The 128946-nt window shown below is 38.3% G+C and overlaps 1 protein-coding gene across 1 annotated transcript; it reads left to right on the top strand.

Moving 5' to 3' along the window:
* Window positions 1-32559: 32559 nt before the first annotated feature.
* col15a1a (collagen, type XV, alpha 1a) lies at window positions 32560-126551 on the top strand. The gene is given in 43 exon segments (XM_036578136.1): window positions 32560-32815; window positions 32940-33013; window positions 73082-73629; window positions 82066-82140; window positions 83828-83920; window positions 85737-85863; window positions 86238-86278; window positions 86474-86668; window positions 88680-88706; window positions 89442-89504; window positions 90026-90103; window positions 90610-90666; window positions 90857-90997; window positions 96060-96113; window positions 96219-96254; window positions 96396-96527; window positions 96905-96970; window positions 97082-97117; window positions 97887-97928; window positions 99404-99466; window positions 101321-101356; window positions 101466-101549; window positions 102641-102706; window positions 104410-104472; window positions 105184-105273; window positions 106324-106359; window positions 107021-107074; window positions 107224-107280; window positions 108636-108695; window positions 108785-108826; window positions 110782-110803; window positions 111146-111224; window positions 111686-111711; window positions 111918-111922; window positions 111924-112016; window positions 112815-112953; window positions 113405-113475; window positions 115316-115444; window positions 116224-116274; window positions 117222-117284; window positions 120398-120595; window positions 121694-121803; window positions 125554-126551. Coding segments are annotated over 43 exon segments (3810 nt in total). The 5' UTR covers window positions 32560-32786; the 3' UTR covers window positions 125813-126551.
* Window positions 126552-128946: the final 2395 nt, after the last annotated feature.

Below are 128946 nucleotides of genomic sequence, written 5' to 3'. Positions count from 1 at the left end.
TACATGAGCCTTTCATCTTCTTTCCTCTTTGGGTAAAGTAGGGCTTGGGGCTAAGGAAATGATTCTACATTAACTGCGAGAGAGCTTTAGCAAAAGCCTGGAGAAGCTGCTAGTTTTAATACACTGCTGTTTCTACTCCAGACAGGTTTCTCTAGCTTCTTGCAGTGTGCCAAATGGAGAAAGCACCTGCTGCTATTATATTTTAGCACAGCTTCACAGTTTATCCAGCTCTGAGTCTCGCCACATGCTTTCGAAAGATTCTTCTCTCTTTTTAGAGAGTGCAATCATAAAGTGGTAAAATGCATTAACTAAATATGTTGACATCCAATCGGATAAACTCTATAGACAGAGTTGCTCTACAACAGCATTTTCTTGTCTTAACACTGAAGCACTTCAGGTGGTGCCTGTTTTAGTGTTTATCCAATGCACCTGATTCACCAGCTAATGATCCAGCTCTTCCTGACAAAGCACTAAAATCTTCAGTTTGGCGAAACTCTAGGACGTAAGAAGCAGTGCTATGCAAAAATCAATCAAATTAATGCCACTGGATATTAAATATAGTTTGCATATGGCTTTGCTTCAATGTGTGGAACATCCAGAAATTTGTCATTTATTCTAAGAATTTAGCATTTTACAGTACACTTTGATATAGTGACACAGATCTCCCCTGTCTAATGGTGCTCTTAGAAAAGTGATGAGCATTCTATCTCTTTTCAGTGAGTCAACTCTGTTGGCTCAGTTTACCAAAAGAAGCCGACTCTTTTGGCTCCAAAATGGCTCTTCAATAATTTCAGTAGCATTGCCAGTTATGTTCCAAACTCAGCCAAAGTTGGCAGGATTAGGATGTCTGATTATTTTTCTATTTCTGTAACTGTATATATATTTATATAACTTAAATTGTCAAACAACGTTTGAAATTCTTCATTTCTTTCTCTTTCATTCTGTTTGCATTTGTGACTGAAATCTCAGAGTAAGTAATGAGATCACCAGGTATTCATGTTTTAGATATTTGATTTATTTAAGAGTTAAATTCAAGAGTCTGCATTACCTTTCATTTTACCCTGATGACATTTAAAGCATAGCTAACATTACACACTTAGAGAAGGAAAGATGATTTGTTCTTTCAGTACTCTCTCAAGTAACCTACATATTCTAGACTATGACTGTTAAATACATCCTCAGTGCACTACACAAAATCAGCATAACAAGCAGCAGTGCAATCTGAGAGTCACACAAATATCTCACCATTGTTGCTAGTTTTGGCAATAGTCAGACACAGATGAGACATTTCACTGGATGCACTTCAAGTGAGCATGATCACAGGATTTAATGATTTGACAAAAAGGCCCTTGAGTATAAATCAGCTCTTCGACATAAGTAGGCTTCCACTGTTCACCTGACTTGTTAGTGAACGGCACATCACTACCTCAGAATTGATAGGCCCAGCCTCATTTTTAATTCTCAGAGTGCACTTAGACCAAGTTAAAGGTCATGACCATGTCCAGCAGTCATTAAGAACCTGAAGTGAAGTAATCTATAGGCAGAAATCTGTATGATAAAAGAAACCATGAGAAAAATAATAAGGGCCTGAGCTTATAGTGGAGCTCTACAACTGAAGGCCATGCAAAGACAAGACAACTTGAAAACACATTCCATTTATGCTTGTGTTGAATATGGTCAGGATCCGTCTCTGACCAGGTCTGAACTTGGTTGAAGTGATACAATGGTAAAACAGTCTCACTGTATCCTGGGTGTGTTACCACCTGGCTTTTCATGTGGTCAACTGAATTTTTAAAGTAATCCAATTGCTTAAAGTCGTGTTGATGAAATGTGTAAACAGCCTCTTACATCTACCTAAGTAAAGTTTTGATGGATTTATACTTCCCTGTGTACTTCAAATGCTAATACTCTACTTTTTCCTTTTTTTAGTTCATCATTGGCCATGCACGTTGAGGTTCTAAAGGCTTTTTTGTTTAATTTGGTTCTGTTCAGTTGTACTAAAACTTCTGCTGGAGTTCTATTAGAAACTCAGTTTTTAGACTACCTACGTGTTTTTAGACCTGATAAGTCTAAACCTTTATTTGAGTATGGGTTTAAGCTAATGTACTTAGCTCTGCTGTAAACAACATTAGACATTTCAAAATCTGTCTGCTGATGTTTATTCCCTTGCCGTGCACATATGACAGTTGTGAGTTGAAAACCACATCGCAAACTGTAATATAAGCCAAATCACTCAATACTTGAAGTAGAGTGAATTGATGATTGAGTGTTCACTGATGTCTAGACAATGAATTGCAGTGGCACCACAAAACACTACAAAAGCTTTTCAAAGTGTTCCATGCAACTGTGATCAATTTAATGTCAGATGCTGTTTTAGGACATGCCAGAATGTGAAAGGACTTTGAGTGCTGGTGCCACCTTTCAGTGTCAGAAGGAACACACACACTCAAATTCACTTTCACACATATGCAGAGCAGGCATTTACTCTGCCTGTTATACCAGAGGATCAGTTCAACCCCCATCCTCAAACTTCACTTCTTCTGGAGCTGCATGCCCGACTCTGCTGCTTTAATCATTGTGTGTGTGTGTGTGTGTGTGTGTGTGTGTGTGTGTGTTCACAAGTCTGCAAACAAAGATAGGTGCAATGTGTGATAGTTAATCCTGCCCTGATGGTCCTGGAGGCTGTGTATGTGTGTTTACATGGTGTGGGGGTGTTAACTCTGTTCTCCCAAAGAGAGCCCCCCCCCAAGGAGCTTAACACAACAGTGTGCGAGAGAGCTATTGGATTTACACCTCGAGTTCTGCTCTGCTTTTCTCTCAAGAGTCTGTCAAGGCTGGCTTGCATTCACTGAATCAGAGCAGGTTACGAAAAATACAAATAAGAGGTCTCAGTTTGTGACTGTGACTGTGATTGTCATCTTATTGTATTCTTATTGTAAGGTTTGGAATGAACGTTTTCAATTCTCTAAAACTAATTAGGTTGCAGATAAAAACATACCATTAATCTACTAATATAGTCAAACAAACAATCTCAAGGCAGCTGTAAAAACATGACTTTAAAATGACTGAGAAAACATCAAGTATAAAGTTATAATCAATGCCTTGTATTGCAAAAGTGATCAAATCTCAAGGCAGATATATGCCAAAAAATTACTGTAAATGCAATGCTGTGCAAAAGTCAGAGACCACCCTTCAGGTGTTTAATTTTCAGTCAAAACTAGCAAGTACACGTTATTTATTTTTTAGTAGAAAGTATATATTTAACAGAAAACTATACAGACGCCACAATAACTAAATATAATTTCTAATGTTTGTTGGTATTTAGTCCACTCTTTGCCTTTATTACAGCTTCCCATTATTTTCAAGAGACTTGCTTTTAGTTTTCCAAGAAATCTGCAGAGCAATTTTTCCACATCTGCAAATTTCAGTCTTAGAAGTTGCATTTTCTGCTTCTCAGGATCCCTGTAATCCCAAACATGTTCAGCAACGTTGAATTTTTCTTATGGTGACAGTTTTGGTGGTCTTGCACATTTATTAGGAGTCTCATTTTCTCTTTGAAACATTTTTGAACTCCTCTTATTTTCCTTTGACTTTACACTTCCTTATGCAAATTGATTATCTTATTATAATCACCTCAAAAAACATCTCATGAATAAAATTAATAACTTGTACTGGCTGTTTTGACTGGAAATTAACTAAATGAAGGTGGTATCTGACTTCTGCACAATACTGCATATTTATTATAATTTGTTTATAATATATTATTTTATTACTTATTGTTGTTCTGCAAATACTTGAAATATTGGCTAAAAATGTTAAAACACCTCTTGGTCACTAGTGTTTGGTGACTAGAATCTACATTGTATGTTATTATTCTTTTTCTAAACCTGTTAATACACTACATATCCAAATGTATGACACTGGCATTCAACTGTAGAAAAACTTTGCCAACAGATTGGGACGCTCTAGAGCAGCCATACATGGGCCCAATGCCAAGTGTCAGCTGGAGGGGTCCAAAGACCCCCAGCACTGGACTGAGGAGCGGTGGAACTGCTTTTCTGGAGTGATGGAGCTCTATAAGATACTTTTCAGATGAGTTGGAGTGGAGTTTGTTATGAAAGACCTAAACATCCAACATCAGTACCTGACTTCACTAATGCCATTGTGGCTGAATTCTCACAGCAATGTTCCAACATCTAGTGTAAGGCCTTTACACAAGAGCAATTTTGGATTAAAGTGGATGTCTACGTATTTTTGGATATGTAGCTGCAAATGATTTCAAACAAATGATTTCAAACATTTAGACTGGCAGTCTGTATCCACCGTGTCTAGATGCTCAGTGATGGGAGAGGGAAATATTTAATATGATATATAAGTGCTTGAAGTGATAAGTGGGTGAATCTGGCTGGCATATGCATTGCCTGAACTGCGCAGAATTGTTTAGGTTCAGGGTGGACAGACTCAAAGTTTGGTGAACTGGAAAAAACAAGGATCTCCTCCACAAACAGGCTGTTTTCCACTCTTCATACATTTATGCATTTTTATGCTAATTGTCTAATCCTTTCCACAGTAAACAAATGCAAGACCTACTTTGATCTGGTATATTAGCTGTTGCTTTAGGCTTAGTGGCAGGAACACTGAGTCTGTGGCTGTAGACATAATGAGGAAGCCTGAAGCAGGAAAGGTCTGGAGAACCAGATGAAGTGGTCAGAGAACCAGGTGCAGCAAATTCTTGACAGCATTTGCCCAGAGTTATTGGAAACAGTAAGAGTGGCACAGAGAAGTGGAGCAGAGCCTGTTCAGTACTCCCGAATTTCTAAACACGGGTAAGTCTAATTCAAGACAAGATAATATGGTAACAAGAATAAGAATTGTCATTGTTGATATTATTAATGTTGTTATTATAATTATTATTAATGTAATAAATATCAATAACAAGAACAATAATTATAATAATACACCATTTTATTAAACTTAAAGCCTAAAAATGATGATTTTATAGACTACTATTACTTCTACTACTATTACTACTACTACTACTCCTAATAATAATAATAATAATAATATATAATAAGATTCATATAAAGTGTTTTCTTTCTTTTGTCATTTTTAACTCCTCTTAAATACTGAGATTGTCCTCTTTCACTAGTGCTCCTGTTTACATTATAAAGAATCAGAAGAAGGACTATAAAGGAAAAAGGAGCTAATCCAGCACACAATGCTGCTGCTCTGTTCCTGTCTGTTTTGGGATGTGTCCCACAGCACCACGCAGAGATCCTGGGCTCCAACCGCCCAGCTTCTCTCCAAAAACCAAGGGATTATTGTCCATGGAGACAAGGGAAGTTTTCATATGGCTTCATCTGTTCTCATTCATTTCCTGTCCACAAGTAACTTACAAGTCTGTGACGGCAGATTCTGCTGCTGTCAAGCTTGTCAAAACTCACCCGACTCCACATGATATGATCTGTGTTGTTTTGCTAAAAAGGCTGCAGCACGAGATTAAAAAAAGGCTCTATGGAAGCCAAAGAAGAGAATGCCTGCAGAGCCGGTCCTGACCTCCCTGGGGCTCTAAGCAAAATTCTACAAAGGAGCCCTCCTACCTGACCTGTGAGCCATGTAAATCATTTGCAATTGTCACACAGTCACACTTGACACCTCAGAGCTCTCACAACAAACCTCCCTCCTTTAGAACAGTTTGCTCCATCTGAATAAGTAGACCTATACAGAAAACAGTGTTATATAAACACACAATGTGTATTGAATTTATTGTATAGAATCTTGAAGAAAAGTGAATATTAACATTAACATAAATACTGACAAACTTAAGCATAGCACCTGGAAAAATTAGATAATACTCTTATTTTATTAGCTGCATCAGATTCATTCAAACTGGCTCCCCCAGATTTACTTACATACATGTGAATACATATATTACATCTGTGCATTTTTAAGTATAAAATACCATTTATATTATGGCTTAGCTGAATACTTTATGGTTATTATTTACTGATATATGTGCATTCATACTGCCCAGTATACCCAGCTTATTAGCATTTTAAATTCAATATTAATCAATTGTCAAGGTCAATCTATTGCTTTCCATTTTGCATTAGTCCAGAGTTGTAACTAAACCTTAATAATCATTGTCTTGTTTTAAAATGATGTACGTATATGAGGAGTGTCCCATCACACCCATATATTGTCTGGATTGGACTCCACAGAAGTTGCTTCTGCAAAGCGCAAGTTTCATTTTGTGAAATTTCTGCAGTTTATAAACACCATTGTCTGTTGCCATTTATCAAATGTAGTAAATAGTTGTATTTCACTCTCACAGACTAGAGTGAGATGCACTGCCCATCTAGGTAAGAGAGACAGACAGACTAGAGAGAGATGCACTGATCATTTGAGGTTTAAATGTTACTATTATTTGCTGGCATCAAACTTGGAGAGGAGAGAACACAAGATTGTGCGATTGCTGTTCCCGCAATTCACTCTAACGGTGTGTTTTTGTGTGTTTTTGTTTTTTGTGACCAGGTGGAAAGTTCTGCTTCATCTTCTCATGGAAGTTGTAAACAAAAAGCAGCTTTGACATGTGCGTAGTGAGTGTATAGGTGCGGCCGGCTCTGAGGACTCACTCTTTTCTCTTTTAAAGGCTCGAGTTTGTTTTCTGGAAAGCACAAAAAATTTGGTTTCGGGCTGGGTTTGGGCCGAAGTTTGGGTCATGCTCAGGTTGGGCTCAGGTCATGCTTGTGTTTGTTTTATAAAGAGCAAGTTTACTATATAGTATATTTGTTTTCAATTAAAGGCATATGCATACATAAATTTCACACATTTTTCTTCTTTGTCTCTCTCCCTTTCTGTATAAAAAAATCTATTGCATAACAAAGCCTATGGATGAAATAAAAAAAAAAACAGCTCACTAAAGAGAACTGTGTGTTACATTCCAAATGACTCAGGAACAGCTTCACTGAGGAAACATTATGATCTGGTCATTACATTATATAAAAGCACACTGGTCACTGACAGTGTAGATCTTGCGATAGTATTGTAGCTTTGATGGTCTATTATCTCTTCCACGACACATCAGCAGTGGTTGCAGTCATTCTATAGCAGTGCAAGTGGATTTGGTCGGGTTAGGTTTCAAATGTTTTAAATATGGGTCTGGTCTCAAAGTCGCAGGTACAGGTCAGATTCAAGCTTCAGTTTCAGGCCTGTGCAGTCCTCTAATGGTAAATTTATTATACTTACTCCTCCATCATATTCAGTGTAACTGAACCCTTTGTGACACAAATAAGGTTGACATGAACAGGGTTGTCTTCAACTCTGGTGAATATAACTTGTACTGTTGAATAAAGCACTCTTTAAAATAATAGCTCTCGGCTGAAATGCATTAGCCTAGGACACGGTTTTAACTGGTGTCCTTACATTATGTCGAGGTTCTTCAAGCTTTTAAACATTTTTTTGCACTCACACATCTTACTGTCAAAAATGGTTATTTGAAGAACCGTCGTTTGAAGGGTACTGGTGGTTCTTCTGTGTCATTGCTCCAAAAAACCTTTTTGGCACCTTTATTTTAAGAGTGTAGGTAATGTTTCATTTACACTTAGCACTGCATGCCATTTTGTTTTTCTTTTTTATGCTCAGTGTGGTTTCTTTTAGTAACAAGCCAGCATTTCTGACACCTGTTAATGGGCAGGCTGGGTTTTTGTTAGTTTTGCCTTCATTTTATGAATCAGTTTGCCAGGTGGGAATAGCCACTTAAAACAGAGAGGGATAAAAGCAAGTCAATTCCACTTGTACACATGCACATATGTGTGTGTGTTTATATGAAGGCTCTGTGTTGTTTTATTGGAGGTAGCGTTGAGTTGTTATGTTCTTACTGAGGCCACATGTGCCATGTCAGATGTCTGCAGCCTTAATCGCTGCTTGACCGGGAGAAAGCAGGACAGCAGAACAGTGCGGGTCTGTCTCACTGCTGCTAGTTCACTGGATGAAATATTCACAAAAAACATGTACAAAAGGTCACACTCGGTTCATGTGTAGGATTTAACACCACTTTTCACTTTTGCTCAAAAGCAGTGTGTTCCTGTTGAAACAATGACCTCACAGTATCTAATTTGACATGTGCACCTGAATAAGACACATCAGAGTGGTCTGAAGACCCCGTGGGCTCCATTGATGTGTTCCTTGAATGCTGTGTTACAAGATCCAGTGAGTTGTACAGCAGTGCTGAACTGAGGTGCATTCAAATAGGTATTTGTATGCAAACATGAATATGGGTTAAGAATGTAGTAGAGGAGAGTGAGGCGCAACCTAACACATTTTGTTTTTTTCTGAATATTTTAAAGCACCCGTATAATGAAAAAACAAATGTTCCTAGCTTTTTTAATAAAAGTGTTTTGTATTGTTTGTAAACACTGTTAATTTTTCAAAGCATTTCAAAGCAAAAATGCACTGTTTATTCCTGTGTCCATATAGCCCATATATGAAAATTTAGCTGCCAAAGCATTTGTTTGGAATTTTTTGTTCTTATAACACAAAACCTTTGTATTTACAAATGTCCACCTATTCACCCTGCAGCAGGTTAGCCACACCCATTCAGATTAGAGTTATAAAGTGTATTTTTGCGGACTGCTTTTTAAATGAGCCTCAATATAAGGCAGCCAATCAGAATAGAGATCCTTTACATATATCAGTCTTAAAGGCACAGTAACAAAAACAACCTGTTTAATTTGGAGGGATAAAAAGAGATCGGAAGACATACATTTAAAAAATGAATAATGAAAAGCAAATGTAAACACAATTAAATTCAAATATATTTTCTTAACATCTATAGCACATTGTTGATTAATCTGTGCATAAAAACTTATAAAAAATAACAGTTTTGAATTTGCTATGCAGGATATGGACTTCTCTCATTGTTTATCTCGGGAGGGCTTAATTGTAACACTGTGTTAAAACTAACCCTAACCATGTGGAGGCTGTAATTTAGCCTGGCTAGCTCTCACAGTGAGTTGTTTACATACTTCAAAATGGTATTATATTACAGCTACAGCCACTAAGAAGGTAAATAATACTGCTGTGAATTCTGTTTCATACACATATAAATCTGCACGTATCTACCTGCAGCAATTTTGATCAAAAACACTTGGTTCAAAACTGTCTTGAGGGTGAATCTCAAGAAGTATCTGTCTGAATGTTGCTCTGACAATACCATAACATGATTAAATTCTAACTGAACCTGTTAAACTATATTTTAAACTTCACATCTGTGAATTAGTTTGTGCTCTGCTCTCCCCTACACGTAGTAAAGGAGGTGTGTATATAATTCCCAGTACTTTTGTAAAATTAGGTGCCAAAAGAGAGATCGCATAGAAGCATCACGTTTGGTCACTCATAAGCAAGTTCCACAGATTTTTCTACCTTTTTGTGTAATTCACTTGAGGTGGTACACTGTAGAGAAACTTACTGACTTTTATAGAGTGGTAGTGACAGCAGACAGAAGACAAGACCTCTACAACGTAAATATAGCCATTTTATTTACTATCTAAAACGATCTGTGAATCCACACTTGTCTATCAAAGACACACTTTGCTGTTAAAGTGGTTCAAACTCAGAGTGCTTCTCTGATTACTGAGTCTTTGGAAGCCCTGGAAACCAAAGATGGATGAACTCAGGGTGGATATTGGGCCATCCATGTTTTAGGGGTTTAAGTGTAATTGGTTCCACAATAAAGACTCAGTGTTGAGGGGATGTTGCAGCTTTCAGGTTTGACATCAGCACAGAAGTAGTTTCCATACACTCATAAAGCAACCCAAAGAAGAGCAGTTTGTAAAATGAGATGTCCTTCTGCCGCATTACTCAGATTATTACCATACCTCAGCTGAACGTGAGAGAGAGAGAGAGAGAGAGAGAGAGAGTGTGATGGGTGATGGGTGATGGAATTTCATTAAAAGAGTCATTACTGCAGTCATTGGGGAAAGAGGAGCTCATTTACCCCTCACTGTTTCTATAACGATGAAGTTCTGCTGTCTGCACATCCACAATATGTTGTCTGTATGTTGTCAAAGCTGCACTTTGGCTAACTGACTGGTGCTTCTGTGATTACATATTTAAACATCTGATCTGGGTAATCTGCTTTTATGAGCAATCAAGTAAGCCATATGAACTTGAGCAGCACATCTGGTGCTTGATCATTCTGAGGCCTGTTGCTTCATCACTGCTCACTGCTTCTCTTGGCGTCATTCTTAGGTTTTGTTTACATGAACTTCAATAGAAATGGTCCAAAATGTGAATAAAACTTCTTTGCTTTAATGTACAGAAATGTTAAGTATGTTTGTTTCTGTCCTCTTTAAACTTACTATTTAGTACAGTGACAGTATATGCACTACATGGCCAAAGATATGTGGACAACTCTCACAGTTAGTGGATTTAGCTATTTCAGCCATACCTATTGCCTACTGGTGCATAAAATGAAGCATACAGCTATGCAATACCCAAAGACAAACACTGACTGGAAAACTGGTCATACTGTAGAGCTCAGTGAATTTCACTGTGACACTGCCCTAGGATGTCACAACAAATGACAACAAGTCAGTCCTTCAAATTTCTGTCTTTGTAGACCTGCCCTGGTCAGGCCACTCAAGTTCACAGAACAGAAACACTGAGTGCTGAAACGCACAACAAAACTTGTCTGTCTTCCGTTGCAAACTCACTAGCAAGTTGTCCAGTCGGCACTATGCATTCAGGCAGGCAGCATTCTCTCGACATCCACCAAACCCAGATTCATTTTTTCAATTTAAATTTCATTGTCACTGTGCTGTTTACCATACTGATTTGAAGACAGTGAAGACAGTTGCTTTCTGATTGATTTCATGTTTGCTTTATGGTTTTATGTTGCTTTATGATTTCTTTGTCATTGCATCCTAGCTATATGCAGTACCTACCATGTACCAATTTTCTCTATTGTGCATTCTTCTGGCTTAGCCAAGGCCACCTGCTTATAGTTGTGGGTTTATGCTGGTAATAATAATGCAGTAAAAGTGTATACATGGGGTGTACAAAAAATGGGAGCACCCATTATTGTCAGATATATCCACCATATAAGTGCACTTTGTAAGCAAACAATTGTTGACTGCAGCCCATCTGTTGCTGCACAATTTGTAAGCCACCCTCTGCCATATCCAGCAGTGAAAAGGGACCACCATAGGACTTCCACTAACCTGATAATATTTGAGTGGTGGATCATTCTCAGCAGAGCAGTGACATCAGCAATGAACAAAAACATGAAAACAATATCATGTCATTCTGTCAATCCCTTAAATGCCCAAGATTTTATCACACACATCTATAACCTAAGAATAGCTCAGCCAGTTTGCATTGACGTCCCTGTAGTTACTGAATAATAACCCTTAGTATGTAATAAGCCTGTGATTTTGAGGGGTTTAACATCTAACTGTTACTGCTGGGTTGACAACAATCCACCAACCAAAAGCATTCAGCCAGCAGTGTCCTGTAGCCAGAAACTGACCACTCATGACAGACTAGAGGATGACTGACTCAAATCAAGCCACAATCTATAATTGTATACCTACAAAGTGTATCAACAAGGTAGGTGTGTCTAATAAGGTAGCACAGTACACAGCATTTAAAAGCCCCAACAACACTGTGCCTAATGTAGTCTGGCAGATCTGGTCAGCTTTATTGGCCAGGTATGCCTACACATACAAGGAATTTGGTTTTGGTTACAGGAGCTCACAGTGCACAGTATCAGACAAACATTTACATGTAGTAAATAAAAGAAAATAAAATAAAACATACATTCCTACCATCACTCACTCATACACACACACACACATACACACACAGTCATACATGTAAACCTTAAAACCTAAAAGGACATACTTAATCAAATTACATTTCACACTGTGATTTTATAGATATCCTGTAGAACTAATTGTTACTCCTCACCATTCTCTTTATTGTGTTAACCACACAGAAGACTACCTTTTGCTTCATCAACAGTGTGAAGTGGATGCTGCAATCGCAGAAGAAAGAGCTGTACTGTAAGAGCAGGCAGGGAACACATGTTCCACACTTCAGTTCAGTGAATTCAGTGAATTCACCTGTGTGAGCCAGTACTCTGTTGCTGTCATCACTCCATCTGTCTGTCATTCCTGCCTCCTCTCTAGCAGCCTGTGTAGAGGTATGTATGTATGTGGACTGTTATTAGAAGGTCTAAAGGGATCAGTGAGCTGGGCTTTTACATGCCTCTTCAGGAGCACAGCATGTGCCAGGGCAGAGTTAAACTGCGCACTATTTCATGTAGATTAAATGGACAGGGAACATAACTATCCCTGGCGGATTCCTAGAGAGAAAAGACATGGACCTCTCCTAAGAATAGAAGCTGAACCATGAGGTTTTTGCGTGTGAATGAGAGACGTAAGGGGAATGACTATTGAGTCCCATTGCCAGTATGTAGGAGGTGGATGTAAATAAAATAGCATTTATTGGCTTGATGTTTCTACTAAACAAGACTCTGCTCATGGCAAGTTTAGGCACTGTCTTTTTTTGAAATTTGAATTTTCTCAGTGTAACCTTTCAGTTAAGTTTTGTTTACAGAAAACAGCTGTTTTCTAATATTTTAAGAATGTTTTGCCACACTCAGCTTCATATTCATTAAAGTGTCTTCTTTGGTCAGAATTCTAGAGTTGAATATCTTCTAGAGCTTAAAATATTCTAGAGTTGAAAATCTTCTGGACTTGAGTATCATCGCTGTCCAAAAACAAAACAAGTATTTCCAAAATAGTAACTTTACAGGAGAAGGCAAACTTTTTTTTTCACTTTTAATGTAAGGTAGTGTAATTAGATTTTTCTTCAATTAATTTTGACCATCCTATTAGTCCATTCATCATGAAATGTTGACCCAATGTAAAGGGCAACTGCTGTGCTTAAATAATGTAGAAAAATACAAAGCGACAAAAATTGAAATTTTTTTGACAGTGACAATATGTTATTTATTGTTATGCAATATTCTGTAGTGCATCAATACATCTGTTAGCTGTATTGTTTGAGAAGAATTGATGATTTGATATACGTAGTTTTCCCACTATGATACCCAGCATACATTGCACAAATACATCATACAACCATTGGGAATCTCTGTGGTGTCAACCAATCCTGACTGCTAGCTTAGCCACTGATTTATAGGCTAATACATACAACCAACCTAGCATTAGTGTAACTCTTACTCTGGTCATCAAACAAAATTGTAAAGACAACAGTGATTCTAGCTTCACTCAGTACACAAGGGATGCCAGAGACAAGTTTCTTAGCCTTTAAGATATGTACAATCACAGCCACTTCGCTAACCTTAGTGTTTTAGTTTGACTTGATCCTCATCCAATGAGTCATTTCTGTCAATTGATTAATCCATCTTTTGCATTGTAATGTTGATTTGACAACTACACTTTTTTTCAATATGATATATGACTCCCTTAAGCTAACATTAGCTATCTGGCTTCCTTCTCCATTCACCAGCTAACAAACAAACAAAAAAAACTTTCAAAACCCATCCCACGATATCCACTCCAAAGCAGTTGTAGTTCTTCAAAAGTTCCCACCTTTAAGATACATCATTAGAAAGTTTTTTTTTTCTTGTCCTTTAAGTAGAACATCACTTTAAGCATAATTACAACAGATATAGCAATGTTTACATTTTTCATTTTTACCAGTGTGTCCCTTTAATAATTATAATTATTTAACTATATTATATTTATTATTTTACTATTTAGGTTTGTTTTTTTTATTATATAGTTAAATAATTGTCTTTCCAAGCTATTCTTAAAAGCACAAACAGAAACTCTTTTGGCTAAAAGGTGCTTAAAAAACCAGTAAGATCTATATGCTAATGATTGCTGTCATCACAATAATTAAATTTAAATGTGAGGTATATATATATATATATATATATTGCTGTTGTCGGGACAAAACCTCATATCTCCATTTTTGTTGTTTCTCAGTTTTTGACATATTTTGAAAATGACTTGGAAAAACGTCTGGTTCTCTTGACTTACATTAAAAAGTAAAGTATGTTTTTCCCTCTCCTGTAAAGTTACCGTTTTGGAGATACAAGGTTTTGTTCCGACAGCAGCAATATGTATGTATATATGTATATGTGTGTGTGTGTGTGTGTGTGTGTGTGTGTGTGTAGTGTGTATGATATTGGTTTCCAGAAAAATAACCACCTTAATCTCGACTGGACAACGTTATAGTAAACTGACACCAACAGCAAGCTTATTTGTTTTAAAAATGTTTTGAAAAGCTAGGTTTCTAAAAACTTTTGATGGACATTTATGGTGAGGTAATTGTTTGTGTTTGAGAAAGTTCTATACTTGCGCTACCAGGGAAGCAAGAACACACAGACGGTACAGCATCTATAGCTACAGCATAACGTCACTGTACGGGATGCCTGTGGAGAGTTTAAATGAAGAGAGACTTCTTCCACATTCTGCTTACAGAGATAAGGCTGGAGATCATGTCTGCTGTAGCTGGTGTTTGTCAGAGTAAGTGAAAGCATCATTGTTGATGTGTAGGAGGTAGTTGGAACTGATGTGTACTGTACTTGCTTTTTCATTTAGTTCATAAAAATGCATTTTCATGTAGCTGAAATGCATAACTGTGCAGGGAAGAGACATTTTCTCTGCTTTATGAACATTAGTGTTAGTAGAGTTAAGTGCTTCATCCATACGTATAGCATAACATCATGTGCAGAGTAATAGTCATGGGAGGCTTGTTAAAGGTTCTTATTGCAGAGAGAAGGCTGAAGATGCGTGTGTGGGTGTGTATGCATATAATCTGTATGTTTTTGCTGGCATCAGAAATCCTACTAACTCTGCTTTTCTCAGCTATTAATGTTTACACTATTTGAAAATGCCAACAACCAGAATCACTTTTTACACCACAAGTGTAGCATACAGGACTAGACCTTCCTCTCTGAACATTTCCACACAGAGAGTGTAGGAGGAAAATGTACTTTGGCAGACCTTTTAAGAAATGTTCCATTATGGCATATTATCCATGATTATTAGAAACAGACACCTTGTCTATTTGAGTCTCTAGGAACTTTTACTGGAGTGTTGTGTGGCTAAATTCAACCCATGTTATGTCAGCTATAGTGAGCGAAATAACATATATATATATATATGTGTGTGTGTGTGTGTGTGTAAGTGTGTGTGTGTGTGTGTGTGTGTGTATAGAGAGAGAGAGAGAGAGAGAGATTGATAGATAGATACATAGATATAGATAGATATAGATGTGTGTGTGTGTGTGTGTGTGTGATATTGTTTTCCAGAAAATAAACTACCTTATTCTTGAATGGATTGCTGCCTTGTTAAGATCTGCCCAATTTGGTCATCTCTGCCAGCCATTACATAAGACTAGTCAAGGAAAAGGATGTTGCCTTTCCATGCAATTCCATGCCCTTTAAGGGTTCCAGCTGGAAAGAAAGACAGGAATGGATGCAGCTTCTGCGAAGGAAAATCACCTTAGATAATTCACAGCAATGCTGTATTCATCACATCTTGCAAAATAATGCTTTGATTTTCCAGCTTATTCTCTTTTGAATGTGAAATGGCACGTTACACCTGAACCTGATTACTGAAGTGCACTGTGCAGGTTTAAAGTCAGTTTTCAACTACAAATTCAACACAAAGGCTTTCCTAAGACTATCTGGTTCATTTTAATTCCAGCTCAGATACTCCTCTGCAGCCTCTTGGTCTCCAAATGCTGCCAACATGCCACTTAATGAAGATAACTCTGCACAAAGTGTTTAGAAAGTTGATAAATCTTAGCTCAGAAGTCACACAGGAGCAATGTATTTTTATGTGTGTGTTTCATCTTTTTATCTTTTCTTTCTAATGTGTGTTATTGCTTGGTGCTTGGAAAATGTCTTGATAGCTCTTTATGTCTGAATTACAGAATATGGTGAGTTTGCAGGGGTTTTGACCCTCAGAGCTGTAATTTACAGCACAGAGCGGCTCAGCTCATGCAGAGAGGAGCGAGTTATAGCAGCATAGTCTCTCTATAGAGCTATCAGGAATAAATGTTTGGCACAGACAGAGAAGGCAAAAGCAAAGCCAGAGACAGCATTTGGAAGAGAGAGGTGGTTAAGGAGGAGCTTGGTGGTGACAGACTGATGAGTTGGTGCACGAGTGTCTCTCAGAGGCCAGAGGTTCACTCAGGACGCAGGGATTTTTTATACTGTGATAAAATGTGCTTATCTACTTTTAGCTGCATGTTTTGGCTTCTTTAGATATTCATCAGACAGCTACTGTTATCAACCTTAAAATTATACCAGCTTTAAAGTTATGAATGTAATGGGATTCCTGACCTGGCCGACCCCAGCCTGGCTCTGCCCGATCTTCAACCTGATGCTTTCTTACCTTAACAATTTTCACCTGCGCTTTGTTTGTTTGATTGTGTTTACAGTCTTTTGTTTGTATTTGTTATTTGCGACGGCTTGAGTATTTTCCTGTGTTTGAGGGTATTTCTGGTTGTTGAGTAGCAGTTCTACATCTTTTTGAGTGCACAAAGTTATGCCTGAAGCTGCCCCCTCACACAATGAGAGAAGATTTGCTATTTTAAAAACAAAATACAGTGTAATGTTAGAACATATGTTTTTAAAAACTCATTTTTCAACCTGCCTGCCTTCTCTATTTGTGTATTGTTGTGTCTTTTTGGCCCTCAAAAATACTAACAGACATTGCACTTTGGCCCCCCAAGGCATACATTTGGGGCACCCTGCACAAAATCACCTTTCATCCCTTGTGAACCTTTCAATGGAAGATTCTTTACAGAACCATTTCTATAAATGAGACCTGTGAATATGAAGAATCCTTTCAAAGTTAAAGAAACCTGTAGTTAACGTAAATATTCTACACATACTTCCAGGAGAATAACTATTTAGGAAAGCTATTTCTGTTTATGTCTCTTAGAGATTACTTTTAATTGTGCTATTTCTCAGACACAACTCTTCAACCCCATTGAGAGCGAAAACAATGATTTTTCCTAGGCTCTATTTATATTGCTGTCACTTTCATTTAGAGTTCTACTTATGAATTGTAAGGAGGCAACATTCTCCAAATAGATCCATTCAGTGGTCCTGAAAATCCATTCCTGGTGCTACTGTGTTGTTTAGAAAGTCCATATTGTGTCTTTAGAAGTCTGACATGTATGAAATCCAGGCAAACATAGATGTAGCAGTTATCTATGATTAGTTTTGCTTCTGCTGTCGTATACATTATGATTCTGGGTCTGAGAATGCAGCCCAGTGTTTTCACTCTTGCAGCATGCGAAAGTGCCTGTTAGATAAACACGTCTCTGCGTTCCTCTAATGCTGACTTCACTCGGCACCCGAAACAAAAAATCCCAAACAGCCTTTTCACATCAAAGCTTGGCCCTGAGAGCTGCAGTGTTTTTCAAGCCATGAGATTGTTCCTTGAAGTAATTACTTCATCATGTGGTCTTCAGAATGTGCTTGTCCAGGACAATTTTAACATCTCTCCAAGCAGACCATGTACATGGAGATTAACATGTAGATGTTTATGCCCTAGGAAGAGCCAAAGAGCCTGTGTCAGCTTGTTTACCTTGACATTTCCGTTTACTCTTTATGCATTTGGTCTATAATTTCTGTGTTCACTTGTGTCAGGAATGCAGTGAGTCTAAATGGAAAGTATGGACCAGTGATTGTAACCAGGCCTTAAAAACACTCCATAAAATAATGAGGTAAGACACAGGGGAAGTGACACGAACAAAATTTAGAGACTAATTAAACTTGGTGTAATTGTGCTGGTCTCTATGGGGTGTGAGCATGACATGGTCATTCACAAAAATGAGTGGGCCCATAGAGATGAATGGATAAGCACAAAGAAAGAGGGACTGGCAGATGGTTTAGTAATGCACTGCATGTAATGCAGTGACATATGTTTTAGAGTCATTCTTTGGATATGAAACATTACCACATTTTTCATTAACTTTAGGCCATAATGTGAGGCACACTGTATTCTAGTCTGAATGTGCACTCACTTTAAACTACTTTTCAATTCACTGTAAGCTTAATGTTCACTTCAAACACACTATGGAGTCCTCCTGGGTTCAGACACTCATTCAACTCTTAACTGCACTCCAATGACTGCTGCACTCTGCTACTTCTCTCAGTTTGCAGTCTTGTAACGTTTAGGCACAGTACTCTCCATCACTTTGTGATGTAAAAATGCTATATTTGCATTATTTTGGTATTAAAATAGATTAAAAATGATGCATGATGCCACTTGTCTTTGTCATTAAAGAAAATACTGTATATGCTGTAGGAGCAATATCGTGATGTTCTGAATCAGTTTACTTGGTGAAAGAAAGAAAGAAAGAAAGAAAGAAAGAAAGAAAGAAAGAAAGAAAAAGAAAGAAATTCAAGTAATTGAAACAGAAAGGTAATGTAATTCCTGTTTTCAGAACAATACCGTAATTACATACTACAGTAGTCTACTGCACATACCTTACTACTGACAAAAATTTCAAGGAAATATTTTTGAATTGTTGAATTTCAGCTATAGTTATTTAAAGCCAACAAATCTGACACTAACCCAGTGTTTGTTTTAATGTGACACTATGAAGTGGTTAACTGAAAACACAAAATACTGTCATGGTTGGAATAACACACATATGAAATGCATTCAGATGGAATAATATTTTACAACAAAAAGCTCGTGTGAAATGAATTGTAGATGAAGAAATAGAGATTTAACAGAAACTAACAAAATCACAAGGAATGCGTGGAAGCTCCATTCCACCATTACAATATTCAGAGACAGGCTGCTCAAGACTGCACAAATGTATAGTTACTTTCCCAACATGCTTTGACTGTAAAACCCAACATTTTGACAAGAAGCTTGACCTGTGTCCCCGAGAATGCACTACTTTCTTTACAGCAATCTGCTGTATTTAAGGAATATAAAAGATTACTGCTTAATGCATCTGCTGTGAACTAAAGGCAATTCTTCACAGTAACAGCTGACATTTATAAACACTTATTCCATTATGATATTGACTTTGTCTATCTGGGGTGAAATGACAGGCTTTGTAGGTCAGTGTCACAGTGACATAATGCTGATAATATGGGGTAGCCTACCATGGCAGGCTGGTTAAACAAAAGTAACCATTTTCTTTGGCTCTTAGCTTCATTTCACAATTTAGAAGATTTAAGCTGTGTCACATCATCAGCATTATCTCACTGTGATAATCACTAAGCTATAAAGCAGTTGTTATAATGTGCTATGTCATTCCACCCAAAAAATGTCACAGCGTCAGAAAAAAATTCACTCAAAAGATATTATGTCAATCTGACATCAAAGTTGACAAAAGCAGCCTTTATGACAGACAGTCCCTATTAGAATAAGCCTTTATGAAGTTTATGTGGGGTTTGTGTCAGTTGTCATGCAGCCTTATGGACACTGTCCTACAGTAAAGTGTTACTGGTGTTCCTCACTTTATCATTTATCTTATTGTGTATCTATACATAAAGGGTCTTGTTAAATGGGACTTCAGTTTCATGGCAGGCTGTTAGTCTGTCTTTCCTGTGTGCTTGTGCATACTTGTTTATGGGAAAGTAGGAGAGGAAGTGAGACAGAAGCATTAAACAGGAGATGAATTGTATATTGTGCTGTACGTGAGGCTGTAGGAAAACTCTGGGTGTGCTCTCGTGGGTGTTTTGTGGTTGACTTTGATGTGTTTGTGTTTACAGTAGGCGCTCCAGTGGAGAAGTCCAACTCTCGCAGCACTACACAAGGACCTTGGTGCCTACAGTATTGGCATTTTCCCAGCTTTCCTTCCCTCTATATGAGCATTTTCTCAGCTCTAGAGCCTCTGTTCAGACTGAGTAGCCAAAGCACCAGGCCTGCCAGGCTGACTTTGTGTGCCATTACGCAGATTCCATTGCATCAGTGAGCAGCTACTTCTCTGACGTTAACCTGTGACAACACAAGGCTTCTGGCTGAACAGAACTTCTAGATAGTCTTGGACCCAGTTCAGTTTCTCATGGCACTACCACAAAAGCGAATTGGAAAATATTAGTAACCTTCTCCATGCCTGTCTATTAATAATGAATAACTGTTAGGTGTACTTAGAGGGATGGAGCTTTTTCCACATGTTAATGTTATGTAATTCATTTCTGTGATGTCACAATGACTCTTTGTACTAAGATTATTCTTCCTCTTATTATTATTATAACTATAATCATATATTCATACTGTAATGATATACTTGTTATTACAGGAATACATTAATTACAATATAACTGCATACAGTAATGTATGCGGGTATATTGTAATTAATGTAAATTAATGTAATGTAGTAATACTCTTATCATAACTGTCAATAATAATATTAATATAATAATTATGCTAATTAAGAATAATTAGCATAAAAAATATGCAATAGAGAATGTAACAACTGACCAACAACATTTTGTGGATGTGACCACAATTTAATTAGAACGCTACACATTAAAATGACATTTGAAAAAAAAAATATTATTATTATTATTATTATTATTGTTGTTGTTGTTGTTACTGTCATTATTATCATTATTAGTGTTGTTGTTGTTATTATCATTATTATCATTATTAGTGTTGCTGTTGTTGTTGATGTTGTTGTAATAGCAACTATAATAAATGCTGTTTTATAATAGTACAATTACTACATACCAATAATAAGCAATAATTAGAAAAAGTAACATTTACAACATTAAGCATATTGATTGAAACAATTGATGATATAATAACTGATATGTTATTACTATAATATTCATATGTTATTATTGTATTATTTAATCTTTGTAAAGGCAAATATATCATAATTACAATGGTACACATAAAAAATTTTTTTCTGAACTACAAAGAACCATTTAAGCACTCTAATGATTCTTTCAGTTATCATTGTTCTACATTTAACATTCGGCTTTACTCAGAAACCCTTGAAGAACCCACTTTTTTAGGAGTGTTGTAATAGACTTGCATTGAACATAAATGATCACTGCACACCAACACCTTGTAACAGATATACTGAGGCTGCTCACCTTTTACCACATAAAAGACACTTCAGTACTTCAATGGATTGAAATGAATGAACCAGAAGTGCCAACAGTATCTGAGATCAGCACCAGACTGACTTTTCAGTTTAATATAATATATAGTGATTAATGTTGCACATATCTGGACTGTGATTATCAGAAGTCTGGACATATTGGTGTGTGTTTTGCAGTGTGTAACATTAATGGAGTGTGTGGTCAGCAGAATGCAGATTATAAATGGCCTCTTTTAAAGGCTCAGGCTTATCACAGCTGCCAAAGATGACAAACTGCAGACTCTTTCCAGGAACTCCCACAGTGAGAGGCACACCAAACACTTACATATTTGACTCTGTATGTGAGTGTGCATGTGTGTGTGTGTGTGTGTGTGTGTGTGTGTGTGTGTGTGGTGCACTAACTAACAGCAGCACAGCAGCTCCTGCTTTGAAGCTAATGAAGGCCACAGCTCCCCCTGGCTATGCTTAGCTACCTTATCTTCTATTCCCAAGACACTGTATCCTAAGATTGCCTCTGACCTCAGTTGACACTTGTCCTTAAAACGAATGCAGCACTGGAATAATATGTGCTGTCTGTTTTCCATTTTAGCCCATAGTATTCCTATTTATTTATCTGTTTGGTCCTCCAATGTGTTAATTACAATAAAAACCACCTTGGTTAAAAAATTGGTTTTAAGTCATTAAGGAGAACACATACAATGACATTTACAGTACTGTACAAAAGTCAGAGACCACCCTTCTTTTATTTCATTTCCAATCAAAAATGGCCATTCAGTATGAGTTATTTATTTTTACTGAGTTAGTTCTGAGCAGATTAGATATATGATAATCCAAAAAAGAAAAATAAATGAAAAACAGCAGTTTCCAAAACTAGAATTTAATTAATTATTAAAAGTTATAGAGAAAATGAGTCTCCTAATATCCATGCAAGATGTTGTAGACCACCACACTGTCGCCATCAGATAAACAAAAAAGAAGAACATTTGCAAATCAACTGAAGAACCTGCTGAACAATGGGGAAGCACAAAATGCAACCAGCTTCCAAGACTTAACTTTAGAGGTGTGGCAAAATATCCCTGCAGCTTTCTTTGAAGAACTAAAAATAAAATGAAGGCAAGTCTCACAAAAAGAATGGAAGCTGTAATAAAGGTAAAGAGTGAAACACTGAATACTGAAAATGTGTTATTATATTTAGTTGTTGGAGGCTTTTGTGTAATGTTCTATTTAATAGGCCTCCAGTTTCTTTTCTGACGCTGACAAATGAGTAATTTGTACCATTTTGACTGGAAATTAAATATGTGAAGAGTGATCTCTGACTCTTGTACAGTACTGCACACGTATGGCATTTGGCAGATGCTTTTACACAGAGCGACCTACAGTTTGGTCTTGTATACCATAGACATAATACTGTGTGATGTTTTGAATTAATATACCTAGTGAAAGGAACAAAGGAAGAAAGAAAGAAAGAAAGAAAGAAAGAAAGAAAGAAAGAAAGAATAAAATCACTTTCCCCCACTCTCTCTCTCTTTCTCCCTCTCTCTTTCGCTCGCTCTCAGACAGATGGAGGGAGGTAGTACGTTTGTGAAAACTGATGAGTAAACGTAGAAGCCTCTCTCTCTCAGAGAGTAAGTCAACATAACCTCCACTGATGTTCTCTCTCCTCCAAGCCTTACGCTGACAAACTGTGACCTTATGAGGCAAAAGTCAAAGGAATTAGCTATTCTTAGCTTTATTTGATTCTTTATTTCCTTTTTTTATAAAGGCCTGGGGAATTCAACCAGAGTCTGCAAAACACTGAAACCATGAATCTTTTTAACTTGAGCTCTGTGCATTTTCCTGCAGAAGCTGCTGAATCCAAAACTGCTTGGCTGAATCCAAACAGTATTAATTGTGATTCTTAGTTCTTTGTTTCGAGTTATTTTTCCACATTTTAATTCATCCCTTAGTGCTTGCTCAGCATCTCAGAGTCCAAGGCAAGGTTTCGTAGTATTACAGCTACACATATCAGCTGGATTTATAATACCTAGTGTTGTTTGAAGATGTTTGTGGTGAGAAAATGGCAAACTTCTGAGGATAGTTTTAGGAGGTCTTTTTGGGGGAGGGTGCTCAGTTGTGTTGGCAGGTTAGTGTTGAGTTCTATTCTTTGTGCCTCCACACACCATGAGCCCATGTTTACACAAACTGGTTTGACGCCAAAGTCATCTAATAACACAAAGCTCTTCAAAGCTCTGTAGTAGTGGGTGGCCAAAAGACACAAGCATCAAAATCTACTTTTGGTCCTGGTCAAAAATCTCAGCTGTTTTCATGTTTGCTTATGTCAATACTTATTTAGTCTTGAGGGGTTTTTGTAAGGTAGAAGTGAGTATTTCTAGTTTCAAGGTGTATCTTGTTCTAAGCTTCGGTTTTATTCAATGAACAGGTCCAACATACATAAATGCATCATTAACAGGGTACACTTTGTAACTGCCAGTTGTTGCTGCACTTCCTAGAGAGCTACCATGCAAAAACATTCCCTTTTTAGTAAGTTAGTCTCCACTGGGCATCCACCAAGTTCTCACTTTCCTTTATCAAAGATGCTGTAAACATGTGCTCTATTTTCGCTTGAGATATCTTTGTGGTACTGCTGTGAAACCTCTACCTTTGGATACCACTATGTTTTTTATTCTATTTTTTGTGTTTGTATGAAATGTTTTGTTATAATTTGAACTTGATGGAAGGTTATGGTTGTGCCCACAATCTTATTTTGTAAAAAGAATATATTCACATTATTATGTCATTATTTGACTTCCATACTAATGTTAAAGTCGACAGGGCAGAATCAAAACTGTCAATACAGAAGATTAATATAAATTTATTATATACCTATATAACCAAAAAGTTGGGACACTGTGCAGAATGTAGATAGAAAGAGAATGCAACAATGTGCAAATAATTTAAACCCTATATTTTATTGAAAACAATTCAAAACAACATATCAAATGTTGAAACTGAGAAACTGTATTTTTTTATGTAGGCCATTTTGAATTTAATGCCAAGGACATATTAAAAAAAAAATAAACAGGAACAACAAAAGATTGGTAAAGTTGTGTAATGCTAAAAAAACACCTGGTGAAAAAATCTCACGACTAATTATGTTAATTGAAAACAGGTCAATAACATAATTGGCTATAAAAAGAGCATCCCAGAGAGTCTTTTAGACGGAAACATGGGGAAGAGTTCACCACTCTGTGAAGACTGCGCAGACAAATAGTGCAACAATTCAAGAATAACATTTCTCAACATAAAATAGCAAAGAACTTGGGGATTTCATCACCTACAGTACATAATGCATACCAAAGGCCGTAAACCAATATTGGCTGGCTATGCATGGGCTCAGGAACATTTCCGAAAACACAGTTCATCACTGCATCCATGAATGCAAGTTAAAACTCTACCATGCAAAGAAGAAACTATATATAAACAAGATCTGGAAACACCACCGCCTTCTCTGGGCTGGAGCTCATTTAAGATGGACTGAGGTGAGGTGGAAAAGTGTCCTGTGGTCTGACAAATGCAAATTTGAAATTCTTTTTGGAAATTATGAATGCCCCATCCCGGCACGGTGGCGCAGCGGGTAGCGCTGTTGCCTCACAGCAAGAAGGGCCTGGGTTCGATTCCCGGTCGGGTGAACAGGGTCGTTTCTGTGTGGAGTTTGCCTGTTCTCCCCGTGTCTGCGTGGGTTTCCTCCGGGTACTCCGGTTTCCTCCCACAGTCCAAAAACATGCAGTCAGGCCAATTGGACGTGCTAAATTGCCCCTAGGTGTGTGTGTGTGGATGTATATGTCTGTTTGTCTGCCCTGCGATGGACTGGCGACCTGTCCAGGGTGTGTCCTGCCTTCCGCCCGATGACAGCTGGGATAGGCTCCAGCACCCCACCGCGACCCAGAAGGATAAGCGGTTTAGATGATGAATGAATGAATGAATGAATGCCCCATCCTCTGGGTTAAACAGGAAAGGAGAGGCTTGTTATCAGCTCACAGTTCAAAAGCAGGCGTCCATGATGGTATGGAGGGTGCACTAGTGCACATGGGTGACATTGCACATCTGTGAAGGCAGCATTAATGCTGAATGATATGTACGGGTTTGGGAGCAACATACGCTGCCATCCAGACAACGTCTTTTTCAGGGAAGGCCTTGCTTATTTCAGCAAGACAATGTCAAACTATGTTCTACATAAATTATAACAGCATAGCTCTGTAGTAAAAGAGTCTGGGTGCTAAACCGGCCTGCCTGCAATCCAGACCTGTCACCCATTAAAAAATTTGCCGCATTGTGAAACGAAAAACATGAAAAAGAAGACCCTGAACTGTTGAGTAGCTGAAATTATATGTCAAGCAAGAACAGGAAACATTTGACTTTCAAAACTACAGCAGTGGGTCTCCTCTGTTCACAAACGCTTCCAGAGTGTGGTTAAAAAAAGAGGTGATGAAACACAGTGGTAAACATGCCCCTGTCCCAACTTTTTTGAAATGTGCTGCTGGCATCAAATTCAAAATTGACATATAGTTTTCAAAAACAACAAAATTTCTCCGTTTTAACATTTGGAAAACAATAAATTGTGCAACACAGTGAGCCTCCATACTGGACCAAAGAAGACTGCATTATAACAAAAATAAATACACTATATGTCCAAAAGTATCCAGACGGCTGGATTCAGTTACTTTAAGGTGCACCAATTGGTCGTATAGGTGTTCAGTAACATGCACACAGCTACAGTCTCCACAGAAAAGCAATGTCAGTGGAATAGTGCGCTCTGGAGCAGTTGCCTATGAGCCCAAATAATCGTCCAACATCAGTACCTGACCTCACTAATGCTTTTGTAGCTGAATGCAATCAAATCCTCACAACAAGGTTGCAAAATCTAGTGTAAAGCCTTTTCATAAAGACTGTTACAGCAGTAAAGGAGGGCAAACTCCCTAATAATACCGTTGATTTCAGAAGAAACAGTGGATGAGAAGATGTCTACAAACTTTTGGACATATAGGGTGGGTTTTCCAGACATGGATTATTCCTGGTGTTGGAATAAATTGCATGCCAATAGTGAATCACCATTGGAATCGTTTTTCTAGGCTTAATCCGGGTCTTGGAAATTGGCCCACAGGGAACATTTAAAGTGATTAATTGGCATCCTGTTGATTAGTGTACTCTTGTCCTTCTCATTCAGCTAAAGCATTTTTTCCCATAGGGACGTTCTGCTTTTTTTCTCTGGAAAGGATGTGTTTTCAGAAAGTTTTCTCTCTTGAGTTCTCACAAGCTGTGCTGACTCACTATAAACCTTGAGTTTCATTTGTAGTATGCCTCAGTTCTCCCTCCCACAGTTTCTTTCTCATCACTGACGCTACCCTTCAACATTGCTGTTTTCCTACAACAACAGTGCATCACCATGGAGATCTTTTCACTAACCGTACAAGTGTTTGCAAATTTACCTAATATTCGACAAAACAGTATACTCTCACATGGTTTTAAACTAGAAACATGTCAAACTGAGAGAAATTGGGTCTCAGCAACGCCTGTAAAAAAAAGAAGGAAAAACATTGAAGCTATTTAAGCAACAGGGCTGTGATTAATGATCTAAGTGCATGGCTGTGGTTGGTATTATCTCTGACCCAAAAGTATGTCACCAATTTGAGAAAAATGAACATGAACATAACGGAGCTGCCTGAAGACATTATATTTGTTAAGTGACAAACACCCACGAGACAGATGATTATTGCAAAAGAGCACAGATGTTCTCATCACTGTCATCCTGTAAATCTCAGCCTGTTTTATTGGGATTCTCAGATACACAGTGGGTGACTAGCAAGTTAACACCCAATTTCTATGATGCTTTGTATGACCTTGGACTCAGCCAACACTTTTCAAAACTTCTGCCTTGCAAGAGCATTTAGTGACCATTTATTTCACCACAACAATTTTACATTTGGTTTATCATCTCATCACAGTTTAAAAGGATGTGATGACATGAGTGACAGACGATGTTGAATGGCGATATCAAACACATTTGGGAATAGTCATATATCTTTGTATTGTTTTGGGTTATAAAATATCTTAAGTGAGCTATCACTGTGATTTCAGAGGGTTTTCGTGTTTTTGGGATCTTACTCTCTTTAAAGGACATATACTCAGAAATACATATTTCTAATAGTTGTTGACTTTACATCCCAAAGTTTACATTTTAAACATGTTTCTGTAACATTATAACACATCACATTGTTTAGTTGAGCTGTTCCTCTGCTGGAGGGGAAACCTGTCCATAACATCCGAAAAACACTAGTTGTTCAAACCTAAATGTGTGATTATTTCTAAAAATAAGGATGTTTTTTCCACTGGACAACCAGGAAACTTGAACATTGTCTTTTCCTTTGGCCTTCGGTCCAGTATCAAAGGTGCTAGTTTTATGTTTTTACCATACCTAATGAAAATTGGTGCCAACAGGACTTAATGGTACTTGAGGATGTCCTCCTTTCTCTTTGGTAACACTTGTGGCTGAAGCCAATGACAGTTTAGTGAATTCTTTATTCTTTGAAGTGAAGGCAAAGTCATCAAGCACTTTTACATGACAAATAAGTCCACAAGAATGGGAACTAGAATGGTATGTTGATGTTTCGATTGCTATGTCTACAATTATTACTTTGTTAAAAGTTAGCTATGTTAACATATGTTAGTTAGGAAGCTAACACGAACATTATTAGCATTCAAAGAAGCCTCCACAGAGTGTTTTTGCTTGTATTTTCACAGTTATCAGAGAAAAAATATAACCTTTGTTTTATTCTGTGTGATTGTAGACATTTGTGTGTTTGAGCACAGAAAAACATGTTGAATCATTTCATGTCAGCACAACTAGTGTTAAGCTAAGCTGAGCGAGACAGCCAATGCGTCAATTTACACTCGAATGAACTATTGCTTATCTTTACACATGAGTCTGTGGGTTCTTGTTTTTGAATGTGCAGTGGAAAAACTCAAGCACACCTACTAAACCTGCTCATAAACTGCTAAGTTGAATCAGATATGTTTGAGCTGGGAAATTACCAATCTGTGCTGGTCTCCGGCCCTCCAGGACCAGACTTCAGGACCCCTGCCGTAAATGTTCTCGATATTGCAGTCAAGCCTTCCCAAAAGTGTTCTCAAATAACACAGTGTTAACACAGTGACTTGCTTCAAAAGTGTAACAGAAAAGTGTTTAAAACCCATCATTAAATTCACAGTATATGTAAATGCTGCCCTTAACTTGCTTTTATTTTAGCCATGTTGATATTCTTGGATGAAATAGTCCCTTAAAAACTTTTATTTAGTTTATGTTGATTACACTCCATGCTGTAGCATACAGGCTCCTGTGAGCTCCTGTCTGACTTGTCCACAGCGGCATCCGTTTGGAAATGAAAACATGGCAGAATGACAGAATCACTTCATCATGCTGTCACAGCCTTTAAAAGCCATCTCAACAGTGGCTCCTCAACCATGGCATGCCAGACACAAAACAATGTGCTTACAACAATGGAGCCATCAAGCTTGTCATTGCCCCTTGTCGCTGTATCTGAAGGAACTCTCTTGAAGGTTCTTTGCTGGCTTTGCTGATGGTCGCACACCGTATTGGTGTGGTTACAGATAGGAATTCCAATGTCCAACACTATCTATTCTTACTCTCCTCAGCACCTTTGAGACAGCCTTGGGGGAGTGGATTCCATGCCTCATCCAAATGGAATACCTCTACGGATGAATCATGACCTATACTGAAGGATTAATTGTTCATAAGACGTTGCTGAATGCTTGATCACTGTCTCCCAGATGTCTCCGAAAGTGAAGTCATATGTTGCAGTGACCACCGTGTGGTGGCTGAGGTTCCCCATGGCTAGCAGATCATGGAAAGCTTCAGGGTTGTACAAATTCTAGTCTCTGAAGCCTTGAGTCTTGTTTTGACAACGAAAACCTGGTCTCATCTGAGTTTATGAACGGATAGCATTACCTAGGTTCTTTATTTGGTTAAGGCTATAAGATCAGAAACAGTCTGGATTTATCTTCAGACCTTTCTGGGAAGTGAATTAAATGGTGCAGTTAAGCCAGGATAAAGTGAATTTGTACAGTGCAGTTTTCAGCCTATAATAAAGCACACTAAGCACCTCTCATAACTTCTCTTTGTCACTACATATATTGCAGCTCACTGGACAATTTGGATTGTAATCCTAGCAAACTCCCTTCTGGTTTGTATCCAGATGTTCACTAGAGCATATTAGACCATTGGTGTAATTCAGAAAGTGTTCTACAACAGACACAAATTTAACAAGGTAGTTATCTAAGGCCTTTTATCTAGAGCTAGACTTTCTATCACTGTCTTTGCTCCTTTTTTCTTTCATTTATTTCTAAGCAGATGGTTCATAAAGGCCAACTCAACCTGACATCTCAACCTTACTTTGACCCATCCAGTGCATATCTGATAATGTGTAAATTGTTAACTGTGGGGAGCATAAATCGCCCATTTATGAGCATGTTGTTTTGGATTTAATTCTAGGATTGTACTTTCCCATGTCTTCCATCATTCATGAAAATGTCATTAGTGCTTCATGTCCAAATAACATTGAAATCTCATTTGAGGTGCTGTACAAAATGTTAATAAAAAACACAATGCAATGATGTGCAAGTCATTTAAACTCTATTTTAAATTTAAAATAGTACAAAGGCAACATATCAAATGTTGAAACTGAGAAATTTCTTTGTTTTTGGAAAAATCTATGCCCATTAGGATTTTAATGCCAGCAACACATTTAAAAAAGTTGGGTATAAAAAGAGCATCCCAGACAGGCTGAGTCTTTCAGAAGTAGAGATGTGAAAAGGCTGTGAGGGCAAATAGCGCAATGTAAAATAGCAAAGTACTTTGGGATTTTATCATCTGCAAGGGACAAGGCCAAAAACCAATATTGGCTGGCTGTGATCTTTGGGACCTCAGGCGGCACTGCATTAAAAACAGACACGATTATGCAGTGGAAATCACTGCATGGGCTCAGAAACACTTCCGACAACCACTGTCTGTGAATACAGTTTGTCACTGCATCCACAAATGCAAATTCTACCATGCAAAGAAGAAACCATACGTAAACAGGGTCCGGAAATGCTGCTGCCTTCTCTGGGCCTGAGCTCATTTAAGATGGACTGAGGTGAAGTGGAAATGTGTCCTGTGGTCCGATAAACCAACATTTAAAATTCTTTTTGGAAATCATGGATGCCACATCCTCCAGGTTAAAGAAAAAAAGGACCATCTGGCTTGTTATTAGTGCATAATTAAAAAGCCAGCATCCATGATAGTATAGGGGTGCATTAGTGCACATGGCATGGGCAACCTGCACATCTGTGAGGGCACCATTAACGCTGAGCAATATATACAGCATTTGGAGCAACTCATGCTGCCATCCAGACAATTTTCAGGGAAGGCCTTGCTTATTTCAACAAGACAATGCCAAAACACATTCTGCGTGTATTACAACAGCATGGCCCTGTAGTAAAAGAGTCCAGGTGCTAAACTGGCCTGCATGCAGTCCAGACCTGTCATACATTGAAAACAAATATAGGGTTTGCACACCATTGCATTCTGTTTTATTTATATTTTGCACAGCATCCCAACTTTTTTGGAAATGGGGTTGTACTTATATAACAAATCTATTGGCATTGATATGGCTTACTGTTGGCACAGTGGTGGACGAAGTACACAAATCATGTACTTGAGTTAAAGTAGAGATACCCAAGGTAAAATATTACTCCAGTAGAAGTAGAAGTCCTCCCTTTAGACCTCCACTTAAGTAAAAGTACTTACAGATTAATTATGACTCTAATGTCCTATTACCATTTTTGTAACAAGACTCTTGCTTCATTAACTCATTTTAGGAGAAAAACCTCTAGTGTCACTGTTGGTAAACCAATCTTTTAATAGAATGTCATTAATTTGTCTGACACTGATGTCTATTAAAATTATGAAAAGCACAAAATACTGAAGGATAGGCTCCAGCAGCCCACCCCACAAAATACTGAAGGCAAACAATTTCCATTAGGTAGAACCAAGTCGCCATGAAATAGCTTTTTGCAAACAAGCAAAATTTCAGTTTAAGATTTATTTACAACTTAATTACAAGTTTAAGTTTAATAAAAACTTGCTTTAAACACAGGTTCACAAATGAGTTTTCCTTTACTATATTGCATCTGCAGGTCTCTGTTTATAAACATAAACTAGCCAAAACAAATTTACTATAAAATGAAATAGTGTTTGTATAAATTCAGAAAAAAGACACTCCAGTCACAACTGCATATGTGTACATATTTCTATATTGTGGTCTATTTACACAAAGTTAGCTTAGTTCCATCATTTATGTAGGAATAGACACTTCCAAAATTTTACGCTGCTGCACTGACGTTGAACCGTATGCTTGCACTGGGTAGGTATGTCCAACAAGCTCAAAACAAAGTGTGCGCTGTACCCTGATTGGTGTGCTACTTAAGTACAGTAATGAATTACATTTACTTCATTACTGTCCACCACCATGTTGGCACGATGCATTGCAATAGGTTGTATTCTCCTGGCATCCACTGAACCCAGATTTATCCATTAGACTGTCAGATAGTTATGTGAGATTCATCACTCCAGGGAACATGTTTCCACACAGTGCCATGTTTAAAGTCACCAAGCTCTTCATTACAACGCATTCCACTGCCAGTGTTTGTCTTTGGAAATTGCATGGCTTTGTGCTTGACTTTATACATCTTTTAGCAAAATGTGTGGCTGAAATCCCTGAACTCACTATCTAGTAGGGGAGCCACATACTTTTAGCAGTATAGTTGATTTTAAACATTACCTGAAACTGGCTCTGCCAACTCCATCTGACGGCAATCAGAGATTTGTCTTTTACACCATTTGTTAAACTTTTTATTAAATGTACAGAAATTGTTTAAGAATGTTAAATATTGAACATATCCTGCTTTGTTTATTTATGCCAAAGAAGAGAGACAAACATGACTGTAATGTTCACTGTAGCATATAATTTCCACTGATTCCAAAAAAAAAAAGAAAAAAGTTTGTTTACAGTTCCAGGAGGCATAGGTCAGTTCCCTCAAGGTCAGTCCTTAAAGGTTGGCTACCTTAGCTGAGACTCTTGTAAAAAGCAAATGGAGTTTACATGATGACTCCAGCTCCTCTTTTTGGTCATCTTTCTCTGATATAGACTGAGTGTTTTTGTATCTGTATAGAAATGCAGGAGGAATTAATGAGATTTTTACTAGTGAGGAAACGAAACATCCACTAACGTGTCAATGGCTTCTGAAATAGGAGTTTGGCCATCTTTAAGAGGGAGACAGAGTGGGAGAGATCCTGTCTTATCGTAAATCTTTAAGGAGGAGACAAGGCGTGCGTCGTCCTTCTGCCTGTGTGGAGTGAATAAAGCGCAGCTCCACAGCACGACTCAGGTTTCACTGTTTTTCCGTGGGCCGCTCGAGCTCGGCCGGACTGAGACCGCCTTTGTTCACGAGAGAGCGACGTGAAGGAGGAGAGAGAGAGAGAGAGGGAGAGTGAGAGAGAGAGAGAGAGAGAGAGAGAGGCAGCCGGGAGCGCGCTGCAGGACCGCTGAGACTGTGCCATGGCTCGGGGGGACACTGCGATACTGAGGTGAATTTAATGAATACTGCAGACATTTGCTGCCACACTGACTGATGTGGGAGTGATGTGAGTGTGATGTGAGAGTGATGTGAGAGAGGGTCCTCATGCCACCTTTACACTTTTCTCCTCTCAGACTCACTCTGAGGTTCTTGTGCCTCGCTGCTCTGTGGCACTGCCATCCAGGGTCTGCCTTTCAGCTGCTGGAAGGTAAGTTCTGCAGCACTTTCTTTGCTGTGTGGTGAAAGTTGTGTGAATTGCGCTGCGCTACTCAGAGGGAAGCGGAGGAGCGTCAGCACCGTTTTCTCTGGCTCGGTTCATTGATTGAGTCTCTGCGTGTTGGAGCTGTGCGAGCTGGAGCTGAGAGAAAGTTTCAGAAAGTCGGGTGTGGAGGTTTAGCGGTTTTTAAAGCAGGCTGCTGCTCACCCGCTGCAGCATGAGTGAAAGTCGTTGTCCTTATTTCTTTTTCTGTGAGTTCTGTTCGTCTAGATTTGTGATTCTAGCAGAGGATGATGCACTGACAGGAGAGCTTGTCTCGCACTGCAGCAGCGTTATCCAGGACTCAGTCCATCACTTTGGTCACTTTGGAAAAGTCACTGCGGCTGCGCTCCACTCAGCGCATCTGCGCTCTAATTAGCGTTCTAACTAGAGTACTAGTGTTTTAACTGGAGTACTTGTGTTGTAACTAGAGTACTAGTGTTCTAACTGGAGTACTTGTGTTCTAACTGGAGTACTAGTGTTCTAACTAGAGTACTTGTGTTCTAACTAGAGTACTAGTGTTCTAACTAGAGTACTTGTGTTGTAACTAGAGTACTAGTGTTCTAACTAGAGTACTAGTGTTCTAACTAGAGTGCTTGTGTTGTAACTAGAGTACTAGTGTTCTAACTAGAGTACTAGTGTACTAATTAGAGTACTTGTGCTCTAACTAGCGTACTTGTGTTCTAACTAGAGTACTTGTGTTCTAATTAGAGGACTTGTGTTCTAAATAGAGTGTTTGTGTTCTAACTGGAGTATTAGTGTTCTAACCAGAGTACTTGTGTTCTAACTAGAGTGCTTGTGTTCTAACTAGAGTACTTGTGTTTTAGTTGGAGTACTTGTGCTCTAATTAAAGTATTTGTGCACCAACTAGAGTACTAGTGTTCTAACTAGAGTACTTGTGTTCTAATTAGAGGGCTTGTGTTCTAACTGGCGTACTTGTGCTCTAACTCGTATTCTGGCATTCTTGCTGCCATGCATGTGTTCTAAGTGGCGTTCATAGCCAACTTGTGGACCTAGGCTATGAAGAATTTGAGTCCCTAGGACCTTTTATTTTTTGGCATTATTTGAAAAATAATAGTTGCCCTTTGCATCGTGTAAAACTTTGGTGATAAATGGACCAATAGAAATGGTCCAAAATTACTTGGAAGAAAAAATTCTCTTTACCTTATCTTACAATAGTTGATCAGTCAAGACTGTTTATTCCTTCTCCTTTTAAGTTACAATTTTGGAGATACAGGGTTTTGTCACAATAGCGACAGTATGCTACATAAAAAATCATGAAAGCATAAAGAATAGCACCAATTAAATAGTATGCTGACACTAATTTCGTTGCAACAAGAAAACAAAAAAAATTAGTAGGTATGCAACTGGACTATGGACTAACATTAGCTAATAATCACTGAAAATGTCAGTTGCTTCATTCAATCTGTGTTAGCTACTCAAATGCAGAACATTAAGAAATAAAACTCACGACTGTGACTATATTCTGTGCAAAGATTAATATCAACACCTTCACATCAGATCATTCTGTTGTTATCACTGGGTTTAGCTAATCCAGTTTGGGAACCACACATCATCTGCTGGAGCATTGTAGTATAGCTCCTCTGCTGCTGTAAGTGTTTGTGTGCTAGCTGATGTTAGGTCACTTCCTTCCCCTCATTGACCACTTCTGGAAATTGTATTTAAAGATTTTTATCTATTATCAAGCTTGTTATTTTATAGCGTGCTTGTTCCCGATTTGATAGGGAATTGGTCTAATGGTTGCCATTATAGACCACTAGTTTCCTGTAGAACAACTTTAGATCCCTTTAGGAAACCATGAAATGTATCTGGAATCAGACCTAGAGCATCTGTTAAACCATCAGAATCCAGTGATGCAAGGCCCCAAGGCCCAAGGCTGGAGCCTGTATAGTCTATACGGTTAATCTGGCTGTGCTATTATTCTAGCTAGCTTGCTTGTGTTCTAAATAGCATGCTGGTGTTCTAACTGTTGTACATGCGTTCTAACTAGTGTGTTGTCATTCTAACTGACTTTTGTTCTAGTCAGTTACTTTTGTTCTTGCGTCCTTGTATGTGCTGGTGTTCTAGCTAGCATACTTGTGTTCTAATTAAGCTACTGTTGTGTTAATCTTATATTATTTTATATGCACTTACTAAGTGTTCTAGTTCTAGTTGGCCAGGTCATTGAGTTGTCTTCTTTTGCAGTGGTTCCCACTTCTAGTGCTGGAGTACCATATTCTGCACATTTCAGTATTTCCCTTGCTCAAACAGACTCTCAGGAAAGGCTTGTTAATGAGGTGATGAGTTGAGTCTGGTGTGTTGGGAGTGGGAAAAACACTGAAATGTACCAGGCAGGTTATTTCAGGACTAGGAGTAAGAACACTAGCAGTGTATTAGTGAATCAGGGCGACTGGGCTTCTGTGATGAACGTTTTCTCTCTCATTATGAGGAACTTTATCAGTTCAGAAGTTTAATGCAAATCAGCTCTTTGGATTGCAGCCATCTTGTAACTTGCCCTACCCAGTAAGCTGAGATATTAAAGCCAGTTCATCGTGCTCGGAAAGCAGTGATGATGCTCATGATGCTCTGGCATCAAAACGCTTCTTCTTTCTTTCTGAAGACTGAGGAGCTCCATGACCTGTCACTGCTCCATGATTTAGTATGCTCTCACGTAATCAGTAAAGTAAAGCAAGATGTCAGTAAGTTCTTCACTGCCTAATCCAAATCCAGGATATGTGGCACAGTATTAAGTACAGGGTCTGGTTTTTCTGCTGTAGTCAATCATAACTAATGCAGTGGGGATAAATAAATGTAATCATATAATTAAGCTCGCAATATCCTTTCCTACTTATTATTCATTTGTTTTACCTTTCTTCCATTTTAATCCAGTTTGTTTGGTGATGATAAGTTGATGACCTTAAAGTTCCCAAATGCCAGAGCAATTTTCTTACTCCTACATGGTGAAATACTCAATAGCTGATTTATCTTCCATTTTTAGAAGAAGTAATGTGATAAACAAAACAATTACAGCAGAAACACATTTTCTTCAAATTCCTGCCTACTGATTTGTTCATCTATGGAATAGGCCATGAATCTGAGGTGTCTGGCTACCTCATCTTTCAGAAAAGCAAACAGTAAATAAAAGTAGATGTGAATGTAGTAAATAAAAATGTAGGCCTTCATTTTTTTCTGGGAACCAGTAAGAATTGTGTCAGCTTGAGAGAAACTCAAATGGTATTACATCTTGTCACATGGGTCAGGTGCGTAACTTTGTGATGGCACTTAAGGTCAATGCTACTGAAGGACAAGCTCTGATTTTTACCCTAATTGGTCTAGTAATGAGTGATGGTTGGCCAGATGCAGTCTCCTTATCAATAGGAATCACTAGCATATTGCGATTATGTGAAGCGGTGCAGACCATATAATAACCCCTTAAGGATGACATCATACACAAAGGCTGTATTGTATTCAGTCTATAAAATAATGGACTGGGCAGCCGTGCTCCCTTTAAGACTGACCTGCTCCAGGCATGAAGAATGCCTAAGAAACACTTGACTTCTAGTCAAGTTAATTGTGAACTTAATATATTCTAATATAGCCTGGCTCTTTGGACTGGAGCACTCTAACTGGACAGATTTGTGAATGGAAAAGCGTTTTATTACTTTTTGCATGCCAGTCGTGGAGAAATAGCTTTTGATTAAGGAGCATTTGGAGCAGCAGTATGTATGAGCATGTGCTGTTAGTCCCTGATCTCTAATACTGTATAGTGCTTCCTCAGGCTTGAGTGAACTATGCGGTTGTATCGTTGCCATTTTCATGAGGACTTCTGTAATGCTGTGAGTCATCATGTAGGAGAACACAGCCAGCACTGTTGTGTATTTGCCAGGCAGACCGTTTGGGGACAAATATTTCCAGCCCCAGCTGTAAACACAAAAGAAATAAAGCTGTTGTTATGGAAACGGCCCATCACTGTGTGTTAGCAGGAATGCAGGTTCTTTTCTAATTCAAATGTTTGTTTGATTCCCAAGCTTGACATCTGCGGTAGCGTGGATGTTAATTCCCACAGTCTGCTTGGTGTCTTTGTGGCGAGGTGTTGATTAGAGTTGTGTAAACCTCTTTCACAGTCAGCATACTGGAGAAACTTTTCACTTTCTTGCTTTCTGTTTTGTTGCTCTTGGCTTAAAGTGGGTGCAGCACTACTGCCATGACTATCTTATCAGAAAAAAGCTGCTTGATTTCTAATGTGAATGTTTATCAGCATTAGGCCTCACACCAAATATTTAATTCTTTCATTAGTTTTCCACACAGTTGGAGTGGAGCACTGAGGCGTCTTCCTGTGCCCAAGAGCTGAGCTGAACTATACTAAAAAAATGAGTTATGCTCAATAGATATGCCCAGTGATAATGAAATTGTATTGATATTGGCAGATAATTGCATCAGTCCACAGTTCCTATATCGGTGCATCTCTTATCAGAAAGAAACATTCTTATTTGTGAGGAGAACTGATCTAGAATCCACTCTGAACCTGCAATTGTATTTGTAAGATGTAAAAAGCCAGTGCTGATCTTTATTCAGCTCTCTGATACTGAGAGTTAATGTGGGCTTGATTAAGAGGAGCTTGTTTCCAAATTTCATAGTCTATAAACAATAACAACAACAACTAGTGACCATGTTTACATAACTACTTGGTCATGACATCATGACTCCTCAGTCACTCTGGATCCACTTGCAGGTCCAGACTTTCATTTTTTACTCTTAAAACTTAAAGGGCCACTTCCGTCCCTTCTGATGACATATCTAAAGGGTGAGGGAAACTGTTGAGAAAAGTACAACTGCTTTGGGGTGGATTTATGGGAATGGGGTATTTTAAATGTGTTTTGTAGCTTCTAAGCATTAGCGTTAGCTATGGCTTCCATCAGCATTCATGTGTGCATGCACATACCACTTCAACTCCTCCAGTACTGACCCTCTAAAATTTTGACCCAAAGCATTTATAGCTTTTCAATCGTTCTTCCCACCTTCAGTATACATCATTAGAAGGGGGATTTACCTATCCTTTAAGGATAACAAAGCCAGTGTACATTGTTTCCCATGTAATTACTGAATAATATGCCTTAGAATGCAGTAAGCCTGGGAATGCAAGGAGTGAATCGAATCCTATCTGCAGCTGGAGAGTTCTAATTTTTTCAAAAGTGACAAATTGTAGAGATGGTGTGGAATGCTCCTTTTAAGTAAGGGAGTCTGCCAGAAAGTGTCTAGGTGGAACCTGCCAGGCACTGCCAGCCAGAATAGTGATTTAAAATATCACATTAGCTGTTGTTCTGAGCACTTGCACTCAGCTGACTGAAGCTGTTTGATTATCATGTGCTGTATCTGGTTGCACTGATGGCACACTCAAACAGGGGGGGGAAACAATCAGCCTTTTTCAAAAAAGAAAGACTCATGTGTCCCCACCAAAAATGGCTTCTACCAAGTCTGTGGTCTTACATTCCTCAAAGACATGTGGAGAAGATAGAGGGGATCACCTTTCAGAAAGAGAACTGGATTCAGACTTCTGACCTTCAGTTTTAGATGCTATTATATTACACTAACAGGACAAGACAGTCGGAACATGGTGTGTTTGTATACTGTAGATATTGTTTGAAAAATTTGTTTGTTTGTTTGTGGAGGTCTCTTGCTTGTGTTGATTTACAGTTTAATATTTATCTTGCACGTTGTGTATGCTGCCTGTGTGTGGGATAGAATATGTATAGCCTACAGGCAGAGAAGATTTGTGGGTGATTGTAGGTTAAACGTCACTGGGGTGACAAACATACAGAGATGTTTAAAAATGAGATTTAAAAATGAAAAACAGCCGCAAAATAAATCAAAGTATATCTTATATCTGCTTCTGTGACAGCTGTTGAAGCTGTTAAGTAGCTCAATACATGCAGGCCAGCTGCAAGCCTTACATGCACAAATGCAGCATTATTCATCTGTGGGATTTGCAGAAGTGAGAAGATTTTTCCTTAGCAACCCTGCCTCCGATTTCTGGAAAAAATAAAACAGAGGATGTCAAAGCATCAAGAGGAAGTCTTCAAAAGTGTCCAAACAAGCGCTGTAGTGACATGCCTTTCCCAGAATGACTTCAGGGAAAACTGTGGCAAACTCTGACTTTTAAATTATGTTTGTACTATAACTGTGGCGTCACTGTGGACACTATATGTCCAAAAGTATCTAGACACTCCTTCTATTTAAAGAATTCAGCAACTTTAAAATGCACTCATTGCTGACACAGGCTTTGAGTTGCCTCTTTAGAAGTCTGTATAAAAATGATTATGGCATAGTATGGTATGCTCTAGAGCAGCTGCACATGGGCCAAAGACAGCCATGCCCAATGCCAGGCATCAGCTAGAGGGCATAATGCCCCCAGCATTGGGCTGTTGAGCCTTGGAACTGCATTCTCTGGGGTGATGGCACTCCATCTAATGCCTTTGGCATGAGCAAAGGGGGACAAGCTCCCTATTGATACCCTTGATTTCAGAAGAAATGTTGGATGAGCAGGTATCTACAAAATTTGAACATATGGGGCTTTTGAACATATAGGTTTCCAGACGGGGTGGACTACATATGCCTTTGGATTGAGATTTCTCATTTAAAAGAAAATATAGATACATTTTTAGGCTCAATCCGGCCCATATTGTACTTAAATGAGGCGGTGTGGGCAAAGCGTTGAGGGTGATTGACTGAGACACTTAGATAGACTCAACACTGGTAGATCTTATGACTTTTGGACCTGGGGAACAGGTTTAGTTATCCTGGCAATTGGTTGTCCAAACACACAGTCTTGGTTCATGGAGGCCAGAATGGTGCCCAATGTGCATCTGTTTAGCATCTGCACTTTCAGCAGTGACAGTAACCTCCCAGCAGCTTGAGCCTCGTGCTCTTCCAAAGAAAGCCTGTGTATTTCCAGCACATAATATATCTCACCGTTGCTGTAACATCTCAAAAATCATTCACTGTACCTATTAGGTCAGATTGCATGCTCACAAGTAAGCCAAATATTTTTGGTTTGTATATATTGCATAAAAGCAAAGGGACATCATAACAAAGCATTTTCCAAGTAGCACATACCACCATTCTAAATCTAATCCTTCTGAAAAAAGTTTTTTCATTTTCTATTTTTCTACAATCTTCCATAAATCCATTAAACAGTGTAGCTGTCAAACACAAATGGAGAATGTTTGTATTCCACCCACTGCTCACTGTGTGATCTCAAAAGGAATGTCCAAACAACAGATCTGGAAAACATAGCTCCATGTAAAAGGCATGGCAAAGGAAGTGACTGAGAAGGGCAACATATCTGTGATGAAATGATGACAATAATGAGAAAGAAAACAGGAAAGTGTGGCAGGATGGTTCCACAGCTTCCATGACACATCACAGCCGTTGGAAAAATAAACGCTATAAGGTAGCTTTTACTATGACATACAGTACTGAGCAGATTAATGGGGACATGACCTCTCTTCTGCAGAGGTATGTGGTCCATGTGCTGAGTACTCCCTATTTGGGCTTTATAAAGTGTCAGTCAGTCATTCCTTTTAAACATATGAATTGCTTGACCTTCATAATTCATTACATTATGCCCCTATTAGTTTGAGCACAGCTATTCAAAGTATGTGCAGTGTATTTTAAGTTGTCTGTCTTTAAGTACAAGAAGAACAGACATGACTATTATGGATCTATCAGGTTCATAGCAGCACTTTCTGAGTATTATTATGCATCATTTATGCTATTATTTTGAAATACATCTATCATCAGTGGTTTATTGGACACTTCATCTACTTTAAATGGATATTTCATATGCTTCCGAGATGAAGGCATTCACATTTTTAAAACAGAGGCTATGGAAGTTGCTGTTTTAGAGAGAACAGCAGAGATGAAGTGATCTAAATCTTATAACTTATTTTTGTCTGGTGGTCAAAAACTCTGTTCACAACTGTTAATAACATCCATCTTGACTGACCAATTGAGACATTGTTGTTAAATATTGAGTTATCGCCAATCAGCACTCATCCATATAGAATACAGAGACATTTATGGGTTGTTTTCATCCAGTCTGGATGGAGTGAGTAATTGGAAAGTTCATGTCAACACTGGACAATAGAACAGTGGGGACTTCCAGCAGGTGTGCATGTTTTCAGATTGCCAGAGAGACAGGATATGACCGCCTACGCTGAACCTATGCACATGGTGCACATGGCTATACACTAAAGGCAGTAAAGTTTCTCTGAACTTTTATTGGGTGAGTTGGTACATGAAAGAAGTTACAGCAGAAGTATAGAGAGCTGGTAATGACAGAGAAAAGGGAGATGGTGTGAACAGATGTATTGAATGGACCTGTTTTGTAGGCTTCTTATGGCTGCTCCTACTTTAATCTCTCATGTGGGCTAAACAGCTACCCGATTGTACCTGCAAGTCAAGTGCTGGCAAGAGTTTCTCGTTGCCAGTGTCGTTTAAGGACATTTAAATAGATCTATAGCAGCCAATTTTCCAGTCACAGATTAAACTTAGTCCTGGACAAAATGAACTCACAGTGGCGATTCTCCTCTAACAGTGCACTGTTGTCTGCATTGCAAGACTGTAAGGCTAATCTTAATCTGTATTTGGAAAGTTGCCATGCACTGTCTTTGTTACCTGTGTCTCTGTTAACTGCACCAGATGTAACCAGTGTGTGGTAGGATCTGTGCTGGGCACTTGTTGTAATGAAGACCAAGGATCTATCAACTTTAATTGATGTATTTTCTGATGATAAATCAGTTTCCTTACTGTCCTTAAAATAAAAAAATCTGTTACTGATTAGTTTAACTAGCTCATCATCAAAAAGGCATAACAGCAGAGATAACATTGATGTCATTTGAGTAATCTGTAGGTTACACAGTCATACATACTGCTGTCAGTATATAGTTAATACTTAGTTCATAGAGTTTTATGATGTTGATTCCATGATGCAAAATCGAAGTGAATTTCTTTAATAAATAATCAAAATGAAGTTATGGATATATGCCAAGATATTGCATTTGTGTTGTTTTACATCTAATTCTTTTTCTTTTCTTCCTCCTGTCTTCTCCACATATTTACAGTTAAAAAAAGTAGATTGAACTTGATGTGAAGGTTTCAATGCGTTAAATCCACAAAAAGATCTACTGGGTGCAAAAAGGTCTCAAGACAACTAAACATTAATTAATTAACTAACTTTGTTTAACTAAACATTAAACTATACTTAAGTATGAAAAATACAATACTGCTTCTGATGTTATTTGCCCTGTGCACCAACACGCCAGTGTGACATTCAGTATGTCCCAATTCAGGGGCTGGATCCTTCGAAGGACGTGGTCTACGAAGGCGTGTCCTTCGAAGGATTCTTAGACCTGCAAAGGCTGAACCGAAATGAGACGATCTGCCCTACGGCGGATTTCCTGTTTGTGTCACAGCACCGCTGTTCCCGCCCTTACACCGCATCACGAAACTCAGCTCCTGCCAGTTCTTTTAAATTTCTTTAAAGACGGAGCCAGAAACAGCTGGAGATGCTGGAGATGCTTCTGTCTGTCTGCTCCTTGCTCCCTAAAACAAAATGAAACATTAGCATAAGTTTTGCTTCAGACCACATTTATTGGATTTTTTTAACATTTGTATCATTAGCTATTCGAAACAGTTTAAAACCCAATACATTCATTTAAAAGTGAACTCCTCAGCCGCGGTTCACTCCTCTGCTGACGTCGCCATGTTCATGAATCATGTTCACGCAATGAACCTTGGGATATGTTGGCTGGTGAAGGATCCATCCATTGGATCCTTCGTTGCCATGGAAAGGAAAGACACATTTCTTGGCCGCATATGAAGGAGGCTTGGAAATGGGACAGGCTAGTCGCGCCGCCATGACACAATTGGCCTTCAAATGCAGCCTCCAAAGGACGCAGCCCCTGAAATGGGACGCAGCTATTCACTCACACCGTGGCTTACAAGGCAACTCACTGCTGTGTGTGTAAGTGAAGTAAAACAAGGACTGGAGTTTTGTAGAGCACTCATGTTTATAAAATGGAAAGAACAAAAATATCGAGTATCAGGTTCATGGACATTATCAATAATAATTGATAAATCAATTGATATTGTGGCAGACCATTACTTTATCTCAAAGAACCCTACAACACAGGCAGTAAGGCTGTGATGAAAAAAGTGTGAAGCAATAATTCATATACAGTGCTGTGTGACTGTTAGGTATGCATGGTAAAATCTTTTGCAGAAACAGTGCCCTGCCAATAAGTTTATAGTTTAAGCACAACAGCAGTACATTCAATTTGAATATTCTCTCAATGGATTCAATCAGTGACAACTGATTCTGTTTTATTGCCATGTTCCTATCTTGATGGTCTGAAGCATAGTGATGCCAATAAAGGAAAGATAAGTATGGACAGCTATGCGGATAGATGAAATCTGGCAAGGTTGTCATCTCTCAGCTGTGCTGCAGCTGCATCACATTTTTGAGGCGCGACATTACCGTAGGCCTGCAGGAGTGGCATGTAGGCTTTCCGCAAAGGCATCAACAGCCTGCTCTCAATCAGCCTTACTGCTCAGAGCCAGATCCATCATTCACCCACATGGAGCCAGAAACACTCCCTAACATTCCACCCCCTTTCTCGTTTTTCTTCACTTAACCAGTTTATTTACCCCCTCTCTTCCTACCCAGACGGATTGTTTTAGCGGCTAATCGCCACTTTCTCCACTTGCTTGATTAAGCTGTTAAAAGCCTAATGGAGAAAGCTGCTGCTACTTGCTTGTGTTTAGAGTATAGTTATGGCTTCTTGTCTCACTGAGCGGAGCAGTGTTTGATAATATGTCTGTAGCTCACGAAATGCGGTCACGCTGCACACGCCAAGTCATGAAATGATTAAAGCAGTGATTAGGCTAAAGTACATGCGGCCCTTTGGCAGACACAACATGCTTTACGGAGGAGCACTGCGGCTCAGGAAGTTTATCATGCATGTTTTTCAAAAGACAGAGTTGTGTTTCAGCCTGTGCAGCCAAAATTTATCCAGCGAGGGCTCGTTTAGTTGGGCTATTACATATAATTCAATGAGTTAGAGTTACCAGCGCTACATTGTGTGGGCCAAGAAATCTCCTGCACCTTTTTGAAAATGTTCTAGTTCTGTGCAGGCAGTTACCTCCCATGATGTTTGGATTAAAGCTGATAATCAAATGTGGGTTTAGGATTTCCTTTCTGGGGAAATGAAGCTCATTCCACAAGTAAATACCTCTCACCACTGAATTGTTCAGTGTGTCATACCTATGGGACGATGTTTTACCACACAGCGTTAATAGTACTGATTGCGCTGCTTGCCAATTCTACATTTGCTTCTGGGGAAGAAAACATTTATTGGGTTGGATTAATTGATAAATTAGCATCACTTATGTTCTGTTTTTCCAAGTTTTAAATAAGCAGCCTGTGATGCCAATAGAATAAATTCAGTTATGACAAGCCAAGTAAGGGAACATACCGAAAGTAGTTTCTGCAATGTTCAGGATTTGGTTAAATCACAAAGAGTCAATGTACAGTTACTTGATTCAAAGTGCAGAACCAATTCTGTTGGTTTCTTAATGTGATTTGTATGTCATTGCAGTACATTTTTGCCATTGCTTGTATCCAAAGCTTAAATATTCAAAATACTCTAGTGGTACTGAGCATTACTGATAAAAATGTGATGGCCTAAGATGGTATTTTAGAGTTAGTAAAGTGAACCCATGCACCCTTGCTTCCTGAGTACTGCAACTCTATGCTAAAATAATGTTTTACAAACCTGACATATCTTGTTTTGATTGGACTGTTTTGTTCTGTTTTCTTATCTAAAATTACCTCTAAGCACTAAGCAAAAGTCCTACATTGCCGTTATCAAACTGTTATCTATTAATAACTTTACATTTAGTCCAACACAGTGTGTTTCATTTTAAAGGGGCTAAAAAGAGATGTCAGAAGTGCATCTCTTGAAAAGCCACCCTGGAAAACCTCCAAAACAGGTCGGCAACCGCGTGTGGCACTTTTGTGCCAGCATTCTGATGGTTTTAGCCGAACAATACTGTCAGCAGTCTGGCAGTTCAAAGCTAACAGCCAGACGCCTGCCCTGGAGCTTCTTACATTCTACATTTCCAAATGGATGAGTGGAGAACTTTTCCCAAGCCACCATTACTCTGGGAACAATTCCTGCAGCCAAATTGGCACACAAAGCTAAAACCACAGGACTAGCTGCTTTGCATGATGTCCCTATTCCATTCAAACACTTTCATCGGCAGGGAGAACTTGCTGAGTCAAATGTAGAAAGCTTTGTGTGAGTTCAGTACACTGTTTTCACTCATCTTATGAGAGTATCTGGCAAACTTCTGGTTTATTACCATAGTCTAGAATAGCAGAGCTCTCACTCAAGAGTCTATTTTTGTCAGAGCTTGCAGGAAACTGAAGGCCGAGTAACTCTTTAAGTGCAGTAGATGGAGGTGCTACTGTTACATAATTTGAACAAGTTAGAACAGACAATAAGCATGTAACAATGGTGCAGTTAAGTCATTGTTTATGGAATTACCCTCTAACCTTGACACGTTCTCTGAGCAAGGTTGCTTAGTAATTCATAAATGAACCAATTAGTTCTAGTTCCATCAGGAATCAATCCTGTGTTACCTGTATTAAATATCTGTGATATGCCTTAAGCTAACACTTGGCATTGGGCATGGTGATCCCTACGATTGTGTGTGGCTGCTCCAGAGCATCCCATTTCATCGGCTGCACTTTTTGTGTGGAGATTATGCAAGCTGTGTGCATAACACCTATATCAGCAATGGGGGCACCTGAAAGTAGTTCACTGATTAGAAGGGGTCTGTAGATACTCTTTGGATATGCAGTGCAGAAGCTTTCCTAAACATTAAAATCCTACCTCTAATAAACCTTGCCCTGGGATATTTATCCTCAGATGTTTTTGTCTCAAGAAGGGGAAAATGGCTTTATGCATTAATGGACATCGGAGTTGTGTGTCCAGAGCTATGTTGTTTGCATTTGATCACTTCACTGAGAGGTTTTGTATTTGATAGAATGCTCTCATTTACAGAAAGATTTGGTTCCATTTTAGTAGGTAACTGTGTCCAAGTCATACATTTTCTTGGAAATCGAGGCTGTTTCACTATTCCAGAGGTGGCTTGCCAATGACAATGAGAAGAATGCATGGCTCCCTTTTGCCAGTAAAGTCAGTGTCAAAGTCCAAACACTCTGAGACAGTGGCTATTTCACTATGTTAAAACAAACAAGCACACTGTTCTAAGAAGGAAGACTTAACAAGTAAAAAAACAAATAACAGCAGTCCATACACATTGTGCCTTATTTGTAGGCTTTTATTATGAATGCAGCAAATGGTATGGATTTTGGTTGTATAATTTGAATTTGTCCTATTCAGAATCCAGGGGTTTAATTTCCAATTCAGCAAATGAAAAAAAACAAATCAAGCTCCTGAGTTCCTGCAAATGAAACTTTCATTAAGAATAAAGTTCTTTACTAAAATGAATAGTGTCTGCTCAGTGGAGTCCTAGCCAGCTGGATTCTCAGAAAGCTGCAGATGAAATTTTTAAATATCCTCCAGCGCTGTGATGTCTCTGGCTGGCCTTCCAAAGGGTCATATTTGTCATGGCAGCATAAAGGCCTTTCACTATATCAATGTGTCTCTCTCTTGTTTATTTTGACTTGTTCATTTTTGATGCTGCAGTAGGCCAAAGTCTTTGTTGATTTTCCATTGGATGATGCCACTTTCTTTATTTTGTGGGTAGCTGAGATGGGGAAGGAGGAGGGGAAGCGATCTGTCATCATGTGGTTGAATGGAAATTTGAAGAAACATTTAGAAATTACATGGTCACATATTAGTTACATGTGTTTTTACAGCTTTGCCAAGTGCTGTGCATAATTCATATTAATTACTAGGTTATTCTTTAGATCATAGAGCTATACTGAATATATCACTCAAGCAGTTCCTTCAGAGGTCTAGTGTACTTCTCTTGGCTGAGAGAAGAGCAAAGGAGAACTAAGACGCTGGACATGGTGAAAGCAGAGGAAATACAGAGGTCATGAGGGAGACAGCTGAAGGGATTGAGGGCAGCTAAGAGGCTAATTTGAAGGAAGGGGACAGGGAGTGAGATGAAGGATGGATAAAAAGCAAAGAGGCAGAATAAAGGGAGTCAAAGAGCAGAATAAATAGTTGGCTTAAGGTTTGGAAAGGAACTGGGGCTAGCTTTCAAATGTATTCTGATGTCTTCTCAGCAGAACATCTGTGATAAATCAGATAAATCATACCGTTCATTCAGTATCAGATTTCATGCATTACTATATCTGTTACATCATCTACAAAATGACCTATTTACTTTCAAAGGCAAGTTTATTAGTGGTAGAAAGCAACTCAAGAAATTACTTGAGAGCAGATAAAGAGCAGCCTCTTCTAATATGTGTCTGAATGTTTGAGTTCAATATGTGGTCTGCATGGATGGATTTAGCTGAAGGAGACACCTTGCTTTAAACCTGCGAAAGCTTTCCTCAGCCCATTTTAGGACCATCATCTGTAGAGTTATATGAGGGGAAGTGAACATGGAGTTAAAACCAAGCACGTTGGTTAAGGATCAAAGAGCTACAAGTGCAGGCTATTCCATCGAATCCTCAGTATGTGGATTTATGAGCCTAATGGCTAGCTGCTAGTTTGCATTATACTTGCAAAACTTAACAGTAGGGCTAGGATTTTACATAAGTATCTATGAAATGTTACAAATATGGGCATAAATTCTAGAAAAGTGACTGCAGAGGACTTTTAAAAGCCATTTAGGGTACATTGGACCTTAAAACCATGTTATACTCTTGAGGGTAGTAGTGGGTGCTATGGCCAAAAGTGCATATCACATTATGATTAATTTTTTTTTCTTTATAAATGTATTATTATATTTTTCCACATGAAACCATTGTATATGCTTAAGCAGATTTTGTACGCTATTTTTGTAGCTTCTTGATGTCCCTTCAGTTTTAACAACTAAAGTAAATCTGCGATATATTGTACAAAAAAGTAAAAAAAAAAAACTGAGCAATATATAGGTAAACCTATCGATAAATAGTGCTACATGTTGTTTCACAGCTTAACTTCTACATGGCGGAAGTTGCCGTTTTGTTTGAATTTTTTGTCCCATCTTGAATGAAGCAACAGTTACATTCTGGGCCTGAATGTAACTTCTGCACCAATTAAAGTGGAACAAGAAATTTGAATAACAAGCCAACTTCAGCCATATAGTGTCTGTCCATCAGACACTGCTTGAATTTGGAAAATATTACAGTCATTCACACTTTGGAAACATGACTGAAACATCCCTGACACAGCCACTCAGCTAAAGGGCCTAACATTAGAATGGTTTGCACTGTTTGTTCGTCACATTATCTGTGCTTATTTGTGGCATACCAGTATAACGATTATGACAAAACAAAAATGTAGACGGGTGATATACAATCAGATAAAATTTGTATTGGTATTATGCATACCTTGTACTGTGAGAGATGCAATGTTTGGATCCTAAATCTCTCTTCCTGATGTGCAATTGCTGGTCTTGTGCCGTTACTCATCCCCCAAGCAATGCAAGAGCATGCACAGCATGGGAAAAAAAAGTCGCTGGATGCCACAGGCCACACAAAAACCTCAAGTGGATCCACAGAGCAGTGCTCAACAGATGGGTGACAGACAGCAGAAGCTTTTGGATGAGCTTCGTAACGGCACAGATTCAAAGCTGCGAGTAATTGCTCCACTGGGAACAGGCATAAATATATAGTGTGTGTGCATGTGCATATGTTTGTGAGTGTGTGTGTGGGGAGGGGCTGTGAGATGCATCAACACAGTTCACAGGACAGATAATCAGTGAATATAAGCACTCCATATACAGACACAGCAATCAGATCATCCAGCAAATACAGCTTGGCAGGTACTGCTGTTTATGTAGGTCATGTTTGTTATTCCCTCAAATGAGCTCTATGAATCAAGCATTCACTCTTTTTGCTTGGGGTGTGTGAAGCATTTTCCGTGTCTTGAAAACACTGCCATACTACATATACATTGGTACAGTAGTAATATGCAGTCATTTGGAAAAAAAAACTTTTTCTATGCCATCCTGAGCTTTACTGTACAACTCAACTGATCTGTAACATCTTAAAGTAGCCTGAGCTATTCTAAGTCTGTAGCCATGTCCTGCAAATACCTCAAGTCCAAATATTTATTAATGTTTAATTCCATCTGTATAAAGCTGCCTGCAGCTCCTCCTTTCACCTTCGTTTACCTTACACTTGTAAAGGGGAATTTCAGCAATTTTTCAAATTTCAGCAGAATTCAGTGACTGAGGTGTAAACAAAGTAATCTATAGTGTTTTCATGCAAAATGATGCATTGTAAGGTAAGATGAGGCAAGTTTATGTGTGTAGTGACTTTCATACATAGTGGCAACTGCTAGTGCTTTACAGAAACACAGAAAAAAAGCTTTAGACAGTGATACAGCTAAAGACATCCTGAAATCCAGCACCCCATAAAGCCTTTTGCAAAGGGAGTTACAAAGGCATAATTAAAATAAAATAGAAAGTAAAAAAAAAAAACCTAAAAGATACAAAAGATAAAGTATTCACAAAGAATTGCAATAACGATTGTAGAGAAACCTGCGATTGTAAAGAAACTTACCAACACAGGTTTCTTTACAGTGGTGATGGTGTTAGTAACCTGGAGCTGTGATGTCTACAGCACACATATAGCTATAGCTCTAGCACTAAGATAGCTTTACTGGCTACTCAAAATGACCAGTGAACCTACCTGTGTCTTTTGAGTTTTTATATTTATAATGTTGATATCGGTGAAATAATGATAAACTACTTTGCCTTATAACCCTCAGCCTGGACCTTCCTGTCTTTAAAAGAATAAAAAAGTTTCAGGCCAAAATCAAATCTCAGAACTATCATAATACAACGTTTTGGACGTCAGGCATCATATTTGTGACCATCTGATGTAATAACAGTCTGTGAGAGAGGTTTTAGAGGCGTTAAACGCTTCAGACATCTGGTTCCTATCACCAACATTGTGAAGAAGTCTGACTCAGAATGTTGCATTTCACATCAAACCACTCTGGATGACTTTTTTAAATGGCCCTTGGCTTGGAAATACCTTTAGTATAGAACTGTTACATTTTGTGGCAGTTATTTAAACTTTAAATTAGTTCTTCACACTCACACATTTCATCTGGCATCGCTCTGAAGGGCTCTTTTTGGGAAGGTATATTCCCTTTAGCGTTGGTTCCTTTCAAACCTCTGCCTTCATTGCATCTCATACATTTTTTCCCTGCCTTTGGCATGGACATTAAGGCTGTCTGAGACAGCATCTTTGTAAAGCTGAGTTGTGAAAACATTTATTGAGAAAAGTGCTGTAAAAATAACGGCCCAGTTCTTCAGTATCTCTGCTGCTGTGATGTAAGTGTCCCATGTTAAAAGCTTGAGCAAACTCAGTTAACTAGTTTAAATCATTGTGAAATCACATTGAATGTAATATTAAGGACAGCTGGTTTTACTCTTGAGTGCTCAGTATTACTCAGTCACATTGGGGGTGTTTCTATCAAGTACAGTAAGAAATAGGCAGTTAAAAGACTATCTCAGCCCTTCATATTAATGATGGGCAGGAAACTTTCTTCTGGAAAAAAAAAGTGCTGCTGATGGCTCCAACTCAAGGATGACATTATGAAAGGAGTCACTGCTGAACTGGAGCTTTTCGTAGACTAGGAGGATCCGTGCTGTACTGGTGCATTTGAGGAAGAGTCATGAGCCACAGAGTGACAGTGCATGTACTGTAACTAGATTTATTTGGAAGACTGCACAGAAAATGGTTACTCTGGTTTATTTGAGCATTCATATTGAAGCAGTCTCTACCAATTACATCAGTAATCATAGCATATCTAATCTGTATATTTCACTGATCAGCTGGCAACATGCAGGTTTACAACTAATAATCTCTTTTTCATTGAGAAGCAGTGAGTGAGAACATCACTATACAGTGTATTACAGTGAATGTTACAGTGCTTATGTTGTTTCCAGTTTATACTTCACTGTGTTTCACACAGTCTCTCTTTCTCTGTCTTTCTGTGCTTGACATTTGAAAGAATTCACACCCACCCATCAGTTCTCCTCAAAAGTCAACACTTTCCCCATTCTGTCTTTGTCACTTTGTCAATACATGTAAATTGTCCCACTAGTAGTCCTTCCACCAACCTCCCCAAACTCACCCCCTTCCCCTAAACTGTCTTACCTTCCCCACCACTCAGAAAGCTTCACACTCAAACTCAAAGGCTGGTGGCTGAAAGGTTACATTTTGGAGGCAATCTGCCAAGAGTGCCAGCAATTTTAGCTACATTACAACTTAGTGTTTTGAGTGTACTGCTTCACAGCTGCTCAAACACAGATGGAGGCTGTAGAGTGCCTAGGTGTACTCTCTATAAATCCTGCACAGATTTTCTTCATAGGATAGCTGAGACAGCAACAACATAGCATAGAAGATATATGATTAGAACACATAACTCAAGTAAACTCATATGAAAAGAAAATCAAAAAGAGGTCTATTTTTAATCTCTATTGTTCTTCTAGACAACTCTGAGATCAGATGGAAAGACAGGGGAGCTGCTCAAATGCTTCTCCTGAACAAAAGAGTCCCATTCTTGGGGAGTATCTCAAGTGTGTCCTTTCGAGTTTTAGTAGAGATCTCAATAAAGTCACACATTGTGCTCAGATTTGCCTGGATAATAACACTCATCTTTATCTGCTACTAAACTCTCATTTCTCTCCTGTATCTCATGTCTTCCTTTTGTCTAATGTTATTTTTTCTAACCAATGAAGTCCTCTGAATCTCCTGAGCAATCAAAGTGCATGTCATCTATATATATATGAAAATATGAGTGAAAATATGAGTGTTTGTTGTTTTGTCTATGTTTGCTGTTCTTTTTTCATAGACTTTTAAAGACTTTATTGTGGGGTTCTCCCTCATTTATCATCATTTTTTTCTATGAAGTAATTTTCCTCATTGCCATATGATCCAGACTGTTTAAATAAAAAAACAAAACAAAAAAAAAACAAAAACAAGAGGGATATGGCACTGGACATTGCTCTAACAGGTTGGCTGTCCTGGGAATTTAACTGTATTTATACTAGTTATGAATAGAACTACATACATTTCTGAGTCTGTTCATCCATAATGTTATAACTTTTCAGCTTATTTCATTTATAAATAGGGGAAATAGGATCCAAAGCACCATCTGAACCTCATCATATAATCTTAAAAATAAAGGTTCTTAAATGGCTCTTGGCTTGGATGCATGTTTCTAGGGAAAGCCTTTAATCGTTGTAAAACCTTTACATTACCTGGACGTTCTTTACACTTTAAAAGGGTTCTTCACACTCTCATATACCATTTACAAAAATGGTACTTTAAAGAACGGTTAACTGAAAGGTTCTTCAAGGAACAAAAGTGGTTCTTCTGTGCCATCACTCTGAAGAGCTCTTTTTTGCACTTTTAACGTTCGGACTGCAGAAAGCTGTAGCAGTTGAACGCTATGTCCAGAAAATCCCCACAAATTAGTCTCTCAAATACTAAAACTCATGTTTTTTCTCTCTCTATCTCTCTCCCTCTTTCTTACTGATGAGAAAGTAGTGCTGGTCCCGTCTTTATCTCAGCTCCATCAAATAGCTATGCACAGAACTATGGGTTCAAATGATGAGTGACGGCAAATTTCTGTCTTCTACCCTCCTGACCTCTTGTTCTTGGCACCAGACTCACACAGATGAGAATGTTCAGTTTAACTGTTGCTCTAAACAGCAGGTGAAGGGTCAGATCTCATTGGGTAGTTTTAAAATGGCTGTTTATTTCCCTTCTGAGTGCAAATACTGTGAAATCTGTGACATTTTAGCTGATATGATACACTGTTATACTTAGCAGCCTAAGAAGTGCAGTTTTAGATCAGTTTTAACACAAAACTTATCCTTCATCATTTATCCCTTTATAGAAATCTGTGGATTTATCAGTCTTCTCATCTCTGTGCATTATGATTGGACTTATATAGACCATCTGCAGGGAGTTCTTTATCCCTCTGATATGTGGGATCTGTGTATATGCTATAATGAGTGATTTACACAAGTGACATCTCAAACCCTTTACCCAGCACTGGAAGCCACTGTGTGGTTTTGTGTGTCAAACAAGCCATAGTGTGGAATTCAGGACATATGTGATTATAAATCTTCTCATGACCAGATCCAGAAAGAAATCTTTATAAATCACTCGCTCAGTCTCCAGCAAGAACCCAGTGGTTTCTGTGAAAGACTATGACATGTTTATGTCGTTGTTTGTTTAAAGAGTATTATAGTGACTACAGTATATATAAATCATGATTGTGTTAATGTTTTCATAGATCCTGAATGACCTTCACTCTTCTGTACCTTCCAGGTCACTGAAGAATTACAGCACAGCAAAGATGAATATTTTTCCTGCTCTAAGACCCCAGATTCAGTTGACTTATCCATACTCCACCTGTAAATGCATTCTTTTCTCTGTTCGATAAAATCACATTCAACCTAATGAGAAACTGTAGTGTACAGCTCTCACAGCAAGAAGGGCCTGGGTTTGATTCCCGGCCGGGCGACCCAGGTCCTTTCTGTGTGAGTTTGCATGTTCTCCCCGTGTCTGCATGGGTTTCCTCTGGGTGCTCCGGTTTCCTCCAACAGTCCAAAGACATGCAGTCAGGCCAATTGGACACACTAAATTGCCCCTAAGTATGAATGTATGTGATTGTATATGTCTGTCTGTCTGCCCTGCGATAGACTGGTGACCTGTCCAGGGTGTATCCTGCCTTCTACCCAATGACTGCTGGTATAAGCTCCAGCACCCCCCTCGACCCAGAAGGATAAGCGATTTAGAAAGTGTGTTTGTGTGTGTGTGTGTGTGTGAGTGGTCACAGTGTTCAGAGTAGATCCAATGTAGTTTTTTGTCATGTAATTGAGCTAATGTTGGCATTCATTGTTGTTGTTTCCAACATGCTTAGCCTTAATTAGCTTTAGCAGCAAACTCCAGCTTGGTGGTATAGCTATTTATTTATAATTCTGCATTACGTAGCCACTTTAAACGAAGATTGCTATAATTCTTTATTAAGCAGAACTTAATGAAGAATAAAATTGCTTAAATATAGTAATTTAAACTGGACATTATGCATCATGTAGCCACTTTAAACAAAGGTTGCTACAATTTTTCATTATGTTGAACTGGATTTTTTCTCTAACATAACAACAATTACTGTAAAAGAATACGTTTATGGATGGAGAGGTTAATTCTAAGAGTGCTTGTTAATAAGAGTTGATTCTGAGCATACTTGTTAATTAGACACTGGTATTGGATGCATATGTGAAATAGCCTTTAGCCTGCATGCAACAAACTCTATATTCCTTTAAATTAATGAAGCAGAATAATACACAGTCATTCTTGGGGAGTATTTGATTCATTTAAAGCTAAACTATTTAAGCAAGTTTATTAGGTTGCAAGTAGAGATGGCATGATGTCACTTTTTTTCAATTTCAATGTTGAACCCTTGAATATTGATAAATACTAATATGGATCTACTATTTTTTCTTTTAAAACTAAGCTATAAAATTAGCTACTTTTAATGCACTTCATTTAAACGAGCATTAAAATGTAGGCTATTATGCATTACTCAATCACTCTACTACAGAATGAAATACACAGCGAAAAGCATCACATCACACAGTATGAGTGAGTGCTGTCTCAGGACAGATTTGTTACAGTATAGATTTTCTGCTGATATTGACCCAATATTGTAACCCATCAGGAATGATATGCGATCTCTAGTTGAAGGACACTGCAGTTTTGTCACAGAGTTAGTGAGATATTTTGGTTCCACTAATCATGAACCAGAGCTGGAAGTGTATAGAGTTTGTGTAAGGGCTTCATTTCCTCTCTATGCTGTAGAGGGTTTTGGAGAAGAACTAGCCCCTGTTCCCTAAGAATTGCAAGAATGTGCTCAGGGAAGACTCTTTCACTCCCTACCTACTACATGTGTGTATGTGTGTGTATGTGTTTATAAGGCATATACGTGCTGTATCTGCTTGAGAATGTAAGTAGGGATGTGAATATAAATCTTGCACACAGCATGAGTTTGTATATTTGTATTGTGTATTTGTTCGTACAGAAGCAGACAAACAGACCATACAGTGCTCATGGATGGTGTGGGGGTGAGAGTGGGGTATGTCTTGGCTGTAGCCTGATGCTCTGACCACACACAGGGCTCTAAGCTGAGCCTTACAGAGGCATACACACTTTGTCCTGGCATACATACACATCCAGGCTGGTTTGGAACATTTTCCTGAAAGCTGAAAAAGCATGTTCATCTCTTCATGACTAACTTCTCTCCTCCTCTTAGCATATTTGCTTTGGTGGAAGTGTACCCATTGCCCTTAGATGCATTTTTTTGTTGTCATTTCAAATCTTGTAATTCCAACACCAAAGGATTCTTTGAGTGATGGCATAGACGAACCATATTTAGTTTCCTAAAAAGATGTTTCAAAAAGAGATTGTGAATGTGAAGAACCATTTGAAGGTTTAAAGAAACTTCATGTAATGTAATGGCTCTGTTCACGTTACAGGGGTCTTCCTAGAACTTTCGCATCATGCAAAGATCCTTTAAACTTTAAAATTTACAAGAATTCAAAGGTTCTTTAAAGCCAAAAGTGGTTCTTCTATGGGTTTGTGCAAAAAAACTATTTTGGCACCTTTAATTTTTAAAAGGGCAAAGTTACCATTTTGCAGATGAGGTTTTGTTATAGCAGCAGCCATTTGCTCATCATTAAAGCTGTCAGTATTTGAAAGTGCTGAAATCTGCAGGCTCGTTTTGCTACTCAGCGTTTAGGTTAATAACCTCAGACATTAGCTTTCCCTATAAACTTGCCTAAATGTGGCAAGGCTCCTTTTTCATGCCATCTTTGGCTACTGTGGGTTATGACCTCACCTCTGCAACTGCAACAGGCCTGAGTCAGGTCAAAAAATGATTTAGCTCAGAGGCTCGTAATATCAGCAGACGCAGATGTTCATTAATGAGCTCTGAGCGACCTCCGTCTCTCAGCACCACCTCATGTGATCCCTTAAGTGTGCTCCCCCTGACCCTACATGTCCTGCATTGTTGTGTTCTGTTCTTTCTACCTGCATTAGAGTAAGTTATTGCTTCTCCATGTTTCCCTATGATTGAGCATTTCACAGCAATTTCTCCAGAGCCAGGCATTTACAAAATTATTTTACACCTCAAGAATTAAATAATGCAGAAATGTTGAAAAGATTCCCCTTTAAGAAAAGTGTTATTGCACCATTCATTTGTATCTGAAACATTTGCTCTTTGGTCCCTCATTTGTTAGGTCCTTTCTTTCATTAAGAGTCAAACTGTTTGCAGAACGACAGTGAAGTGGAACATCTAGCATCTGTCACTGACCTTTGGCATGAGCAAGATGTTTGTGTCAGTCTAAACAGATACCCATTAAGGTGCTGTGTTTAGACCTTCCTTAGCCATGCTGTCACATACTTTGCGTGATTTTTCACACCCTGTCGATGTTAGACCGTTAGCCCACAGCCACTGAGCTGTTGATGTGAAGTGCCATAGGTCAGCCCCACCGTTTAGAGTGATCAAAGGGAAAAGCATAAATACTACACACTTCTGTTAGTTTGGGTCCCTCCTGCTGATCTGTCTCTCTCAATCATTTTCATTGTTTTCAAAGAAGTGAAAATTAAGCCTTATGATGTGGCTGGCATTGAGTTTAAGGGGTTAATAGGAGGCAATATAAAAAAGTGGAAGTATGCATTTCTATATATATATATATATATATATATATATATATATATATGGAGAAAAAAAGATTGGCATCATCACGCTTGAACAAGTGTCTATGTTTTATTACCATCTCATTTACTTCCTGTTATTTCTGTGAGGAAGTCAGTATAAAGCGTTTTTATGTCTCGTTTCTGGCTCTTTTACAGACACCATATGTTTCTTGTGTATGGAGGAATTTCAGACATTTAGCTTGTGATATGTTCAACATATTGTCTCTTTATGTCTAGTGGAGCAGTATGAGGGAATAATGAGGGAAGGGTGGATTTGAGCTGGGAATACTGCATTCCCAACATTCCCCCTCCCAAATTCCTCTGCTGATCGTGAGGTTACTGCATCACAATACAGAGTGTGTACACACAGGTGAATGCCATTTCCTCTCATGGTTTCACACCACTGTGTCTACAAACTGAAGGCTGTATTAAAACGTGTCACTTTTCAGCTCCAACTTGCTTGTGGTTTGTAATCCACTTGCTGGTTGACTTTCATGTCTGTGTTTACCTGTGATTGAAATTACTAGTCTTTGGGCTTAGAGTGGCTTATTTGATCTTTTTATTTGGGATGAGATTCTTTAAAGACAGAGACAAAAAAGTGGAATTAGAGAATTTGTTCTACATGAATATGAGTGCACAAACCAGCATCAAGAATCATCTGAATGAAATTCTCTGGGTAAATTTTAGGGATGTAACAAGACAATGTATCATATTGTATTGAGTTATATTGCAACCGATCCTGTTTGTATCATAGTGTGCCATTGTATTGTGTGGCTAGAACATTAGATTGGGACACTACAAAGCACAGATTTTGTTTGAAATATTGTACTGTGATAATGTTGAGCACTCTAATAAACCAAAAATGTAAGTATTAACACATTAAGAGAGTGCATACTTTTAGCCGCACCTTACTTTTGCTGCATAGAAAAATGTATTGTGTTGTGACACCACTGTAGCATATCAAATCGAATTATACATTTTGTGAATCGTTCAACTCCCATAGTAAATATGGTTGTAAGCAGTTTTGGTGTTCAGAAAAAGACTGATAAACATGCTTGATTTCACACTTCAAAGTTGTGGTCCAAATTAAATAACTACATGTCCAGCAGATGTGCAGCCTAGTCCATGATATTAGCATAAAACCACAATTCTGTGAGGCAGAAGTCGGAAATCAGTGCTTAATCAGAAACACAGGTCCATGCACTTTGTTTCCAAGTGAACAAACTTTGGAGACAAAGAAGAGCCTCCATCATACCTGCTCTCCTACACCCATATCTCAGGCAGGAAAGCCAGCAAGCCCTTACTGTGTGACAATCCATTTAAAAACATCTGGTGAAAAAAAACCAACAGTGGGTACAAATAATAAGACACTGTCTCAACATTTGTTTATAAACTCAAAAGCAAATTTAAGTAATGCAGTGACTGAAAAGACATTCAATACGTAACAAATATACCCAAAGTTACACAAGAGCAGAGATGGGAGGTGTTGGAAGCCTGTAAGGATCAAGGCACTCCCTGCTCCTTTGTGTTTTGAGCAAAGGCATTGTGACGCTAAGATTACCTTGACTTGTTTGAAGTGATACGTCTATCACCATATGACGATATTTCATGCTGGTTTTGAAAAGTTCACCCCTGGTTAGTATCATTACTCATTTAGAGCACCCAAACATTGCCTCATTTGGTAAAGCTGAGTGCTCCCACAGCCTTGCCCTGTTGTGAAAAAGGGCACTGAGTGCAAGTCAATATGACTCAAGCACAACTCAGAAGATCAAACTCAGACTACCCAGTAATTTACTGGTTGTGAGGCTTAGGCTGAAGCTTAAACAGAAGCAATTGCTTCCAAAACATTTATATTTGCTATTAGAGAACTGCATCCTAACTTCAGAAGAAGAAAAAAGTACTTTTGAAATCAAACGATAATGCAGATGAATTTGTAGTAGTTTACTGTAGAGAAAGACTAGATAAATGTTTCTCTTCTTCATGTCTTTACAGACATGAAAGCCATGAAACATTACTGATGAGATGGCTTAAGAAACATCAGCTAAAGCAAGTGATGTTATTTGATAAAAATATGTCTGAAAATCCTGGATAATTTTACTTGCCCAACTAAGGCTCCATTGAGCTCTTGGCTGGAAAAGGGGCTGACTTCAAGGGGTATAAAACCACAGAAATGCAGGTCTGTAAGCTTGTTCATGTCTAAAGTCCAAAAGTGAAAGCAGGGTGTGTGTTTATGTGCTCATGTAAGCAAAATCGCAGATTGCACATAAACCTAAGGGGGATGTGGAGAGCTCGACACACTTGAATTCAATATTGCAGGACGTTGAGTTACATTAAAATATACTGAATGGCTCCTCAAACAGGCACGTATACTGTACATTTCTGTGCATAACAAATTCGGAAACACCTTTTATTGTCAAAATCTTTACATTTATGTTTATGTTACATATTTATGTCTAGGTTTGGCATGTAACAGAATACATTTTTTGCAAGCACTAAAGTTCCTACTAAATCATAAGTAGACTGATAAATCAATGTGATGCACCATTTAGTTACTTCTAAGGGCTGATTGATCTTATAATTGCCTCAGTAGAGGACATGTGTATGAATGCTAACTGTAGCATTGATGTTGTACTGAGCTGGTGATTTTTTTTCATGCCATGATGTTACAAAACTGAAAAGCACTTAGTTACCCACTTTATAGTGACATTAGCAAGATTTTGTTATTGATATGTGGCTAAATATTTATGGAATTTTGTTTAGTATGGTGGGTTTAGCAAAAGTTTAAATATTTATTTGATGGTATCTACTAAAGTTGTATTTCATTATTTGGCAAAGCGGGTTTGAAGTACCGTCCCACTTTTCCTGAATATGCTACATAAAGTGGGACGTTTTAAAGCCATTATGGTTTATTATGATCATTTATTATTATTGTCTGTATTGATTATGAAACAGACACTGACTGTGCAGCATTGTTTATAGCATGCCTTTGGCACAGAGCTCCCTAAAGTATAATATTCAGAAATCAAAAGCAGCGTGTGGGGCAGGAGCAGAAGTTAAGTGTTTGGGCAGCACATTAGCAGATGTAGACAGGAAGTGGCAGTGAATGGCTAATTGTTCCTCCCTGGGTTGTTCAATGGGTGTGACTGTGAGACATAATTGGCCAGCTGTTTAGCCAAGAACAGCTAGCTCATACTTTGCTGAGTCTGATTTGGCCTCATTTCATTGTGTTCTGGAGCTGAGGTCACTGTGTGATATACTTCAGCATAGAACAAGAATTGGCAGTTCCAACCCTGGAAGCCCAGAGCACAGCACAGTGTCCTGATTTCCTCGAACTTGATCATTAGTGAATCAAGGGACTTACGTGTAGCTGATGAGTCGATTGTTGTAGATGAGGGTAATGCTAATCTTTAATGCCAGACTACTGACTTCAGTCACTGAATATTGTCATTATCATCTGATAATGTGCTGGCAACTTCTGCTCCTTCTCCTCAGACTGCCTTCAATTTCTAGTGGGTTTCATCACTGAAGGTGACCAAATACAGTCTTGTTTTACAGGAAAGGGCCATTTCAGTGGCATGCAACCGCAAACCGTTGTTTTAGTGATGACTAGCTAGCATTTGGATAGATAAACAAAAAGCTTGTCTACCGCAATGATAAAAAACAGTGCACAAAAGTATGTACACACATCAGTCCGGTTAGCCAATCAGAGTGTTGCTGACAAAGTCTGACAGCTGGTGTACAGTGTATGGATCATTCTACTGTATTGGTTCAAACTCAGAGTTCAAAACACATTTCAGACTTTTAACTGATTTAGTCTTTAGACTTTAGACTAGAATCAGACTATGTTTATTTTATTCAAACAAATGTCTGAATACCCCATTTTGTCACAAACAAAACATTTTGTAAATTTTGAGTAGTTTTATGATTGTTTTGTTAGTGACAAAACTGTGACACTGAACAGTGACACTGTCTCTGAAGTGACAATTACAGCTAAATTTGAGCAAAAATCAAAAACACTAGCCAGTACATGAGTAGTAAACACAACTTTGTACAGTTACACACATATAAAATTATATTTTTCACACAAAAACTTTACTTACTTGTAGAATATATATATATATATACATATATATATATATATATATATATATATATATATATATGTGTGTGTGTGTGTGTGTGTGTGTGCACACCTTATTACTATCTCTATTGATGCCTTGGGTTTTGCCTTAGTTTTTAAAATTAATTATTATTATTTATTTTTTTTACTGTGTGGCTGCAATTTGAGCTAATTAGGTAGAATGGTCCATATATCAAGGCCCATGTACCTTGCATCTGAGGCTGAGACAAGGGTAATACTAATCTGCAATACTGTGGTTTTAAATGCCCATCCCTATCAAAAAGATGGACAATCACTTGTGTGTTTGTCATGGTTACCTTTCAACTTTGTGCATATCTCCCAAGCCTGACCTAAATCAGTCACCATGGCAGTTACCCACAGCTGGAGTGCTCTTCATGTTCCCAGATTATCCTTATCTAATCATATGATTTATTCTTTCAGAAGTGCAGTGTTTATAAATCTTAAATTCACATGGCAAAAGAAATGAAGGGCGATTAGATATTGGCTTGATGATCACACAGTGCATGATGATGAAGCCAGAGGGAGGTGGCCTGATTGCATGAGCAGCTGTGCTGAAATAGGATTGCATGAGAGGCTGGTGCTAATGAAATCCTGCAGATTGCTGCTCTGGGTGAAATCTACACCCAGTCTCTTCAGGAGGCTTCAGCTATTGTCAGAAAATGACTGTAATCAAAATAGAGCGATAACTCTATAGAAACACAACGAAAACATGTTGAAACATAATGACAACGCAATGTAAAATATTTGTTGTCCATTTTATTAGGCACATCTACCATATATGTGCTACTAGGCAGTACTGACAGTATACTGACAGTGGCCTATCTGTTACTGCACTCCATCAATGAAAAGGGGCTATTATAGGACTATCATTCATAGCAGAGTTGAGGGTTTTTACACACCTCAGTGTCACTACTGGTTTGAGAACGATCCACCAACCAAAAACATTCAGCCAACAATACTGACCACTGATGAAGGGCTAGATGAATGACTAACATCTCCAGCAATACTGTTGTGTTTCACTACCAGCGTAATACACAAACATGTCACAACCATTTTAATGTCACTGCTCTGCTGGCCTACCACCCAAATAATGTGTGGTCAGCAATAGTCCTGTGAATAGTCCCTTTCTGTTGATGGGCAGGGTAGAGGGAACTGATTATTTTTGCAGCAACAGATGAGCCACAGTCATTAACTTTATACCTATAGCACAAGTGTTGATATGATGTACATATTTACATCAAGCAATTTCAATACTTTTTTCAGTGCACGTAGGATGTTTGATATACACTTTAGTTGCATTTAGTTGTGCACACTAAAGAATTCCCATCAATCCCTGATTCTATTAATCATACTCTCAGCACAGGAGCTCAGCTAGGCTTTCACTTTCATCTAAACTGATTCCTCTGTAAGCCACTAAAAAGCACAGTAAAACCCACAGTCCCCCCTACTGTACCCCACTGTGCACCCCACTTCCCCTTGCAGTCCATGGGAATGGAGTAGATGCTGTTGCTGCTGTGTAATGAGCTAATGTTCTACATTGCCTAATTTGGCAAATAACGTTCTCAGTGTGTGACAGAGACCCACTTGGACCTGCTCACATGCTCTCCATCTCTCTCTCACTCTCTCTCTCTGGCTCTCTCTCACTACACAAATCCTCCTGGCCAAAAAAGTCACCACTCCTCATTATGAGCTAGATGATCTCATTTGGATGGTGCTGTTCATTGTAATGACGTGAGGGTCATTTATGAACTCTATAGGTCAAACAGGGAACTCTGGCATCTGTGAACCAAGTCAAAGTCAAATTGAACAGACAAAAGCAGTCACAACACACTGTTAAATAGCAAAGTCTGGATGTGTTATGAGTAAATAATCATTCACCCTAACCATTGAATAATAATATGAAACGTTCAATTTATATAGTGCCTTTCACAAACCCAAGGAGGCTTTGGGAAGCAAAACAAAACAACACAAAACAACAGCAACAAAAAAACCCACTAAGGCTTGGTGAAGGAAGAATAGTGTGCAGTAAAGAGGAAGGGTTTAAATTGAGCCTTAAACAAAGAGAGGATAACGCGGTCAAGAAGAGATTGTAACAGAGTTCCAAAGTTCAGGAGCTGCAGTCCTGAAAGACCTATTGCCATCAGGGATCACCTCCCCTCCACCCCTCTAAATCTACATCTATGTGTTATAATAATAACTGATTATATTCCAGGTGATCAACATATTGTTCTAAAATGTCCACTGTTGTTTTCAAACCAGTCCTCACAACCTGACTCACGATGCCTTGGTATAGAGCAAACATGTGGACCCTGTGTGGTGCCCTGAGGACTGGGCTGAGCACCTCTGTATTAACAGATCCATGTCAGAATTCATTAATGTTGAGAAAAAAAAAGCTCTTTTGATCTCTATGGTAACTAGTAAACATCACATTGTTTTGGTAAATGTGTCTGTGACATAAAAATAGTTTAAGAACCCCTGTTATAGATACAGTGTTTGATCATTAAGCCAAGCTATTGATCCAGTAGGTGGGAAGTGAGAAGATCCATATGTTAAGCAAACATTTATACGACCTGATGTTTTTGACACGTTTCTGTCATGCTTTAGGCCTTTTAATACTTTCCAAATTTCACGTTTGTGTAGAAAGAGCATTTAGATCATTTGATCTGGTTCCTTTTTGTAACAAGAGATGTGAAAAGCAATGCTCATGCTGATAAGCTTCATTAAAAGACTAATTCACTTAATCATAAACATTTGGTATATTTTCATGGTATATTTTATATGCCAAATACAGTGATTTTAGAGTTCAAGAAACTATGTTTGGCTGAGTAGGAGCAGCCACATGTAGACACCCCTTTCTGCTGGATGCCTGCAGCCATCTGGAACACGGTGCTGAGTAAAATTTAATGGTAATAAGAACACTGTGTTCTATGTATTAATCCACCATGTCACAGTCCATTTCATTAGAGATGAGTTTTTAATGTGGGATTTATAGTGGAAAATGTCTCCGTCTTCTGCAGAGGTCTGTCAGAAGCTTCAAGTGTTAGAACTGTCAGTAGAAGGCTTTTTAAATTATACCAGATTTGGCAATTGGCACTTGGCCTATTTGTTTTATTTATTTTGGCCAATCAGAGCTGTAATTTTATGATTTAAATAATCATGTAAGTGCATTTGCGCTGTATTTGAATGTTGCTGCTACACCTATGTCCAGATATCATAGCATAATTATGTATGACTTATTGTGCTAAATAGCCAGTTTCCTCTTACTTTCAGTGTAGCTGGCCAGTTTGGTCCAATAAAGAGATAATACATTTATTTATGTTGCTACATTGGCCAATAGAAAGTAGTGGAACTGTGCTAATATGTTTCATGTATTCATTAAGCTCATGCAGTGTGAGCTTAAAAAATAGGATAATAAGACAAACAAACAAAAAAAGGAAAAGAAAACAGTTAATTTAGCTGTAAATAAATAGGAATCAGCCATGAAAATGCATTTTTTCTTGTCCATCACATGGCCATGACATAATTTAAAGCAGTCAAAATTATACTGTTTGATGTGATCGCAATGAACATTGTCAGCATTTTTATTGGCTGTTTCATGAAACTTGTTGAGACAGTTGCAAATGCTGCAGCTGAGTTGCAGGAGGCTTAACAAGTGAAATTCAGATTTTATAGATTTCAAGGTTTTTTTTGGAATGGCCTAATCCAAAGGCAAATTTCACAGAAAATCACACATCCAGCAATGATGCACCTCAGAGTATCTTTAAACATTAGTTTTCACACTTGCAATAAGTACTTAAATAATCTCCAGAACCTTGTTTAACACTGCCATTCAAATATGCTGTTGGGTTTTGTAGTGTGACTTTTACTGTGAAACACCATTTAAAGTTTCCTGTCGTTTAGAAACAGGGTCCATTTAAACATTAGTGGTTGATTTAACATAGTTGAGGCTCCTGTTCTGGTCACACACTTCCTGTGGCAACAAGCATTCGGTTTCTTTCTTTCCACACAGTGGCTTCTGTTTTCTGTGGGCCAAACATAAAGACATGTCTCATTTTAGCAGTACATCTGTAGTGTGGCTGCAGATACATTGTATAAGTTCTCATGTAAAAGTCTATGGAGGTGTTTTTGTCAGGTAAAAACAACAAGTAATTTTAAAAATTGTCTCTGAATAGTGGCTAAATTCATTATGTTTCTCAGATTTGATGGCTAGCGCCGCAGTGAATTTAGAAAGCTTAGATGTGAATTAGAAGCCAAAGACTGTTTTTGTCAGCTGTTGTTATAGTTGCATCATCTTTTCTGTTCAAGATGTACTGTTCTGCTTTTTATGCCATGAAAGTAAATGCATGTTTAAACCCTCAGCTTTATTTATTTAAACTCTTTTACTATTATTTGGTTCTCAATGGTGTGCAATAGACGTGCATTGCTTTTCTGTCAATGCTTTAAAGGTGGCAAATGTTTTTTTTCCCTTCAGGCTAAGACTAGCTTTACTAGGATGCATAGTGGGAAAAATTGATACAACATACTATCATGATATTTAAGTGAAGGAAGGCCCCGCATATCAGCATTTTCCTATTATGAATATGTTTAAACATGTATTTTGTTCATGCACTATTTTGTTCAATGCACTGATTGTCAACAAAATGCTGCCGTAGGAAAGTCTTTATTCCTTTCTAATTAGAGCAACGCCTCTATTAGTGGTGGTAACATAGTGGATGACCATTACCTCACACACTAGAGACTGGTATTCATTTCCCTGTCCAGGAAAAGACATGAAAATGTAAAATGTGCCACCGGGCCACATTTTGTTTTTTTTCCCTCGCAATATGTTAAATTCAGCAAATAAACAGTAAGTGTGCACTACAGTGTGCACATCCTTTCTGTAGAGCACGTGTTAATTCAACAATATGTAATTTGACTGGGGCGTGCAAACTTTTGCATGTGTCTGTACATGTAGGAGAATGGTGAGTGAACGTTGCCTTGTCTACTTCATAACTCTGTTTCACTTTAATAATAATAATAAAGTGAAATAAATAAATCAGAAAATATTTTCTTTTGGATGCATCTTTTGCATTCAAAAGTAACAAAGCACAGTATATTGCAATATGTGGTATCATAATGCATCACGTTACAACACTTAGCATATCACATATCTCAAACAAATCACAGTAAAATCATACTGTGGCTCAAGAATCGTAATAATATCTTATTTCAAGGGCTTAGTAGTTATACCGACCCCTAATCTCCCAACATCATCAATTATAGCCCCAATTTTATGTTTAAAAAGTTATGTGAAAAAGCTTTTTTTGTTAGGAAGAACGTGGTTGTCCATGCACATAGCTGCTAATAAAGCTCTGTCTGGCAAAGCGGCAGGGATGATACCACTACTCCTAATATCATTCTGATTCAGAGACATCCCACCACTGAAACAGTGATATTTCCATAGTGAGTCTAATTTGAGGAGTGCCTCAGACAATCACCAGTTTCACTCCTGCTGCGACTTTCAGCACAGTAGTTTCTGCCATGAGGATTAAAACTGTGTGTTTTCTCTTGTTGTGCTCCTGTCTGTGGTTTGCCTCTCCAGTTATGGTGGTCTTTCTGCTGGACCTCATCCATGAGCTCCGACTGCTGAAACACTATCATTCAAAACAACATGAGACCACAGGAACCAGCACAAATAAGCACTTAGCTTTTACAGGAATTCTGACCTAATGGCACTACAGGATGTTGTTTGTTGAAGGAACAGAGTTGTGGTCCCCTCCAGTGACCATACATGACATGCAGTTTTTTTGTGAAGAGATTAGTAGTTCAAGTCCTCAGGGTAAAGAACAGATGAATGAAAAATATGTTTTATGTGATGTAATGTCCCCCCTCATATAGACTTGGCTGCACTTTAAACTATTACACCAAGTATTGACCCACATAAGTGGAGTATTTGAACAGTATAAAGATGTTGAATACACTTGCATGCAAAACCTCTGGTCTTTGGGTCAAATTACATGTTTTGTAAAAAATAAAAATTAAATGTGGCCTGTGCAAAAGCCATGGCACATTTTATGTTTATTTTCCAATATGTTAAACTCAGCAAATAAATAGAAATTGTGCTGTTTTATTTACACAGCATTTGGCCAGGTTTTGGTAGGAAGTCATAGTGAGTATAACAGTGAAGAGCAGTACAGGAACATAAAAGCATTTACTCTAAACTAAAGCTCTCTTTGTGAACACAGTCCCTAAGATATAGCATTTGCAAATTCAATTTTGTGGTATCATCACTGTCAATAGCACATAAATTGTTCCATAAAATTTGCCATTGGGATTCTATCATCCGAGGAAACTCTGAGGAGTGTCCAGAGCTACATCTGGTTATGAGGCGGTCCCTGATTTTGTTGGTCTCTAGATGCTGTAGATACTTAGCTGAGGCGGATCATGCTGCAGATGGTATGAGTTTGGTCAACTGGGATTCAGAGCAGTGACCACTAACTAGAGTGAAGATTACATTGGAGTCTGTGGTTTTACAGCAGATGGCAGTGGAGCTGATGTATTAAGTAATTCTGGGCTGAAGGGCTAGCTAGTTTGAAATTTAGTGACCCAGATGTGGACCACCATGAAAGTTTGTTGTATTTTATGCTTTCTTTCACTCTAATTAATATCAATGTCTTGTAAACACCACATATTGGTTTGAAAAGTTTATGTTAATGTATTTAATGTTAGCATTTCCTTATGGTGCTCATTCTTTAATATGTTAGTGGTATCTTAGTCTTTTTTTTACCCTATAAAGCCTCAATCAAGACAAGACACAAGGCAGAGCCAAATGTGATCATGTAACCAGAACATGAGAAATTTTGGTCTAAATGCAGATGGGAACATAGATTTATTAGGGTCGGAACAAATTCAGTGTGAAATTCCTAAACCAATCCAACTAAACTGTGAAGGTGGAGCTCAAAGTAGGGGCGATGGTGTGCTTATCAAATTTGTAGGACTAACACACCTGTGGCTACCCCATGGATGTAATGTAAGTTAGCATGACTAAAAAGTCCACCAAAAACTCCAGTTAGGCATCAATGTGGGGGTCTAGCTTGTTTTGCTTGTGTTATCGATTGTACATTAAAAAAGCATGGAACCAAGTAATTTGAGGGTAGATTTTAGAGGGCTGTACTCTTGTTAGTGGCTGATTTTGCCACAATCAATCACCAAAAGTTTAATAAGTTGTCCTCAGACATATATTCTCGACACAGATCAGATCTGGCCTATGTAGAGGTCTTCAAATCTGGAACTGCATCCAAATTGAAGACCTGTTTCAGTCTAACAGATACGTTGGGCTGTTCAAATGTTCTCTCATCCTCAAAATTAAAACACAACCACATTCAGGGCTCTGAACATAAAACAAGCCCTTCCACTTTAAGAAAGCACAATAATGAAAGTATCCAGTCATGAAAGCAAATTTCATAGCAGTTTGAACAGTATATGGACAGAGTGCACATTTTACTGCATACATAGCCACAGTGAATCTCACATGCTTAGATGATGACTCTATTTCTTCCTCATCCTTAACACCCAAAGGACCCCAGTGTTAAGTCAGACCTTTTATTTGGAGGATGAGAATCTGTCCACATTCTCCCACTCTATGCCACTTGCTCACTCAGGTAATAGGCAACATCTGGATCAGCAAAGACTCTTTGTTCCATTGTGCAAATGTGCTAATGAAGAATGATTGCTCCCAAGTGGATCTCGTTCATGCCGGGCATCGGCAGCAACAGTTCAGTAAGGTAACATCTATAAAGCCTTTATTAGCACTTTTAGAAACATTGAAAGATGTGTCTTTTACCCTGTAAAACATGAGTTAACATTTGTGAAGAAATGTTTATTTTGTTTCGTCACCGTGACCCTGACCCCAAAAACTGTAAATCGGTGGTCATTAGTCCATGTTCATAAAGACTTTCTTCAATATACAATAGATACATACGTGTACTATTACTGTGTCAACAAAACTTCATAACTCCAAGAAAACTCACTTTTCAAGAGAAAAAAAGCTGATTAACTTTCGGTGCAAGTTAGTCTGATAAGATTTTATTCTAAGTAATTTAAGACCATTTGTGTTAGTCACATTCTTCATGAATTTATGACAGAGTGTAAAGAGTATCTGGCTTTTTCAAATCATGTAAAAATATGAAAAATGGAGATACAAGGTTTCATTTCAACAGCATCATTTATAAGTTTGATATCACTGATTTGAACAATATGAAGCCAATTTTGCTATAGAAACGTGTGAAATAATGGTCCTGACAATTAGTAGGAAGCTGTAAGAACATGAGAATTTTATGATGACAAACGGAGCTGTAGATGATTCCATAATAATTGTGAAAGCTGTACAGCATCGAGAATAACCTTGTAATAAAATTAATACCCAGAATGCCTCATATTTAAAAAAGCAGTGATCAAATATGACTGATAAAACATCACTGATGCTTATTTTACATCATGGATTTAATATAAATAGTTTATTACAGTTTGTTGTTTAATAACATTTGCAATTGCCATGTTATAACTTCTCAATGTTCCCAAAATACTTCTAATTGTGACTAAACCATCGCTTTATCTTTTAGTGCCTAGTGTATAACCTTTCAATCTACACAGACAAGTTACTATTGAATAACAGTTTGTAATATAACAAGTGATTGCAAAGTTTTGAAGGTTAGTCCATGTTAGTAAACAACTTGTTTTGCTGCAGTTGCAGTATTTGCTGTAGTTACAATATTTGCTTCCATGGTTTTAAACAAATTGCAGTACATTAGAGACAATAAGCGATAATATTAATTATAGACCTACATTGCAAAAGTGTTGCCAAGGCATTGTGATGAACTGTTTATGAAACTGGAAGTTTTTTGAACTGCTTTCGAAACACTCGTTAGTAACACAATCGTGGAAAGTCTTAGTTGTTCGTTGCATAAGCTTGCTCCAAACACTTCTTCTTAATCATCTCTGTAAGATGAGATTTTATAGCTGTGTTCTTTTACAGCTGTGTAGGTCAGTGTTGCACTGGCAAACTTGGCAAGTGAGAAAGGCTGCTGTCCAAACAGTCATGTAGAACTTGATATCTGGCCCACAAAAACCTCTCCAGGCCAAACACAAAGTTACTGCTAACTCCTTCACATCTGCACAAGGCAGGGTCCTTCATTTCATTGGTAAGCATGGGAATTGAGGGCTGATCAAGGGGACGTCAACTATGCAGCTGCTCATTGACTGACCAAGCAGATGAGATAATGTTGCACACACCGACCTTGGTTTACAGACTTTACAGAAGAGCTGCTGTACAGTAGGTTCAGTAGGTTGGTGACTTGGTTACAATGAAACTGGACACTGTTGGCTTTTGCATAAGGTGTTCTTGTCTGCTTTATGATCTTACTGGCCATCAATGAACTGCTGTATGCCTCCATGGGTATTGTGAACACCTGTGTTTTGTGATATGTGAGTCATTAATCAGTGCAGGAACTGACATAATTCTGGCCACCAACTGTGTGATTAAGTGCAGCATGTCACGCAAATATGTGTACTGATGTTGGGCTACAATGTAGCCTGGCAACACCAACAGCATCTGTGAACAAACAAAAATCTGACTGCTGATTTAAATCAGAATGGGGATTTCCTCTCCAAATGTCTTGATCCAGAATACAAATGTGTTACCATAGAGAATTCAGAAAAAGTTTTTACTTCGTGATTAATTCCTGATTAAAAAACAATTATGATTGGTTCATGTTCTTCTGTTTCTATGAATACCACCACTGGATATCACTGAATATCTCTAGCCACAGATACACTAATATGATTTCAGGTAAAAATAGACATTCTATGATTAAAATTCATGTGAACGTTGATTCTGATAAATAAAGAGTACTAAGTTACCAGACATTTGCAATAAACATTAGTAACAATGAATAAGTAATTTTCTTTTAGCAGCTAAGTAGGCTACTAGCATTTTTGTAAAAAACAGACTATGGCTTCAGAATAAGGCCTGTCAGTGATGTCAGGACTTAAAAAAGGGTTGGTAAACGATTAAATTCTTTGATAAACCATTTATTTTTCTGATTTTTATATATTTTTTTCTTGTACTAAGGCAGGGGTGCACAACTCCAGTCCTGGAGGGCCAGTTTCATTGCGTGGTTCTAAAGTGGTGGCCGAGGTGGCCAAGGATTTACCTGAATTCTGATTGGCCACCCTGTATGCCACCCCAAAATTTCTGCCGGGTCAATGGCTTACATCTCGCTATGGGAACGACTCTGCAATGCCCCCTTTTGCACATTCTCATTGTGAGCACGTGTCTGTTATTTTATTTGTCTTTTATTATCAGGCTTAAACTAAAAAACACATATATTTTCAACAGAATTTTGGACCACACTGTATATGTAGCTCTCACTTAACTACTTCTTCAGCCTCATCAGTGTTTCTTGAAAATTTCCTAATGAAAATTTACAGCATAAGAGCAAAGTTTTATAGCAAAGAATTGCTATATCAAAAAACCGCCCTCCAAGGTAGAGGCTAAGGTGCGTATGGCACGGTTCACAGCAGCATTGCGCATATTAGCCTGAGCTAATCTCTTCCAGATGATTCTGTCGCACGCCGGTCCGCCTCATACAGAGCAAGCAATTGTTTCTACAGTTCTCTTCAGTCCTAATTAGGACCGTATGTGTGGGGTTGGGACGCTCAGAGAGATGGGGGAATTTGGGCTGAATCATTGTCGAGGTTTTGTTAGATTCTGCTTGAATGTGCTGATCTGAGGCCAAGGTTGTCAAGCTGCGAGCAAGGGAAACTGGTCCGAGAGCAGAGCTGGGTTTGGGTGCGCTGGGCAGATGGTAATGCTTTAGGAAATTGATGAATGGATGGAGGTGGGAAGGTCTTTTCCAAAACAGAAGTTGATTGATGTGGGCAGGATTGAAGATGTAGAGACCTGCAGAGTTACCTTGTATGTGTGTACAGTGGGAAGACATGAAAGTGTGTGTGGCCCAAGGACAGCTGGAGAGTTGGCTCTCTTTTCAGGATGCAAGTATGATGCGAAAGCTGTGGGGTAATTACAAAGAGTTATGACTAGGCCTGAACTCCTGCAACTACTGTGCAAATAGCTGCTTATGATTATGTATCTCTAAACCATTACTCTTTATCACTACGGATATTTTAGTGAAAGAATAACACAGCACACCTGCCATTTGTTATTCTGTTGATTCAAATGTCTGTCCTCCACTTCACCCCAAGTCTTAAATATGTTTAAAGACGTTGGGTCATGGAAAACCTAATATCTTTGCTTTTTGAAATAAATAAATAGGTACAAAGAAAAGGTATATTGTTACAGCATCAAAACAAAGCAGTCCATAAATAAAAACTAAGGTGCATTATGGTTGTGATGTCAAAACCATGAACACCTTTACACACCACTGCTTATTCAGCCTACATCGATTTTACCTGCCCGTCCAGGAGTGTTGCTACTGCACACAACAGCAGAGTTATTGTAGTGGAAGATGTGGTGGGAAACAATTATATGCCAGCTGTCTGGAAGTAATGTATCATTGCCACAATCCAAAGGATCCAGACATCAAAGACGAGTGGCTAAATCTTTTTTTCATTTCAGTGCCCCTGGGATTTCAGCCCAAACATAACAGCTTGCTTCACATTTCAGCCTAGACTGTTTTTTTTTTAAATGGCTGAGCAGCCAGTTGGAGTACAGCTCATTTACATGAATCGCTTTCAAAGTCACAGTAACAAAAACAGCTTTAATTCGAAGGGATGAAGAGGGTCTGTAAAATGAAAAAAATAAAAAATATAATTTTATTATAGACCTTTATAGAACATAAACCACAGAAATATTACAAGAAAAATATAAAATATTTTAACGTATTCTTTTCTCTCTCCTTTTTGACAGAGAGGGGCTCGAGTGGGCAGCTGGATCTGACGGAGCTGATTGGTGTTCCTCTCCCTCCCTCTGTCTCCTTCATCACTGGCTTTGAGGGTTTCCCAGCCTACAGCTTTGGTCCGGACGCCAATGTGGGCCGCCTCACACGCTCCTTCATCCCTGACCCTTTCTTCCGGGATTTTGCCATCATCGTTACTGCCAAACCCACCACTCGTCGTGGAGGAGTCCTGTTCGCCATCACCGATGCCCTACAGAAGATAGTGCACTTAGGAGTAGCATTAGCACCAGTGGAAGATGGCTCACAGCAAGTGGTTCTGTACTATACTGAGCCTGGCACGTCCCGCACACAGGAGGCTGCTTCCTTTAAGATGGGGGACCTGACGGGCCGCTGGGCCAGGTTCACTCTGGCTGTGCAGGGTGAGGAGGTGAAGCTCTATATGGACTGTGAGGAGCACCACAGGGTGGCCTTCCACAGGAGCCAGGAGAAACTCACCTTTCAGCCCAGCTCAGGCATCTTCGTGGGGAATGCAGGAGGAACCAGGCTGGAGAGGTTTGTGGTGAGTAGAAAACGGTGTGTTTATGGTTGTGTATGAGTGGTTTTTCCGTAGTGTGTTTGTTCAAGTAAATGTGTTTATGTGTGTTGCTTTGTGTTTATGCACCTGCACTGTGGAGTACTTTTATGTGGCTGTTCTGGCCTCTGCTTGTGTGTTTTGGTGGTTCCTTCAAATTTATTTTTGTAGCTATTTTCACAATAGGTATTGTCATAAAAAGACTTCACAGATGTTTGGGCAATAAACCTTTCAAGGAACCAAAATTAAAGAGTGAACATTAATTACTTTCGGATTAACCCAATTAGGCCAGAAATGATGTGGTTACAAGTGGTTGAGCTTTCTGGTTTGGGTCAGATTAGCAGGGGACACTGAGAATAAGAATAAGAGAATAAGGACACTGAAAATTAGAACATAACGAACATACATATATAAAGACTAAAGTGCATGATGGTTACATCATAAACACATTTACACATCACTGCCCATTCAGCCTACAGCAGTTTGGCCTGCGCATTAATGATGAAGTTGATAAGGAGTGTTGTTACTGCACGCAATAGCAGAGTTATTGTAGCAGAAGATGTGGTGGAATTAAACGTCTGCTGTATCTTTGTTTTGATGTAACTCAGTTTCTTCAAAACTTTGGCATTCACAAAGGCACTAAGTATTAGGTGTAATTGTTTCCATTTTATATTTAAAAAACAATAAAACATTTTAGTGTCAGCGAAGAAGAAGCTACAGTAAACAGTTGTACTTTAAAGGCGAATGCTCTTTTATTGCACAGGCAGCAAGAGAGAACTGCCACTCAGCACTAACCAGGCAGCCGGGATAGTAGGCACAGTGTCTCTGCTCACACATATTCTCAAAAGACTACACACATTTAGGCTAGTAGGTTCTCCCAAATAATCTGACTCTGTTTCTAATGATTAGATTTAAGCTCTCTGTAATAACTTCAGCTTTTTATTTGACAGTGTTTTTCAGAGGAACTCATTCAGACTTAAGGACAGATTGTCTCTGAATGAGTGTACTCACTTAATGTTTGAAATCAAAATTATTACTTGGCTGTGCTGTTAGCTAATAATGCCGTGCAGTTTGGCTGTTGATCAGTAGTTTCACAGATGTGTGGTGTGAATCCTGAACAACAAGCAACAACAGCAGGCTAATATCAGGGCTGTCAACGTGGCAGCCTTCTATTATGTCAGCATGACCAAAGATCAGCGTTGTATTATTGGAGATATTATTGCAGTACTGGAGGAGTACTTCTTCAGATGTCTGCACTGAATGACTCACTGTATGGATGGGAGCCTGTCAGTTGGCTGTGCTACTCCTGTTGACAACCAGTCACAGAACTGTGGCCTTAAAATACACGGCGTGAATTCAGTCTGATGCAAAGGCATGGCAATTGCCAGGTAAATGGAGGAATCTGTTTGCTGTAAATACATATAAAAGACCTTTATGTGCTCATGAAAATGAAAAAACGAATGCCACAACTGTCCTCGCTCAGAGAAAGTGAATGTTTAGATTTAGAGGACACCCTAAATAACACGCATGTTGACGTTCTGGAAGGAGTAATTGAAAAATGGCTCTAGCAGCCAGTATATGGCTTGAGTGGCTGCGAACCATTAGGGTGACTGAACATTTGCCAGGCATTACGGGAAAACAGAGAGAAAGAGAGTGAGAGGGAGAGAGAGAAAGAAGGAAAGAGTGAAAAGAGAAGGAGAACCTGGAAAGAGATACACGGAGAAAAAGAGAATGAGATAGATAGATAGATAGATAGATAGATAGATAGAGTCAGAAAGAGACAGAGAGAAGAGGTGAAAGAGAACGAAGTGAAGATAGAGAGAGAGAGGGGAGAGAGAGAGTGAGAAGAGAGATATAGAAACTTGAGAGAGAGAGAAAGAGAACATGTAGAGAAAGAAAGTCAGAGATAAAGTGAGAAAAGGAGAATGCAGGGAGAGAGAGAGAGAGAAATTGGTAAAGCTTGTTGATTTCAGACAGCAGTTCAAGTAGGTGAAAGGGCAAAATAGTACTGTTTGATTGGAGTACTGCAGTTTGTATTTGTGCTCTTTTGGTTCTTAATGTTATTTGATGCTGCATAAACACACACACACACACACACACGCACACACACACACACACACACACACACACACACACACACACACACACCAGCACTCAGTCTCATTGCTGCTTAAAAACAGTTAAATATGGATGCCAATCTGCACTGCACACCAACACACACACACACAGACGTATATACATCCGTACCGGCGCGTGTGCACAGGCACACATGTGGCTTTGGCAGCATACCCAGCTTCATAAATATGAAGTGCAGTTGCTGTGTGCTGTGAGTCTTCTCTCTTTAATGGTTTCCTGGTTGTGCAGCAGTGATGCTGCGCAGGGAGTATTTCCTCTGCTGCTCAGCTCCAAATCCCTCCACCCCACTGCCACATACACTATATTCTTTCAGTATGTGGCTCTGGACATTGCTCATGTACTTCTACTGCAGTGCTGCACTAAGCTGATTCTGCTGCTGAATTGTGTTTAATTTCTGAAAGTTTGGTGCACTCATACAAATAAAGGTGCCATAAAGAGTTCTTTGTAGTGCTGCCATAAAAGAACTACCTTTGGTTCTATAAAGAGACTTTCTGTGAAGTGTTCTTTAAAGAAATACTGCAAAGTTTTTCAGTCTGCCCATTGGCTTCTATTGCAGCTAAGTGATTGTCTGTTGTAATTAACCATATACTATGGATGCAGCAGCCAGCAGGTCATGAGTAGATTGAAGAACATTTGATAATGTCTTTCAAACTGGGCTATTGAATAACTGAGGTTTAGGGGAGAACCATGCCTGAAACCCCTCCTCCTTCCTATCTAACCCCCAATTAATTCTCTATTTTCTGTTTCCCATGACAAAGTTTTCAGTGCTACCATTGTTCGTTGGAAGCACGGTCTGACCTTCTATCTCCAGGCAGAAGCCGCCTAGAACTCCCATCCAAGTTCTAAGAGTTCTCTGCTCTCATTCAGTCAGTCTCCTCTCATGCTACCACCATACGTCTGAACTTGCAAATACTCCTTTTGAATGTCATTGAATGGTTCTTTAGGGAACTAAAAGTGGTTCCTCCATGGTGTTACTCCAAACAACCCTTTATGGAACCTCCATATTTAAGGATACGTATTAGGGTGTAAAACTGTGTCAGTACATTGAGTTGCATCTATCTGAAGAAAGCAATTCAGCTGTGTCGATTTGGGAATTCTAGAGTCAAGTGCATTAATATTTATTAAAATATGCCCTCATTTTTGGTTCAACATAAAATTCTCAGGCCTTTTTAAAATGGAAAACAAAAAAAAGCTTGTTTTTATTGTATGTGTTCCACTGCTGTGTAAATTTAGTCTATTTTTAAAAATAATTGTCTTTCTAACTCTCAATCATATAAGTATAATTTAAGATGTGGGATTTCATGATGTGCTGAACCAATTCCTGAAGATTTGTACTCAAAATGAGGTCAGAGATTTGAACCCCTAGTAGAATAAGGTCCCTATGTAGTGACGTACACAAATATACACACCCACAGACACACACACACACACGCAGAGAAGGTGACCACCACTGCCGATGTGTGTGGCCTACCCTGACCTGCCCAGGTCAATGTGTTTACTGTTAGCAGATGGAATTTGCATATGCTGAGTCAACAAGTCTACAAGTCTGAAAACTGCCCCGTGAAATGAATGAACCAGCAATGATGCATTTTAAAGGTGTAGAATCACGGTGTTCAGTGATATAGAACTGGTATAGATATAAATGCATAAAATAATTCTAATATGATATTAGATGTATACACACTTCTATATAGAACAATGAACACTCAAAGAACCCTATATACATCTCTCTTTGTATAAATATGTATTGTCTTGTAACAAATAGGTGAGAATATTTACAAAGTTATTTTTATAGAAAATAAAAATAATTCTGCTGTTTCCAGACATTTGAGCTGCAGTGTAGTGAACTAAACTGTTATGTAAAATTCAAGCAGTGAATCCTGTTATGGGATGGGTTAGGGTCAGTAAGATCAGGATACAATCTAATTAGATTGAAATGAATTGATAGAATACTTACTAAACCCAGCGGTGATAATATCACTCTATTATTTACATTTAACTTCATAGAGTGTATGTTCACTGCCTCTTACTGTCACATTGTTACTTATTCTCCTTTGTGACCTGATTAAAACTCCTCCAAAAATATTTCAGAATAATACATTGTTGGATAATTTTGCTATTAATTAAAACGCAGGCTCAGTATTCAATTATTACTCTTAAAATGTATTATTCAGAAAGTACCGTGAAACTAAAATGAGTTATGTAATTATGAGAGTGAGGAACTGAAGTGTGGTCTTAAGGGGTTAATTCCTAGCTGACAGAGGGTGATGGTGGGCACACGTGCAGGATTGTGGGCATAGTGCAGTCTTTCTCAGTGGAAATCCCTGATTACTGTAAACAAGTGATGCAGTTGTTTGATGGTGTGGAGCTGGGCTTTCCCTGCTGCAGCACAGATTACAGAGAACAGTCAGTAGAGCAGTCTGCCATAACATGCACAGCTTTGCTCAAACTTTCTGTTAGTCATCTGTGTCCATGGGAACATATAAGAAAGGCTATTACGCTACAGCACACATGGAAGGGGGGGAAAGGGAATTCCACCAATTTTTCAAAATTTCTGCATAATACAATTGTAGACATAGACATGTAATCAATATCAGCCAGTGTGTTTTGATCTGCAAAGGCACATTGTAGAGAAATTTACCTACTCTGCACAGTGGTGGTGATAGGAACCAGGGGTTACAATGTCTACAATGCAAATACAGCATATTTACTATTCAAAAGGCTTGTTTGTGTCTTCTGAGTTTTTGTGTGAAATGCTGATCATGGTAAAATTTTGGTAAATCTGAAAAAAATAAGTTCTTATATACAGTACCTTCCACAGATATTTGCACCCCTGGTAATCATGAGCAAAATGGGTGGTAAAATATTCTTAATTACTTATCCTTTTGATCTTTCATTCAAAATATTAGCAAAAATCGAACTCTTATTTAAGGTATAATGATTGAAAATAAAGATTAAATCTTGTCATAAATTGTTTCTTAAATCTATGTGTATAAATTGTTGGCATCTCTAGAAATTTTTAAGAGTGAAGTTTATATTTCCATTCGTATTTTCTGTTTTAAAAATCCCCTGAGCAATAAAGAACACTTAAATGATCAGCCATGACTTCATATAGGAATATGTATGAGATAACACACGTCAGATTTTCTCAGTCATCCATCACTGTGAGAAAGACCACAGAATACAGCAATGATGTACGACAAATGTTGTTGAGCTGCACGAATCAGGAAATGGCTACAAGAAATTATTATAATGTTGTTACAAACAAGAAGTTATTATAATGCCCATTTCCACTATCAGGGCAATAATCACAAAGTTTAAACAACTGGAGCTGTGAAGAACCTGCCAGGAAGAGAACATATATATACATCTATAGTGACCCCACGCACAGTGAGGAGCATAATTCAAGTGGACAAAGAATCTCTAAGGATCACAGATGGGAAATTGCAGAAATTAGTTAGGTCTTGGGATCAGAATATCTCCCAAACCACGATCATACACCTTCTATATAACCACAAGTTGTTTTGGGGGGGGGTTGCCAGAAGGAGGCCTCTGCTGTCAAGGACCAACAGACTCCAGCTCCTACAGTTTGCCATACATTACTCAACCTTTCAGTTGGGCCGTGTTCTACGGACAGATGAGACCAAAACAGAGGTTTTTGGCAACAAACACCAGAGGTTACTTTAGTGTGCACACAAACATGCCTTGCAGAAAAGTACCCCATCCCCACTGTGAAATATGGTGGTGGATCTGTGATACTGTGGGGCTGTTTTTCTTCCAAAGGCTCTGGACAACTTGTTGCCCGAGTCCCCTGACATAAATCCTATGGGATGAGCTGAAGAGGAGTGTGCAAAGTGTGGACCTCAGAATCTGAAGAATCTGGAGAGGTTCTGTGTGGAGGAATGGTCTCAAATCCTTTGCCATGCGTTCTTCAGTCTCATTAAGCATTGTAAGAGAAGACTCAGAGCTGTTATCTTTGCAAAGTGAGGCTGCACAAAGCATTAAACGAAAAGGTGCCAAGAACTATGGCACACATAGATTTGAGAAAAAAATCAGTGTCATAATAAGATTTTGTTTTCTCTTTTAGTCAGTGCACTTCAAATAAAGGTTAGATTTTTGTAATATTTTGAATAAAAGATCAAAAGGATAAACAGTAAAGAACTTTTTTACAGCCTGTTTTGCTCATGTTTCCCAGGGGCCCCAATATTTGTGGAGGGCACTGTAAATATGACTGAAGTTTTAAAACATACTCACTCTTTGGTACATGCGGTCCATTTAGGAAGTTAGGCTGCAAAAACAACAACTGTTTCTGTGATGTTACAAAAAATAACACATTTACAGATATCCTCCTATTTGGACTACAGGAGGTTGGCTCCATCTATTCACACTAAGGAGCTCTAAGGAGTGTTTCAGCCTGGACTGCTTTTGGAATGTGATTCAATACAGAGCAGCGAATCAGAACACAGGTCGTTTACATATCACTGCTGTCGGAACAAAATCCAGAATAATAACTTTACAGGAGAAGAAAAAAAAAAACATACTTTACTTTTAATTTCAGTCATTGGAACTGGACTTTTTTCCAAGTCATTCTGGGCCATTTCATTTGGTGCGTTCTTCATGAAATTTACACACAATGTAAAGGGCAGCAGGCATTTTCAAATTGTGTCAAAAACTGTAAAATGACAAAAATGGAGAGACGAGGTTTTGTTCCGACAGCAGCGATATGTCGGTCTTAAATGCACAGTAAGAAAAACAGCATATTTAATTCTAAGGGATAAAGAGAGATTGGAAAACAATCATATGAAGAGGAATTATGACATAAAAATAACATACAAAAAGGCAAATGTAGGATAGGGCCATTTAAAAATTCATCCTATTTCCCCAGTTGAAGACCTGTCATTTATGCTATAAATATTCATCAGTAAATACTATGTAAGCTTTGTAGTAGTTAGGGGTTGAAGTGTGGACCCACATACAGGCCCTGAGTATAAGAGGTTAAAATTCTCTAGTCATTCTCTAAGCTGAGAACACCTCCCAGTGTCCAGTTCTACTCTCCAAGTGTCCTTGTGCTGTGAACTACATGCCTAATAAGAAAACTCATTCCTGATGCAAGTAACATGGATGATTTAGCTGTGGTTAATGTTTTTGCGCTCGCTGTCGTCTCACCTCTCGTCAGGTCAGTGAAGATGGCACTGCCTGTGAATAGAAAAATAAAAATTGCTCGGAGCGCCTGTTGGTTCCTCTCTAAGCTCTGTTTACTACTCTGACATGTGGAACTAATTTAGTTTACCCATGTTTGCAGGCAGACTCTCTCTCTCTCACTCTCTCTCTCTCTCTCTCTCTCTGCATCACACTCTATCTCTCTCCAAGCTTCTAAAAGGATTCAGTGAATGGAAAACAGGTGTTAGTCCTCTGGATTCTGTGTACAAATAATCTGCCAACTCCGCCTCTGTGAGTTTGGTTGAACTCCTCTGTGCAGAGAGGCACTGAGAGCCTCTCAGCTGTTCGCTGTGCAGGTGGCACAAAGTCAAAGACTAGCAGGGTGAGGGATTTAATGGCCTAGAACTTGAAGGACAAGCCAAAAGGAAAAAGAGCGTGTAACAAAATGTTGTGTGAAACTCTGTGTTTTTTTAGTTTGTGTTGAATGCGAGTGAGCCTAATCGTTGACACATTGTTGAAAGAATGTTTTTGATTTGTATTTAAGTGTGGATCCTGTTTGTGAGTTGAGGTATCATTTTTTTTTCTGGAATAAATGTGCAAAAAACTGTTTCTTCAGAACCGATTGAATAAACTCATTTCGTTAATCTCTCTCTTCCCCCCCTCCCCCCCTCTCTCTCTTTCACTTTCTCTCTCTGTCTGTCTCTCATTTTTCTTTTTACCCTACCTCTCTCACTCTTTCCCTGTCCTGCTTTCTCCCCCTGTCCTCTCTTAATCTCCATCTCTCTCATCTCATCTCTTCCTTTCTTTCTCCCTCTCTTCTTTTCTCTTTCATCCTTCTCTCTCTTACTTTCTCCCTCTTTTGTTGGATTCTCTCTCTCTTTTTCTTATTTCTGTCTCTCGTTTGATCTCTCTCTCTCTCTCTCTCTCTCTCTCTCTCTCTCTCTCTCTCCCATTTGCTCTCTCTGTCTTTTTCTCTCTCCCTCTTCCCTTCCTTTATCTTTCTCTTTTCTCTCTCTCTCCTTCTACCCCCCCCTCTCTCTCTCTCCTTCTGCCTTTCCTTCCTTTCTCTCTCTCTGTCTCTCCTTTCTCTCTCTCTCTCTCTCTCTCTCTCTCTCTCTCTCTCTACAGGGATCTATCCAGCAGTTGGTGCTGACTCCGGACCCGCGGGCCCCTGATGAGCAGTGTGAGGAGGATGACCCCTATGTGAGTGTCCTGTGGGACGGCTCTGTTTTTTCTGTGTCCTCTCTCACATCCACTTCTTCCCTCTTTGATTTGCCTCCAGAGCTTTGAACTGCTAACATGAAAGTCCAGTATGACAATGTGGAAATGTCTCCCATAAGTTCCTTTTAAAATCCTTATGATTTCACTCTGTTTGCCTATAAAAACTAAAGTATGAACCAGCACGCCGCATGATACATTACGGGATAATTGGCTGATGAGTGGAATCAGATGCATTAGGGAAAGTGCTGGAGAGAGTGCAGTGATGAGGTTTTGCTGTTCTTTTAGTACCACAGAGGACTCTAAAATTGACTTATGGCTCCCTCTAGTGGTTAAAGCTGAGCATTGATGGGTAATGTTTTCACATTTGGGTTTGCCACTGGACATGACAAGTGACTATGAAAAACTTATGTAAAAGATGAGTTGTTTCAAATATTCAGTTACATTTCATATATTTTACCAAAGCTTTTCATATGGCATATCAGGGAATTCACATTAAAAACCAACTCATAGACTGAGGATGACTGTTAGTTTCGTTCCAAAATGCTGTATATCCATTCATAACTAGAAGAGGTTTAGAAAGTGTATCACCTGATGGACCTTTTTTGTGAACAAGTTTATTAGATTTTTTTTTCTCTAATAAAGGTGGTGCTAATGATGATATTGCACTGGTATTTCTTACACATGTAAAGCCCACTCCCAACACCATTTATCTTGAGCAACAAAAAATAAAAGTGCCATTTATTGCGTGCCAGAATTGTTCACAACAACTGTAACATAAACCAGACGTTCAGCTTTTAATCCTTCTAAAATCCCTCGCAGAAAATTAGTGCATAAAATGGTTATAGAAAGATTGTCTGATGTCTGCACTCGAGGGAAAAGAACAACTGTCACTGTGGTGGTAAAGGGTATGTTTTCAATACCTTTAATCTGCGAACATAATTGTACCGTATTCTCTTGCAGCTGCATTGTACAAATCATTGTATAAATCTGAGTCAGTGCGTTTCTCTACAATGAACCATTTCACATTAAACCACTCTGAATGATGCTGTTTACTCTAAACCACTGGAGTAAGTTAATTTTTTTTATTTAATCCCTTTGTCATTATAAATCAGCAAAGAAAACATTCTTGTTCATTAAAAACATTTTCAAAAACAAGATATTGCTAAAGTTTACACAGGCATATGTATATCAATTAACCTCATAAGTTTCCAAGCGTATTACATTGTAAAGTTTATTATTCAGTAATTACAGTAAAATTACAGCAAAACTATGCAAACAAGCTGAGTTAATCTTAAGGTATTGGAGTGATGAATGAAAGCCAGGGCATCTAAAGTCAACCTGATTAAAAATGTCATGTTTTTTGCTTTGTTGGTTCATGTCTCTGGCTATATTAACTACAATTCATCATATCAGTTAAAAGACACAGTTCTTGTTTTGTGTAGTTATTTTGTCCACCTCTGAAATGCCCTCTGATTTTTATTACTATTTATCAGCCACCATCCACCACCCCCACCTATCACCAAGAAAAACGCTCAGCTAGCACAGAGACCCTCCATACTGCATTTCACTAAGAAATACATCACAGTGAGGAAGAGAAATGCATCATGGCTTCCGATTCATGTTGACTTTAAGGGGTTATTGTGGAGAGACTGTGTATGTGCTATTACAGGCGTCCGGGTACGGCAGTGGGGATGACGTTTATGACGACACAGAGACGATGGACGAAGTGAAGAAAGTCGTGGAGGAGAGAAAATACCCCGTGGTGAGCAACAACACACATGTTCACATATCTGAGCTCAGCCGTCTTGGCTGAAAAAACGCAGAGACATCAAAACATTTAAACAGTTCCGTCTTACAACCAGAACAGACAGTTACTGTGAGCCTGCACACACATTTCACTCACACAGGCTCACACACTCTGCTTGGCTGCGCTCTCAGCGAGTCGTGCTGAAACTCGACGAGCATGCCAGCGCTCACACTGCTGGAGTGTCAGAAGGAAAACATTTCCTTCACTGAAAGAGCTCTTTCTGACACACTGAGACGTTCTGCATTTCTTAATAGCTCCGCAGTCTGCCTTTAAAGATAAGAGCGCAGAATTCACTCACTATCGGCGTCCTGACCTCAGAAGTCTGCCTTGTCCTTGAACGACTCTGTGAAAGTCTTTGAAGGCATCCTGGGAGCCTAAACATTGTGATAACGTTGGCATTTCACCAGTACAAATACTTCTCCATTAAAGCGATTTTCTTGGAAATATATATTTGATGAATACTTAAATTTGACCTTCACCAGATTTGCTTTGATGCTGGGATGAGATCCACTTCAAACAGCAGTTTGACTTATAACAGAAATACACACACACATACAGACACCTTCCCATATCCTGCCTCCTCCACTGAACACACACACACACACGCACACACGTTTATTGAAAGTTCTCCGCTCTAGCTTCAGTGATTATGTTCCTGTGCAGTTCCTGTGCTTTGCTGTGTGGTCTAATGGAGGCCAAAGCAGGACGCAGGTCAAAATGACCACTTAACTATAATCTTTATTTATGCAGCACTTTTCCTTTTAGATACAAAACCTGGAAGTGCTTTATGTGGGAAGATTAGCAAAACCTTGGAAAGAAAAGACATCACGGTTCAAATGAAATAACAGCACAGTTACAATCTATACACGGAGACTCTTTTGTGTTTTTAAAGCTGCACTACATGAGATTTGGAGAAATGTGTAATAGCACATAATGTGCAGTTTGTAACGTTGGTTGTATTGCGGACCTCTTCTCTGAGCGGATGAATCTGATGTTTGCAAGCAGGTTTAAAGAGTATTCAGAGAAAACTCAGTCAAAACTTGGTGAAGGATGTGTCTTCCGAGGATGTTTTGCATTCGAGACCTAAACATCAAGCCAGAACTTCTTTCTGAGCCTGTGCATGTGATGTTGCGTAGAAGTTGTATGGCGCGGTCTGAAAAACTCCCACAAAATCTGACAATTTCAGGCTTTACTGGGTGAGTCTCAGCAGGGCATTGATTATTTTTCAGCATATTTTTATTCTCTTGACTCAGTAATGGTACTTCTTTCAGTTTTAACAAGATAATTTTACATAGTTAATCTGGACTTAGTGAGTCTAGGCTCCAGTGAGCAAACCCAACACAAAAGGAGAGCAAACAAGGCTGGTACCAGGTACTGAGTTACAGAGACTGATTGGGTATGGTTGTCAATCAAGGAACTTAGCAGACATTAAGGCATAACCTCTGGAAATAGGGCTGCAGTGCTTACAGTTTGGATGATACAGTTTGGATGCTGTGAAGAGCTAGTGTCTCTGAAGGTTGACACCTATACCTATTAACCTTGTTAGATCTAACAAACAGCTTCTCATAGTTGCACAGAAAAGATTCTCTGAGTGCTTTATGGATTCAGAGCAAAACTAAACAGCTATTTGGCTGCAATTTTACAGAAAAATGTTTTCATTGATTAAGATCGAGCGCATTTTCAAAGATGCTATGCAATCTTTTGATCGGTGCCTCAAAAGTTCATTTGAGCAAACTGCCTATTACTCAGTTCTCTGCTCTTCCGCTCACAGCCTGAGGAAGACGAGACTATTCCTGTCAGAGCGCCCCCTACTGAAGCATCCTCTGAAGCTCCACTTGATGATGAGGACCTGGAGGAGGGGTCCTCTGGTCAGGAGATCGAGATCGTCACTGAGAAGAGTGAGTTAGCTCATCTTTAAGCGTAAAGTGTCATGTAAAGAACTGAAGTTTTCTACAGCTACATCCACTAATTAAACAAATTGTCCAAGAACCTGTAGTTAAAGAAAACCTGGACAAATGAAAGTGATGTACTGGAGACATTGTTTAGAGTTTATTTAGAGGCCTTATTCACCAACTGGTCTTATACCCACAAATGTGTGTTTTTACAAAAATTCTGACATTCACCAATATTTTCTTATTTGGGATTTGTTCTTAAGCTTTATTTATTTCTTGTTTGTGTGCAGCTCTGTTTTATAACATCTATTAAATTAAGCACTTCCCCATCAAGTCTGTTAAAAGATTTCATTATTCTTTGTTTTTGTTTGAATGCACAGAGCCAACCAGGACAGAGGAAGCCGTATATCAAAAAGGAGATGTAAGGAGAAACATTTTGTTATTATGACTTCCAGTTATTGTTGTGTTAATTTATTTCATGTGGAACAGAAACCATATTTTTGTATTACATATTGACATATTGATTTAATTCTGTCACATCAGTCTAGGAACTAGTGCTGTCTGCTTTTTTTGCATATCGGGTCCATTATTTTGTTTGTCCTTTGGTCATGGATAGGAATATCCACTGATGATGCCAGGACAGAAAGGAGAGAAAGGAGATCCTGGACCTCCAGGACCTCCAGGACCTCCAGGCACATCAAGCCCATCTAGCCCAAGAGGAGACAACTCAGCTTGGTTTGGACAGCCAGGTCCCCAGGGCCCTCAGGGACCACCAGGACCTCCTGGAGTTCCAGGGAAGGACGGCCTGCCAGTAAGTGCACCTTAACCTGGAACTCACTTATCTTCAGAATTGAACTGCCCTCCTTATTGTGAAAATGGGCCTCATTCACTGATACCTACCTTAAATGTGTTCAAGAGAAAGGACCTAAGAAAAAGTTGACATCAGATTTACGACGTTTATGATATACTGCAGAATCATTCACACCTTTGTGCTCCTGAGTGTGTGTAGATTCTGTTCTTACCTAACAACAAATCCCATATAAGAAAACACCGGTGAATCTCAGGATCTTCATGTAAACTGTGTAAGAAAAAAATTTCTTCTCAAGAACAGTTGGTATTGGAATGAGGCCCAATGTTTTAAGGGAGTTAAGAGATATTAAACACTGAGCACGTCACAAAATAAATTGACACCCATTCTAATTATTGTTGTGTTAAAAACATTTCTCTTCCCGTAAATTCAACTTGATCTTGTAAATCTGAGCTGCTGAAGTGATGCTTTCTTGGGTCTCACCACGGTGTCTTAGTACTGCTGTCATGCCACACCACATCTGACTGTTTCTGCTTAGCTTTTCACCAAACATGCTGAACTCTTTGGCAGATGATTAAACCTTTTTTGCTCAATTCATAACACCCATCTCTTCTGCTTCACTGGCTCGTTTGGCAGCTCAGTCACCAACAAGCTTTGTTTTTCAGCAGTCTGTTGTTTTGAGAGTCATACGAGGATTAAGCCCGGTTTTGTTTTGTTGATCAGAGGGCTTTCACCTCATTTAAGAGCTTGTCATTACCTTGTAAAGTAGATCTTTGAATTCAATAGTTTGAAAGTGGGTTTGCCAATCTCATATTTCTCCATAATGTAAGACTGGGTTTAGTCAGCTGTTTGTTCTCAGCAATAATTTGTTGGCAGCAACGTTAGCGGTATGTTGTGGTGTTATACAATTCCTTGCATTAAAGTCTACATACTCAGACAGTAATAATTAGCCATATCCTCCATTGCACCTGTTTATATTAAGCTACAGATGTGCCGTATCTTCTTGATATTTTAGGCCTTTAGACTTTTGCCATAATGGATCTCTTCTGACACACTCCAAAAGAATAGATTGTTTTATGAACATAATTTAATTATTAATGATGCACCAAAATGAAAATTCTTGGTAGAAATGGAAACTTAAATTTAGGACATTGTCATTAAATTAACCAGTTATATTCATAATGATTTTACTAAAATTATTGCAGTATATAGGCTACAGTAAGACTGTGAAATTCAGTGCCTGCACTGTTGTTTTGTTGTTTGTCAATTCATCTGTCAATTCATGCAGCTGTGACTTTCTTTTCTGCTTCTGTTGTTTTGCTGTATTCTGCATATCGAACAGGAAGTTATGTTTTCAACTGGTATTAAACCTGTAACCTAGACGTTTTTGGGTGTACCCCCTCTTAATATTTACAATGAACATTATAATGAGATTATAACTCGCTCGTCTAATGTCCCTTGTAGAAACTGGGAGACAGTTCCACATGGCTGATATTTGCACTGTTGATCCACTGCTGCTCAAACTGTTTCAATGTGTCTTCACTGAGCAGCACAGCAAAAGAAACAGCACTTCTTATCATTGTTTCTCATTTTCTTTACTATTTAATTTTTAATGAAGTCTTAGATTTTGGCACTTGTTTAATCTTTGTTTGTTTATTACTCTTTTGCCCAAAAACCAAAAATGCAATTTATGACTATTTTTGTCTGAAAATATTCGGTGGCTGAAATTTTAATGCATATCTATTAATTATGCCACACATTTCCATTCAGTTGAATGGAGTAGAGTCAGACATATATGGCCTTTTACGCAAACATGAAATGTATTTGCAATTATTGTTGATGATTTTCAGTTTGTAAATCAAACAATTCTCTTGGCTCATGTTTTTGAATGCGGAAAATGTGTGATTTTGGAAAACCGTACATTTCAGGATGTTTCATTATGTCCTAAATATATGTGTATCAGTCTGTTCATCTTCTGAATTCAGAATTAATGTGGAAATTATTTGTTTTTCAGGGTAGCCGTGGAAATGATGGAGCACCAGTAAGTATTATTTGATCTCTCGTTCCTGTCTTGTGACGTCAGTGTTGTGTTCGTATGCGGATGTGTTTATGTTTAAAGAAAATCGTGAGATGTGGGGTGCCAGGCTGTGACTGAGTCATTGCAACTGTGAAAGAACACCAAAGAGTTCCACCAAAGTTTTTCCCACCGTGATATTTTTACCACTTTCACTAACTTTGATTGCCAGAATGATTGCTCAACATGAGGACATATATTCTTTACTCTATGTACTATCAAATAAACTGTGTTTATTCACACCATACCAACCAAACCACCTCAAACTTCACATATAGTTCCACATATGTGCTGCAGAGCTGACTTCCAAGCCAAAAAAGTGCATGGAAATGTTTTGTGAAATGAGGGGAGCAGAATAACTCTGGATGCAGCCCCATTATTGGTTAGGCATGGCTGGTTGATTGGAGAGTAAAGTATAACCAAACAGCACACACAGAGAAGCAAGCGAGGCTTCAGTGGTGGTCTCAGAGCCTTTCATCTGTCTGTAGGTTTGATTGGGGGATAATAGCAGCACCTGCCTCCACACCTGTGTGCCTGATTAAACTAAATCCAGCACTGTGACCTGCTTTTCTCCCTTTTCAAAATAAGAGGTTCACTTCTCACATATGGGGTACATCTGTGTGAGTGTGTATGTGGTGTTAAACTGCTCAGTGGAGTTAAATTGTGTAATATTTAAACATATATCTTGCTGTTTTCCTGCAGGGTGAGACTGGAACTCAAGGATTTCCGGGCTTACCAGGTGATCCAGGCCTCAAAGGTGAAAAGGTAAAAACTACCACACTATACACTTTGTACACTTGAGCATGGCCATGCGTATATCATATGGCATGGTGAGGTTCCAACTATGACCATACAACCCTGAGAAGCTGTTTTTGCTGTATTTTACTGTTGTTTTTCTCTCAAATTCAAATTGAATTGCACAGCTTATTACATAGTTATTTGCACAATGAATTATATTTACATTCAAGCATTCTGCATTGACAAGTTTGAGTCTGCACTGTAAAGGATGGTTTTCTTTTTGCAAAACAAGACCGAGCACAGTAAAAATAACTTCTTCAAATCCAAATCATGTTGAAACATCTCTTCTACTTATGAAAACAAATTGTGGTATTGATTGATAGGTTAGAATTCACATGTTCATCAGAATTTCTATACTTTTTTAAATGAACAACAAGTAAAAAACAATTAATATCAGCTTAAACCATGCTTTGGTTATTTCCAGTGATGATGGGGATTTTTAAGGGTTAAATGGGAAAACCCAGCGTACTGATAAGTTTTGTTTTTAGGGTGATCCTGGAGTTGGTCTGCCTGGGCTTCCTGGACCTCCTGGACCACCAGGGCGATCAGCAGGGTTTCGATATGTGGTACGTTCTTGATCTTGTCTAAGGCCAGATATCAGGCAAGTGTGTGAAAAAGGGAATCCAAACAGTAACCTTGGTTTTTCCATCAGACAGATACACAGGCCACAGATGTTTTATGCTATTACCCTCAAAAAAGTAAAGTTCAAGTCGATTCGTTCAAATACAGTCAACCTTTGAAATATTACATTAATACTTGAAATATTCCAAAAAAAATTATATGTATATAGACACCTGGCAGCTTTTCTTTTCTTTCTTTCTGTGGGGCTCAGAGTGCACATTACTTCGCAGTGCATGCTGGGAACTGTAGTGCAGCGCATTGCGAAAGGGGCTAATATCAATAGAAGGCATAGCAGACTGGATAGGATTGTGCCACAGGCCTGACGTAGCCTGCAGGTCCTGTGTTTGACACATGGGATCTAGACAGCTGTTTTTTTTATTAAGCTACTCCTTTAAGGATTGTCACTGATGTGTCTTGAGGTAAGATCATTGTCATATTTCTCTTTACACAGGATGCTATTGATGGCTCAGGATTTGAGGACTTTGACAGTGACACTGAAGTCATCAGGGTGAGTTTTCTTTATCTCATCAAATGACATAAACATTTTTGATAATGTAAATATAAAATAAACATATCAAGATGTAATGCAAAAACACAACACAACACTAAAGTAAATTCTAAAATACTACCTGATAAGAAAACAATTCAAGACTTGCAGGCCTAGTGAATACTTTCTGACCTTGGTGTGTCTTTTCCAGGGTCCACCGGGTCCTCCAGGGCCTCCAGGGAAGCCTGGCCCTCCTGGCCCTGCTGTAGGTCTCTCTCCAGGGCCAACAGGGCCTCCAGGAGCACCTGGAAAAGATGGGAAGGATGGGGAGATGGGTAAACCTGGAATTCCAGTGAGTATTCTTCTGCATGTTGTGTGGAAAATATAATGCCTCTTTGTTTAAAACCTTTGATGAGAGTTAATCAGATTAAAGCAATAGTTCAGCCCAAAACCCCATTTGTACAGTTTTCCAGTTCCCCTTAATGTAGCTAACATTTACTGGAAGTCTATGACTAGAGTGGTCCAATTTTACCTGGAGAGGAGCATCTAGCTGGAGCGTTGGGGTTTCTCTCTCGCTCCAAGATCCTTCTGATACCACTACATCCCACAAGCATAATGTTCTAAGTTCCTCAGCTCAGCTATTGTTATGCTGTTGATAATAAGCCTGTTTGGTTTAACTTCATCTCCTAGTTCTGTGCCTCCAATACTGCATTACATTACTCTCATTCTATATAAAATGTATGTCTCCTCAATGAAAAGACTATTTAAACATTTGAAAGAGGCAATGTATGCGTAAAGTGATATGACAAACAGAAAAGACATTTGCACCTGAATTCGCACTCGGACTCTCCAGTCTCCTGAAACTGTTGCATATGACTGTATAGCATGTGCAAAGTCTTCATCCAAAGAGAGCCTCAAATCTCAAAATGGCTTAATGTGGCCATGGATATGAGCCCAGCAGTGTCATCAATGTAGGTAACATTAGGTAATATTACCTACATCAACGAAGGCAACAGTTACAACAGTTACACAGCTAAACAGCTAAACACCATTACACACTAGGTTTTCACCATAGTTCACACATTGCATTGAAAGTTTTGGTGAAGCTGAGTCAGCGTGTGTTTGCACTGTTGAATAAGTGCTGTGTTGAGCTGAAATAAGCTGAAATAATGCTGTCTTAGCTGAAATAATGCTGTGTTTCAGGTAATTGAGGACTGGTTTAGTGGTTCTGGATTTGATGCTGGTTCTGGATTTGATGCTGGTTCTGGATTTGATGCTGGTTCTGCATTTGATGTTGAGTCTGGAATTGAGGCTGGGTCTGCATTTGAGCTTGGCTCAGAGAAGGACTTAGCCGAGGTATAGAGTCTGGTCCTGGCTGGTAAATTAAAGCCAAAGGCCACAAAAGGCAGGATTTCCCCTCAACATGTTCCGCTCGCATGCATCTTACAGTAACCCTCAGCCTTTAGCATCCAGCCTCTGGTTGACTAACTGCTTTGGCTATTATCTGTTGCTTATGTGTGTGTGTGTGTGTTTGTGTGTGGTGTCAGTTTTGTATGGATTAGTGGAACTGAAACGAAATAGAAGTTTCTGAATATACAGTATGAAGGAAATATGAATATAATGTTTTTATATCAATGCAGGGATTTGCAAAGGAAACAATAGCACTGAATGAGTTGCCCTCTTTAGGAAAATATGCTATGAACAGTTTATATGACATACTGACGGCAAACATGTTATTATAAACATAAACTATAATTATAATTGTTTGATAGCACTGGTGCATGTATAGTTAGTAATCATGGGCATTTCTATTCTTTTTAAGAAAAGAAAGAAAATTGGAAAACGGATGGTTTGTGCTCACTTTTTGTTTTAGTTTGTCAGATAATATTGTCAGCTTCTGCTTTACTCCACTGCTGCGGCAGAAGTTTTGATAGAACGCTCCACGTACGCTGTGGTCAGCGGAACATTGTCACTCGAGGTGGAAGAATTTTTCATTGCTCCATTGAAAACAAGAAAATATGCAATTTTCTGCAGTCCATCTACCACCAACATGTAGTGCCGCATAACTGTAATGTCTGGTTTAGTTATATAAAATAATGAGTTGATCCATCGAGTTTTGACCTGTCTTACGCTCACTGCACTTCATAGATTGGTGCAGAGGTCATCAACTTCACATCTTGAATCGAGCTTCCAGTCCTGGATTTTATAATCACTGGTAGATATGACTCTTGGTGGTCAATCAGTTACATCAACAGTTCAGTTACCAACCATTGAATACAAAATCAATGACTAGAAACTAGATTCAAGGACTGGAGATGAGATTCTCTGCAAGTTTCAAAGGGCAAAGAAGTAAAATAACCAGTTACAGGTACCAGTAGTGACCATAACATACATTGGCTATTGTTACTGATCCCATTTTCATATATATATTTCAATCCTAGCATTAGTACACACATCTTCAACATGGGCTTATCCAGGCTAGGCCGTCTTCTAGAAAGGCTACACTATGACAGAACATCTCCAGAGCTGTTCCATCTCAGTGCCTGACACAGAGTCTGAATGGATAGATTCATCAGAGCAATAGAGAGGCCAGAATAGAATGCACATGGGGCTTTTAACAAGCTGTTCTTTGCTTTCTAGGAAAAAAAGGTCACTTAGTAAGCATGAGAACAAGACATTTTATGTTTTTCTAATTGTGGGTCAAAAGGTTTATACTTGTTTATGTTTGTCATGATTTAAGATTGTCAATTTGACCTTGCGGAACACTCGAATTAGCGATACATTGACCAGAGCTCCACTAAGTACTCTGTGTAGTTTTCCCTGTCGGATGTTTTTGCAGTGACTCATGTGACATGTGTAGTAGTTTATCTTACAGCTGTCTCACACAAATACAAAGGCACAAGTACATGTGCGCTCATTGTCAAGTTCACTCTAAATGTGACTGAGAAAAACTCCTCTAGTTGTGTGGTCTGTTCAGCAGGCACACCGGCTGCAACTGCCCTTTGAATGTGTACACAATTTTGACATCTTAACTCCACAGCCTGGCCATTGGACCTTCATGATTGAGGGTATCAGATTGACATCTTAAAATGTGTTTGGCTGTTTGCCTAGAGGGATGGAGGTTGTACTGTCTTGCTGCAGAGATATTCTGCCCATTTTTGTAAAAAGATGTGTGATTTTGTGTTTGTTCAGTATGAAAATTTAGAGTAGCACCAGTTTAATTTACTATTTATTACTGCAGTTCCTTAAAGATTTGAGGTTGAACTGCTTTTTTATGTTTAGTCTGGGATTACTCTGCCTTAGAAACTGTTATTACAAGTGCTTTAAATACTGCACATGTAAGGGCTACATGTTAAGTAATGTGCATATTAATATTTTGCAAGTGTTAAAACAGGCCAGATCAAAGTAATTGTTCCCAAATGTTTTACTTCTCGTGAGAGGGAGTGGAAAGGAGAGAGACTTTTCTCAGGCCAATCAGATACTGATTTAATCCTGTAAGCTTTTGTAAGATGTACGTTTGCCCACAAAGTGCTGAATCTACTGTAAACCTGTCAGCTGAAGGAACGTTGAGGAGACTGATCAAAAGATCAAACCTGTTGCTGAAAAAGGAACTGAAAGAGCTTCACTGCAATCTGATCAGTGAGTGTGTGCGGGTGTGTGTGTGAGCTGATCTTACTGAAACCAAACGCGTCTCAAGGAACATGAACGTCAGTGTGTCATTGAGGGGAAGCTGCCTTTTATGTATAAATTCTACTGAAGCTACAACTAACTGCTCAGTCACCTCTCAAACAGCAATGCAAATACTTTTATTTACTTTGCTGATAACATAAAAAGCAAAGGCAAAAATCCATTCATTCACGATGAAAAAACCTTTTTTGCTCATGTGGATTTCTCTTTTGAAAAACAGGAATATTTTAAAATATTCCAAACTTGGCTTTTGGGCCTTTGCTGTCTGTATATTGTTCTAACAGCACCATGGCAACCAATTCTAATACCATAGCATCCACATAGCAACACCCTAGCACTCACCTGGGATAACATATAAATCACTGAGCAATACTCTAGCAACCTCTTGAAACTCTATAGCAACTTCCTAGTAACAACCTAGCAACCATCTAAAATATCATAGCAACTGCTCAGCAACACCCTATTAACCATGTGTAATAACATATAAACTGCTTAGCAACATCCCATCAATCATCTGGAATAGAATAGGAACCATCTAGTAATACCCTAGCAATCACCTTGTATGTCTTAGCAATCTCTTGGGAACACCCTAGCAACCATCTAAATACCAAAGCAACCTCCTAGAAATACCATACCAACCACCTATGAACATCTTAGCAATGCCCTAGCAAGCAGCTGGAATAGCAATAGCAGCTGCATATCATGTTTGGAATATGATAGCAGCCACCCAGAAATCATAGAAATCAACTAGCAACAACTTTGCAACCACCTAGCAACACACTAGCAACCACCTTGCATTTGTTAGCAACTGCTAACGCACCTTGAATAATAAACAACACCCTAGCAATGACATGGGAGAACATAGCAACTACCTAGCAACGCCCTAGAAACCACCTAAATACCATAGCACCTAGCAACACCCTAGGAACAACCCAGCAGCTTTCAGGGCCATAGCAATGACATAGCAACACCTTAGCAACAGTCTAGCAACCACCTGGGATAACAAACACCTAGCAACACGCTAACTGTCTAGCAGTGCCCTAGAACCAGTTGAAATACAATAGCAAGGGCTTGTTGGAATACACTTGCAGCCACCCAGAATAACACTGAAACCAGATAGCAACACCTTTGCAACCACCTGAAATACCATAGCAAATGCTGTTTAAACAATGAAACAGCAAAAATAACCCCTTTAACTTAATAACCCCAAAACAACTGTGTAGACACAGCATAAACAACCCACTACCTTCAAGCATTCAGTGCTATAAACACCCAAGTAAGTTAAAAACGGGCTACAACTGCTGTAATTTTCACTGTTAGCTGTCTGTGTCAAGCTAATGTAAACATTGTACACACATTTTCCCCTTCTATGAATAGTTTTAAGCTATTGTAGACATATCATTGCTTAAAAAAGTAGAAGGAAAGATTTGTGTCATTTAGATCAGTGAAATGATCAGATATTGGTTATGTGAAGGAAAATGACACTGACTACCTGCCTCCCTTTGGGTTGCCAAATCTGATAAATAAAATAAAAAATGGTTAAAACTTTTTAAATTTTTTTAAACTAGGTCTAACAGTGTCTTAATTTCCACTCTTTGTTGAAGTGCTCTCTGGAAACATACCATATAAGCAAACTAACACATTTCAGATTATACAGTCTTGGTGAAGGCCAGAGCTTTGCTGTTGCGTGAGTAGAGGTGCTGATCCTGTTGTGATGGCTCTTATAGGGTGCTGATGGCAGGAATGGCGAACCAGGAAAAGATGGTGCAAAAGGCGAGAAGGTAAATTGTACACGACAGTTGAATCCTGGACTAATTCATGTTAGTTCTGTTTTGTGATGGTTCCTTTGTATGTCTATAAAATCTAACTGGTGGTTTTATTGACAGGGTGAAACAGGGTTGCCTGGACTAGCAGGACAGAAGGTGATGTCTGCATGCCGTCCTTCTTAGTTCACTTTGTCTCTATTTGCATATAGTAAAGCATTTAACTGACCTTTCACTCTGATGTGACACATATTGACTGTCCAAAACAGTTTTGTTCAAGGCTTTTTCTTTCTCTCTCAGGGTGACCCAGGCCAGCCAGGTGTTCCAGGACTGCCAGGGCCTGTAGGATCTGAAGGCCTAAAGGGGCAGCCAGGCCCTCCAGGACCCCCCGGGCCACCAGGCCCGCCTGCACGCTTCAGCTTTGATGCACTGGTAAATTTCAGACTGGGCTTAAGTTAAAGTATATCCCAGGGTTACTTGTTGGAAGATACCATGTGTTACTTCTAAGATCCACCAGAGGCCACTATTATCACTTTTCTTCTTTTTTGAATAACATCACTGCCAAACAAAACCAGACACTTCAAAACACAACATTTAGCTTTCAAGACAGCTCATTTATCATTCAGTGTTGAATGTGCCTTCATCGTTTGAACATTTGTAAAAAAATCTGAGGAAACAATTTTTGGATTGGTCACGCAAACAATCTCAGAATTACATCTAACTTTGCCTAAACCAAAATCATATCATATGATTAATGAACGCATCATGGCCAAAGACAAGGCATTGTACATTCATGTGTGTTACTGCAGGATTCTGAGGGTTCTGGAGTGGATGGAGGCAGTGGTTTTGGGCCCATGCTCCCTAGAGGGCCACCAGTGAGTTATTTTTCCATAGATGGATGAACTCTTTTTTTTGCTTGGAATTTGTAAAGTTTGATGTTTGCAAAAATAAACGCTGCTTCAAATGTTCTCTCTCCTACCATGCAGGGTCTTCCAGGTCTACCTGGCCCTCCAGGACCACAGGTGGGTGTACATATACAATACACCTGGTCCAAAACAGCATTTTACAGACTTCAAATATTTGTTGATATTTCTCAATGAGTACTTGAATGTTGTTTCTCTAAAGAACAAAAAGGAATAACAAAAGCAATAATATTTCAATAATAAAAATAATTATTTTGAATAATAAACACAATCATTCTTCAGTTGTCTGTCTGACAACACATATATATGTTTCCATATATGTTTTTTGCGTTAATTTTTTGGTCATGCTGCTCTAGACGTCTGTCTTACATTTACATTTACGGCATTTGGCAGACGCTCTTATCCAGAGCCACTTACAGTTTGATCATTTTACACAGGTAGGCAAAGGTAGTGTTAGGAGTCTTGCCCAAGGACTCCGGTCGAATCGCCCATTTCCACTTTCTACAGCATTCTAAACTTTATTTAAAATAATAATTGACTAAAATGTGCTGATTTTGTGGTAGTTGCAGATCAGCTCCTGAGCTATACTAACTTAACTAAGTAAGAAAAATGATTGTGATTTTGTCACAGTAAACAGATCTGCTGTACTATATTTGAGATAGTGTACTAGTTTACTAACATTTTTTTTTGATAAAATTAATCTCAAAAGACTTTTTTTTTAATTTATCAAACTTGTTGAGCATACTGTCTTTTTTTTGTAAATTTTTCACATAACATTTTTCTAGTAGTCTGATAAATTAAAGTGCTCCCAATATATTTAAATTATTCTGGCCAGCCCTGAGTGCTAACTGCCTTTTGTATTTTTCAGGGCAAAGATGGTGTGAATGGTCTTCCAGGAACTTCAGTGAAGGTTAGATTCATTTTTGTATAACCATTTGCCATTTTTTATAACTTAGAAATAAACTGATGACTGATGTACATAACTGTGCTCTGTTCTAATTGGATGCCTAGTATTGTACCTCATTCGAAATGCAGACCAAGCTGAAACACTCCTCTTAACCTCTGAGAGAGTGAGCAGAGGAAACTGTTGAAGGCTGAATAGAGGGGTAAATGTAAATGTGTTGGATTTTGTAACATCACAGAAATTAAAAACAGGTGAATTTTGCAGCACAGTGTCCGTATATGGACTGTAGGCACTGGGGAGTGAACATTGAAATGTTACCATGTTTATGTTTAAGTTACCATATGTTACCATACTCCATAAAACATATATTTTTATGTGAACATTTCAATGGAAATATAATTTACTGTGAACTGTCATAAATGGATGTATCAGTGTAATTATTCATTACTTTACAATCATTAACATGCTCATTAAACACACTTAAATATGGATTTTTTTTGCTAATTTTAGTGCAAAATGTCTCATTTTTAACATATTAGAGGGAAACAAAATGTAAAGTGTGCCATAACTTTTGCACAGGCCCCATTTTATGCTTAATTTTTCCTAATATGTCAAATTCAGCAAGAAATTTTGCACTCAAATATACAGAAGTGTGTTCTCTGTAGAGGATGTGTTAACTTATTTTCAACAAAACGTAATTTTACCGGGGGCACCCAAACTTTTGCATATGACTGTAAAAGGACATATCAGTGTCCATTAATGTACACCTGCCTTTGCTATGCTGCCTTCTCGTTCAGTGATTTGCACAGCTTTGATAAATCTGACTGGAGATTTTCATTTGGCTCCTTTTTATGTTCAAACCTACAACATGCTTGCGTTTGATCGTATTTGATGAATGAGGCCCACTGTTTCCCGTTCCTGGTTGCCAGAGCAAGCCTGCTGTTCCCGCCCATTTGCTTCCCATTAGGATTTAATTTACCAAATAATTCCTCCACTACACATCTGTTGGGGTCAATGGAACTCACCACACGCATCTTCCTTCATGTATGTGCAGTCTACCTTCATACGAGGGCACACTGTTTCTGACCCACAGTGCTTTAGTCTGGTGATGGCTGTAATGTAATACCAAAGACCTGACAAGCTCTTCATTTCATCTCATTTGTGTCACTTGATAGAAAATGAAATTAATGTGTATAAGCACCACTAAAGTATCCCAGAAACCAGAACAGTCCAGATTTTCACACAACACACAGATGTACCACTATTTTTAGAGTTCCCACTGAGCGCACACAGCGTTTCCTTTATATGCAATATTTTGCCACTCAATATTTTGTCAACATGTTTCCCTTATACGACTACCAGGTATTTAAAATTGACATCAATTTAATCCACATGTCATGATCATTTCTTAATTTAGAAAAGCATAGGACGTGTGTTTGACATACTGTCAACTGATGGACATTTTTCCTTCAATCCTGTAGGGGGATCCTGGGCCTAGAGGACCTGATGGGTTACCCGGATCACCTGGACTTCCTGGAAGAAACGTAAGTATTTCATGAACTGTTTAAACCCTTTCAATTCAACAGTTAAAGTTTTTTTCCTTCCATCTTCATGTATCACGAATAGTTTGACTCTATTAATATAAAGCATAAGATTGTGATGCTTTTACCAGCATTTAATATCATATTGTACCCCGCTGAGGGGCTTTTCAGTCTCATCCACAGACCACCTGTCATAAAATTAATAAAACATGTTTTAAAAAAGACCCAGAGAGCCAAACTGTGATTATAGGATTTATTGTAACCCTTTTATGGTCCCCTAAGTTCTGGGTATTAACCAGGTAAGTGTGAGGTACAGATATGAAGTACTAGATAATTATTTTGGGTAACATGATGGTGAGTTCTGAGGCAGAAACTAAATGACAGTGAAATCAATAACAGGTTCTAGATATTAAGCTGATAAAGATCATAGAAAATATCTCATAAATATTTAGATCAAGAAGTGGAACATTTAAACATACAGTAAATTTCAATATAATATCACAGATTTACGCAGGAAAGTAAATTAGAAACACCACCAAGTATCAGGTAGTTATATGGCCTAAAATGATGGCACAAAATATGGAGAAGAACCCAGTAAAACTATACCAAGAATCACTGCTTTCTTCAACAGTCTACATTTTATTTATAGATAATATACAGTTATGTACCATTTAAGACTGTTTGAACTTAATCTGTGTATACATTTTATCCAAAATAATTACACAGTATTGTGGAGATTGTGTACTTCACACTTACCCAGTGAATATCTAGAACATGATGGGCATTTCAGTGTAATTTAGTTAGACAGGCTTGGAACTTACTATCACCCAAATGAATCTAGTACCTAGTTTGTACCTCACACTAACATGGTTAATACCTACACTATAAAACCTGGTGAGTTAAGTAAACTCAAATGGTTTAAGGAAAATAATCGCCTAAACCATTTCAGTTTAAGGAACTAAAATAGTTTGACAATAAATAATTTTCTGAACTGAGTATGAACCAAGCACATGTTATATATATAACATATATAAGTTGTATACTTAATAAATCAAGTAAATCACACTCCAATCAAACTCCATTCATGTTGTCGATCTTAAAATGTTTATTTTGGACGTACGTGTAATAGTTGTACTAACACAATACAAGTCATTAATTGTAACTCACTGAATTTATGTCACAATGACTTAAATTCACTGCCTTTACAAAAATCTTGCCACTCGAAAACTTAAAACTACTCTGGATCATTTTGCCAAATGCTGACCAATCAGCCCAGAGTGCAGAAGTAGTCACTGCAGTGTCCAGCCATCACAGAACCATGCTCAGCAGGTGGGAACCTGAACCTCAGCTCATTCAGCTCTGATTTTAATAAACCAAAATAAGATACAGAACACTTCATCAGCTCAACTGCTGAATCAAAAATACTTAGAACATGTTTCACTTGTGCTGAGGCAGCTGGCTGCTCCATATAGGCAACAATACTATTTCATGTATTTGGCAGCCATCACTTAATGTTGGTCATTCTAATTACACTAAAACTAGGACTAGTGCATGGAGTGAACAGCCAAGTCTCAAATTAACTGAGTTACTGTCTCAACGATTCATTGTTCAGCATAAGTAACAATTTCCTATAGTACTTAATTTGTGTTAATTCTTTCAGATGTTAGGTTTTACAGTATAGAACTTAAAGGACTGTACAAGAAAGCATTACTGGATTTATTTGCAATTTAGGGGACTTTCTTTCTCTACATCTAACCCCAATACTGCATTTTCACCTGTTCTCCAATGATATACTGATGTACTGTACCAAATATTCAAAGATTGATATATTCTAATTTCTTTCTGTGTTTCTTTCAGGGAGAGAAAGGAGAGAAAGGTGATCTGGGTCTGAAGGTAGGGTACCTGAATCCGTGCATAGCCTGAATGTTACTGTCTGTGGCTGCCAGTCGCACGCCTCTGAATGTGTAAAACTAAACGTCTGTGTTTGTGTGTTGGGATGCAGGGAGAGAGAGGTCAAGATGGAGTCGGTCTTCCTGGTCCACCAGGACCACCCGGACCACCAGGGCCTGTCATCAACCTTCAGGACGTGAGTTAAACGTGTTGGAATAGAAATTTGCAAAGAGTACTACATTACAGATTAATGATTACTTCTCTTAAACAGGTGTGGAATTATTTTAGTTATTTCTGCCTGGAAAAAGAAATCTCACTGCACATTACTTTACTTCTGTGTTACTCTCTAAAACCCTTATGAACTGGGAAGTACAAGGGAAAACACTTTTTCAGTCATTCATTTAGAAAGAGTCAATCAAAAGGCTTGTCAGTATCTCTGTCGTTACTCTGAACAAGACACAGTTAGTTATGCTTAGTTAAAATCATGAACAGTTAATTCTGTTTGAAAACCCAAAACATACTAGTAGAAACACTCCAAAAACAACTGCGCAGAAATAAAATCTTTCTGATTCTGAAGAGTCTGATGGGTTCAGGGGAGATTGGAGAGCTCTCTACTTCAGCATGGGGATCTTTATCCATCAGTTTCATATTAGTGTGATTAGATGCTTCTACTGTTGTTCGCTGAATTTATAGCTCTTCCTGCGGTTGTGCTGTGCTGCTTGTATTCGCAATCAAAGTTGCATACAAACACAGGACTCTATAATCTGTATGGAGGAAATGTATGTTTTTAATGCATTGGCTGTAATTAATATTGCTCTGTTAGACACAACTATTTTATGATTACAAGAATTTATACTGCAATGCTGTGTCACTCCCAACACTGAGAATGAATACATTTAACATCGTTTAAATAAGGCTATACATCTCTGACATCACAAGGATATGATTCAGTTATTTTAGGAAATGATGTAGTGAAACCACAGGTTATTTAGGATTCTGAATTAGTTAAACAAATACACTGAATACACAGATGTAACTGGAGGAACTGAAGGAGCAGGGATTCAGCCCAGCGTCCATAACAGTTTTGATGATTCCCACTTAATTCAACTATTCTATCTAATCTATGAATTACCAGGTTTAGTGGGTGTGGTTAACTAGGGGAATAATCACCTTCATGTTCAGATCAATACACAGTGCATTTTTACAGCCCTAGCTTCTACACCTCAGTAGGCACACAACTGTTAATTAAGTAGTAATTACTTTTTATCTGCTTTGTTTACTTCCTAGTTAATGCTGAATGACACAGAGGGCCTCTTCAACTTCTCAGGGACTTTTGAACCCCAGGGGCCATTGGTGAGTAACGTGTTTATCATGAGTTATCTCCAGAATTCATTTTTAGGTCTGTCACAATCATGAATGATGTGGTATAATAGGCTTTTAATGCATTTCTAGCATCATTCTGTGGACTTTTCAGAACAAAACTCGGGCTTGAAGCATCAGATTTGTGTTGTGTTTAGGGGTGTGTGGTGTATCAGTGGTGCATATATTTTCGCTGATGGAAAGGAAAATTAATATTGGAATAATGGATCTGGAATTACAGCCGATAATCATAGCAAATAAATGGGCTCACACACTGATGCATGCATGGTCACTAATGGTGAGCTTTTCTGTTCTTTTCAAAGATTTTTTTAAAGTTCCACAACAAATTGTTAATTATCGGTTATCACTATCAGCCTGGAAATATCCATATCAGTCTCAAATTGTGTTAGTATTAGGGCTGAACAATTCGGGACAAATGGACTCATATTGCAGTTTAAATGTGATTATTTTCTCTAAATTAAGCTCCAGTATATCCCTTTTTCAGGCTTGAGTCTTGAATGCAGAATGTAGAATGACAGACTGCTGGTTCACAAGCCCTGCAATATTAGGTTAAATTTCACCACTTGAAAAACCTTTTAAGATGGTTTTGGGTTTAATGTAGGATGTAATTAAAATTGCAGCTCTTTCAATATGAGAACTGTGCTCTTTCAAATTGTGATTTCCATATGAATACAATTAAATGTTCAGCCATAGTTAATACTAGCCTGTGTAACCTAAGTATTAACCAGTTAAGTTAGTATTGGGTTTAGTATTAGAGTTTGTCTCTTCCTTTGTATAAAAGCCAAAAGGCTCCCATGTCTGACTTAAGATAAAATCCCTTATTCTGCATGTACTGTTGCATAAATGAAAGGAGCGGTCTCCAGTCTTTACAATTCAGTTTTAACCTCTGAACTCTATTGAGAGATGAGATATAAAGCCTGGTTAACCTGTAAACATGCCCCCAACATGACTTTATATTGAAACAGAAATAGATGCTGCATTGTTTGTTTGCACTTTTCTGCCTAATTCAGTATTTATGTAGAACGATATCTGGAATGGAATGACAAGCTTTAAACAGTCCATTCTTGCTGTTGCATAAAAGATACTAGCTAGATTTTCATACCGTGCATGATTTTGCAACCATACTCTACTCTCGAGTCTTTAAAACATAGGCTGTAAGTTCTCTGTTAGGGATGCAAATTTGTGACCTCACAAAGATTTTATGTGATTGTGATTCTGCAGGAAATTATTCAATGCATCAGCAAAGTTTAAATTCACCCTGATTTCATTTGATTTTTATGTTTCAATTAGACAGAGAATTTTATAAAATTTTAAAAAAAGGAGCACACATTATTGAATTTTATTACAATCCATAATAACATTCCAAAATCACTGCAGTTGAATCAGCATTGATTAGCTCCTTAGGCGGCCCAAAGTTTTATTACACACTTCTATAACCTAAGAATAGTTCAACCAGTTTGCACTAAAGTCCCTGGAGTTACTGAACAATAAGCCTTAGTATGTAATATGTCTGGATTTTAAGTGGTTAATGCGTCAAAATGCATTTTACACCCCTACCTGTTAGACAAGTTATTCACTGCTAGCTATTGAATTGGTAACTGATGGATAGTGCTTAAGCTAAAGCTAACGGTTGTTTTCATACTTTCTCTCATTTTGTGTTTTTATGTTCCTTTTAGGGTCCAAAAGGTCCAAAAGGTGACCCTGGAATCCCAGGCATGCAGGGCCCCCCAGGGTTAAAGGTAAGGGGCAAGTAGGGGAAAGCTGTCCCAAGAGGTGTGTGGCACTGACTCACATATGAAACCCAGTCTGATCCATGTGGAAATCCTAAACATTTGACTTTTAGTCACCCAGCTCTTTTTTCTGACATGGTTTGCTATCAGTCTGCTGATGTGTCATAATCTCACTCTCTTGAGAATGCCGTAATCTCAGTCTAAACCTGTTAGATTGTAATCAGTAAAGAGTGTGTGAAATGAACCACTCCGTTCAAGATTAAAGAGCACCTCCATATTGAGCTGCTGGCGAGTACAAAGCATTGATGTGTGAGAACTTAATGACTACCAGACAGACCCTCTATACACACACACACACACACACACACACACACACATCATACACCAGCAAACTCAGTCCAGACAAGCTCAAAAACGAGAATGAAACAGTTACCCAATGCTAACCCCTGTTAGAAGACCCTGGGGTGTTTTTTGTGTCATATGGTTTGTATTAACCTGCAAGTGCATGTGTGTGTGGATGTGTGTATGTGTGTGTGTGTATGTATGTGTGTGCACATGCTTGCATGTTTATGTGCGTTTATTCAGGTTGCAGTGGGCTCTTGTGCTGTATATTACCTTGTCTGCATATGTTTACAGACAACATACATGAAGCTTGGCAGTTTGTATGTGCTTGTTCTCATTTGTTTTTGTGTGTGCACATGTGTGTGGATGTGTGTGTAGGGTGAGAAAGGAGAGCCATGCATTGGCATTGCTACAGATGGATCGCTGTTGTCTGAAGTGACTGGGCCACAGGGACCGAAAGGAATCAAGGTGACACAATAATAACTCTATTCATGTTGATATCTACAGGGATGGCTTGGTCTGTTTTCCTGTAACTGAAGATCAATAGATAGGAGTTATCATGAATTCATTCTAGAATATTGGAATGAGTCGTATATCAGTTTGCCCCTTAAAGTCATCAGCAGGTGCACATTTCCTACAGTCTCTAAAAGGAATGGTTGGACGAAAAATCAAATATCCACAAGTCCACACATCCACTTACCCCAAATGTAGTCAATCAGCCAGGACATGTTTAGTGTTAATATTTTTCTTTTTTAGTTTCCCGCTGGAGCAACAAGGCTAAGGTTGCTAAAGACTTCCAGTTAATAGTCACCCAATTTTTTCCATAAATACATCCCCACAAATTCTCTCAATCCGCTCAAACTGCATACAGTACTTCTCTTTTTGATTTTATTGAATTTACCCATCATGGATAAATAGCTACCAACAAAAAATTAGATTTTTTGCGTATATGCGTTTATTATGTTGCGAGAATACACAGTAAAGTGAAATTTCGATTTCGGCTACTACTGATTATTGTGTTATAATTGCTTGCATGTGAAATTATTTGGCCGGTTCTTGTGGGGCAGGTAAGCTTTTGTGGTCAGTTGGGCCATCCTGAGTTGTGAAAGTTTGGGAATCACTGCTCTAGACACAAGCTAAAATTATAACCTCGAGATAACACACTATTCACAAGCTAAAATGCTATTCACGATATCCCTAGTTTCTTTGCTTACTTAATCTTCATGTTCTGATTCTTAGACTATAGTTGTCTGGTGGTCTTAGCTTGGTTCAGAAAAATTGCAATGCTAATATGTACAGGAGAGTATGTTGTTGTTTGGAAGCTATAACTATGAACGTCATTGTCTGCCTGCTGGGAATTTTGTCATATATGTAGTCGTACTTAGAGACCATCACCATGTTTTGTTTGTCTTCCCAAAATAAACAGTAGGAAGTGGTGGATAAAACTGTATTGTACGTTAGTCTGTGCCCACATAGCCTCCATGACCCACATGATTTACTCACGCATTCTCTTTCTAGGGTGAATGTGGTGTTCCTGGACCTCCTGGAATAATGGTAGGTGCATGTATCATCTGTATCTGCATATAATTTCAGCATTGGTGTCAAACAGCAATATTGATAGGTAGCAAATATTTCATTAACAACAATGTATGTAGTTTGCTAATAAAATATATAAAAAGGAAATAAACAGTATGTTTCCTTTCTGTTTAATTAACATTTCAAATACTCTCTAAAGCTCCCTTTAGTATAATTTTAGGGGAAGCAGAACAGACCTGTCAAATCAAAACCAGATATGCCAGTACCAGTACAGTACATGGATCAATTAACTTCATGCAAATGTAAATACTGTACTACCTGGTATAGAAAATATCTTGATTTTGAACTTGGTCAGTGCCACCCAGCACTACAGGGTAGTAATCCTGTTGTTAGTTGTTGTTATTGTGTTTTCCAGACTCTAGTTTGAAGTCTTTTCCTCTTTTCCCATGTTGTATGGCTACAGCTGCTTCTGTTCAAAATGTTTTGGAAAAAGTTGTGAGGCCAATGTTGCCCTGTACTGGAGCAACAGAGTGGAGTCAGTGTGGAGCAGTCGGCCTGTTTTCTGGCATGATTTTCTCTCGCAGCTTGCCTTCATTTGGCTGTGCACCTGTTACAGACACTGTGGTGTTGATTAGAGTTTCAAGATCATCATGTTTCTGTGTTTGGCTCAATCAAACAGGGCCCTGTTGGACCAACTGGACCTAAAGGGGAATTTGGGCTTCCTGGACGTCCAGTAAGTGTCTTTAACATTCCATCACCTAAGCTCATACTTAATGGGGTGCCTGTTTAGTTTGTGGATGCTCTTCTTCCAAACCTGGTTCAATGTTATGACTAAAGTAGCTTGTACGTTCAGATTAAGACCGCTTCCATGTCTCATGGTAGGGTCGTCCAGGTTTGAACGGACGCAAGGGAGAAAAAGGAGACTCGATTGGACTACAGGTGAGTATCATACATCACACGCATTCAAACACACATGTTTGTACAATGTCATGACATAGGGTCAGACATATATTCCATACATATTACATACAGCATATGTGTAAGTGAATATATGTAATTGAAATATGTCTCATTTGTATTATAGATATGGTGAGAATAATATATATATAGTATTTTCTAGTATATATAGTATATACTATACTATATATAGTATACTCTGTACAAAAAATTTTGTCCCTACATATTATAACAATATAACCAAGCAAGTGCAACATGTCCCATATATATTTTATATACATGTAAGTAACTATGACCTATGATAATATGTATCTGTATGTTAAAAGAATCTTATTGCATATGTCTTATATCTGACCCTGGACCCAACTTTAGCCTTAACCTCGATAAGAACCAGTAAGAAATGGGTTTACCCTTTCATTTTTAAAAAACAAAACATGGGCCTTTAGCAAAAATCACTTTACAAAATCCACTTTGTTGGTGCAGATATTGCCCTGTTGTTCTCTGATTCTCCTACAGAGTCAGGACATGTAGTGAAAATGAAGAGAAAACACCCTGTAAGAGATAGAGAGGTTTGATGGTTGTTAACTGTAGGAAACAAAATTCTTCTGGTGTAATCATAATGATGTGTATCAACACATTTATTTTGTCTTAGTAGAATACTTTTGCCCAAACAACTAGAATACTTTTGGGCAAACAACTCTACAACCACAACAGCCTGTCATCACATGCAGCTAGGAAACATCCTGTAAACAGAACTGTTTTGATGGCTTTTAACAAGGTTGTAGCACATGTCTATGTGTCAATAATTAGCAGATAAAAATTTACCACTCTCAGTTTCCTATTAAGTCTTTCTTAACCTACTGTTTGATTGTTTTTTTTTGTTTTATTCTGATCCTTAAAGGCATTTATGAAAGATCCGAGAATTATGGTGTCAGATAAGACAGAAGCACTGAGGTTATGAAAATATTTCTGTGTCTGTAAATGATTAGCTATTCAAAGCTTTTTAGGTTCACACTGTTAGCGATTATATATAATATTTATTCTGTATGATAGAAATGTGGAAATTGGCATATTGACTATTTTTGGTATCTAAAAGTAGTGAAAAGGAGTATTTTCCCATTTAAAATGCTTAATTTCAGCATAATAGTTGTATAAACAGTACATAGATTAACTGAATTATAAAATGGATGTACGACATTCTACAGGTTCTTGTGCCTAGAATCCTGCATTAAATCACATTGTAATGTAAAGGTAGCTAAATTATGTTTTTTTGACTCTCTCGTCCCTCCTCCCCCCTTCATCGGCCTATCCATCCCTCCACCCTTTGGCTCTGAAAGGGCCCACCTGGTCCTCCTGGCCCACCTGGACGTCCCGGAATATTCAACTGTCCTAAAGGAGTAAGTGTGACCATCTTTCTGCCTCTTTATCTGGCTCATGTGGAAATGGAACTGTTCAATGCTCAGTGTCCACCTTCACGTTTTTATAGACAGTGTTCCCGGTTCCTCCTCGGCCGCACTGCAAAAAGACTGTAAGTAACTGATTGTGTGTGGCACATGGACTGACCTCAGTTTCATCCTCAGATAATGCCTCATGGTCACAGTTTGACCAGGCCCAATACATGGTGCTTTTGTCAAAAAAGGCGCAGAAGAGTCACTGAATTCAATTAATTCAATGTTAGTAACAACTTTCTTCATTATCGGACTCATTTTGTTTCTCGACAGTTACTTATTTGGCAGAAGCACCATATATTTGGAGCTTAGTATGGTGTAGCTTTGTCTTTCAACCATTCGTCTTACCACTACCGTTGCATGGATTTATAAAACTTACAGTAGCTAGAGCATCCCAAGTCTGTCTGTGTCGGTTTAAGAAGTCAGATTGATTTAAAATCAAACCACATCTTTGCCTCATGGACAATGGATGAGAACTTTATGTCTCAAAACCTCAAATGACTGATTTAATTGATGGCATATTTGGACGACTCCCTGTATTTTATAGTCTGATGCAATGTTCTTTACTCCCAGTTTTAGCGAGCCACAGCACAAAGTTAAGGTTTTCCCCCACTCCAGCACATCAGGTTCAGCTCATTAAGGGCTTGTAAATACCTGATGAACTGAAACAGGTGTGGTAAAGCGGGGAAAACACTAAACAATGCAGTACCAAGGCTCTCCAGGAGTGAAAAGCACTAGTCTGAAGTAGTCCATGAAGTTGCTTTGAAAATCTTCCCTCTTCATAGACCATACCCTGAAATACATCAGTACTGAATTTGCTCCCAGCATGCTGCATGTCAGATACACATTGTATGGGTTTGCTTCTCTTTTGGTGTCACTCTGTGAGATGAACTAACAAAATGTCATCCTTCTTTCAAGGAAACACTTATATAAACTAATATTCTGGACATTATTGTGTTCTTGCATCATCAAACATTAACAAGAATTTGTGGAAATCCTTTGTGGAAGTTTCCAAGACTTACATATATTTTGTATATACACTATTTGTGTTTGTTTGTTTGTTTGTTTGTTTGCCATTTAATATGTGTCTAACATTTGAGTGAATAAAGAAAAAATATATGTGCACATGTGTATACAATATATGCAAAAGTCAGAGACCAAACTTTTGCTCATTCAGTTTCCTCTCGGAATGACCATAAAGGACAAGTTATTTTTTTTTAAATGTTAGAAAAAAGCAAAAAACATATATGTAAGCCTCCAACCCTCAGGATAATGTCAAATCTATCAGTATTTCATTTTTATCCACTGTTTACTTGTGTGCACCTTACTGACGCATTAACTCTACCATCCTTCCAATCTTTAAACCAAACAATTACAGCTGTGCCCCCCAACAAAAGCTGTTCACTAAGGAGTCACTGACATTATGTTTCCCTATTACATTCACATAAGCAACTACCCAAACACACCTTAGCTGCCCTGCAATATTCTGGGTAATATATATATATATTTTTTTTTATAATATATATTTATTATATAAAGTTTTCAGCTTTTTTCCTGCCTCTGAAAAATGAATAACTTGTACTTGATGGCTGTTCTGACTGAAAATTAAATGAAGTGGTGGTCTCTGACTTTTGCACAGCACTGTATTTATATTTATAGAACCAATGTGTTTGTAGTTAAAAATTCAAACAACAGAACAATGCCTCAGTAACTTCGCAGTGTCTCCAATATGTTTTCTACGCAAGACTTGGTACTACTACTGAAGAAATTACAACTCCATATTTTGTCTGATGAGAAACACAAGTGCACATAACGCAAGTGTTTCATATTTCATAAGAACACATCTGTGCTTGTTCCTTTTCAGCTCAGTGGACTAAATATTCTGTTTGTCCAGTGCATGATTTCTGTCCCAGATGGGTTCACTCCAAAATCATTCCGTTCAGATTAACACCGCTTTGTTTACTACTGTTCAAACACTGCCATTCATCCTGACTCACATCTCTCTGTGTTTTTCTCACTCGTTGGGTTTGTACAGATCAATGGAGATTCTACTACAGGTGAGTTCTAAAGTCTTATTGATTTACCCTCTCAGATCATTGTTTACAGATTCGATTGTTACCAAATGTGTTGACTGAGTGAGTCAGTTCAAAGGAACTCTCTCCTAAATATCCTAATCAGGCAAAAAATGCCAAAACAATAAAAAGATGCTGTCAAGTATAGTTAAACACCAAAACCTCAGAACTAGTCACATAGAAAAAAAAAGAAAGATATGTCAGGCTTTTAGATTATCAGTGCTTTCAAATCTTCTCAAAGAGTGAAGTGATGATGATTTTTTGCCTAGATGTTGCTTCTTCTGATTCTGATTCTGATTTTTTGCTCACCCCATTTTTCACCTAAAGAGGGAGCTAACTGTTCATCATCAGGGAGTCAAAGGGGAGAAGGGCGAAAGGGGTCTCCCAGGGCCTCCTGGACCCTCATGTATGTCACTGTCTAAAGCCCTCAATCACAATGTATGGATTGTCACTGTCATAAGAAAATCTCACAGTTTGATTTTATTTATTTATTTAGGTTTTTGTTATTTAACCTTTAAATTATTTAGCCTTTAAATTGAGTGAACATTTTGTGATAAATGGACTAACAGAAAATTTGAAAAGCACACTTTTACATATTTCTATAAGTTGCAATAAAAGCTCAATAAAAGAAGAGAATGTTTTTTTTCCTTTAGGCAGAAGGTTGCTGTTTTAAGGCTGATACAAAGTTTTTCTTATGACAGCAATGACACTCAGTAGTGCATTACAATCACATTATTGCCATTGTTTCTCCTTCATGAGACTGCGTTCAAGTCTCTTAGCACTCTGCCCTTATTATCGCTTGTTTATTGTAACTGATTGAGCCATCAGTTTGAATGTGTTTATGAGCTTTGGGTTTTTCCATCACAGTTCTGACGCTGGGAGCGGGGAGCACGGTGAGTCTAAAAGGTTTATCACATTTGACTTTGATGCAAGTCACCAGACTGTGACTGAGTGAAATTGTGTTAGAAGTTTAAACCTGCATAGCGCCCTTTTTGTTTTGTCTGCATTTATTCGGGGCGCACTTATGTGCGATTATGTTGAGTGCTGCATGTGTTCTTGTGTTTTGGGCCATGTTTACATTCCTGCATGTGCGTGACAGGGGCAGAAGGGTGACCTGGGCTTCCGGGGAGAGAAAGGGGAGAAGGGAGAGGCCGGCATGCCAGGGCCACCTGGACTGCCTGGAAGATCCGGGTTGGTGGTGAGTAAACATAACACACGCACACAGCACCATTTCTGTACGACCTTATATTTGCTTTTTAAATCAAGTAATCATAGAGATAAATCCCATCTGATAGAACTGACCTTTCCTAATAGATTTATTGCATATTCTCTCCCGCCTTTATTCTTCTGCACTCTATCTCTCTGTCTCATCTCTCTGATCTCTCCCATCTCCATTCCTCTCCTTTTGTCTCTTCTATCCTTTACACTTTTTTTCCTCTCTTTTTGTCTCTGCCTCCCACTCTCAATCATATTTCTTCTCTATCTCTGCTTCTCCTCCTCGCACACACCCAATCCCCATCATCTCAAAGCGTGTTTGATCTGTCTTTCTGACTCGGGGAAAGTCATGTTTGATTTGCCTTTGTGAAAATTAATTGCCATGATGACAAACCGCCTTCTAATGTGTTACTGCCGCGTTGCCTCATGTAATTAGAAATGGATGGATTGGCGAGCCTTCATTCGGAGATGAAAAAGAATCCACGCAGAAACAAAACCGAAAAATGAGGTGCAAAACTCGCTGGAAAATAATGATAGAGATTGGTTTAGTTTGTTCTTTTGCTTCACAAATACGAATTTAATGGTATGACATGCAACAAGCAAATAATTCCCATTTGTACTTCTGACAAAGCTGAAAACTCCTGACCGCATTTGAAGCATGAGTAATGAAAGGCTGTCTACAGCGCAGTGGCAGTGGCTGATAATACAGATTATCATTCATAGGCTGTCTCAATGTATGATTTATGGCCTTGTTCAGATTGTTTGTTGTTTATCTATGAAGGGACCCAAAGGAGAATCCATCATTGGGCCCCGTGGTCATCCAGGACCTCAGGGACCCCCTGGTACTCCTGGCTTTGGGCGAGCAGGTGCCACTGGACCCCCTGGGCCTCCTGGATCTCCTGGACAACCTGGCTACAGTGGTAAATAATAAAACAGTACAGCGTTTCTGCCTATGTCTCTCAGTTTTCACATGTGGTATATTTGAGGATCTGTATGCACACACCTCAAAAGAAATTATAATTGTCCATCTGTTGGCCAGCTGAGCCATAAAGCCATCTGCTCAGAACTAGGCGCACTGCTAATGATTTTCATGCTTGATGTACCAAATCAGTGCCTCTATCAGCCAAAAAGACTTGATGATGATGCTGGCTCTTGGAAGTGATCTTTACATTACTCTTTTAAACTCTCTTTATCTGCTGATAAAAGACATCCCATTGATGAACTTCAGTGCTGAGAGACCAACTGGCCTGTTAAATGTCCGGCTTAGGTCCTCCATTCTGTTAATTCACAGGCCGTACTGGCACTTCAGCAGATTTTGTCCTTTCATCATTAAAAAGAAAGACTAATACGAATGTATACTTGTTATTTCAGCTCTTCCTGGCCCACCTGGTCCAAGAGGTCCTCCTGGTCCCCCAGGACAAGCTGCTGCTGTCTCTGGCTCAGTGAGTGACACCCATTATCTCACACAATCAACATCAGTCAGACGTATTATATGTCAGTATTGTAAAACATTGTAGTGCACATTACTGTGTCTTCATAAAGCAGTGTTTCAGCCAAAAATCACACAATTTCTTCCTTACCACAGATGTATTCAATGAGCCAAGATGGGCCTTGAGGCTAACTTATATCATTTGGGTGGTTTTATGTACCAAAAATGGTCAGAATTCATTTTTACATGAACATTTTTCATCCTTATTTTGTATCTTAGAATTATACAGGCTGTTTTTGTTACTGTGCCTTTAAGACTGATATGAATAACATATTTTCTGATTGGCTTCCCTGTATTTTGGGGAGCTTAAACACTCTCCAGAATATCAGTGTGAATAGGTGGGGCTAAACTGCTGTTGGAGGAATGTGTAAATAGATGAAAATTAGTTGGTTCTTTTGACATCTCAAAAACATTGAATTCATAAAAGGCTGTTTTTGCATATTAGTTTCTCTATAAGGGCTGTGTGGACTGGGGAGTGGAGGGTATGTAAACTTTAACAATGTTTTCATATTACTGCAGACTCCTTTATTTCGAAAAAGCAAGGGAGGTTTGGTTTTCCATGATATGGACCCTTTAGCTTTCAATGTTAAAAGTCAATGTAACAAAATTGTATTCTAAGTTATTTTGTCATTCATCATAAAAAAGGTGTAAAGGGCAACTGCTATTTTCAAGTTATGTAAAAAAAGACAACAAAAATGAAGACACAGAGTTTTGTTCTGACAGCAACAATATGTAAAAATAGACTAATGCAGAAAAGAAGTTGCATAAGTGGGGGAAAAAGGGCAACATGAACATAAATCAAATGTTTTTTAATTGACAGCATATTGCAAACACTTTAGTCAAGATAGAGAATGTGATTTCCAAGGAAGCCTATTATACAGGATGGTAGTTTTTTCCAAGGCAACCTGAGTACAAGATTTACTGCCCAGGTGGGGATTTGAACCCCAATTTGCTGCAACCCCAAGACTGTAACATTACAGACTATACTATCTTAGTTCTATAGGCCTTCTGTTTGAGCTCATCAGAGCCTTGTATAAATTCTTATTTTTTACAATAACAAAACTTGGTTTAGTCATTTATTAGCTCCTCCTCATTGCTATTTGTTTGGTTGCTGATTAAAATGATCACATAAAACAGCCATGTTTTCTTAAAGAGATTATAAATGCTTTATTATTGGGATTTCCAGCCACAGTGGTGAAGCATGCATCCTTATCAAGTCAGAGTTATTGAGGTAAAATATTGGTGGACAGTTCTGAACCAGAGGGGGCGCTCAAGAGTGCTGAAGCTTGTGGAACATATAACTGACCAACAAGCTCTGTTTCCAGGACAAAGCTGAAACAGATTTTGAAGAATGGCTGTATAAAGGACAATTATAATGCATGTTAACCAAGAGGGCATACTGAGGGCAGTTTAAGGGGAAAGGGGCATGGGCTGAAGGCCCCTCTGGTGTTTGTCTGTGCACATGCCTGTTTGCTGATACTATTTTTCGCTATGTGACATACTTTTCCATTATTTAGATAACAACATGTGTGTAAGTGAGATTTTTGGCCTAACCATCGGTTTAAAGTTTATAGTATACTGACCTGTTATTTTCCAGCTGTCCCTCCACTGTTGGCTTTTGGATCTGGAATATTCATAAAACTAATCTAAAGTTTTAGCCCTAATGTGGAGCAAAAGTTGATGGTGGGTCAGATGGAGAATATCGTATCTAAGTAGTGTGTCTATAATTAATGACATTCTGTTGAAATGACTGATTGGTCTTAATCCATTTGGTGATGATGGTGTTATCACAGGTAAAGAAATACGCAAGTCTTGAAGCCATGAGGCGCGATTCATACCTGGACGAAGTTGGGACGTTCTCCTTGCTTACAGATACGGGTAAACTCTACCTCAAAGTTTCAGGAGGTTGGAAAGAGATTCAGGTAACTTTTTTTTCATTACTGTACGGTATATATACTGTATCACTGAATGGTTCCTTGGCTCTGAATCGTACAGTGTTTGTGTGTGATCACTTTATTAGTAATAATGCTTTGTATGTATTTAAATGGACGATGATGGTATATTGAAACATATAATGATCAAATAGAGATCCCAGTGGAAAACAGATCTAATGAAAAACATCAACAAATCCACCCATTTGTGAAGTACAGATGTACCATATCGTTCAGGAGTTTGGAATCACTGTTCAGAATCAACATTTTCAATAATATAAAACCAGTTTAGGTGCAAATAAACTTCACAGGTTTGAAATAATTAGAGTGAAATTGGAAAGCTGTAAAAAAAAAAACAATTTCTATTAATTTAGAAGGATCCAGCATGATGAACAGAGCTGTAGCTGACTATAAAATATCTGAGATATAAATATCTGTATAGTGTCAAGAACAACATGACAATGAATCTTTAGAATGCCTCATTTCAAAACTGATCATATCTCGAAGTAGATCAATAGTGTAAGTAAATGTGAATAGACAAGTGAAGTATATTTAATAACGTTTCTAAAATGCTTGAAATTTTGAATAAATCATTCAAAATGACTTCTGATGTCTAGCTTATCATATCTAAATCTGTATTGTATGAGATACTATTATGGATTTTAATAACCATAAACATATATTTTAAAAAAAACATTGCTAATATAACAAACTGATTTCAAACTGCTGAAAACTCATATCAAAAGCTCTTCTCTTTTCTTTCTCTCCAGCTCGGAGGGCTGATTGAGGTGTATCCTTCTCAAATCCTCTCACAAGATGATGTAAGTTCCATTATCCTGATTAAAAAGTTTATGCATGAAACCTGATAAAACAGTAGATGTTTATAATTATTAATAATACAGTTTGGGACAACATAGGGTTCAGCTGAATTGTGCATTGTCTTTTTCCTAAGACAAATATCTCCAAAATAGTAACTTTACAGGTGAAGGCAAAAACATTCTTGACTTTGAATCTAAGTTAATGTAAAATGTTTTATTTCAAGTAATTTTGGAGCTTTTCTATTGGTCCCTTCATCGTGATATTGTCACACAATGTAAAGGACACATGCCATGTTCAAACAATGTAATAAAATAAAAATCAACAAAAACAGAGACACTTTTTTGGTCAGTCTTCCAAAAGAAAAGGAAAAAAAATGGGTAAGCAGTGTTCTACAGCCCTTAATTAATTAGTTTAGCTGTGTTTTAAGCTTTAAGCTTTAATGACCTCTGAAAGCTTGGAGGATCAGGATGATCATTCCTATAAACATACATCATCATAACGTACTTGTGATATGATAATTATGATAATAAGACCGGACTCCCAGGTAGTATAGTGTATCACACTTTGTTCTGTTGTCAGGGGATTATAAGTTTAAATCCTGCCATTAGAGAACATAACTGGTCTTGCTTAATTGGATACAGTGATATGCAGTACCTGAAACATTAAATAAGAAAAAAATTGTGCTCATAGATTCTGAGAGCATTCTTTACTTTCAAATTTAGAAGTGTCACACATTTGTATTGTGAAGCTCTTCAGTATTTTTGCCATATTGACCACACCTACTTGAAGCCTTAATCCATCATGGACTGGAATATTTGCAGGTTGTATGATGTGTACACAGAGAGGAAGTGAGGAGAGCTGGCAGGGGAACTGAGGTGTAAAAGTGTGTGTGTGTGTGCACTACAGTGACCATGTCAGCTGTAAAAAATGCCTCTCTAATCCTCTATAGGCTGGCCCCTTAATGCTGACCCCTCGACTCAGCAATACTCCTACGATCCACACAGGAAGTGCGGTAAGAATGGAAGTGTGTGCATGTCTGAATGCATGTGTTTCCACATGAACCACTCATGTTTTAATATGTGCGGTACTGTGCAAAAGTCAGAGAGCACCCATCAAACCAGCCATTAAGTACACGTTTTTCAGTATTCAGTGTATCCGCTCTTTGAATTTATAACAGCTTCCATTTTTTCTGTGAGGCTTGTTTTCAGTTTGTCAAAGAAATCTGCAGAAATATTTTCCCACACCTTCAAAGTTCAGTCTTAGAAGTTAGCTGTATTTTCTACTGATTTTCTCCTCTCTCTCAAAGGTGAAAGCTTTAAGTACTGTTTTTCTGATAGTGACAGTTTTGATGGTCTACCAGGTCATGCATATTTGTTAGGAGTCCCTTTGTCTCCACCTTTTTTGTTTTTATTTATTTATTTATTTATTTATTTAATTTTTTAACTCCAGTTTTGGAAACTCTTGTTTTTTTTGCTAATTTTCATTTAACTTTCCTCTTCCTTAATAACTTATATTTTATGGCCGTTGTGAAAATTAAATAAATGAAGGTGGTCTCTGACTTTTGCACAGTACCCCAATGCCTATTGATGAACTGGTGCTTAACACCAATCGCCTCTTGCCATTGCAGAAATACTCAAGTGACTGTGTTTTTGAGTAGTTGTAAATCTATACCATATGTGTGCCTGTAGTACCAATATATTGTACCTTTCCCATGCTATTCTTTTCTTCTTCAAAGACAGAAATACATTATATTCAAGATTTGTCATGGTTTTGTATGAAGCCTGTTGGGGAAAACCATTGGCTTAGTTCTAGCTTGTGTTCCTGCGGTTTTCAGAGATCCAGTTTTAGACTATAAATTACGGTGCTGTCCATCCAGCACTGTTGAATGGGCATCCCAGCCAGTGTAAGTTTATGTTAGTGGTTAGCTGCAGGGCAAGTCCGTGTTGAAGGATTGTATCTCTAGAAGTCACTAAGAGAGGACAACGGGGTAAATAGGGACTTGCTCTGTATAGACATGCAAGGGTTTGCCTGAGAACAATACAAGAAACAAACAAGCCTTTGTGTGTGTCCTCATGTGCATATGTGTGATCAGTTTAACACCTATTAGGGGGGCCAAGTCACAGCCTAACGCATTTTGGTTTTCACTTCATTTTTGTTTAACAATTTTCGGCTACAAATGAAACAAACTGTGTTTCGGGGACCTATCATTTCAGAACAATTCAGCTGAAAGTGGTAGGTGTGGAAATGTTACATGTTACTCCACAGGGATTAAAAGGGAATTTCACAGATTTTTCTAAATCTCTGCATAATTAGACTCGTCAGATGTGAGCAGTCACTCAGAGTGGCTTGATGTGAAATGCTCCATTCTAGCAAAACTTGCCAGTCAGAACTCTTGTGGTAGTGATAGAAATCAGACAGCTGCAAATTTTAATGAGGCTGAAAGCTACCTCACAGACATGCCTGATGCCTGAAATATTGTTTTAGAATAGTTTATGGAAAGGTTTTGGCCTAGAACTCATTTGTCAAAAATATATTAATAGCAGAGAGATACATGCAGGAAGCTTAAGGCAAAATGGCACCCAAAAATACTTTATTGTCTGATTTACTACTATTTTACAATCATCAGTATTACATATATAAACTCAGAAGACAGCTGTAGCTTCACTGGTCATTTTGGATAGTAATTAAAATGGCTATATTTGTGAATATTGTTACTGCTGGTTCCTATCACCACTATTGTAAAGAATTTTGAGTCAGTGTTAGGCCTGTCACAATTCCTACATAATTGCCTGATTGCAGTTATTTGATGTAATCGCGATTATATAAACTGGCAGCAGGTTTTTTTCCACAGTCATTATAATCCACAGTCTGTTGCAGACAACTAAACAGACAACTAATTATCAACTCATTTATCACAATTATTTATGTGACAATTAATCGTCAGCTAAAATTTCAGAATCATGACAGCCCTAGTCAATTTCTCTACGGTTAACTATTTCACATCAAACTGCTCTGAATTACATTTTTTTACATCTCAGAAACTGAATTATGCTGACATTTTGGAAAAATTGTGTAATTGCCCTTTAAGAGCTAACAGTCTGAAAAACTAGTTGTAACATTTACTGGATCTGGTAAGATGCAAACAGTATTAATTCATGTATAATTCTATGTTGTTTGAACCAGAAGGCACTTTCCAGCCTTAAAGCATCAAAATATATGCATCAAAATAAGCATGATTAGTGAAAAGATCCTGTAAAACAAAATGGCCTATTTTATTTGTTTGTCCACAAAGTAGAACAGCAAATACTAAACTGAAATATGTTTTAACATAACCTCTGTAGCTTTTGATCAATCTGTGATTAAAAAACTGTTCCCCCAAAAATAACTGTTTTAAATTTATGTGAGAAGGATGCTATTGATGGTTTGCTATGAGCAGCTTAATTGTAACACTGTTAAAACTAACCCTACTTTGTGGAGGCTGGGCTTTAAAACAGTGCTTTGTTACAGGCACCAAGTGGTTGACTGAAATAGTAAATGTGTGAATTCTGACTTACAATTGAAAAAACACTTTTGATGAAAAAATTTACTTTCATGACACAAAAACAATCTTCAGGGTGAATCTCAAGAACAGTCTGTCAGATAGCTGTGAAAATACTTAGATGATGTTGCTCTGGTAACATTATTACTGTTTTACCGGCACAAACGTTTACTTGTGGAAACTGTAGTGCAGTGTAAGTGATCTTGCAGTGTTATAAGCAAATTCAAGCCCTGTTCACTGCACCGGTTCCTCTTTGCCTCTTTTAGGAACCACAGGCTCCAGTACTCCAATCAAATTTGCTTCCCATTTATCTGATTAGATTTGTGTGTTTTTACTAGGACAGCTTGTGATTATTTGCCAAAATGGCTGTTCAGCACATGATGAATGTGAGCCAAATCAGAATTTGAAAGATCTGGTTGGATGAGATTTCTCCGCCTGTTTAGACTTCAAGGAAAATGCTAGACATATCAGATATATGAGAAAGAAAATACAAGCTTGACGGTGTGAAAATAAACCTACATTTGGCTGCCTGTCTAAAACGAAGCCCTAGGCTCGTCTAATCATGTGCTGGCTGACCCCTCTCACAGCTCAGGCTGGTCGCCCTGAACACACCTCTGACTGGTGACCTGGGCTCCATCCACTCGGTGAACAGGCAGTGCCGGCTGCAGGCTCAGGCCATGGGGATACGGGACGAGTACAAAGCCTTCCTCTCTCACCACCTCCAAGACCTGATCGACGTGGTGCAGCCGCCCTACCGCACCAGCTTACCCATCGTTAACCTCAGGGTGAGCTATGCATCTTCTCTACTACAAATGTGTTAACTGTTAGGCATTATTGACAGCATTAACAAAAGCATGCTGTGATTTTGTGTCATACTGGATAACTTTTAATCTATATTACATTTGTGTTTGTATGTAGAGCAGGAAATATTGTGTGATTTGAATTTGTTGAAAAGTAGTGGTGTCAAAGTTAACATGATAATAACACTTTAACGTAATAAATTCTTAATGCCACTGATGTGCTTCAACAACATTAATGCATTTTTCTATTCTGACCCTTCACACCATTTGTAGCTGTGAAGCCCTGCTGCATGTTTAATGTAAAAGTAATTCCTTACCTAACTAACTATATTTTTCATCATGTAATTGTGTAATTACATGATGAAAAATACATTGGGTTCAAACTTCTATTAAACTTGTACTTTTATAACCATGGGGCGAATACAGGATAAATACAGGATTCAGGGAAAAGTCATTGTTTAGCTGCTTCATCCACAAAACAGTGAGCTTCTAGCAAAATGACAGTAATAACTCTAGACTTATGAGGTGCCATGGCCAAGGTTAGCTGATTACTGACAAGATGCAACACAAATGCAAATATACTTTTTTAAGCTCTTATGTAATTTGATATTAATATATTATTTAATTTCTCGCTTATAGTTAATTGAAACAATGGCACATTCAAACCTGTAAACTGAATTTAAATGCAATTCCTTATGTTATTAACTATGTAACTATTATGTAATTACATATATAGATTTGAGTCGTACAGCAAAAGGACAATAAAAGCCAAAACCTAAAGCTATTGAAGCTATGAAGGTCTGTCAAAACAGTGTTTAAAATGTTCTAATTGGAAAACATTCTATGTTTTTCCCTATAAGCCAAAGAGCTATAGCTTGAACAAGCAGCTGATTGCATAAAAAGCCAGTTGGATAAAGCTGAGAACATTCAATTACTTGTGATGCTCATTGGCCATAATACATCTAGCTGCATGAAGTGATTTGCATTTCATTTTAGTACATCAGGCATAACAAACTTAGCGTAAACAAGTTTGAAGTGCAAGCATGTATGATTCAGTGACTGATATTGGGTCTTCTTTCGCAGGGCGAGGTTCTGTTTAAGAACTGGGAGAGCATCTTCTCCAACCACCTCCTCCCCTCTGGGATCCCCCTCTACTCCTTTGACGGCCGGGACGTGATGAGCGATCCCTTCTGGTCAGTTGCCTTTCCAAATTCAAATCGAAGATGGCAATCAGTTCACAGAGTGACTCAGCGCATTTTTAACTTAATCACAGAGTCCGTAATTCACAGAGTGACACACCAAGTCAGTGTATTAGCAAGAGAACCACTGAAGCCGTGCCCTAAAGAGAGATTTATTGGATTATATTAACGCTCTATTATGGAAAATCATATGTCAGTGCTATTATGCCATGATATATGTCACTTATTATTTCTTTTATGCGTCATCGAAAAGGAACAATACAGTATGACTCACTGAAGCATTTGTGACTCATCTAGCAATGGTGATCAAAAGCAGTCCATTTAAATTATTTCAACAATGAAACACAGCACTTGTTAGGTTTTAGTGGTGTACAAGAATAGAAAGCTGTGATTATGTCTTGGTAATTGTGAAGGACTATTGGTGGATTTTTTGAGTTCAGCACATAGCTGCATTTTCGGCTACATTAGCTTAAAGACATACAGGGTAGCATGCTTTGATCCGCTGCTATATGTGGAATCCAATCACAATGATTACCCCCGTATTTATGAAGAACCTGCACTGAACATCTAATGCAGTTCCAGCTCGCAAAAGCATTTCCCTGAAATGACGTTTAAAAGAAACAGGGTTGCCCAGCCACAAACCAGACTGAGGCTGCACCTATCCATTCCCTTCCCTGTTTTTTTCCATGAGCGTATTTTTACAACAAGCTTTGCCCTTCCTTTCTCTGTTTATGTCTATTTATACCTCAGGGTAGTAAATATAGCTACTCGTACTGTGCGCCGGGGGAAGCGGAGACAGTACAGCTGCAATTGTGGTTAGCGAGTGGCCTGTTTAGGGCTGTTTGTGAAGTTGGGCATGCCATGTGTTGAGCCATGTGGCAGCTCCCGTTTCAGCAGAGGTATGAATGAATGTAGCTGAAGGAGGTGGCCGATAAGGTCTACAGGTATCCTCAACATCTTTCAACAGCTAATAGCACAGAATTAAGGCTGTATGGATCTTTGTGAAAAATCTAATATGGCCTAGACTACACGTGTGGTTTACTAGCCCAAAGTATTTTATATTGTTTTAATACAGTGGTGCTTGAAAGTTTGTAACCCTTTAGAATTTTCTATCTGCATAAATTTGACCTAAAACTTCATCAGATCTTCACACACATTCTAATAGTAGAAAAGAGAACCAAATTAAATGAATGAGACAAAAATATTAGACTTGGTAATTTGTTTATTGAGGAAAATGATCCAGTATTACATTTCTGTGAGTGGCAAAAGTGTGTGAACCTTTGTTTCAGTATCTGGTTTGACCCCCTTTGTGCAGCAATAACTGCAACTACACGTTTCCGGTAACTGTTGATTAGTCCTGCATATCGGCTTGGTGGAGTTTAAGCCTCAGTACAAAACAACTTCAACTCTGTTGTATTGGTGGCTTTCCTCCCATGAACTGCTTGCTTCAGGTTCTTCCACAGCATTTCTATTGAATTAAGCTCAGGACTTTGACTTGGCCATTCCAAAACATTAACTTTATTCTTCTTTAACTGGTCTTTGGTAGAATGGCTTGTGTGCTTAGGGCCGTTGTCTTGCTACGTTTTGTTGAGTTTCAGCTCACGAAAAGATTTTCCCAACATTTTCCTTTAGAATTTGCTGGTATAATTCAGAGTTCATTGTTCCATGAATGATGGCAAGCCATCCTGGCCCAAAAACCTCATATCTACAACAAAGTAAGTTTACAGGGCAAAGAAAAGATATTCTTCATTTTTTAATGTAACTTAATGTAAATGTATTTAATTCTAAGTAATTTTGGACTATTTTTACTGGAACATTCATCATATAATTTTGACACACTGTAAAGGACAACTGGTATTTTTGAATTATGTAAAAAAGAAAAACAGCAAAGCAAAAGGTTTTGTTCAGACAGCGAAGATTTACTTAAATACATTTGAAACTCTGTGTCAAATTTTAACAGCTTATACAGGTCTAGACAATATTGCTTCATATTCTATTACTCACACACTGCTCTGCCAAGGCCGTTCATCAAAGTTTTCCAGTGAGTTTTGTTGTTATTACAGAATGCCAGTGAACTTTTTGTCCTTTGAGTTTTCAACAGGTTCATATTAAGGCTGAATTTCAAAACTCTTATTAGAAATGGCTTCCAGTTAAAGAAGCTCTCTGGAGGAGAGCCAGCTGGATTGTGCGGTCAGCTATTGGTGCAATAGTTGTTCTCCATGTTTTGGTGTGATAAGCGGCCGTTGGGACTGAATGAGATTGATGAGGGTTATGAAAGCTTTTACCATGAGAGGGCAATAAGAACTATGCTGTTAGATCAGATTATACACTTCGCCTGGGACTCACTCAAACCATGATAAATCGATTTCAATTCAGTCGTATTGACCAGATGGTTTGTACTCATGAAACGCCAACAAATTTAGGGAAAGAAAAGACACATTTCAAACACCTACATAAAGGATAGACATATTTTAAATGTATTTGTGCAATATGTTTTGTGTTTAGATTTCAACTCCGGCTATATTTAACTGCTGCACTTCCCTCATTTTCAACAGCTCTGCAGCGCAGTTATATACACTAGAGTTAACACATCCTCTACGGAGAACACACATTTGCACATTTTAATACCGAATTACTGTTTATTTGCTGAATGTGACATATTGGGGAAAAATAAACAGAAAATGTGGCCTGTACAAAAGTTTGGGCATATTTGACATATGTTTTATTTTTTCAGATAAGACAGAAATTGTGCACTAAATTCTGCAGAAAAAGGCCATGTTTACCTGTGTTACCTGTAGAGGATTTATTAACTTGCTTTCACTTTTACAACATGACTGGAGGTGTCCGAACTTTTGCATATGACTGTACCCACTTCTAGTACATCACACTCATTTCTGGTTTAAGCCAGGCCCACTTTTGTTTGCAATTAAAAAGAATAGACTGAAAAAAATAGCATTCAGGAATATATATAAGAATAAACGTATCGGTATTAGTACCAACATCGATTTTTTAACAATACCCAGCCTTAGTCCAAAATAAAAACAGAGCTCTAGCTGAATCCATAGTAATGGAGGAAACTGTAAAACACTGAGAATGAAGTTATAATAAAATTGACATCCAGAATAACTCATTTTCAAAAAATTGTGATCAAATCTCAAGGCACACAGTTAACTTAACAAGAAATTATTTTCAAATAAATAATACAGTTTATTTTTTGTATTTTTTCATTTAATAACTATTTGCTGTTTTGAAAAAAACATCTTAATACCTTTTGGTGTCTAGCTTATAGTATTACAGTCTGTACTGTTATTAGTTATTATTGAATAAAATAACAGAAATTATTAATATGACAACTGATTTCAAACTTTTATATGGTAATGTATATGTATACTTGACTGTTTATGATTACATTTTTGTCTGCTCATGCTGTCAAAAATCACTCAAAAACATTGTATATCATAAAATAATAGTTCTAAATGCCTCATAGTTCAAAAGTCGTGACCAAATTTTGAGGCGATATCACCAAACATGAATGCAGTTACAGTATATTAATTATTTTATTTATTACTATTTTTATTGTAACTTATTGTTTCCTTCTATATTTGTAATACTGAATGAAACATCTAAAAATACTTTTTGATATCTAGATTATAATATTTAAATATACGTTGTGTGAGTGATTATTGCATTTAAAACAATCAACACTCTAATCTTTGTGTTTGTGAACGCATTGTCTTTTCACAGGCCACAGAAGGCTGTATGGCATGGTTCCTCAGAGAGGGGCAGGCGTCTGGATGCTAAGAGCTGCGAGTCGTGGAGGGCAGGTGACATGGCCATCACCGGTCAGGCTTCCTTCCTCTACAGCGGCCTGCTGAGTCAGCAAACCCGCAGCTGCTCTAACCACTTCATCGTCCTGTGCGTTGAGACCAGCCCTGACCACAATACCATCGAAGAGCTCAGACGGGCACAGTTTCGCCACAGACGCTGGCACTACAGATACTAACGCCTGCGCCAGACTGCAGCCTCTGCCAGCAGAACGTCAACATTCCAGAAGGTGTAAATATATGTTTTGATCGAAGACCACATCGAGTCATCCAGAAGCCAATGAGCCGTCGAGTCTGCGGTTCTTATATCAGGTTTTGATCACATGGACATCAGTAGCAAAAGCAAAGCCATTTCTCTCTGAATGTAAAGCAGCGTGATGTCCGTGTCTCAGCAGAGGGATGCGCCGGGCCTCAAACCCAAAACATGTCATTTTGATGCACTGTATTTTCATTTTCTCTTTTTTTCCAGTTCTGATTCTCCAAATCCACAGATGTCTTTTTTTACATCAAGTCATCTTTTCTTCTTGAGTAACAAAAGATGTGTCAGTATTTAATTTAATTTCAGTGTTTTTATTTATACCTGACCGCACATAATCTAAATATGTCAAAAGATCGAGGATGAATATGTAATTTATAGTTCCAGTTGTTCAGATGAACTCCTGCTCCTGCTTTCTTTCCACTTTTCAATGAAAGAAAAGATTTTCTATAGCATCTCTGTTGATGAAATTATATTCCATTTTTGAAGCTGATGAAAACGTGACTGCAGATGTTTTTTTTTTTCCCAGAGAGCAAAAAAAAGAGGTCCTCTTATTCTGGTATGTTTCTATTTCTTGGACAGAAAACTTGAGCAGTGTTTAGTGAGAAGGAGTATTTTTTATGTTAACTGGTGCCTATTGAATAAAATCTCTTTTTCAAATACTTTGTGCTGTCATGTGTCTGCCGTATGTATGTAATGTTTGGAAAGGGGAAGAAATGTATAATTTCATGGCTATTAATGAATGTTCTTTAAGTTTCATTCAGTAATCTCAGGCCAGCCGAGTTTATTAGCAGACTGCATGGTAATCAAGCTGTGTTTTAGTGGGTATGTTCTCATAGCAGTGCTGTTGCTGAAAGCCTTTTACAGCACCATAAACTGGCTTGCCAACTGCAATGAGTCCGAAGAGGAATGCTACACCTTGCGCTATTGTGATGTGAATATTTCCATAACTATTTAACAGTCAGAGATGAGAGAGTCAGAGAGAGCATGAATAAGTAAACTGACAAAAATATAAAAATGAATGGGAGGGAATTACTTAGATATGTATTTAGATCCCCTGATGTAACAGCCACCTGTGGCCTGTAGTCCAGAAAGCACAGCTGGCCCTGCTACTTGGATGAACACTCTTGAAAAAGGTGGTACAAAGTGTTGTTTTGAGTAATGCCATTGACAAAACATATTAGTTCCCTAAGGAACCATGCTTGTAAATGTATAGATGTGAAAAACCTTTTATAGGTACAGTTGTATACAAAAGAAATTGGTCAAATTAATTGGTTTTGTTGTTTTTCCAAGTGTAAATAAATTAATACAAATATGCTGTTTTTCCACACATTGAGCTGCATAATTTCCAAAAGCAATAATTCCATTTAACATAACAAAACACACACACACACACACACACACACACACACACACACACACACACACACTTCTAAGCCGCTTCTCCTCTCTGGGTCGCAGGGGGAGCTGGAGCCTATCCCAGCAGTCTTTGGGTGGAAGGCAGGATACACCCCGGACAGGTCTCCAGTCCCTCGAAGGGCCATAACAAAACATAAAATATAAAATGTGCTAAACTTTTGCACAAGCCACATTTTATGTTTTATTCTTTCCACAATCTGTTATATTCAGAAAATAAACACCTCTTTTGCATTAAAATGTGCAGAAGTGTGTTCACTTGTCTTATTTTCACTAAGAAAATCTACAAAAACGTAATTTGACCGAGGCCCTCAAACTTTTCCATACAACAGTAGAAAATCTTAACATTAAACAAAAGTCTGCAACCAATTTAATGGTTCTTCCAAAATCTTTACATTACGTGGAGTTTTTTTTTAAGCTTTTAAAGGGTTCCTCACACTCATACATCTAATTTATAAAAATGGTTCTTTGAAAAACCATTCACTTCTTTAGGGAACCAAAATGGCATCACACAAAGAAACCTTGCTGGCACCTTCATTTCTAATAAGTGACACTGAATACATTCAATACTGTCTCCTGTCCATCTACAGCTTGGCTTCTCTCTTTTGACAATCTGGTACTTAGTTTATTCCAGGGATCTTTAAATCAGGAAACCTCTGGTTTCCTATTTCCTGTCCATCTTGAAGAATCCAAACCCCGACCCAAACCAGGCAACTAGCTGTATGTCTGGAGAATTGAAGTTTATTCTTGCACACAGGTACCAGACACCTAGCCAGCCCGTAAAACAATGGAGAGAAAGTTTTATAGCGGGACTGATGCCAAGATTAGGCTCAGCCTATACGTGACAAGTGACAGGTGTCACAGACATGGCCATGTGGGGATAAACAAAAATAGGCAAAACAGAATGTTCTAAATACAATCACTGTACAGGCACACACAATACTGAACACAATGACATATAATACACATTACAGAGTTATACATTCCTTCAATCTCCATCTCAGTTCTTCCCCCTGTCCATCAACAGCAGTACATATGAACAGATCATACACAGAAAGATTTGTTGATGTGTCTTGGAGAAAGAATGTTTTTCTTCCCATTTCCAGTTTGATTGGTGCTTTGCTTGTGCAGTATGGCATTGAAAATGTGGACAGCTGAATTGGCATTGGACTAATGGGCAGATATCTGGGCAAAATGAACTTAAACCCCTTAAAATTCTCAAACTCAGTAACTACAGGGACTTCAGTGCAAACTGGTTGAGCTATTCTTAGGTTATAGAAGTGTGTAATAAAACATTGGGTCCACCGTTGGGCCCTGGCCATTTAAGGGGTTAATGACCAAATCCTTTAAAATCTATGGACTCCAAATCCTACGAATTATTATTTCGTAACCACATGGAAAACAATGCAAAACAACTGAGTTATTATTACTTTATACCAAAAAAGTCGGCCAGCTCTGTAAATGTTGAGATTTTTTTACAAAGCTTAGAAATACTGATACTCATTACATGTGGCCGCTCAGTCTGACCCTGGAGTGTCACACCACTGTGTTTTGGTCATGAACATATTTGCAGAACTTAAAATAGCACCAAAGGCAAGTTTTGAAATAATGCGGTATGATTTCATCCAACTGCTTGTCATT

This window comes from Colossoma macropomum, unplaced genomic scaffold (assembly GCF_904425465.1).
Source record: "Colossoma macropomum unplaced genomic scaffold, Colossoma_macropomum, whole genome shotgun sequence".
Classification (NCBI taxonomy): Eukaryota; Metazoa; Chordata; class Actinopteri; order Characiformes; family Serrasalmidae; genus Colossoma; species Colossoma macropomum.
This window is presented reverse-complemented; position numbering and strand designations above follow the sequence as displayed.